Source organism: Amblyomma maculatum, chromosome 5, assembly GCF_055883805.1.
Source record: "Amblyomma maculatum isolate TAMU_Amacu chromosome 5, ASM5588380v1, whole genome shotgun sequence".
Classification (NCBI taxonomy): Eukaryota; Metazoa; Arthropoda; class Arachnida; order Ixodida; family Ixodidae; genus Amblyomma; species Amblyomma maculatum.
The window spans coordinates 112,533,447-112,677,625 of record NC_139348.1 but is presented as its reverse complement, the minus strand read 5'-3'; positions in this window follow the sequence as shown (position 1 = coordinate 112,677,625).

Here is a 144,179-nt window from a genome sequence, read left to right as displayed (position 1 = left end):
CTCGCCCGGTGGTGACAAGTGTAACCAGGCATCGCTGTGCCCTAGCCGAGGGAGTGCCACTGCGCCGCGCTCCCAGCTAGTTTTCAACTCCAGCCTTCCTGCACCATCTGCCCCTTTGCCATTCCCTTGACGCCTTGTATCCTGCTGCTTGGAGAATGGTTATCATGGGATAGCCACACTAAGCGACCATACTACATACGTGGTCTCAGACGAACTGTTCTGCTCAATTCTGTCTACTTTTGCCGATTCGTTACTCTGGCTTCGGCTTGCCGCAAGTCGTTCCTGCTTTCGCGGAACTTTGTTGTCTATTGAAGGAAAAGTGTCGCACTTTAGTAAAAGTAATTTCGAAAGGAATTAATTACTTTTGCCGCGAAATTACTACCAAACGTAATTCATTACATTACTTAATTACCAACTTGAAAAAGTAATTCATTACAATACAAATTACTGCAATAAGTAATAAAATTACAGTAATTTCATTACTGTAATTCAATTACAGCCATGTATTGTCTCCAGGTCTGGGTGTAGCGAGGAACATCCTGTAGTATACTCCTCATCGCCAACCGCGCCGTCGCAACACTCATCCCCGTAACAAGTAGCGAGGTCTAGTAGGGGAAATACCACCACTTCATCTATTCCTCTAATAATTGGTAAAGCAAAAAGTGTGAGGAATAAACGGGATGAAAGGGATAGCGCAGGTTATTCGTCCAAAGAAATTGTGTACGCTGAGCGTAAAAGCGCATACTGTGCTTCAAAATATCATCTGTAAGAATAATTTGGTGCAATGTTTAAAGCGTAGATGTTGTAGCAGTCACTACATCAACAGTACTATATGTATCTAATTGCATTATGCAAGGTTATTTACGTATGATAATGAACCTCTGCACTGCTACCTTTCGTCGTGCTGCGGTCAGAGATTTTCTTTTAATCAAGCCACACCGCCCACAAAAAAAAAAAGAAACATTCATGATACTTGGTAAAATGTTGACATTACGAAAAAAGCCTCTCCTATGCATTACTTTTCATGAGATTGTTAACATTATTTCCATAGGTGTCTGCGCGCGCAAAGCTTTAGGCTTTAACCAGAGGACCAGAAAAAGGGCTAAACTTTTTAAATTCGTGTAGATCTTTTAGCAACCGTGTCTGAGGTAATAGACGGAACAGAGCCTTTTTAATCAAAACAGCATAGAACGAGAAATCAAAGAAATCGAAGCCGAAGGTAGCAACTTGAATGAAACATAATAAATGTCACCAAAGAGTAATCAGTGAGAAAGTTATGAGTTTGTGTCTGTGCGGGGTATGAAAGCTTTTGTCCACTGTACACCAAGACTATACGTCTGTTTCGAGAAGAGAATTATTGTCCTTCTGAAGCAGGTGAGAATGATCTATCTGAGAGGAATCAAATATCAAGAACTCTTTTCCATGCTTCGCCTCTTCTTGTTTTGTTAACTGCACTACATGCATCGAGAACTTGATGCATGGAAAGAAAATATTTTCCACACAGTTTAGTTGAAACAATGTTGACCTAAAAGGCACTCAGTCGACGAAAATGCTGATCCGCCAATTTTTTCTCAGTGATTATTAATATAAAAATTCTTCGCAGAGTGATTTTGTCAGTGCTGCACATATGACATGTTCCCTTTATAAATTGTTGCGTGAGTCTTCTTTCCATAATTTATATTATGATCGTATACATAAATTAAGGCTGCTGCTCAACCACTAACAATGTTTTCTAATTAACAAAAAAAAATATTCATTGCAATACCCTGCAACGTGATGTTCGCAAACTGATCATCTGCTCCAGCCTCCTAACAACTTGCAGCGTGATACAGCTCTTCTGCTTTCTTTGAAATTTCATTCCTTACATCGATTATTAGCAGTACCATGGGTTATCCTATTTTCTCCCTCAATGTGATGGTTATGAATCTCTGTTATGTTTGATGCATTCTCGAAAGTCTATAACAACGACGTAATTCTATGAACTATCCAGAGAGGAGTTTCCATGTTATCATGAATATTTTGCAGCCGGGTCTAACATCTCAGACTGGCCAGCTTTTGTTTTGAAATTTTTGACTACGCTTTTCTGGTGTTTTCCTTTGTATTCTCCCGTCACCTCGCTATCCGGTAAGCACAATGAGCGCAGACAAGTGTTATGCCCCACGTGTGAACCTTTCTAATCACCAGACGGGATCAACCAAGTGGACTCCTTCGTGACGGGAGGCCAGACGCACAGCCACAATCGAGGATAATTCCTTTGTCAGCGGGCAAGGCACCTAATTGTATTCGACAGTGCGTTACGCCAGGTTGCCTTCACCGCAGCCTAATTGTGTCCTAATCTACCGACCATATCCAGCTTTCCTGTTTCAGGCAAGTCAGCAAACATCTCTGGTAGCGCATCGTAGGAGCTCGATAGACCACAGTTTGGCTAGCCGTTCGAGTCTGGACATAGGGGCATAGACAATTTCTACTTAGAACTTTTCAAGAGACACGACTTAGGGGATCCATTGCCTAGGAAGCATTTTCTCCTTATTTGAAGGCACATTTTCATATTCCCTTTTTTCTTATTTATGAGCCCTATTCTGGGAATATTTATTAATGATGTATATGTGGATGCTGCTTGTGTATGTTCGGTTGATTAGTTAACAAGATACATTTTGAGCATTTATTTAGCACACAGGGATTGACCATATCCTCTGGCATTGTTTTCTGAAAATAATATCGAGGTTTACAATGCTCATTGAATATGTTAAAACAATTGAACATCGAGAAGAAACTTTCAATATATATATTTATAGACATGGTTTGCTTGTTACTAATGGGCCAGAGTTAAACTCAAACAGGATGTAACACAACTTTCCCGATTATCTAATTTATTCCAACAGTTTCCGACGGTGGACCGTCCTTCAAGGTAGAATTGAGAATGGAGAATAAGTCCGCACATTACGCCACTGCTAGGAGAGGGAGAAGGAATTCTCGCTCTCCGTCTTTGGAGAAGCAAACATTACTGAACAGATAGAAAGGGCGAAAAGCTCCAGTTGATTATTGGCTGGTAATGCAACAAAGACGGAGAGAGAAATAACAAAAAACTAAAAAAAGAAAGGGGGGGGGGGGGGGAGAGGGGCAAAAAGAGAAAGTGGAGAGCCAACGAATGTTACATACGCACCGTGCTTCCACGAAGACGACACTAAAAGCAAGACAAGTCTCCCTCGAAGGAAGCCAGAAATTGAGCAAAGGCTCAGAATAACAAAAAAAAACAGTGAAAAACAGACAACGCGATGCATACCAGGACGGCCCGGTCCGCAGCGGGGCAGGTGTTCAAAAAACCGTTGGGATAAGAGTTGTGTGTTCTAGACGGAGTTGTTCCACCCCGCGACGCGCCAGCGATATATATATATATATATATATATATATATATATATATATATATATATATATATATATATATGCAGATGATATTCGTATTTGGTTACTGGCTACAAACACAAGCGCTTAGCCATGATATCTCGTCAATCTCTAGTTTCGCTAGAAGATCACCTTCAAGGCATGGGATTGTCTCTTTCAGTGAAAACATCCAGCTTTTCCTGGTATGGGAAGACGTTCTGCGAGTTTGCTGTTAGACGTTGACCACTGTTATATTCACCAATTTATTAACATGAGCTTTAGGGGTGTCATTATTGACTCCCGTCTGCAGTGAACATTAGCTGTGGACTCCATTTTCTCAGTTCTACAGGTGTCAATGTGATTCGTACAATTGCAAACTAGGAATGGGGAAATCATCCTTTTCGAATGGTCGTACTTCACAAAGCGCTGTTAATGGCCCGCATTATGTATCAGTCCCCTTTGAATCCCCCTCAGTATCACAGCTAGAACGTCTCGAAATCTTCCACAGAAACGCCTAAGAGACGTTGGAGTTCCTTAGGCGGTAGCGACAATGCTGTGCTTTATGAGGCACTATCCAAACCTCCTAGCCTTGTCGCTTCAAAAAAATAACTTATGTTACTGGCCGCCTCGCAGGGTTGGTAGCTGGGCTATATCTCCTCCTGCGGCTAGGCAAGGGATCTGAGTTCCCTAGGTACGAATGTTCGATGGCAAAACAAGCGCTTAAACCACCCTTGTCATTTGCGAGTCTTCACTGCACGGTCACTAAACTCACGTACGCTCTAAACACAGTTTTCCTTTGTCTGCAACGCGTTTCCTCGTATTTGAGCATTTGTGAACAGAGTACGCCCACCTCTCAAACTCTGCACTGATAGTTCTGCGCAGAAAGTGAGAGGAGCTAGCGGAGAGGCTTTTCACTTTCCATCATTGAATAGTTCATGGTCAGTACGCTTTACTGAAGTCGTGTCCTCCCCAGCGGCGGAAAGCTCTGTCATTGAGGCAGCTTCTAGGAAGCTACGGTCATGTACGGCTCAACCTGTTGTGATCCTGAGTGATTCTTCAAAGGTTAGCGCGCGGGTTCCGTATTGATGACTTCTATCTTGGAAGTCTGCGCTACGTGCATATTCTGCAGCGCACAGACTTTACAATACGCTTGCAATGGGTGCCCTCATATACAGGTGTCATAGGGAACGAGGTGGCGGAGAGCCTAGCCCTTAAAACGCTCTTGGTACACGCACCAAGAAGAGTTCCTCCAGACACTAAGATGCTCATAGGTGAAACAATCCACATGCATTTCAATTCCCTTTGCAGTTCACCCTACAAGCCATCCGCGACCAAATGATTAAAACAACCCAAGCTACTTTGCTATATCGCATTCGCTCAGGCTTTGCTGGTGCCCTTCCGTGGATGTATAAGACGAGTGAAGCATTGTCTCCGCTGTGTTCCACATGTGCTGTCTGTGGGGATATAGGACATTACAATATATGCTGTCCAGGATCCAGCGTGGTAAAAATTGTGTCATTCGCTTCTCTCAAGAAAACAGGAGTACCCCACAGTTCATTTCAAGACATCGTCTACTCGTGCAGAAATATGTCTTACAGAAAGGTGATTTCACACCTTCTTTCAACTTTCCTGCAGGACTCGAATCTGGAAGCCAGATGGTGACAGAAGTAGTTACCATTATCTACTACGCGGGATTATGTGTGACTGACTTGTGAACACTATTTAGTATTTATGTGGCGTTACGGTAGAGTAATTACTGGCACAACCCGTAAGGCTCATCCCTCCGGTTGTCAGCAATAACCTCAACCTAAATGAAGGAATGAAGCCCCAATTACAGATATTATGTCGGGCCTTCCGACACGTAGGGATCCGGCCGTTTGATTCGGTTTGGTGATTCGTGTCTGCCAAAACGTCTGATCAAAAAGCCCGTGCTTTCACGTGAATAGCGCTGTGCTGCCAAGTCTAATCAGCCCGAGTTTCACTTTATTTGTTGTTTCTTATGAGTCAAAAACGGGTTTTATAATTGTGGAACTTCAGACGAAAGGGATGCACTGCTGGTTTGACAAGTGCCACGTGAGCTGGATTTGAGAGCGCAGTCAATATGAAAGAGAATTTCATCAAACTATTCCCCCCGTTTTCTGGTGCTTTGTTCTATGCACAGAGTGACCATTTTGCTGAATTATTTACTGAGCGTATCGTTAAAATGTATATCTGCGGGCACTTTAGAGCAACAGACACAAGTACGTTTTTAAAATGCGAAACATTTGTTGCAATATACTCGGTAAAATAAACTGCCCAGTTTTTGTTACTAAGAAAAGATGTAATGATTAGTTCTATCATTCTATTTGCAGACTCCAACTATCGCTTATTTTCCTTACACCGTAGATCAGGCGCTGTTCTTTCGATATCAGTAACGGTGAGTCAGATTTTAGCGGTAACACAATGTGATATTTCATTGCATTAAAATATTCTCGTCGCAACACTCATCATAATGAAATCTAAAGTTAAAGACAGCTATATATACCTGCCTTATGGTAGACGTTCTTAAGCGACAAAGTATTTTAAACTAAACGTCTGTTTATCACACTGGTTTAATTACACCGGTTAATCACTTAGGCGGACTAAATTTGCGATTATGTTTGATAAAAAGTGCAGCGCTAAGGGACACCTACCTTCGCTTCTTTATTTCGACATGAAGGACTGCCACAAATAACTTTTTCGTTTAGAAAATGTATGCGAAATTCCGCCTTCCGGCACATGCGAAGCGAACATTTTGAATGCGAGTTTAAGAAGAAAGGAGTCGATGATCAAAATTTCTTTAAAGCTCTGAGTAATAAGTTCAACAATATGATCGTAAAAGAAAAAGATTGAAAGAGCTTTTCTGGTAGGCAACGTCTCCATGAGTAAAAAACAATACAATTTTTCTAGAATCATCGAAAAAAGGCAAAGAACGAAGTGCGCTACATGCGGTTAGCCGCTTACCGGCCACCACCGAAACGGAACCTAATGCGATACACGGCGAGTGTCTCTGTCTACCATAGTTCTTTTGTGTAGCAGTTTAGTTTTGCTATCATCAGGTTTCTTTTTACCGCAATGTTCCAGTACATTGTTTTCCTAGTTTTCTCGCTTAAGGGGCTCTGTATATTTTTAGACGTTTCTCATGTCAAGGAATAAACCGGTGTTTTATCCCATATCCCCGAGGCGCTTGAAACTTTGGGGGATGGCATGCGTCGCGAGCCTAAGTAACTGGCGTAACCTTCAACATATAACTTCTGCATTCTGAATAAAACTGGGGTCTTTGATGCAAGTTTGCATATATTGCTGGCAGAAAAAGATGAAATAAAAAAGTTCTTTTAGGAGGCACCATGGCATCAGGCTTTAACGCCCGGCGTTGCTGACGCATCTTGTGTCTGAAGGCATGAGGGCCTTGGACAGGTGCTTATGTTAAAACGTTTCATTCTGACGTATGCCAGACGGATGCGTGACAGGGATATATAAAGTTTTGCCACTCTTAGAAGCATTGCTTGTGAAATCATGAAGCTCCTTAGATATCCCTCGCAGCCATCTAAAACCGCGCACATAAAACACGAAAACAAAGAGAAGAGCCGGACGAACCAGAGCGCTTTGTCCTTGTCTTGTTCGTCCTGCTCTTCTCTCTGTTTTCTTGTTTTATGTGCGCTGTTTTAGATGGATCGCTAGCAACTGGCCCAAATTTCAACATTACTGAACTGAATTCCTCGCAGCATCGTTCAGCAGCTATATGCATACGTATAGTTCTCATTAATTTTGATACCAATATTCCCAAGAGATCGAAGCCCGAAATGTACTAAAGCTGTACCACAAAGGAGACTAAATTACCATGAATCGTGAACTTTTTGCATTCTATAACAAGATGAAGGTTTGGGCTAATGGCAATCGTTATGTTCCATAGCGCAGAAAGAACACAAGCGGTGGACACAAGCACTTGTGTCTGTCCATTGAGTTCTTGGTGTGCTATGGAACGTAATTCTATAATAATTTCGCTACTACCTCTTACATACGTTCTGCTGACTCGAACTGGTCTCTCTACAAATTCGAACCTCTGGCCTTGAAAAAACTGCATCCCTGCCATCAACAGTATAAACGAAAACGTTCGCATCGGTTTAATAAAACACTGAAACCTCTATATAACACGAAAAATGCTGTTTTCGTTCTGCCAAGTTCTCTAACACCACATGCTTTTGGAACACATACCAAACCATTGCTATGTAGTATTCCGATGTCACTGCTGAAAATAACGCTGCTTCGTATTCACTGTTTAACAATCGCTATATCAGCAATATTTGTTGCAATATCAGTTATTGCACCGTATAAAAGTGTCGATTTTAGCAAGATAAACCGTTGTAGATTATCTGGAACCCTACGTTACAAATATTTCGGCCTAGTGGTCGTCCGAAGATCCGCCATATTGGCGGTTTCAAGGCAGAAAGGTCGCCGGTGCGACTCTCACACATGGACTCTGGAAATTTCGACCACCTGGGGTTCTTTAACGTGCACTGACATCGCGCAGCACACGGGCGCCTTGCTTTTCGCCTCCATCGACAAGAGGCCGCCGAAGCCGGGAATCGATCCCGCGTCCTTGGGAACGCAATGAGCCTAATAATTTGGCTCATATATCACAGACCTTTGGCCGTGGAAACCTCTGAGGAGTTACAACACTTGCGCTAAGTGCAAGGTGACATAATGAACGGTGATGAGTTCAAGACGTGGACCACATTTTCTCGTGTGTGCAGACACCAAAGGCGCTCTGTAAGCTGCAGCTCCGTAAATAATCACTCTTTATGCTTTGAGCTATTTGTTATTCCTTCGAGATGTCCACCACTGCCGATGCATAGCAGAACATTCTGCCGAAAACACTGAGCGTTGTTTTCCAGCATTTTAGCAGCGTTCGTTTAGTCGGAAAAATACCAGATTGTGTATTGAAGGTATTTACAGTGCCGATATCGACATTTCTTTAATATATTATTAGAAATCAAAAGCAGGAAAAAGAGTGGTTATGCCAACCTAATGGTGTGTAGTGTGTAATGAAATGAACGATAATTAATGTGTTCTGTGAATTAAAGAGCGTACAAATCAGATACATAAAAATGTGAAATTTCAACTCTTTGTGTGCTGTTTTGGGTTTTATAGGGCATAAGCTACTACGGCTGTCATGTGGCGAGGACGATGAACCCAATAGTTGCGAAGTGTCCTTAGTGAGGGACTTTTATGAAACAGACTGTGGCTTCATTGAGTACAAATTATTTACATTCAGGTACAGCAACTGTACCGTCTTTTATATTACAATTGATTCGTCTTTCTGTAATTACTCTATAATATATAGAGGTCAGTGACATTTTTTTATCTATTTATATCTGCTAGACTATAACAATATATGTTAAAAATTTGCTAAACTTGCGCAATGATAATAACATTAGCTGAGTAGTGTAACAGACAGGCTTTACAGAACTGTTTTTCTTCCGCTGTTCGCCTTTCTTGTGTGTGTGGTTACCTCTCGGTTTAGGCGGTTTTGTTTGTGACTGCGTTTAATAAATCATCTAAGGCTACATAAAAAAATACATATGACGGCTCCCTTTTTAGATAGTAAATTAGAAAGGCCGCGAAGGTGCTACGATTCAATACGCACACGCAGATGCACCAGGCGAGTGTTATAATCTTTCTGAGCGTATGTTATTCCCCTTGCGCGATACAGTAAACTATCTAGATGTCAGACGGAACAAAATGCCTAAGGAATCTAGAAAATCTGAGCTGTTGCCTTTATAAAGTGAAACAATTTTGCCTTTTCTGCCCCCTTTTCTGAAATATAAGAGAGAATAAAAATGATTGACAGGACTCATACCTTCGTCGTCATAATCGGAACAAAAGTTTAGAAGAACACAAAACAAAATGAACAAATGAGAGCAAAGCCTTTTACATTATACAGCCGTGAATATGATTCAGGGGTTTCTAATTAACGTTATTTATTAATAACTATTATCTGCATCTTTCGTCGCCTAATGCAATGAGTGCCGAAAGTTAGTTTGTGGCAAACCCTTCAATCATGCATTGTGAGTTGAAAACGTTTGACATTTTACAATACAAGGAAAATCATCATCATCAACAGCCTGACTATACCCACTGCAGGGCGAAGGCCTCTCCCATGCTTCTCCACTTAACCCGGTTTTGTGCTGGCTGCATCCACTTGACCCCTGGTAACGTTATAACCTCGTCCACTGACCTAACGTTCTGCCGCCCCCTGCTACGCGCAATCCAGTTTGACACCCTAAGCGGCCATCGGGAATCCTCTCTTCACACTACATGTCCTGCCCATGCCCATTTCTTCTTGATTTCCGCAAGAATTTCAGTACTTTGAGGTATTTATCTGACCCACTCTGTACGTTTCCTATCTCTCAATGTTACCCCGAGCATTTTTCTCTCCACAGCCTTCTGCGTTGTCCTCAACTTAAGTTGAACCCTCTAGAACAAGGAAAATATTTGCAGGTAACTACAAAATTATCATTTCGGGCTAGCTTCTACGATTGCTTCGAACAACAAGATTATGAACTTCACTGTCGCGATTTATGTCTCTGAGGTTAACGTAGCTTAAAGTTAAATAAAGCTCTTCATTTATTTTCGCGCACGGGAATTTTGACGTTCTAAATCCGCGAAAAAATCGACACTCAAGTATTCCTTTATAAATAAGGTGTTTCATATGATTATAGGCAAGGATGCCTTTGCCCCACGTCTGAAATTCATTCACAACCTGTAGAAAAGAGCAATCAGATAATAAATGTCATTTTTATTTTATTTTATTTTACCCTTCCCTGTCCTTTCTTTCTTTCGCTCACCAATGTGATTTCCTCTCCCTGTTCTTCGTTATCACTTTCTACCGCCTTAGTTCAGGTGCCTTAGGTGTTCAGATAGCATATATCGGAGTTGGCAAACATCTTTTTACTTTCGTTATTTACCATCTTATAGTAAAGAACCACCTGCTGCTATCACTACTACTCTTTTTAGCCAGTGCAATGAATTGGCGCTCCTAGCCTGCTAATCGCGGTATACCTCAAACGTTAGTGGAGAAATTGTATTCTTCGAGAGCAGCGCTGAATGAGGAAATGAGTGCGTTGAAATGAGTTTAGGATTATATTAGGAGTGACGATGAATTCCCACAATGCATTTCTAAGAGGCAGTTGGCCACTGTGTCAAGAGCCTTCAACCTGCTATCGACTTGAATTACAGAGATAAAAATGTAATCTATTTTTGGAACGCCGTCGCTTGAAGCCTGGTATCGCTAAACCTTATACTCAATGACTTTTGGATAGAAATCTACATATACATTCCTCTTGTATCAGTATAGCACTGAGTGTTCACTATTTCCCCAGAAGCTGCGTCATGGTGCCTGACAGCCGCGAGTGGAATGATGTGGAGATTATTAAATTCAACCCAGCTTAATTTTCTTCTGGTGAATACATTGTCAAACAAAAAACTAATTTAAATTAATTGCATCTTTGTTCTCCACGTATAGACTTGGGCCCAATAATGCTAATTTTTCCTTTTTTCGTATCAACAAACGTTTTCATTCATTTACATTATTTTTTCTTTTTATGGGGCTACTCCAGTACTACGTCATGTTTTTATTAAGCTTATTATTATTAAATTTGACAGCACGAGTTGGTTTCGTAGTAAATTTCACCATTGTTTTCAAACATTGTTTTTTTCAAGAGCAGTGCAGGACCGGCGTCACACACGTTAAGTCCTTAATTTCTAAATAAAAAGGTTTTCCTTTTTTATATTTTATTTTATATATTTTATATATATATATATATATATATATTATATATTTTATATATATTTTTTATTTTTATATTTATTGAGAAAATAGGGCTTGAATGTCGCGTACGTACCTGACAGTGCTAGCCCCTGGTCAGCTGTCAACCCACAGGCGACATTTCATTGGGGCTACTTTGGGCGCTGGCGAGTACAAACATATTTTTTTTTCTATATTATTTTCCAATTGGAGTGTTCGTTAGGTACGACTTTTATTATCCATGGATTCACGCTGCTTTGAGCCTTCGGACGGTGGATCGTCCTTCTTCGAGGTAATTCTATATTGAAGAAGGACGGTCCACCGTCCGAAACTGTTGGAATAAAATAGATAATCGGGAAAGTTGTGTGACATCCTGTTTATATATATATATATATATATATATATATATATATATATATATATATATATATATATATATATATATATATATATATATATATATATATATATATATATATATATATATATATATATATATATATATAGATAGATAGATAGATAGATAGATAGATAGATAGATAGATAGATAGATAGATAGATAGATAGACAGACAGACAGACAGACAGACAGACAGACAGACAGACAGACAGACAGACAGACAGACAGACAGACAGACAGACAGACAGACAGACAGACAGACAGACAGACAGACAGATAGATAGATAGATAGATAGATAGATAGATAGATAGATAGATAGATAGATAGATAGATAGATAGATAGATAGATAGATAGATAGATAGATAGATAGATAGATAGATAGATAGATAGATAGATAGATAGATAGATAGATAGATAGATAGATAGATAGATAGATAGATAGATAGATAGATAGATAGATAGATAGATAGATAGATAGATAGATAGATAGATAGATAGATAGATAGATAGATAGATAGATAGATAGATAGATAGATAGATAGATAGATAGATAGATAGATAGATAGATAGATAGATAGATAGATAGATAGATAGATAGATAGATAGATAGATAGATAGATAGATAGATAGATAGATAGATAGATAGATAGATAGATAGATAGATAGATAGATAGATAGATAGATAGATAGATAGATAGATAGATAGATAGATAGATAGATAGATAGATAGATAGATAGATAGATAGATAGATAGATAGATAGATAGATAGATAGATAGATAGATAGATAGATAGATAGATAGATAGATAGATAGATAGATAGATAGATAGATAGATAGATATCACAAGAAATCAGGATATGTTTTGCACATATTTTTGTAAAGTGAAACGAACAAGTAACAAAAACATTCAGCAACTGAGAAAATTGTTGTTTAGACCGTCATACGTAAGGAACATTGATAATCTAAATCAACAAGTTTTTTATTTGAAGGAGAAATATATTGTGAATGTTCCCGAGAGCGACGGTCTCCTACATCAAAGTGAAATATTTATTAATGATGAGAACAAAGAGCTTGGTATAACTGTAAATTAAAATTTAACAGGAATAAATCATTTTATCGTTAATGTGTTCCATGGGTTGAACAAGCAAACTAAGAAATTGATTAAGGCTTCCGTTTTCGTTTCAAATAAGTAGAAAATGTTAAGACAAGAATTTCATTTTTTTAGCAATATAAGTGGATGTGTCAGTGAACAACAGTACACATTGTGGCGCATAACTCCTTTTTTTTCTGCCAACGAACATTATTGTGGACTTCTTGGAGCGTATTTGTAATTCACTTCGTAGAAACAAATTCACAAGCACATAAAGAGCCCCCTCCACTTTGGCGACCACTTCATTGCATCGCGCCAGAAGCAAAGTAAAGGTGTTTTAGGTGTAAATAATAAATGAAGGAGGAGGTTTGGTGAGCAATGTCATTGATGTTGATGTTAGACAGAAGACGTTTCAAAACCCTGCATTGAGCCACACCGCAAGAGAATATTCTGGAAGGTGATAAGAGGTCTTTCATTGAAACAGAATGTTCTCAAAAATGCAGGTATGACAAAGATTGAAAGGGCTACGCAACGAGTACACTACGCGTAAAGATTACTTATAAAGGTATGGTTTAAACAGCCAAATACTTTCCTGCGTTCTTTAGATATCCTGAGGGTAGCTTTATTATGTTCGAAATATTTCACAATCATCTCGTTTTCCGTAAGCAATGCCTTTTTGATGAATTCCTTGCCGAGGACATGCTCACATTTTGTAATGATATTATAGTTCGAAAAGAAACATTGCACAACTGTCAATATTTCTTACACTCTTCAATAAGGCAGGTAGTACGGTAATAGGCTGGTGATTATTTATTTGCTTTTTTTATTTCATTTAAAGTTACTGATACCTTAGCCATCTTACTTAGAAAAAGGCTGGCACAAATTGAATTATTTATTTACTGAAAGCATGGCGAAACCATTGCTAAGTACATATTTTACGGCTGCTACTGGGTAGTAGAAAATGTGGGGCCCCCGCTGGTCGGTGTAGGCAAGTAGGGCTGGGGCAACCATCATGATACCTGCATTAGTCACCGTTGGGGCTAAAGTGGGCAGGCCCCATTTTGGCTGGCGTATGTTCGTGCCACATAGGTCCCATGTTGGCGTTGCTCGGGCTAACGCAGAGGACATACCTGCATCCAAATAACAAAGGTTCCCTCTCAAATATTTGAGGGTATTCACCATAATTGCGTGCTCTTTGTGGGAAAATCCTCAATGATCCGAAATGCCCCCCTCATTAAATTTCTGTGGGGCCCGTATCAACTGTAGTGGGGCAAAAAATGGGCATGTCCACATGCTTCCCCAGTGTCCTCTAGATTACTTGAGGGCAGTTTGAATATGAAAGAGAGCTCTATTCAAGTAAACCCTCGTGAAGGCCACATGAGGCCGCCTTGGCTGAACCGCTTTAGGTCCCACATCAGCCGTAATGCAGGAAAGTCAGCATGATACGAAAATCAGTCCCTTGTGAGGAATTTGAAGGCGCGTGCTAGTGCAAGAGGGCTCTAGGTTAAAACCCAAAAGCCAGGCTAATTGGGGCTGCCCACACAAAACCGATTTAGGTCCCACATGGGCCTTGGCGGGGATATAAATTCGCGCATCCGCATGTTCGGCAGATTTCTTAAGAATGATTCCTGACGCATCAAGACGGTCAATACAAGTAGGATTGTGTTTTTTGAAATCCGCAAAGATTCTACCCATTTTATTTGACCAATCTTATACGTTTTCATGTCTCTGTGGCAAGGTAACTCAGTGATCTCTCTGCTTGAGTGCTTGTTGCAAGTATCATATCCACAAAGAGTGCGTTTCAATTGCCCGCCAGAGGTGTTTTTGTAAGAGCCGAGTTATTTATTATCAGCTGCCTTCCTTTATTTTCGCACTGCTCTGTTTCATTGTTTCGTTAAAGATTCTGTATATTTTATCTTGCTTTTTCTTGGAGATGTCACGAACGAATGTAGGGGTAAAATAGGCGATCCTTCCTTGTGTTAATGTTTAATTAGCTTCGACACTTCGTAAAAGCATGTAAATTTTCCGGCTACTTTCTTTGAATAAATGTTAGCGAATGGTGCTATTTTCTTTGCTGTTATGATTAACTGTACCGCCCTCAAGAAGGGCTTTCATATCCCACTTTTCAGCACTCATGCTATGAAAATTAAACAACCTAATGTAAATGCCGGTATATAAGGATAAACATTCAGCTTTGCATGAGAGGCACAAGTTTCTTGAAGACGGAAGATCTGCCACTATTTGAATACCTTCCCTATAATGACTCTTGTTTCTTATCTGCAGGGGTGCCGTTATATCTCATGAGGCCAACACTACTGCTTCCATCTGGGACAAAGCTCAAAAGAGCTAAGAATATCCGGTGGTTGTCATTGATGTTATAACTGGTAGTTCCCACGAAGGTAGGTAGTTCACTACCTAAATTTAAAGAAAAAAAAACACTCGCGAGTGATTGACTAGTTCGTATCTACAAGTAGGTGGTCCTGATGGCATTAAAGAAGCCGCTAGCATAAATGTTATGTTTAACTTCACGGGCAATGAAGCTGTCAAGTAGGTCAATTTTGAAAACGCCACTAAAAAGGAGGCGATAACCATGAAAAGCAGCAAACTGTTGCTTCGAAGAAAGTAAAAAAAAAGTTTCGGTCACCTGGGGAAGCAAAACAAACCACAAGAAATTTATTTTATTGTTGCGTAAAGAGCGTGTTTCACATTTTGCTGAAACATACGTGAATTTGGCCAGTACCGGACATGTCATCGCTGTTTGAGATAAACTGCTATTCTGCCTCCATGCTTAATTTTTGATGTTTGATATATGGCTTATATATGTACAAGAATAGAGTGTTGGTTGTCTTGATAGCAATTTTTTGATATATAACGTCAAATGTATACTGTAGTTTATCATGAAATGGGGAAACTAGATCATACTTATTCCATAATGAATGGCCTTTGCTACGAATACCTCAAAAAGGGTTCTGCGATTGATATCCTATATCCATATCAAAAGGCAAACAATACTGATGACACATGAGAACGCAAAGGAAGAAAGGCCACTCAAAATGATTAGCTAACAAATTTTATCCTTATCGCTGTGAAATAAAATGCTTACGTGAATTGTTTCTGGCCTTCTAGGAGAAAGCTTTTATTCTCGATGCGGACAAATCGCCCGTCAGAATCGCCCATTCTTGTGGAAACAATACGGACTGATTTATTGAGTGCAGGCATGCTTAATTAGATGAACTCGTGACTTGTAAGGAATTTTTACGTCATTATTCTCAATATGCTATTTATGTGTATGTGGGTGTCGTCTTTGAAGTTACACTGTCACAATGACAGGTCACCCCATGCCGGATCTTTCGACTTCAGATTCATGAGCGTGCTACGCCACTCTTCACTGCAAAAGAGAAATCAATTGTGAATGTGACTACATTAGAGAAACTCTTGACACGCTTCCTTTTGAAGACAAATCTCTCACTACCACGCCAATACGCATTCTTCGACGCATGAAACCAAATACACTACTTACTCTTGCCCGGTCGCTTCTCAACCGCATCAGACATTCTCCCGTATGGCCGCATTATCCTGAACACTACGCTAACTTAGAAGATTGCATGTTTCCTTGCCCTGTTGCAATCTGCCACCTTGCTTTCCACAGCCTTCTCCCTCAACGTGGCGAGCTTGGTTAGCCTCTAACCAGCTGACAAATCAGTTGGCCTTGGTGACCCTGGCCCCTGACATTCTCGATATTAATACTGGTTTCCATTAAAGTGTTTTTCTCCTCCTCGAACTAATCCAGTTTTTCTCCTGCTCTACAAAACAAAAAATCAAGTCCAAATTTAATTACTTGTTTACAGCCAGCAGCGCCCAATAGTGAGGACTATAATACCAGGCTTAGTCGATTTTCAAAAGGGAAGAATAACGCATATCGGGGGCAGGCTAGCCAAAGTATTCTTATACCTATAACGTCAAAGTTTAGAGCATTCAACGAACGCTCCCGCATAGTGTAGGGAGCTTCGAGGCCGCCGAGCAGAAATGCAAGGGTTCGGACCGGCATTTCCAGAAAAGGATTCGATTTCAGAGCACCCAAAAATAGAAGGGCTTGAAAGGTCATGTAAACATCGTGTTTTCGAAAGCCATATTTTAAATCGCTCTTCTCTGGCGTTATTATTGGCACTCGCTCCTTTTCACGAGTGTGTTTTCACCCCTTTCATATTATGTGAAGTTAATAAAATTTGGTGTTCGTGCGTTTTGTTGAGGTGGAGAGCAGTTTTATTTAGAAAAGAAAGGAAGAGGTGACAGCAGCCGTTTTCTGGGGCCGAAGAATGTTTCCGTCGTGAAACACGTAATACTGATCAAAGATGAATAAATGTTGTGATTCTATATATTTTAATATGAGTAAATATGACTTGATCATATATCATATTTTCATAGACTGACTAATCGTAGACAACACGCATAAAAATACCTCGCCTGCCCAGCATCTGTCATAGCATATGCTGGCTCTCTATGGTACCTGCTTTGGATGTTAGGGCTGCCCGGCCAAGTATTCAGCTCTTCCAAAATATGGGAACCATTTTCCTTGAGACACTGCTCCTATAAGTAAGAGAGCACGTTAAAAGGAAGCGACTAAAAATATTTTTGCATAGGATTCAGTGAGGCGTATTATTTCATCACTCCGTCGTGGTGGATCAGTAGTTAAGATGCCGGACTATGTGCTAGATTACACGGGTTTTAGCTGTGCTTCGATGGGGCTAAACAGAGTGGCGGTCGTGCGCTGTGTGATTTCAGTGCAATATAAAGATCACCAGGGGGGTGAAAATTACTCCGCAGCCCTCTACCACGGCCCCTCTTCCTCTCTTCTCGCTTTCACTCTCACCTTCTTCCCTTCCCTTTCGGCGCGGTTGAGGTGTCCAGAGAGATATGTGACCGATACAGTGCCTTCGCTTTCCTGTAAACTAATTACTTATATTTTTAATCGCCTCTGTCCAAGGTGAATGAAATAGCAGCTTTATCTTCTATGCGTTGGTGATCACTGTGGAATTTTTGTTACATTTCAGGTATCTGCTATCTTTTCTTATCTGGGCTGCACCACTTTCACCCTTGATTCTAATTCTATATATTGCAGCAGCAACTGGAAGCTTCGAATCAGATAAAAAAATCGCCGTATCCATCGGCGTTCACTCACGAAAGACCGGTTTGGACGGCATGTCCGGACGTGACAGTCACATGACGCCGTCCTATAATTTTAAACAGAGCACGAAACTGAAGCCTGTGAGGTTACACGGGGAAAGAAACTAATTATCGTATCTTACTCATTGCGAAATAATGTTACCCGGTGCATTGCAGTTTTACTTTTACGAACAAACGTTTTTTGAAAAAAAGTTCAAAATTTCATAACTATTGTAAGGCAATAAAACTTAAGAAGGCTGCTTAACGAGACATAGACGCCATCAAGAAGTGCGCGCCAAAGACTTCTCTGAGGCACTTGTTTGAAACAAGCTGGGGTTTATCTGCTTGTATGCCAAAGTTAACATGAGCAATAATACAAGATCTCTGGCCCATGTCACTTTTACACCTTAATGTGAAGCTCATTCGCTTCACCACCTGTTTATGCAACAAGTATGAAAAGGCGCCCCAGTAGATATTTCTTCTTTAGAACTGCTTTAGCAGTCAAAACAAACTTTAGCGCTATAGTTTAAGAGAAACCTCCCGGGACAAATAGAATGGCAATAAGGCAGTAACTGAGAGAATAATTATTACGAAAAATGATTAGTGACAACTATTGGAGGTTTTACAAACTTCATGGACGTTGCGTCGTGTCTATTAAGTAAACTTGAAAGAACTGACCCGTGCTTTACAACCATGTTTGATACCTTAGGAAACAGGCTCATCGATTCTTGGAGGAATTGCCGTCCGACTGGTGTTGCAGAAATACTTTTTAATGGAGCATTTTCATAGAGTTTTCTACTAAAGTGATATAGAGCACAAGGTACGGCCGTTGAGTGAGTTTTTTGTTTTTCCGGGAACTCACAGAGAAAATGAAAATACAATCTTCCAGCAATCTATGCAATTATTTCATAGTTGTAACTACTAACGGATCATCAGAAATAGGAGAGTAAGAAAACTTCCTTCTAAAAGAAGCGATTAATTATTAACAGGATATAGTCTGCCGATGTGACGGATTAGAACATTTAGGGCACTACTTTTTTTTGGCGAGGTTTATTGCCTCAGGGCACAAGAAGAATGTTATGACGGATGAAGGGTGTGGTCAAATAAACGAAAAAAGGTTGGTTGATGCAATGCAGTCGAGGAGTGAACGATGATGAGGTCCTGGAGTGCAAACAGCATATGACTGCGGATTATGGGGGGACAGGGCAGCTGCCACCTGGTGCCGGATCCGCGTCGGCTTCAGCACTGGACATTCCCACAGTAGGTGATGGATGTCAGCTTCCATCTTTCTGGACTTGCAGACGGGGAACCGAGGGTGTGGATACAAATGCCGAAATTGTGGACACTTTAGAATCACGGCTGGTGTTAGGGCCACCCCAACTCTATTCCTTGAAGCGCCATCTTCTCTGCACGGGTTAGACAGGGAAGGAGGCTTACCGTATACGGAGGTATAGGAGCACGTGTACAGCTTCGGAGGTGCTCTTTTCATGTTAAAATTAGGGTAGCATTGTCCAATGTTGTGAGCTTTGGTGATGTCGAGGTTGAGTTGGAAAGGCGGGTCGCAGAATCCGCATGGCTCTGGGCACCTAAGAGGCCACGCGAAATTCATTCAATGCGAATTGGATGTGGTATGCGAACCGCTAAACTGTGTATGTTTTGGCAGCTTTCTGGATTACTACTAACACGCCTAAGTAGATTTCTCACCAGGAGGACAACAGTGCGTATTAAAATGCGCCCTACTTCGAGTGTGCCAGTGCTAACATTCTTGAGTTTATAATAAAAAGCTTTAATAAAACGTGCGCCAGTGCTAATATATTGTTCAGTTTTCCACGGCCAATGAAATGACATATCAAAATTTGTGAGTTTATTTTTTATTTGAATTATTAACGTTAGTGTGTTCCTACCCTATGTCGAAAAATATGCCGTTCGCGCTGACTACGGCGTCGATTGTTTCTAGACTGGCAGCCTTGAAAACTAACGACCATGTCTATGGGAGGTGCTTTACGGTGTCCATATTTCTCAGCACAAGGCTATCTAACCACATTGAGTTCATAACCTCCACCTGAAAGAAATTTTAACCACTAAAAGGTAATCCATGTGGTGTAATGGTGTAAGTCACCTTTACAAGGAAATTGCCACGTAGGGGATAACTTAGATTGCATGCTGCTGAAAATTAGAGCCCTATTGCATATGTAGCATTGCTCCTATTGGTGTTCTGTCTTCTTTTTCTGTATCATTTGAGGCCTTCCACAAATACGATACCATGAACCGAACAAGCTACGAAGAGTAGGATTGTTGTACAGTGGCCTTCTATGCACTGGTTACTTAACACTAAGAGCACTCGGCGCAATTATTAGCCGTGAGAAAAAAGGTTGCCAGAAAAGGGGGCCACTTATTGGTCTTAATTTCCGCTGGTATGCAAGCACTGGAATACATAATTTTGTCAAAATTGAAATCAAGTGCATAAAATGGTTGAAACAAACAGCAAATGGTCGCCGCTAAATCAGTGCTAATATTATCGACAGCTACAGGAAATATTTTGTCCGATCCTGTGGGTGAGCAGCATGACGTCTGTAGGAAGGCACTAGCCTGTAATCTCATGACGAGAAAAAATATCTTTTGCCTCTCTGTAAGCCAGATTTTATTTTAAAAACTTTGCATCACCGCTATCAAATATGACCTGAAACTACATTCAGAATGCATAATGATCGCGCGCTACAATTTATTTTCAAGTGTTTGCACACAATAAACAGTAATTTCTTATTATAAATTTGCGATTTATTATTAAAACAGTACATACCAGGAATCATTTACCTTTCACAAGGCAGATACTAACGAAAACTGAGAGAAACAAAATTGGCAAATATCAATACTTTTTTGCGTTACCGAAGGCTGCAATGAAAAATAGTCCCCCATACCACCTAGATGTAGGGTTCATTGAGACAGTCCTTTAATATCATTAAAACTGCCTATTTCTTGGATTCTTCATGCATACTGAATTCGGAACATTGCAACTTTCTCCCTATGAAGCTAATGGTCATGTAAACTATGTCCGTTAGTCCAGGTTCTTAACTGCATTATACAATACACCCTTCACGTATCTAACTTTATGGAAGCGGTGGAAGCAATAAGCGCATGTGGCCTTCATAGAAAATTAGCAACATGATTTTGGCAGTTTTACCACCAATAACGCAATCTATCGAGACCGCATAAATAATATGGTATGGTATATGGTATAAATTCCAGGCTTCCATTGCACTTTCTCTTTCTAGATGATTTTTGTTTCTTTGATATGCGCCCCCTCAGTTTTTATATAAAATACATTTCATAAGAAAATTGCAGATTTATTTTAATATCAAGCGACTTTTATGCCTTATTGTTTTCTATTGGTGCCCCTGATTGCCTTCTTATAGCAAGTTATTATGAGTACTGAAGGAAGCCTGAGTTTCTATTTAATACCTATTGAGGTTTTTTATTGTTTATGGAGGGCAATGGTTACCATGTAGCCCTATAGATATCAAAGTATGCTAGCCTAAGGCTCTTCTATCTCCCGATTTTGCAATGCCTACATGAATGCTTTGGTTTTGACTGACTCAAATATTTTTCTTAGGATTCGATGCTGTGCATAAGGATTCGCCATTTTGGAAGTATTTTTGCATCAACTGGTTGATGTACTCGACAACTTGTATAGTAGGGTAGGCGTTACGTAAGCCTGCCTTATCTTTCGGTTCACTGAAGTGTGAGGTTTTTCTAATATTATTAGAGCACACCTACTCACAACTCCGTTGGAAAGGTGCATGGATGTGATTTTGATTGTGCATCATCTTTTGCTCGTTCCAATTACCTAAAGCGGTTGTTCGAAGAAAAAAGTGTATGCGCGCTTGCGCCATTCGTAAGGCGCAATGCGGTATGCTGCAGCCTTCCATTCAGTGGCTAAATTATAAAAATAAAGCGAAATATATTTTCAAACCTCCAGTGCATTCCAATCCACTCAAGCAGTTAAAGAGTTTGTATTTTGTGTCTTCTTCTTTCTACTTTATCGGAGACACGCATGTATACAATTTTTGTCAGCCATATCTGGAGCTTAGGTTTAATGTTACGCTATAGCTCTCAGTTGCGTGCTGGGTTGGAAAATATTACAAAATATATATAAATCGATGGCTGAAAGTAATTACCACTTAAAAAACATACATGAGGCGAAACTCTGTGAACACTGTCTTACAGCCAACTGACCGACGTAAAGGATTACAAAGCGGGAGAGGTAATTGGAGTGCCACTACCAATACATGGCCGTCCGGACGCTCTACACTCGGTGCAATTATATGCTACAAGAGTTTTTGGGAGTTTATCGTTGAGGCAAATGTAGTTCTTGCGTGGAGAGAACCCTCAGGGATTGTTTCATACTTAAACACTGCTTCCTACGTTCTAGGAATAAAAACTTGAGAGGTAGGTCTCACAACAGCATGTAATGAAAGTTTCTGGAGAACATTCAATACAAAGTTCCTGGCACGCTTAGCTAGACATTTCTGCATGCGGCGTAACACTCGACGGTGGTGTGGTCCCATAGAAATTCGATGAGGCTGACAGTGAACTCCATCAAATGGCATCCTGGTGTAAGGAAGAATAACATCAGCATTGGGAAGAGATCCCGCGGATATTTCGGTTAACATGCATTTTTTCCACGACCACGAAAATAATGTGTTGCGAATACAGGAAAAAATATGCAATTAGTACTAGAAACACGTTAAGGTGTTGCTCTTCACCAGCAAGATTTTAATGCAATATTAACATAACGTCTACTTCGCTCGCAAGTAAAATTAACAATAGAGACTGAGCTTTATGAAAGCCAGGCTACTACCAAAAGGCGGATTCCACAGTCCACTGTGTATGGGGCGCTCACAAAGAATGTGGCCTATAGACTCGTTGATAAGCATTCACAAGTTTGTGTGGCATTCATAAACTCGTATTCTTTTTATGATAGGTATGGCAAACAGCCCTGCATGTACAAACTGTGGGTTGAAAATTGGAAAGATGTTCAACAGCTCTAATGATCTCTTACGCCAGTGGCTTCTAGAGAAATAAAAAAAAAATGTTCGCTTTGAGCCATACGTTTAATAAGAAAACAATTATTCGACAGCGAGAAATTTCAAAAGTTTTTAAGCGTTGCACTCACTTGCGGCATCCCAAGAGCTCAGTTCCGGCGTGCACTGAAAAGAAACAACTATTGCGTAAAAGCCTCTGAATTCATTTTCCTGCGTAATGTTGAACGCCGGAACGGCTCTTCAAAGCCTCAAAAACTCTTTCAAGTTTAGACTGTCAACAAACTTCTTCACTGATTTCTAAAGGGCTTAAGGTAGGAGGGCACACCGATAGGAGTTCTCGGTTAAGAAGCACCCTTATGCATCCGAGGTAACCGAAGTTTTCGTATATTTGTTTTGCACGCCAGGCTTCCCTAATTAAAACGCTTAGTGCTCGCTTCCATAGCTCCGTTGAATGATGGCCTAACTAAAAAGGACCTCTTTAGAAGACACGTCTAGCAGAGACTGAGCTTGTGTCGCGAAAGGCTACAGAAGTATGAGTTGGTAGACCAAAGGAATAGCAAAACAATATCACAGCTGTTTATAAAGGCGGAAAACGTAATTATGGTTGCATTACACTGCTTGTTATCGTTGCCTCTTGTAAGCTGCATGTATCCAACACTGGGTAGACAGCCCGCATTTTCAAGCCTGGTTGTCTTTGATGCTGAAATTCATCGCAACTACCCTTTGTTGCGAATCATTATTCAGTCATAGAGAAGACGAACCTTTTAAGTCGTAGTTGCCTGGTCGCGAAACATTTCTTGGTCTAAAACGAGCGATGGAGCCAGTGCAAAAGAATGAAAGCGATTTTTTGAACTGCAACACATTGAAAAAAGTCAAGCTTAAACAACAAAATCTTTTAAATTATTTGCGTTTGACTGCTTGCGCATTACCTATTGATGAGTTTTCTGCACCTATATAAGAAGAAAACATCACAGCCATTTACGGGGAATTCATTATGCGGCGAGAATTCCCTCCTATACCGTCTTCCAGATAATTCACACCTCTGCCAACATTTTACAAAGCGCATTGTCAGTTCCGTTCAAAAAAAAAAAAAAGTTGACTGTTCGGAATACGTAAAGGTAAGGCTCAATCAAGTAAGGTTCTGCAAAAAAAAAAAGAAAAAAAAAACTTGCGTATTTATTTAGAAGATTCCAGATATTAAGAGCGCAGGTCATAAAAGCTGCAGATGGCAAATTATTTCTGACTTTCAAATCCAGAAAAAGTATCCCGAAAATTTGAGTACTCACATTCACCCGTAGGGGGTGCCATATAAAACCTTTCGTATCTATTTCGTAGATATCCGTTGGACGATTAGCACTAGGTGCCTACGGCAAAACCACATATGAGGCGGTACAGGGAGATATGGGCTGGGCATCTTTCGAAGTACGGGAAGCTCAGAGTAAAATATTATATGAGGAACGCCTGAGGAAATTGGACAGTAACAGATGGGCAGCTAAAGTATTTAAATACCTGTACTTAAAAAGTGTTGACTCACAATGGCGGAAAAGAACTAGGAAACTAACTAGTAAGTATGCTAGTAACAAGGAGAGAGAAATAAAGAGCATTAAGCAACAGGTGAAAAACACAGAAGGTAAAAATTGGATAAATTCGATGGAAAAGAAACAGAGTGTGGAATTATACCGAAAGTGGAAAATGCAGATCAGGAAGGAAGATTTCTTTGATAACTCAAGAGGCAGTGCCCTACTTTTTGAAGCTAGATCAGGGTGCCTTAGAACACGCAGCTACAAAAAGAAATTTAACAATGGAGATGACGCGTGTGCTGTATGTGGTAACTTCAGTGAAACAATTTACCATATTAAACTCGAATGTAATGGTATCCATCCGGAAGTTGATGCAGGTGCAGTCACTGTTCCTGAAGCTCTGGGGTTTAGATATACCAGTGGCTGGGTGAATAAACCGGCGGGGGAAACTAGCAAAAAACGACTGCAGGATTGGTGGCTGAAAAGCAGAGAAGTGACATAATGGTAGTAATGTATAAACAGAAATTTAATAAATAGAATGATGGCTTAGTTATCCAATCTAAATCAATAATTAAGATATAGGTAGAAAAATGAGCATGATACCTACTGCTACCACCCCGTTTCAAAGGGGACGCTCCTATATTCCATCCATCCCATCCATTCATCCGTATTAAGACCATTTCCTATTACCTTTTTCCGTTTGCAGAAAAGGTTACGTTATTGCATCGATAGGCGATTATTGGGGCGAATGCCTTTCTTTGCTCATTGGGTGCGAAATTGTTCGCTGTAAGTTTTCGCCTGAAATGCCCGCAGGAAATGTCCGCACGAACTGAAAAGAAAAAATTCTGTCTCCACCTGGAATCGAATCTCAATACCTCTGTTCCACAGTCGAGCTCGAAACCCATTACTACACTCCGGGCTTTTCTTTCTTCTTTATTGTCTAGCTTTGACACAGCATTCAGGAGGTCTAGAGAAGAGCTCCAGGTAGAACGTAATAATTCAAGTCATAGGCGGAGTGTCAGTGCGGGGAAGGGGTACGACAGATGGCGAAAGCATTTTTTGCTGTAAGATTTGTTTTGGTATTTGTATGTTTTCTTTAGGATTTATTCCAGAACTACGAAAGGCTATTATTTGTAGCGCGGCACTGAACCAATAAAAGTAGCTTGACATAAACATAATATAATTCATGGTTTCGTACCGGAACCGAACACAAATTTTTGTCCGGAGTCAAATCGAACCCGAATTTTTCCCCCATCCTGGTGCTGAAGTTGAACCGGAACAAATTGTAGAAACCGTTCCGAACCGGTTCTTTATAAGCTTTCGACCAATGTTTCGCGTCAATTTCCATTTATCATTTTTGTTTTGCTTTACAGCTGCAGGTAAGGTTCTATTCTCGCTTATCCCCAAAGCGCCACTGAGCGCTGTAGACACCACAACCATTATGACAAATCGTTCCTTGCAAAAACATGACAAGAACAAAGAAAAATGTATTGCCGCATGCATAGCCGCAATCTCTGGTGACGGGCTATCATTTCATCCCAAACAGGGGTGGCTGCTGCACTGCACTTTGGCGCCGCTCATGTAGAAAGTTGCCCAATTCCAGAGCCTTCCTAGGCAGCGCGATAATTGAATATAATTCTTAAGGTGAGTTATTTATATAGATAAATAAATATATAAACATTTGAAGCTCAAAACGAAATGACAAATCTCTAAAATATTGTCCCGTAAATCATTTTCTTTTCTTTCGTTTGATCAGGTCGCAATGAGTCACATGGTACGGGCATGGCAGTAGTATGCGATGTGACACCAGCGAATGTAGTTTGGTTCACAAGACATCGCGATGATATGCCGACGCTGTTGGTCGAAATGCCGGCTTGGGCAATAATATACCGGTCTGTTGAGTTGTATTCGAAATATACACAAAGATAATTATATTAAGTCGATTTCGCCTTTAGTCCTCACTTCCTTTTATTCATAGCAAACCATGCTCGTTCTATTTCACCTGGCAAGTAAAAGTATACCACGAGTGAGGCTGTGATGCTCAAATTATGCAAATGAATATTTAAATTTAAAAAAAGTGGTTCTAGAACAAGGCATATAGTGCGAGCATGCAGACAACTATCATTATCATCAGCAGCAGCCTGACTATACCCACTGCAGGGCGAAGGCCTCTCCTATATTTCTCCAATTAACCCGATTCTGTGCCAGCTGCATCCACTTGACCCCTGCGAACTTCTTAACCTCATCCAGCCACCTAACTTTGTGCCGCACTCTGCTACGCTTTCCATCCCTGGCAATCCAGTTTGTTACCCTAAGCGATCATCAGTTATCTTCTCTTCGCACTACATGTCCTGCCCATGCCCATTTCTTTTTCTCGATTTCCGCTAGAATGTCAGTAAGTTGAGTTATTTCTCTGACTCACTCTGCGCGCTTCCTATCTCCTAATCTTACCCCTATCATTTTTCGTTCCATAGCATTCTGCGTTGTCCTCAACTTAAGTAGAACCCTCTTGGTTAGCCTCCAAGTTTCAGCCCCAAAGCTGAGTGCAGGTGAGATGCAACTGTTGTATACTTTCCTCTTGAGCGATACCGGTAAGCTGCTAGTCATAATCTGCGAGTGCTTGCTAAATGTGCTCCATCCCACTCTTACTCTTCTTGCTATTTTCTTTTCATGGTCCGGATCTCTGGTTACTACCTGTCCTAAGTAGACATTTTTGCTATACTACTTCCAGTGCTGCGCTACCTAATGTAAACTGCTGTTTCTTCCCGAGGCTATTGAGCATTACCTTAGTCTTCTGCGTATTGATTTTCAAGCCTACCTTTCTACGTTTCCTGTCTAGGTCACCAATAATTCTTTGCAGCTTATCTCCTGAGTTACTTAGCAAGGCTATGTCATCAGCAAATCGCAGATTTCTGAGGTATTCTCCATCTACCCTTATGCCTAACTACTCCCGTTCCAAATCTCTGAATACTTCCTCTCAGCAAGCTTTGAATAGTACTGGGAGATCGTGTCTCCTTGCCTAACACCTTTCTTTATGGGAATTTTGTTACTTTCTTTATGCAACACTATGGTTGCTGTGCACCCACTATATATATATATCTTCCAGCACTTTCACGTATGGCTCGTCTACCCCCTGGTTTCGCAATGCCTGCATCACCGCCGAGGTTTCTACTGAGTCAAATGTTTTCTCGTAATCAATGAATGCTATACATAAGGGCTGGTTATATTCCGAACATTTTTCTATCACCTGGTGGGTGGTATGGATATGATCTATAGTAAAGTACTGTTTCCGAAACCCTACGTGATCCTTTGCTTGATTGCAGTTTAAGGTTGTCCTGATTCTATTAGTGATTACCTTAGTAAATACCTTATACGTAACATACATGATTAATTGTCTCGCTTCTGTGGTTGGGAAGCAATGCGGCGACTAGTCTTGTAAGGCGGTATAGTTGTCCGCGGAGAAGGATAAGGCGGGTAACGTCTGATGGGTCTGTACTTAAAATCCTTAGCGTCCCCTTTCTTATGAATGAGGATAATGTTTGCGTTCTTCCATGGTTCCGGTACCGTCGATGACACCAGGCATGGCGTATATAGGGTAGCCAGTTTTTCTAGCACGATATCCCCCCTGTTCTTCAACAAATCTATAGTCATTTGATTCTCTCCAGCTGCTTTCTCCATTTTCATAGTTTCCTTTGCTTTCTCAACCTCGTCCTTCGTCACTGGTGGAATGTCTGACTATTTTTCCCTACCGCCAATCTCATTACGGTCCTGACTACTTTGCCTACTGTAGAGGTCAGTATAGAACTCCTCGGCTACTTTAACTATCTTGCCCATATTCGCGATGACGTTGCCCGCCTTGTCCTTGTCCGCGGGCACTATAAAGCCTTAAATGACTAGTGGTCGCATCGCTTCCCAGCCGCAGAGCGAGACAATTAATCAGTAGTTTGGTTCATGGCATTTAACTTCCCGAAGTTACTCAGTCTTTTATACACTCTTTAATAGAGGGCTCCATAACTTTCGGCCAGCTCTGGTTGTTCAACGTGCACTGACATCGCCCAGCACACGAGAGCCTTTCTTTCCGCTTCCATCGAAAAGCGGCCACCGTGACTGGGATTTGTACCCCTATACGTGGGGCACAGTAGTCAAGCGCTCTAGCCACTGTACTACCACTGTGGTGTAGACAATTAATTAATCCTGTTCTCAGGTAAATACGATAATGATTCCATCCCAAATATCTGGCGGAAGGGACTTTGTTCAGCGCTTTTTTGCCACAACACACAGGTCTTTTGCGTTTCAACTTCATGCGAAATAAAAAGGCGCCAAGTGCTGTGTGATATATGGTCAGAGATATGGTACATACATAGTTAGTCTTGTGGTGTGTGCTTGGTTTGACCTTGATCTGATTTCAATATACTTTAGTAGGAGCCGGACGAAACATTGTTATACAAGTTGCTATAGGGGTTTCGCTCTGAAATGAATTTCATGTGATATTTTGTGTACCTGAAAAGGCCAGGAGGAAACATTATTTTCTTTTTCTCTCGGCACGTGACATCTTTAATAAGTTATGTACCAATAAAAAAAATATTTATTTCCCTCATCCTGTCTAATCGTCGGTCACTCATTATAAACACTTTGCTGAGGTGAATACAACCAGGTGGAGCCCTTGAGGTCTCAGGACAAAAACAACACACAGAATTCTATATTTGTTTTCAGCTTTTGTTATATACTGGAGCACGAAAGAAAAACTCGGTATTAAAAATGCAGGGTAAGAATATACACCCGAAGTTTTTCTCTCTTTTTTGTCTGAACCTCTTCGAACAGGTCTGAACTGTTTCGAACTAAACCCCGTCGAACCGGAATAAATTGTGTCTCCGGAACCAATACCGAACTCTAACCTGAAAGGCGTTCCGGTTTGACACCATCTACTATATTAGAATAACCCTGAAGCATTGCTGATCACAGCATTGTTCTCTTGTCGTGGTAAAGAACTGCAGTCATTTCATGCAGAAATATATCAGATTAACAAGGGTTTATTAAAAACGTGCCCAGTCTTTTTCTTTCTTAGATGCTATGAACTATGTAAATACTAAAAGTGTGCTCAATGCTTGCTACAATATGTCATATGTTCTCTTGGTGACCTCTATAAATATTTTTCTCGTTAAAATATTTTCGTGCAGTAGGACCATCGTTATTTTTGAATGCCAACGTTACCTACAGTACCACTGATAATTGTATACTCCTAGATTTTTAAAAACCATTTGGCAAGGTTTACCAAACAGTCTTTTTTTGAAAATGAGTAAACATAACCTTGATGTTACAATTCTAGTATTGCTGCATTCCTTTCTCACCGACCATTTGCAATTTGTCACTGCTAGTAATACTTCTTTCTTCACTTCTTCAATCCACTCGTGAGTGCAATAAGGCTCCGTGCTGAGAACCCTGCTTTTTCTAATATACATAAACGACTTAAACAGCAACTTATGCTTATAAATTAACCTTTTTGCAGATGACAGCGTCATACAGCACGAAATTAACAATGACTCTGACGTAAGCTCTTTTCGGTCCGATATGAACAATGTTCGTCGGCTTGATTAACACGCGGAACATAGAATTAAACACAATTAAATGCAAGTACCTGCATTTATCGTCGTAATACTACATTGCCTTCACATCGCCTTAACACTAGTAACCTCGAATACGTGCGTTGTTTTACACAAGGTTGGTGTTCCTTCAGGCCACACCAATCATTCTATATTTCACTTATTACGAGCACGTCACCAAATTGGAGACAATTGCTTTGGTACCATGTCGAAATATCTGATAATTATAAGTTCAATCGTACTTTGACTAACCTGCTGTTGCCATAAAACCACGGAATTGCAGCACTAGCATTGTATTCATTTAGTCCAGTTTTCTGGCAAAGACAATCTTTCAAAACATTTTGTATTCAGGCCCATATTGCTGCGTTGAGTGTCATTCCTTTGGTCTTATTCCTTTGTGCGTAAAGATGCGCTTGCGCCATGTATACTTTTTCAATTTTTCGTTTCCTTGCTACCAATGAATTATATTGTTATCTTCAATATTTCTTTGATATAACCGCTCCGATTCTTTTCCTTTACTCACACATTTATTAAAATAATCTGTTCATTTTGCACTGTTTTTGTTTTCGACTTCCATAGCATGCACTACACACCCATCTGGAATTCCCTGGGCAGGGGAGAATGAAATAAAAAATAAATCTTTCACGAAAATTACCGTAAAATTATTGTAAAAAAATATTGAGGAGCAAACCCATTGTATACCAATGACTACATAATAAATATATTGGAAAGTTCCATCCAACTCATGTAGAAAAAGATAATTCGTCTATCAATCTGATTGATATAAAAATAATACTACCGCATGCTTTACCATTTACCAGTCGGCTCCAATGTTCGTTCAACTCTAATTGCAGATTCCGTGATTTCCCACTTTGCAATCTGAAAAAGTTTGGCTGATTTTTTTATTTCTATACAATAGATATCTTTTGTAGATTTGCGGGAGATGCATGATGCCTTTGACAGCTAGCTCGTTGCGCAGTTCTTGCCTTAGGAACTGCGGCATTCTGTTTTCTTCTTGCCCAAGATTGGGACACCATCGTAAAGGAAATAGGGAGCGGCGACGCGACCAGGCTGATGGGCGAGGAGAAACGGTAGCACGGTCATTCGCGACGGCTTTCCGTGGTGAATTTACACGTGCTCTGCGATATAAGCAACCGTTGAAATTTCAGTTCACTATCGCCTAAACGATACTCGATGACTATTTTCATTCGCGATAATTTGAAGCGATTTCATTTCTCTAAAATAACTAGATTCGCGCATACCAAATCTGTGCATGCAAGCGGAAATCATAACCCGCGTCCTTCTTTATTGCCGAAGGAAGTTCAGAATAACGGAAAGAATTTCAACTTCTTCATTACCTTTTTGCATTTAATTTTTAAGCTTAGGAATTTGGGTGGAAGTGTTGCAAACCGAGCGGCTCCTGACATTGGTGCCGCAAGAAGCAAGAAGTTTCTATGGTGTGAAATGGTGTTCCCTTACTGCCTAAAAGCGAGTTACCGATAGCTGCTGGCGGGCGGCGCCGATCTCAATGTTTCCGAATAGTTCGTGTTGACACGGAAGATAGCCAACAGGGCACAAGCGTCGGGCTGAGCCATTGTTTCTTTAGTGTAAATGATCCGCCTTATACACGTAAAATCGCTTTCCTTAGACTTCAAAAGTGCGGCGCGCTATCAGCTGTGGAGAAATGTACACATTGAATGTAAACAATGATTGCCCAGACAAGATGGCTTTGGGCTCATTTCCGCAATCAAAAAATGTGACGTCATGGCCTCTCCTCGAATTTTTTCTTCCATGCTTGTAGCAGTTTTTAGTGCATAGCACTACTAGCCGCAATCACGGAGTTCACCGATGTCCGTCCGAAGCCGCTCACTCTCTCTTCGTGAACTTGAAGTGGAGAAAGAGAAGGCGGCGACGCGCGCGTCACGCGGCTCGGCATTGAGGAGGCGGAGTGGCCGCATAGCTGCAGCCGAAGCCGCTCTGTCTCTCTCTATCCATTCATCTCTCCTTGAATTTGAATACGAGAAAGGGAAGGTATCGACGCCCACATCACGCGACTTAACACTAAGGGGGTGGAGCGGCCGCATAGATGCAGCCACTGAGAGAGAGGCGTGTCAGCTGCAGACGTGGCGGGCCGTCACTGGGCAGCGTTTCACAAGCGTTTGTTACTACGGAGTGAGCACTCGCGTACCCACCGGGGTGGCGCAGTGGTTACGGCACTCGACTACTGTTCCCAAGGACACGGGATCGAATCCCGGCCTTCGTGGCCGCATTTCGATGGAAGCGAAAAGGAAGGCGCATGTGTGCTGTACGATGTTAGCGTACTTTAAAAAACCCCAGCTAGTCGAAATTGCCGGAGCCCTCCACTAGGACGTCTCTCATAGCCTTATTCGCCTTGGGACGTTAAACCCCACAAACCAAACCAAACCTGAGCAGCCGTGTGGCGCTCACGCATCCTCAACTTTGGCATCTCTCCTCTCGCATCAGTAACTCCTCAGCGTTCGGGGACAGCAGACGTGCGCGCGCGGTGCGGTCACCCGTTAATAATTAGAAGGATTAATAACGACGCACCGTTAACCGTGCGCACGCTCCCAGACGCCCTTAGAGTGAGTGAGGGCAGCTATTCCGGTCGCAAAGGAGATGCCTTCGGCTTGCGCGGCAAGCTCAGCCGGAATTCAACTACCTTGTAATGACAGAAGGGGGTGGCCGTTTGGTGCCCGGCTTCCGCCGGTTCAAGCCTGAGTAAGGGTCGGAGTGAGAAGTAACAAACAAAACACACTTTATACACAGCAAGAGACGATACAGAGGAATACACAAGAACACTTAAAAATGTACAGATGAGAGGTTCAAAGAAAAACAACGCTAATCATTCAACAAAAGTGGTATTCAATAACATGACTTTATACCACAAATCAAACATGAGAGTGTCACACAAACAAACACCAAATTGTTCACCGGGCACTGTTGCAGTCCTACGCCTCGAGAGTCACGATGTGGCCGCCATGCAACGAGCGCTGCCCCCTCACAGGTCCGTGGGCTTGCCAGCAGCGGGTGATCCCCGGGAGTTCAGTTGTCACACTTGCGAACATGCCGCAATCACCGACTGACTGACTGACTGACTGACTGACTGACTGACTGACTGACTGACTGACTGACTGACTGACTGACTGACTGACTGACTGACTGACCGACTGACTGACTACACAAGCGGCGCGGCCTCCATAACTAGGACGCGCCGCGTCTGTCTGTTAAGGCGGGCTAAGGCTAGCGCGCACACAGCTTCGCTGGTTGAGGTGCTCCCTTTTCCTCCCGTCGAGCCGCGCGTCGTCATTGGCTAGGTCCCATAGAATGTTTTGGAGACAGCTGGCATTTTCCGGACTGATGAATCACCGTCATCGCCGGGTGACAAGAAAGAGGGTGACCGCGACACGTACAAAGCTACGCGCTCTCTCGCGCGGGGAAGGAGGTTTTTCTCTAACCTTCCATGCGACGCCGCGCGGGCCTCGCGCCGCGCCGGCTTAATAAAAATATGCGCCGATTTCGTGCGACAGGTGCTCCCTGGACCTCGGCTTCGAGCCGATCGCTGGGTCGTGAAGTTGCTTGTGCTTACCTTGCTTACATTGCCATGATACTTCTGAGTACGAGCCTTTTTAGCGCCGAATTTTCGGAACGTATTTTTTTCTACTTCTCTGCAAACGCATCATATATCATTCTTCCGCAACCTTTATCTACAATGATCCATAACAACAGAGCGACAGACGGGACATAAAAGAACGGACGCAAACACAGAGCGCTGACTCACAACAGAAAGGTTTATTTGCCACCAGCCAGTATAAATACTGCCCTGGTGGCCAAAAAGAAAACAGGAACGCTTGACTTGCGTGAAATTCGAAATTGCCAGTACATCAGGCATGTGTTAATAGACAAGTGTCATACTTGGGTGAAAACGTAAAAGTAGAAGGACGTGTGACAGCACTACAGAAACCGCAATACTTTCGTGGCTACGCTCTTGAAATAATAAAACAAATGCTCCTGCTTCTAGTGGTATACATGAAGTGAAAATTATTTTCGTCAGCTATAAAAAACCACAAGGTTATATTTACTGAAGCATACATGTGCTCTATTGTGTCTCTGCGGACGTGGTGAAAGTAAAAAAGAGCAGAGAATGTACAAAATCTTATAGGCGGTATTTCATCTAAGTGTTTTAGGCCAATCAGAGCACTGACATTTTGCTCAAGAGGTGATAAAAGTAGTCATCACACGCTAACAGGCATCAAAATAAACATACAATACTGCGTCTCATTATACCCGGAGACAGTTATTTCACTGAATGTGATACAGTGATAAACCTCATTCTTGGGCAGGGGATGTGAGAAAGTCTCTGCTACCAGTTGTTCAATCCTGGTCAGAGTTGTTTTGATATTATTCCTCCTCTGAAGAAAGGCAGCAAGAGAATTGCGGAATGACCTATAGTTTACAAAAAAGAATATTTTTATGCATATTCTTACCTGTACCATGCATTTTTGCTTTGGGAACACAAACAGGTAACAGCAGTTAAAAAGCGTACCCCTTCGTGGGTATCTTTATGATGCAAATATATGACACACGGCAGTGTCAGAAAATGCCTTGTTCCAAGCTGTCCTTTACTCTCCACTTGATCACATACTGCAAAGCGTAATTATATGTTTCTCGGAATGTTGTTGCACAGTTTTGTTGAGCGTGTCTCGGCCGGAGTGATTTTAATGACAATGTTGGTTTTTATTTTTGTCCAATGCCTCTTCTCCTCATTCCCCATGCCCCTAATCAGCGCGAAGCGAGTGCTCTTGTTAAGGTGGCATGTGCTGTTTTGGTTTTATTACGCCAATATGGCTAATTACCTTTGCAGGGAGAAAGGACAAGCTTCATCACTTACTCCGTTCGATGTAAGAGCATCCTTGTCATTATTATGCCCTTGGTAAACTTACCATAGCGTTTAGAAATAAATTGCATCCATATAACATAAAAGAACCTCATTGCTCGTTTTCCGCTTATTCTGGCAGCATTCATGTTGTTATGCTGCGGAAATCACCAGAGAGTTTCGTTCTAGCCCTGTCTCGACTGTGCATCGGCTTGGAAGACTGGCTTGCCTTGCTAAACATCCACAAACATTGCGATGCTTTCTCGGCACTTGAGTAAGACGATTCCCGAGATAAAAAGGCATGCGAGAAACGTGCTCGTTGAGCGCAAGGTACACATTATGTTGCGTGGATCCTCTTTTGCTTCCGTCCTGCCATCATATACGGCGCAAATTAGCTCATTAGTAGAGAGTGCTGCATGAAATAAGATTAAAAAAGGTCACCTAAACTGCATAGCAATCATCAGACATTTACTTATGCACTTCTGTACCTGTTGGCAAGGCTGAGCTTACGCCTGCAAGACAGCAAACTGCAGAGGAAAAGAATGCATATGTGTACAATGCCGTTAACATGGTATCGTCCTAAGAAGATGAAATTATGAGTTTTAAAGAGTTTCACATTGTTATGTTAACAATTAATCCTTTAATGATATTGTAGCGAAAGCTGCATTGGCCGTGAGGCAACGATTTCGTCGTGACACCAATTTCAACCAATGTTGCACCGCTCTCACCACTTCTGCCTAGCAACCTCCTCGCATTCTAGTGTGTATACGACAAGAGAATTTCGGCGTGTGCAAGACGGGCCACTAGTGCACTTGCGCGGAAACCGGAGGGGAGCAACAGGTACGCTGCGCATGACACCAGAGCGCATAGGAGCAGCAAATAAAGAATGAGCGTAAGAAGGCGGAAATAGCAGCGGAGACGCTCGAGGGAAGAAGCCGTGCACCGCGCCGTTGGCGTGTAGCCGGGCAGGTAGCAGCTGGCTCGCGAAGCGGCGCTGTATAAAAAGTGATTGGTTCGTCGGCGCCACCGTGTTTGGAGTCATGGAAAGCGAGTCTGAAAGGCTTAAGCAAGTAGGCTTATGCGTTGGAATGAGAACACGCAAAGGCGACGAGACAAAGAGACCTAACCAGGCAACCACGCTAACCTGTACGTGCAATCAAGATTAACCAAAGCTAACCAAGCTATGCCGTAGCTTTCGCGACGTATATCCTGGCATACCCGAGCTAAGCCAAAGTCAATGTTGTGATTACCATCAATCTTGTTTTCTGGCTTGGTGTTGTTTTCTCTATTACCTATTTTAGGCGAAAACATCAGACAAAATAAATCAAAGGCAAAACGTATTTATCTTTGAGGTTTTCGCAGCACAAAAAAACGAATAAACACACATGACAGAAATAATGTTACACTTCCAACGAACTTTTATTCGGAAGCACCCAAGCTTAAGTACAGCGCTATTATTGCCACGTGGTAGTCAACCGTGTTTGTCCGAAAGGCTATTTCATTATCATCCAGAAAAAATAACGGCGTGCTGATACATTGATCTCCCGCTTGTGTGATGTGATAAGCCTCAACAATCTCTCTTTATATGTGATCTTTCCCGCGCCCAAGAAATTTAGTTTTTCGAACAATGGGCTTGCACTTACAGTCTCTGCAATTAATGGCAACAGTAGTCCCTTTTCCATCGTAAACTTGATAGTAGTGCTCGTTGGCTCTCTTATTAAAACAGCACCGAGTTTGACCAATGTGTATTATATTAAATGTGTTGGAACACACTAAATTATCTTGGTAGTGCTCATATGTCAAAATATATCGGGAGTAATTAGCGACCAGCTTTTTAGCATTGTTAGAGTCCTATCTACAATAACTGCCATTAACTTTATTAACCAGTTCTACACACAAAAAGCTGGAATTCGCGTAGGGTCGTATGCGGCACCCTTTTTCTCTGGAATCTTTTTTTCACGCATTGAAAAGAGTTTGTTAAACTCGGTCCCTAACCTACGCATATTTAGATATTTAGACGACTGTCTGGTGATAATGGACAAGCTGCATACTTAGTGGATTGACGAAGCAGTCGCTGACGTTTTCGCTTCATTTAAAACGGTTACAAAAGGGTTAAAGTTTACCCATGAACTCCCACGTGAAGACTGACAACAGTTCCTTAATGTAAGAATTTCTCTTTTGGAAGGGCACATATATTGGACGTGTAATCCTAAGTCACAAAAGGCACTCTTCCCATACAGTAGTGCTCATTCGAAGGTACTAAAGGGAGCAATTGCCATGATTTGCCTCAATTCATCTTTGGAAAAATCATTTTACCATCAACTGTCCAAAATCGTTAAAATACAACAAGAGCTTAAGCGCATGTCCGGCTATTCTACAGATACTTTGTCAACAGTTGCAGAGAGCTTCCTACAAATAAAAAGTTCAGAAAAGAGCAAAGTATGCAAGATCAGAGGCTTACTTCTCAAGTCATTCCGCACATTCAAAAAGTATCTCATAATCTTAGGAAGGTTGCGAAAAGATACAATGTAAACGTGCTGTTATCTCCGCCAAGTAAACTCTTAGAAACTGGTCCCGGCAACAAAAGAAAACGATAGTTAAAAAGCGAGATAAGCAAATTAGAGACTGATTACTCAAGTCATTCCGTACGGTAATAAGGTGTCTTATAATCTTAAGAAGGTTGCGAAAAGACACACAGTAAATGCGCTCTTTTCCGCGCCAAGTAAATCTCAAAAATATGTTCAATGATTGCGAAAGAGCGAAGGCCGTACTTTAGCATCAAGCACCAACTCTTGGTTCGCTTGGTGCATTACGAAGGTAGTTTACAGTGTTCCACTCACTTGTAAGAGTTAACATTGGTCAAATTGTACGCTGTTTTAATGAGAGAACCAAGGAGCCCTACTATTAGGCAAAAGACGTAAAAGGGAGTAATCATGGCATTCACTGCAGATACTGTAAGTCTAAGCCCATTTTTCTACAAATCTATGTTTCTTGGGCACGGGAAAGATCAGATTGAAAGAGAGATTGTTGAGGCATATCACATCAGAAAAGCGGAAGGTCAGTGTGTCAGCCCCCTTCGTTGTTTCTGCATGATAATGAAATGGCCTATCCGGAAAAACGCAGTTGAATACCACTTGCCAATAATAGAGCTGTACTTAAGCTTGGCTTCTTCCGAATAAAATTTAGTTGAAAGTGCAGCATTGTTCCTGTCGTGTGTGTTTCTTTGTGTCTTCGTTTTTTTTTTTTGTGCTGCGAACACTTTAATGAATAATCAATACCAACGGGTCCAAACATCAGCGTTGTTCCACAGCTCATTTACACAATGGTTTAAGCACATTTCTACAATTTTGCTAAGGCTGATAGAAAATACCATCTGAGAATGATAGCTGCAATTAATTTCATTTTTCAGTTTACGGCGCAAAAGGCTCTTCGAACAAGAAAGGGCTGACATTGTGTCCACAAGCCCAACTGAATATGATTGCCAATCAAATATTGAGAACCACCTTTCTGCTTCCACGCAATTATAGTTGTTTTCCTTCTAGCGCAAAAATATTTTAGGATAATGGTCAAAGATATCACAGCAAGATGCACATAGACAGCTTGACTTCAGTAAGAGAGTCCAAGAAAAGGAAGCATGAAAAAATTTGGCTGACAATGCGACCCACTTTTAACAATAGTTTTTTGTTTATTGTGGTTCACATATCTACCTGTGGCGGTAAAGACACCGCAAAAAAACCCAATGGGCGGCGGTTACCGTAGCAGCACAAGTTACCGCCATCTTTCAGTTGTTCTTAAGAGTAAACCGTGAGTGATAACATGCATAGCCAGTGCTTGTAATTTAGTCCGCTGAAGATTATTGCACAACTTTCCTGCAAGAACAAGAAACAGAACACAACTTTCTATAAATGTGAAGTTTCATGGCAGCACTGAGAAGTTCGACAGTAACAAAGCTACTGTTGTTTTCACTAGCATTGCATTTTCTACAAATTTTGAGCACATTTCTGCCTCTCCATTTTCTTTTCGGGCTTCAGTTTATTTTTCCTTCTTATGCTGCCTGCAGTTTCCAAAAACGCAAGCAAATATTGTGCATTTTGATGGAAAGCATGCCGCTTAATTTTAGGTCGTTTTATTTTCAAAATACATTTGGCTTCACTCCCAAAATTGATCACCAAAGAATGTCGTTTCCATACATGATGGATGGCTGATGGATGAGCGGGCAAAACGACTACTAAATTAGTAAGAAGCAAATGAGGAAACGTGAAAATGAATGATTGCTTTACCATTACCTCGTAGTATGACATGCGTTTTCGCCTCTTTACTTTGTCTTATACACAAATAGCATTTATTTTGCTTGGAAACGTATGAATAACTAAATTGCATACGGCGAATAACGAAAACGTAAGTGCTCTGTTTAAAAAGGGAGAACAAAAGTGAACCGGTGGGTGCGTCTATTTTCCGCAGCTTCAAATAAACGTCATCAAATTTAAGATTTTGGAACCCGCCTCGGTGCAATTCCCTTGCATTTTGTGCGTTCGAACTTTCTCGCTGTACTTTGAAGCGTTTTTAATTTTGGGTAAAACTAGAAATTGCAACGCTCAATATCGCTGGACACAAGCAACGTGATATCGATAGCCCCAAAAATAACACGAACATCATATCAAGTAATTTTCTGTAGAGATATTTAAAAACGCAAACTTAATCTGTATTATATTCTGTTTATTCTAATGAACGAGTTTTTTCTTTCTCATGGGAGTCTCAAATTCAAGCGAATTTTTTTTTAACCTTTTTGTTTAGATTACTTACTGACCCAGTCTTTTTCAGTGATCCGACATCCCGGTCTCCTCCAACAAGTATTGTGGCTTTGATGTGTTCAGCTTGTGTTTCACTAGGCCTCCGCAGAGTTCTCGATGACAAAGCTTACTTCAGATACTGTCTTCCTCATGCTCTTTTAAATGAAGTGAAGAAGTTCGATCTACATTGTTTGATAATATAGCTTTTCTGCCCAAACTTTCTAGTTTTTGAGAAGCTACATTATGAGAGTTTTTACAGGTGTACCGGAAGGTAAGTAAAAAACTGCGGGAAGTTTTCTCTGAACAGAAATCTTTACGAGGAGTGCCTTTCGCCTTTCATTCAGATTTTAAGTTTTTTACTAATCCACCACGTGCGGAAGCTCTCATGGTAATAAGAACTAAGAATTTACGCTGTGTTTGAACAAGGAAATAAGAAAAACATACAGTCACTTGATTCTTTTTAAAGATAATTATGGCTGGATTGCCGCATTATGCCGGGCTTTAGTGACATTGTCTTTGATCAACATAACATCCTGCCATTTCATCCGTGCATCATATATATCTATGTAAAGTGTCGCTGATTTTAGAAATAAACGCATAAGTTGAAAAATACGTTTTAAAGGTGACGTCAATCAAATAATGATAATATTAGTTTTCACGTTTGCCTCCGCACCAAAAACGGCTTCTTTATGATTTTAAATCACACTGAAAGATCATAATGTCCCGGAAGCTACTGCTACTTGAGTGAATGATATAGTGGAAAAACATAGGTACCCATGTGTTTGAAATATTTTGTTTTTCAATCATCAACGTTTTGAATCTTTTAAGCTTGTTTTGACGTAAACAGAGCGGTGTATTTTTTTAGCGAGGCAACAACTGAACATAGCCTTAATATTTACTTTATTAAATGATGCGATAAATTGAGCTTAAAAATTGGTGTTTCCTCCATACATGTCCAATGTACTACGTACGCATGTATGTGAGGAATATGAATCCTAACTTCAGTTCTTTGCAGTGGTACCACCTCTATAGTATTTGATGATAATGAGGCATACACAGCACTTCCTTATAGGAGTTGAAGTTTCGATGACTGCGCTGGCATGGCCGTAAGTTCTTCTCCCAGCCTGCTTCAGGGTCCAAGTGCATCTTTTTCATAGTAACAAGAATCCCACATGCACACTATAATATGGTTACGATACGTGAAGAAGCAGCATACGAAAAAAATAATTCACAGCCACACATGATTATGCTTCCTGTCTGTTGTGCTACAAAATTGAAAGTATTTCTATTAGGTTTGTGCAATTATTTCATGGTTGAGATATAAGGCCATTCTAGGCTTCCCTGAGTGCAATCGGATACTCTACGGAAGAAACATCATATTGCTGTTCATCGACTTTACTTTCTTTGCAGCGTTAAAATATGGAGGTGAGACCGATTAAAAAATAATGGCACGATGCTTCCTAGCACTGTGCAAAGAATCCATGAACATGCGAAACAATAATTTCGTCTGAAAGCAAATTTATCGAATAAATGCTATGTACACAGCGTGAAGGTATCTCTGAAATAGCACGTTTTCAGAACGAAATGCGGTTGCAGTTTCAAAAGTAACTTTAGTTTTAGTCGTTACTTCAGACGCATGATGTTTGCGCGGACTACATTTTGACGACTAGGCGTGCAGCAGAGGAAGCTGTCTGTGAAGATGTAGTCTATATTTCGGCATTTGTGCTTTGTTTGTGTAACACTACATTCGTTTTAAACTTGCTGTGGGCTTTCTTGTTAATCCTTTGTCTGTTTCTGGCCAGCGCTTTTACAGCTAAGAACTGTAATACTATTCGCACCCAGGAGATAAAACACAAGTACCATATATCAGGCGCTTTTGGAACTATTTGAGGACGATTGCCGATGCCGAAAAGTACCGTCGGTTAATGGTGAGATCGGGAACTGGTAAGCTCCAGTTTCGCTTTTCACTGTTCTGGAAATAATGACCCCTTTTGTGCAAAGGAGGAGCTCCAGCCATCATGGCACGTTCGATAACGAGAGCTGCAAAGAATAATCTTCCACCCACTCTGAATCAAAGTGATCTCTCCTCCGAGAATTTTTCCTGTGCCCTTGATAAAGGTACTCAGATTACTCGGGAACAGAAAATAGATCCAGAAGGCACAGACTCAGAGAGGCACCTCACCTAAAAGATGCCAATTGGAAGTCTCATTAGAGCTGGTGCCCGTCCAAGCTGCTGTTTCTGACATAGAAGCACTGTTTGGATCGCTGTCCGAAACTCAAAGGGCTTATGTATCCGAAAACTGCTTGTTAGCCAAAGGGTATGGCTCGACCTCTATGCAGATGAGTGACGACGCATTAAGGGCGCCCCAATGCTGCACTCCAAAATTCATTGCTGTCTTCCATGATTAATTATAGTAATGTGATATTGTTCTATGAAAGCTTGCATTACCGACTGTGGTTGTTTGTCCAACGTTTCTCAGAAAGCGCAAAGCAAAGCATTAAGCTTTAAGAAAATAGAAAATAACTGATTGAAGATAGCAGGTTACAATAGGAAATAACGATGAGCTCTATTGATATGAATATTAAAGGCATCAAGGCGTCTAAATATAATTCAAATTTCTTGGTAAACAGCGGCGCAAACAGGTACACTCGAGCTCCAAAACATTAGCTGGGGCCTCGCTTTAGTAAAGCCCGGTAGTTTGCAAACGAAATAATATCAAGGCTACGCCATAGTTCCGTTGCCGTTCTTGTGTTTCCTGAACGCGTCGTTGCCGCTTAGTTGCATTCCTACGTTCTTACTCAGTGAACACGTGGACAAAGAGTCTTTACTGTTTAAAGCGTCCATAACATTTCATTTGGAGTCGTCACAGGTTAAGGACTATTCAAGAGAAGCGCGACGCACTCGTCTAGCTGCATGCTGACCGCGCTGTCGAGCGAGACTGTTCCCGTTCTTCATCTGTCTCTGTAGCCCGCTGTCGTTTCGTGGCTTCATCAAGAAGGCGTGACTTTTCTTTCTGTTTATCAGGATGCATAGCGAGTGCCTCAGCTGAGCAAGCGCAAGTATTTATATACCCATCGTTTTCCTACTCCTCTCAATTGCAAGAGAAGAGGTGACAGTAACGTCTGCACTCGGTAGCAGCGCGGCTCCAGCTGCAGCGCGCCGTGCCTACCGACCGTCGCCACCCGACGACTCGACTTGGTAGCCCAACTCTCGCACCTGGTATGATGTCACAGTAACGTCATCATCTCATCCGCGGCGCACCGTGCCTACCGACCGCCGCCACCCGACGACTCGACTTGATAGCCCATCTCTCGCAGCTGGTATGACGTCACAGCCATCTGGGGTCAACAGTGGTCAAACGTGTCTACCGACCATGGCTATGCGAAGGGCTGAAAATAGGAGTAGTATTGCTTTCGCAATAAAAGATGAAACGTAGCTCGCGAATAGAAAACACCATTAAGAGGATGCTTAAGCTCTGCATTAATAGCGGACGCAATTTCGCCTCTAGCAGCGCCTCTTTATTCAACAATATTTTAAATATCTTTCTTACTCAAATTATTTCATTTTTAAAGTATTATTATTTTAGCGTCCCTACATTTATCCCAAGCACCTTAGTAAGTCATGACCACCACAACGCGTTCACATTGGATACCTTTGTAATGGCTGCACCAAAGACATTTGGTAGCCTATGCGTTGCCTGCACGCTTTTCATGCCATGGTCTTGGGATCGAACCTAAATTTTAACAAATATACTTTTAATCTATGTGCTTTTTCGACATGCTTCTGGCATGCTTCTGGTTCACCATTCTCAATTCGAGGGTACAGCGACGGCTTTTCAACAGGCGCAATACCCAGCGCGTAATACCGGGCAATATGCTTAGATCTACCTAATTCGAGAATGTAAAAGAATTAATTTTCATGTCACTAAGAAAGTTCATGAGATATTAATATGCTATATAGTATATCTGGGTGCTTTGGAGTGCACAAAAAGCGGCACATACGTTCGGACCTCCAGGTGGCACAGCTACGAGGGGAGATGGCTTACAGTGGGACAGCCTTTTATTCCCAATGAGCTGTCTCATCCAGATTGGGTTATCGTAGTTGCTCGTGCCTGTCAAAGGGAGCGTTTGAGACCGCACGCCAACATCTCCTCTGGTCTGGTCAAACGTACAATGTCCTGTAACCATAAAGCCTAGATCTCTTAGCATGAAGAACATCACATTTCTTTTCTAGTGCCCCACCCGCGCATGTCTACTCCCGAGCGCGGCCGCTTGCAGCCAAAGCAGATATGGACGTCCTGGCGTCCACCTCCGCGAAAGACGCGCCAAAGGAACAACGCTAAGCCCGCTTTTGCCGCGTCCTTGCTGCCTTGGTTGGGGCACTGTCCCGTCACCGGCTCTCATTACGCAGCGCTCTGGAATGCGCATGAACTTTAAGGGTCATGGCCTCGGGTCTCGCCAGAATCCATGCTGTTGGCTCCTCCAGCACAGTTTATGACCTTGACGAATAGCTCGGCTGCGTGTCTCATACTATCTAGCTGCGCTACCGCTGTGCTATACCCGATCAAGGCATGATGAGTGATTTATGGGGACGATCTCTCACTGTCAGTGACAACAACCGCTGAGAAATTATCGTCTGATCGAGTTAGCGATGCTTTCGGAATAAAACATTTTTCATTGCAACGCCGCACCTTGTAGTGGATAGGCCTGCAGAATTTTGTTGGCAATTGTTGAAAGTAACGGACGCAAAGGTTGACTGTAGGGACTACAGGAGAGTGTGTATTTTAGTGAAATGGGCGCCAGATGCGGCAGCACAAGACAGGCGAAATGAAAGCTAGAGCTACAAGGAAGATGCCGTAGCTGGCGACGCATATTACAGCGACCTGTAGACTCCTACACCATCAACTTTGTGAACGAACCCACACGCACACAGTAACTTTCTTCTTCTTTAAAACCTATAACTAAACTAGTGGATGTACTGTGCTGACACGTTCCTAAATTACTCAGCCATGAAACACAGACCATGTAAGTGGTTGCATAACGTTGGACGTCAATCATCTACCCTTATTACACGCTGCAGGATATTTGAGCCAAAAGCTGTAAATGACAGGCTGCAGATGCTGTTTGCAAAACAAGACAAAGGCGTGCCCCACATTGTTCCACTTAATGATCATTCCAGTAGTTGTTCCAGGGTGCATTTGAGACATCAAGATCATCAATCCCGAGCTTTGGATTTTCACCACATTCCCGAGCCTTGCCGAATCTGCCCAGTATTACAATAGACTCTTTCCTTGTTCAACGAAAAATATTTCGTTTGGTCACCTGTAAAAAAAAGGTTATGTATTGCCGCCTTTAGAAAATTTGCCCAAATGACTTGACTTGACTGTACTACAACCGAAGATTTGGCTGTAGTTATGTTTTCCAATCGTAATTGGAAAACATTTGCAATTTGTTTGTTTGAAGTATTTGCAATTTCCCACCACTTTATTTCCTACAGCTCATTGGTACATCTTCCAAGTTTTTATTTGGCATTATATACGCATACTAATACTTACTGAAGATTTATATTCGGTTTTTTTCATAAGGCGCCTTTTGCTGCGAGAATGTCGGCTATATAGTCTTATTGCTTGGTCATTTAGCAATTCATATTGACCAAAAACATTTTTTGGATACAGTATACGATCTTTACGGTACTCAGTACTTGACTGCAACAATCATTCTATAGTTACGTATAATATTTTCGATAAGCATTATGCAAAATTTTCTGAAGGCCTTCAGACAGACAATGTCGACGACGTTTCTTTTCAATTGCAGAATATAGACTTGCCTATGACTGTCTTCAATTCTCTAAGGCACCTATGGCGTTCTAAATACTTATTTATGGATCAGTCTTTGTTCCTCATCAGCATGGGTGCTATTTTAGTGAAACCTTCTAACTCTGATGTGCAAAGGGCCCTGGTTATAATGTTGGCTTTTGTGTAATATTCTATTCTAATTCACCCTTTAAATGCATGACTAGTAATGCTTCCACCCTCGACCGAGGGAATCGGACCCCAGGACAAACTGCATCTATCTGTCTGTGATGCTCACCACGGGTGGACTTTACTCGGGTAGTGATCTTGTACTCTGCATTTAGCCGCTTTTTGCAATGTGTTCCGGTTTTCGTAATATGATTTCTTTCCATGAATCCGAAAAGGTCTGTGAATCAAGTAGGAGGTGTAACTCACGAGCGGAATTTGAACCGATGACTTATGTACCTGTAATTGTGGGCCTTTCCGAACTTTTTTTTCAAATAACTGATTTAACCGTTCCTTCTGTAGATTGACCGGGGCTGCCACTCGATTTTTGTTTTGAGTATAGCCTACATCTGCTGGTGAGATTGGAAGCTAGCTGGCGATAGGGATTCGAATCGATGACATATCTCCATCCAATAGTATGCCTTCAAGTTGCACATTAGCGATTGCGACTCCGTACATTCTGGCCCTGCTGTCCAGCGGCTGAGTTCTCAAGTTTGTGTTATATTTACTAATAAAAGTTGCGCGCATGCCTTGATGGTAGTGTGAAGCATCGCTTCTTTTGAATTCAAATCATTTCCATGTTAAGATGCATCGACCTTTGATGGGATATGTTAACTCGAAAATGGTTGGATATTTTATGTCCTTTTCTATCTTGCCGCAACCATCTATTTAGGCTTGATATTATTATCTGTATTAAAGTTATTAAGTATATTTCTCACTATGCATCTATCAATTTTCCTTTCTGATTGCTACCTGTGCAAAAATGGATTATTTTGGAGGCATAACTTATCTGAAATTCATCTTCGTTGAGGCTCCTACAGACAGTTGTACAGCTTCTGAGCTGTAGCTTTATATTTATAAAAAAATCAATAACTGCTTCAACCATTTATACTATTTCAAGGGTATAGTTCTAGTGATATTCACCTCTTTATAAACATCGATACAAAATACATGCGTGGCAAGCTTAATTATTAAACAGTTATAGTGTTGTATATAAAGATGAAATCATCTGTATAGCTTGTAGTCTGTAGATTTGCCACAATTCGCTTCTCTATCGGCCAGTGTGGAAAACTGTATGGTCACTAGTTCATATTCCAGACGCATATCTAAAGGTACCCCTGATAATAGTTGACCTAGATACAGCATATGGTACGGTAACAAACGATGCAATTACGAGTTAACCTTCGTGGCCTGTATGCCAATGACACAAAAAAGACGGTTTTTGTCCTGTGCTTTGAACGCCCGCCTTTGATGCAGCGGGCCCATGTTCGAACCATAATGAAAACATAATTATTGATTGACTCACGTACTTTTCCGTCACGTTTATGAGTTTCAGCCCTCAATTCTGGTTTGCGGCTAGCTCTTATTGGCTGAACGAGGCAAATATGTTGCCGCGTAAAAGAGAAAAGAAGCATGGTTTTCCCGTGGAGAGAAACGCCATAAACTAAGAGACTTCAATGCCAATGGTAAAAAAATCACAAAATACCAATAGACCATTCAATTGTCTGATAAAGTCTGTAATGCAGAAGTTAAGTAACTAATGGAATATTACATACCTATCTGGCAAGGGAACCACGCACGCGCATATTAACTTTGAAGCCTACCCTTCGATACTACACAATTTAAAGAAATGTCTTTAGTCAATACGCAATGTTCAATAGCTTTTATTTCTTACAGCGACGAAGTATTGCATTTCCGCAATTTAAAACTTTCGAGAAAGCGGCAAGTGCCTCGATAAAATGCAATTTTCAACACGATGACATACTTTAAAGTGATTGGCCATGTAAGGAATCAGTTCTGTAAGAGCACTTGATTTTTGACTATGCGTCTAGCAGAGCAGAGCTAGGAAACGTGGATGAAATGAATGGTATAAGGAAGAACATTGTGCAAAAAGAAGTTACAAAAGGGTAAGGTGTCAATGAGTACTTCTGGTATACGTCCATGATGTTATGGCAGGGAAGCAAGCAGCTGCGTTCAACGCTTTTCTACTATTTGGACGTCCGCTTAACATGAATTTGGCATGTCTCCATGTTGGCGATAGGGCATATGTTTTATCGGTGAACTCCGAGTTGTAGTTGGGTTTTATGACGATGAGCGTTTCCAGAACATTTTGTCTTAAGAAACCAAGTTTTCTTGGGAAATCTAACAAAATGTGTGTTCAAAGTTTTTTATTTACGCAGAACTTATTGCCAGGGAAACCTTTATACAGAAACTTCAACATGGTGTAGTAGATGTAGCACCACCGGCAACTTCTATTTAGTTCTGCATATTGCATTTAAAGTGACAGTTGGTCTCCTGTGAAAGAGATGAGAAGCAATATTGAGAAACTAAAAAAATCAGCTCATCTTTTGAGTGTGGCAATCTTTTCTTCCGAGCATATTAGGCTTGGGCGGCATGCTAGTCGCTCGTACACGGTGGCAAATGTGCCATAAAATATAAAATCGCGTTTCGTGTCTCGCTCTGAAAGCTCTCGTGTACGCGTTTTTGCGTCCTTGTGCAGTTAAAGGTAATCCTGTTACGATTGCCTTGCTGTGTCACTTGGCTTTGAAATATTTCTGTGCGTACACGAGGACTAAAGATCATCGAGGTTCTAGCGCTCAGCAGTGGCGCCAGTATTTTGAGTGGATCTATCGATCTTTGAGTTAGCAACGGCGGATACCGTAACTTCCTGTAGACAGCGACACTTCCCATTTTGTTTTAACGGCAATTTTTGAAGGTTCTGTGAAGAACCGAACCAGGCTTGAAAGTGGCTCCTTGCTCGTAGTAACCTAATTTTCGGCAAATTTAGTTTCGGCTTCGAAACAAATTTTATCAACTACCTTCAAAGCGAGTATACGTTTTTGCATTGATTTTTACTTTTCTTATCGCTTTTTTCGTGCTTTGCTTCGGAGCTGACTGGGCTTCGTGAGCTAGGAGTGTTCATCATCCGCCTCATTTTTCTTTTTGCCTATACAATATGTGCCTTTGGTAAATGACCTTCTCTTTTCTCCAGTTTAAGCGCTGTGCTTTAGCCAGATGTTTATCGACTTCTTGAAAGCTTCTAACATCCGCCATTCACTGCCCGGAATTTTCAGTGAAAGAAATTGCAAACGTTTACAGCACGTTACATATTACACTGCGGAAGACGTAGAGATGGTAACGAGTTCGCCCTCTTCTGGTAACGCTTCGCATACATTTCTGCATTGTATAACATAAATGTAATACCGCCACTTAACCTACGGCACACAATATGGTGTCGGAGATACAAAAATGTTTTGTATATGCGCTTTAACTTCTCGAGGCACTTCCAGTGCACTAATACATAGCTGAGTGGGATGCTAGGGAGCGAATAATATGACAAAACGAAAGCTGCGTTGTCATTCAAATAACGAACATACGTCTCATTGTACTGTGAAAGGAAACGGAAGAGGCGAAATAAATCAAGTAAAAAATAAAATTGATACCGTGTAGTAGCTGCAGTGAGAAATCTAGGAAAAATAAGTGGAACACATCTTCTCCTGATGGACATACAAAGGACATACAAAGGTAGCAGTTGTAGTAATAGCAGTAGCAGTAGTAGTGTTAAAGGTAACCTTTATGACTTTTTTCTAGCCTTTCTGTAACTTACACGTCGTGCCCACTCTATTACATGTCCTGACCACGGCCGAGACCCTATTGGAAAGTATGCAATGCTTCTCATACAGAAAACAATATCACTCATTGAGGCCCATAAACTTCTTTCAGTTAAGACCTGCATAACTAGCTGGCATCCGAACAGTGAACTTTTCGGGAGAACGAAAATATTTGATAAATCTCAATAAACGAAATCGCGTGAAATATTATAATGCATATGCCATGCTTGATATCATATGCCTGGAAGGCATATGATATCAAGCAGTCACATGATATTACTTGGGTGTGTGCCGTTGCTTTCCCTGATACCCCCAAGTTGTGGATTCCCCGCCAAAAATCGAACCTGAAACTTTCTTTAGAAGCAAGGCAGCAACGCTGTGCATAGCAACGGTGAGTAGACTTTCCTAGAAGCCGCTTCCGTTCGCGCACCTTCTTTGTGTATGCGTCGAAGGAAAATGAGCCTCGCTCCTGGCGTTGAATCAATAGCGAAAAAGGTTTGAAGTCCGAACGTGCCTGACGTTCCCTATGAAGCCAGGCGCACAGCTACAGCTACGGCACGCAGCGAAAGTGACTTCTTTGGAAATCCATGCCATCAGCATTGAGGAAACTGCATTACGCACACGCCCAAACTTCGCTTGAAACACCCTGCAGCGCAAAAAGCCTTCTGCGTCAAACCGCGAAAACACGTTTGCAGAAGGCTTTCTTCATTGCACACGGGGACAGCAGACAAAGTGGATTTTGTTTGGTCACGAAAATGAGGATGCATTGCAAAGCTTGCATAATGATATATAGCTGCCGTTTCGCAATTTAGCTTGGGATAAAATAAGGTTATACTGGATAATGCTTACGAAGAATATGGTATCAAGGCCTCGTTCTCACGACAACACCGGCCTCAGCATTGGTGGAGTGGTCGTTGTGAGCGATACAGAATGGGCATACCTCCTGCTCTGTAACCTGGTGGGCAGGTTACAGAGCCGGGTGTACATTCGTGAGCCAGTTGCTCGACGTCAGGGGACCACCTGATACGGCCCAATTAGGAGCAGGTGTTGACTCGACCTCCCCCTTCAAGATGGAAGCGGGTTGGGAGTCGGTTGAACCAATTGGGGCCGCTATATTTAGAATCAGACCTGTCTACCTATAGGCATGTTTAACGGCTTTATTTAAGCGGCGTTTTGATGAGGGAGCAATGAGAGCACCAAATAAGGAGGCTGCGAGTAAACGAGCAAGGAATTGCTCCCAACCGAACGAACGTTCGCATGGTGACCGGAAGACGGGAGGCGTAGATGCTGCGTGGTCATCCCTTGGCGAGCGGCTTTGATGAGTAACTCTTGGGATTCCTGATGAGGCTAAAAAATCGTTGCGACATATAGATGCATACAAAGTCGTTTGGTTTGGTTTGGTTTGTTGGGTTTAATGTCCCAAAGCAAATCAGGCTATGAGAGACGCCGTAGTGGAGGACTCCAGAAATTTCGACCGCCTGGGGTTCTTTTACGTGCACTGACATCGCACAGCACACGGGCGCCTTGCTTTTCGCCTCCATCGAAAAGCAGCCGCCGGGGCCAGGATTCGATCCCGCGTCATTGGGAACAGTTGTCGAGCGCCGTAACCACTGCGCAACCCCGGCGGGGTACAAAGACGTTTAGATATTTAATGGAAACCGTTATCTAACTTCTTGTGAATAGGCTAGTAGCCGCCACACCTCTTTGAGAAATTAGGAAAATCAGGGCTAGCACTCTGCGACTTTGCAAACATTAAGTCTAAGAAATACAGCATAAGCTGTCTTAAAAGTTGGGCGTTTGATCTCATCAAATATCTAAACAAAGACGGTTATATATTTGATGAGATCAAACGCCCAACTTTTAAGACAACTCATGCTGTATTTCTTAGAAAAACAATGTTTGCAAAGTCGCAGGGTGCTAGCCCTGATTTCCCTAATTTATCAAACAAGTGTGGCGGCTACTAGCCTATTAACTAGAAGTTAGATAACAGTTTTAGTAACACTCACAGTAGCATGACTAAGACCACAGATGCGCGGTTACAACCAAGAGTCCAGATTTTTTATTCAAATGTTTTCAAGTATTGCATGGCAGGGTTTTTATTCCATAAGCTCGCAGATGTTTGATATACACTTCTTGGGTATCAATGTCTTTTTAGGTACCGGGAGCAAGTCCAGATGGGCACAATACGGAGTGAATATCTCCGAGTCAATGCCCCTATGAGAAATATAATTTTATTTGTACATATAAATAGTACGTCACCTAATATACAGAATGAGGTGCGATAGCAGGAATGCTATTTCAGGACATCCTATGGGGGATTTTATAAGTTGTAATGCGAAAACATCGTGAGGATTTTAACACTTTTTAAGAGCGATGATAATGGCTTTGGGGCTAATTCTACCATGGCTTCTTCCGTGCCGGATTGGAGGTGAGCAGTTCCATTCGACGGTGATGGCACACGCTTCTAGTGGCAATTGGTCTTTGTAGCAGGCGGCAGGTGGTGTGCATCACGCTTCCTCCTGGAAGTCGGGAGGAAGCCGTTGTTTTTCCACCTCCTACGTTGCCATGGTGACAGCAGCAACGCTAAAAAAGGAGAATTAAGATATAATATTCAGACGTCTAGCGTGGCGTAGTTGTTTAGCTCGCTCGAGTGGTGATAGGAGGGGAAAAAGATTCCCAAGAGAGGGTGAGGGCAACTTTTCCTAACAGGTAAATGAACGCACTGTTTTTACGGACAGATTTTGTGCACATTCATGAAGCAAGAAATGCTTTCGCCTTAAAAACAATTGCAGCTCACAGTGAGACGACAAAAAAAAATCAGCATACATGAGCAAAGTTAAGGTGGTTTGAAACACACTAATAAACGTTATAAAATATCCGCAAAAAATTCAGCTCCGGCCAAAATATAATCTTAGTTCCCGCTTAAAGATACTCTAAGGTGCCCAATGTTTAAAGTAAGTTGGAAGCTCTTTCTAAATTAACTATTCAGATAAGAGAAGTTTGTTTTTTTATAATCAGTAGGCTTTGTTAAGAGTAATTGTTTTTTGTGGTAAACCTCATTGAAATGTTGTTAATGAGATCGTAAATGTGATATAAATTGGTTGCTAAAAGATTCTTGCCAGCCTAGAAAATAACCAATAAAGGTTTCAATGTAACCAGGAACCGAATTGGCATTATCTAATGGTCATGAAGGAGTGGAATTGCAATCCTTATGGGTCGGCATAAATGTTTTGATACGAATGGCTTGTTCTGTAAATGTTCAGCGGAGTAGGTAAGTTTAGTATATGTTTCCCCGTAAAGATATGCACCAGATATGTGGCTATGAATTAAGCAATATATAGGCGATGTAATGTTTCCGTGGAGAAATAATGCCGCGCTTTTTGTAGTGTACGGATGCCATATTCATATTATTGCTTTAAGTACGCTTTATGTTGAGTGGATTTCTGATGGGAATCAAGGACAAAGCCTAGAAATCTACATTTCTGAACCGCTTGTATTGGCGAAGCAGAAATGTTAATTATAAGAATTTGTGGCACCGTCCAATGACCAGAAGTGAAGACAATATAAGTTGTTTTCAGAGTATTTATACATAGGCATGTACGATTAAACCAGAAAAACATTATTACTATCAATGCTAAATGTGGCTAAGAATGATAGTATCGTCCGCAAAAGGAAGGCAGGGGAATAAGTGAGGCAGGCGGGTAAACCATATGTAACGCAAGAATAGCAGCAGCAGAAATATAGATCGTATATAGAGTCCTTCTTTGCATATTTGACCTCTTCTTTCGCGCCATGTTTCCTAATGAGAATAACCAGCGAACCTGCGTCACTCACGGTACTTTGCACCAAGCTTGAAGGCATTCTTTTGTTTCAGGAAGAAAAATGTACATCCAACAAATTGAATAAAACTTTCAATCGCAGTTCCTGTGTTCTTGTGGCGCAGACAGCATGCAGCGACGGCTTAGCTGATATCTACGATGCCACGGTGTCCTTGCTTCCTGCGTTCATTCCTCCGCAACGCTAAATGGAATAGCAGGCGGCTTTACAGTTATGTTCTCTTTGCTAGCAGTGACGCGTATCTGCAGTTAGAAGCTCTTGTCTTGCCGTAGCCTATTCGGTAAGTTCTTTTTCAATTCACTGATTACCTTTATAATAAAATATGTTTATGCAAGCTTCGAGGCTAAACGATTACTAATTGTGTTACTCGCTAAATTTTGTTTGCCCATCTTAAAAAAAAAAAATTTTTTGCCTGTAACAAGCACTGCAAAGCCAAGTTAATCGTCTTATTGCCAGATAGTTACTGATGTATTCGGACGAAATATTTTTTACCCTTATTTTGCTTGTGCTTTGTAGATTAATGGATACGAGGAGAGAATGAGAGTTATGTGCTTAGATGCTGCTGCTGCTGCTGCTGCTAGATGATAAGGGCGTTAACCTGCGAGTCGACTGTTAGAATTGATAAACGGTTTTCGTTATTTTGCCGCCGCCCATGCTTCTCACTTCAATGCGACAAGTACAGGCGCTGCTCACAACAGGCATCCCTCATTGACAAGCAGTCACATTATTAATACATTATTCGCATTGCGCGGTCAGACATTCACTATTTACCACTCGGTCTCATGTTATCCAGGCATCCGCATAAGGTCAGTACGTCCGTCTGCTCTTTACTATGGTCATTTAGGCGCATATCAAGCTTCCTATACCCTGCCTCTACGCTTATTGCGCGCATCAAGAGGCGTAAAATAAATCAGCGTCTCTTCTTGCGGTAACTGACTAACAGTCCCGACTCATTGGGTTTCGTTACTGATGAAAAAATACAGCGCAGAGAAAATGAAGACACATAAGACACACCAGCGCTCATGTGTCCTATGTGTCTTCATTTTGTCCTCGTCCTTCTCTGCGCTGTATTTTTCCATCATGAATAACCAACACGCCCAGAGTGCTACGGTATTGAGTTTCGTTACTGCTTATGTAACCAAACTGATGCAAACACACCGAGACTACAGAAAAACGCAGACGTACTCATCAGCCCAGATGACCATTTCAGACCCTTTAGAAGAGCTCCGTCGTAAATGTGTAACGGCAAATTGCGAGCCACCAACTGAATTATTGTAAAGCGTTTTGCATAAAGTGACCAATATGTATTCCCCATAGGTAAGGTATGGCGCGCACAAGCTTTAGGCCATGCTAAAACCGGTAAAACTAACCGACATTTTATAATAGTATAACTATTCACGTAAGGTTAACGTGCAACAGGGCAAGCTCTAACTCTGAAAATTAGGGTCAGAGACGATGGTAAGAAAAAGTGCGAAAACCTAGGTAAACGGAAGTTGCGGCCCAATTATATGCCATGTGATGTTATAACTAGGTTAAGAATTGTATCGAAGATATCCTTTTAGCTCTCTCATGCGTACTGTACTGTCCGGCTTTAATAATAAATTTTACTAATGCGCTGTTTGATATTTATTCGCATGCTTGGGCATGATTAGCAAAATATTTTTTTTAATTATTAAAGAAAATACGACAACGAAAAAAATAATATTTTGACTATGACATACCAAAGAAAAAAATCAGATGTGTTATATAAGGCGAAAAGTGGAAATTATGAGATTTTACAAATCTTGCTTAAATTATGAAACATTTCGGAAGATATCCCCTCTTTCTACGTCCTATTCTCTGGTCGTTCGCGGGCTCGAGATCGTGGGACGTCGAATGCAAACGCACGGAGGCCAATACAAATGTATGGGCAGTCGCGAAGGAAGTGTCCAGCCTCAGCACAACGGAAGAATATTGGACAGTTGTTCGATGTTCTCCAGGCGTCGTACGCTCTGGTGCTGGAAGGTCATTCATATGGCTGGCAGGCAGGGGTCAGGAGGCGGTGTTCCAAGGCAGCGTGTTCGCGTCTGTGGGCACTTCGGGTCTCGCTACACCGCTACAAGGGCGGTGCAATGCAGGGGCATAGTTCATCGCTGGATCTTCTTACTTTGGAGTCATTGGTAGAAGAAGGTCCAGTTGCCGCCGAACCTCTTTAGAGCCAACGTCCGCAAGTGACGCCAGTTGAGGATTCATGGTCGAAGGTAAGATACAGCCCAGTTTTCTCGAACCACTTGACGGATTATCTCACGGAGGTTTCTAACATTTCAAGCGCAACGACGGCACACAGTTGACGGCTACGTGTGCTGTCATTGTCGCGCTTGAAATATTAGAAGCGATGCACCAACATGCGCCGCAAAGCCGTTTAGTAATGAAGGTTCTCTGCTTGTAGGGGTCGTGTTGCAGTGGCCTGCAGACAGAATTTGAATAGGCCGGTGGTACAGGCGCATCGCTACTTCCAAAGTCGTTTCGATATTCCCTGCTTTGATCCAGCAAAACGCCCCCACAGTCTTTGGCGGCTGGCGAGAAATACCTGAAAATAGATGGTCATTCACATCGTGCATCAATTGATTCACCTTGGCCTCCTCTGTCATGCCGGAATCGGTGCTGCGGAAGTGACGCTTCATCTATTCGATGCTAGCAAAGACTGTCAGCGATTGGGGGCTGAATTCTGGATTGGAGGAGGGACTGGGATTTTACTTTTCAGACGGCCGTTGAAAAGGTCAAAAACAATGTTCCTCAACCAGTAAATAAATCTCATAATTTTCGAACCAGGATCGGGTAAATCCTTGAACAGCAAAGTAGATTTGCCACAGTTTTGCTGCATCGCTGCAGACATCCCTAGTGAAAAATCCCGTATCGTGTCAAACGGGTTTGAACCGGTTCTGTATTATCCCGTATAAATTTGATATCGGTGTGACCAGTTCTGTAAGAAGCTTAAACGTGTTTATATCGGACAGGTCATGTCCGGTATGAATCTCAGTCCGGACGGTCCAGTCGGTATAGAGTTAATACAGGGCAAACCATTTCTCGTATGCATCTTATACACGACATCCCAGTCCGGTATGGATATGAAACAGGGCGGACCAGTCCTGTATATAGCTCATATACAGGACAGGTCATGTCCGGTTTAACAGAAACCGGACAAATCCGAATGAGTGAAACTGATAGGGGACAGAGTATTTCCGCTTCTCAGTACAACTCGGGCGGATCGTGAAGCTCAGCCAGGATGACCACGTCGGAATATGCCTTCACGCTAAATAAGCATGAAACCATACATATAATATATGTTAAAACTTTTCTGTATATGTGGAGTACGCGTTGTTTCGTACATACCTAGAAGATATGAAGCCGTGGATGTGTGCGCTAGCAAGTACATACATGCATCGCGTTTTGTTTTTGCGTGTGCAACAGTCGCTGCAGCTTGTACGATCTTGCGGTGCATCTTCATAATCTGCGACTGAAGATCTGCCACCTTCAACGCGAAAGTGCAAGCAAGAACGTAGCGTTTCGTTAGCGCGGATAAAATACGATTGAGAATAAATGAAACATCACTAACCATCGAAATATGCACAGGTCGGCCGGACATCGGGAGTCGCTTCCTCGAGTGTTTACGCATGCAAAACACTTGGTGAGAAGTAAATTCATTGACGTCGCGGCTCCGCTGGCAGCAGGTGAAGCTAAAACAAGCAGTATTACAAGTGTTGGTGCACCGCATATATCTATATGTAGCAAAAATTGCATGCGTTCGAAGACGATGACAAAACACATAAGCACTAGTAAATTGTGACATTCGGAGGTTTGTCAGCGATACATTGTAAAGATGCGAGACACAGATAACCCTTCGTGATAGCCAGGAAAAAGATGCAGCGTGTTTAAAGGGCGATCGTTCAATTACGACCACAAATTCTACACCCTACAAAAATACACAAACTACAAAAGAGCAATCTCGACTACATAATTAGATATATAACCACCATCAATATGTCCTGCCGTGGTGTAGTGGTTAAAGTGCGTGCTTGCCGGCCTTGAAGACCGAAGTTCGAATCGCATGTAAATTTTTTTTCCTTTTCTATTTTCTTTTTGTTTCTTTTCCTTTTTTTCTTTTCTTTTTTTTCTTTTTCAAATGTAGTAATGTTATGTACTATTCAGCCTGTATCAATTAACCAGAAACCGGACGAACGCGTCATTTCTGGAACTGATACCGGCCGACTATTCCGCTTCTGAACAGAAGCCGGGCCGATCGACGAAGCTCAACCAGAATGACCATGCCAGACACGCCAGCGCACTAAATAAGCATGATACCAAACATGTTATACAACTGTTCTGTATATAAAGGGCGCGCTTCGTTTCCCAAATACCTCGAAAATGCGAAGCCGTCGAAGTGTGCGCTAGCAAGCATATACGCGCGTCGCGTCGCTTTTGCGCGTACAACAGTCGCTGCAGCTCGTACGATCTTGCGGTGCGTCTTCATATCTGCGACTGAAGATCTGCCGCCTACAACACGAAAGTAGAAGCACGAACGTATCGTTTCGCTAGCGATGACAAAAAACTGTTCGAGAAAAAATAAACAAACATCGCTGACCATCGAAAGATGCGCAGATAGCCGCACACCGCGCGACGCGTTCTCGAATGTTTACATATTGAAACCGCTCAGTCGGAAGTGTATTCATTGGCATCGATGCTCCGCTGGTAGCACGTGAAGCTAAAACGCCCAGTATTACAAGTATTAGTGCAGCGGATATCTCTATGTAGGAAAACTTACAAGCGTTCGTAGACGATGAAAAACACATCAGCACTAGTAAATTATGATATCTCGAGGTTTGCCTTCAATAAAGCGACGCATTACAAAAATACGCCACATTTGTGAACCCTCGTGATAGCCTGCAAAGATATTCAGCGTGTTTAAAGGGCGATCGGTGAATTACGGCCACAAATTCTACTGCCAAGGAAAATAAACAAGTACGAAAGAGCAAAAGCAGCTACATATACTGTATAATAACCAATGTAACCATAAGCCGCCGTAGAGTAGTGGTTAAGGTGCCCGTCTGAAAACCATATGGACCGAGGTTCGATTCCACATTCGGTACTAAATACTTTTTTTTAATATGTTTTTATTTTTTATATTTTAAATGTAGTCGTTTTATTTTATATTGTTGCTTGCTTTTTCCACCCTGGCGACGCGTTTCTTTCCGGAAACGAGGGCCATCAACCATACAGGCCATTCCCGTATCAGAGCTCCGCGCGGTTTCATTCGGGACTTTCCAGGGCAGTACAGGAATTTGCTGAAATAGCCCCCAATCCTGTATCCCAGATCCTGTACAGTAAACCTGTATATGATTTCCTGTACGAATTTTATACAGGATTTTTCAGTAGGGATTATAGAGATTTAGCTTACCGTGATACGCGATCCGCCACCGTGACCCTCTACCGCGGTGGGCGGGGCGCTCAAGCTGATTGGTCCCGACAAGGCAGGTCTGTGTGTCGACATCCAGTATGTGGCGCCATCCATTGCTTCAAGGGTGGTCTAGGCATGCGCAGTGGTACGCGCTATGGCGAATCACGATAGCAGATCGCGGATCACGGTAAGCTAAACATCTCTATTGAATTTTGTCTCGCAGTCGAAGCGTCCATTTAGTCTTTTGCATCTTCACTGAGCAGTTCTTGTAAAGTGGGTGGCTCCCGCGGCTGCACGAAGGCAAGAGGTAGCTTCTGTTCATAAGACATCTTGAAGGGTATCCCATGTTGACGGAATTCCGCACCTCAACAAATGTCAGGTGGTCAAATGTCACAATGCCTTAGGCCACAAACGAATACACAGGTGTAGCACTGGAACGAACTCTATATTGGGTCACTTATGTCCGAAAAAGAACTATGTTACTTAGAAGCGGCGATGGTAAAAACGTGCTCGTTTGCTGTCAAACAGAGCATGTCCGTTTCACTCGTCAGCGCTCAATTCAAAGGCGGCGAAGAAGCCTCTAAATAGAACCGCAAACGGAGATTGTCTCCGGCTAAATGGAGTACAGATCCGTTACTTGTTAAAGACCGACCGCAGGGGGTTCACGTATCTCCAGGAACGAATTTGTTTTATCCTCTCCATAAAGGCGATAGCTTCTTGACGGAAAGTTGAGCATGACCCCTTTCCCTTTAGGAAAGTGTGGTCTAAGAACCATGGCCACTGATAGGTTCAGGAATCCTTTCCTGGCGGATGCGATTTTTAGATGAACATGTGCTTTCTACAAGTTACGTTCGCTTGCTATACACTGCGCAGTTGCCAGTCAGCGATTAACTAAACCCCACAGCCAGTATCAAGAAGAGCATGAACGATTTAGCCAAGAACTTTATTTACGATGTTGTGTGGCCTGAATGCTGTACACTACGGTACACTGACGCGACAAGAAATGCCTCACCTCATTTATTCCCAACTATCACCACTGTGAAATGCGGAGCACTGCTGGGAGTCAGAGTCGCCGATCGATTTCGTTTCCCTAGCTCGTATACTGACGAATGCGGCATTTCTGTAACCCTTTGTCCACACTTATAGCTTGCTATCTATGCTAGACTCTGAAAATTTTCTCTACCAGTGCTATCATGATAGTTCGCGTTAAAACTTCAGGGGTACCCATCAGAGGAGCGCCTTTCACAGTCGGCTTGCGAAACCCTTTTGTCTATTTCTTTTATCCATTTATTGATTCCCTCATATCTTAACAAAAACAAAATATGTAAAAGAAAGACGGAGTGAGTCCCACCTGCAAGCGTCGCCAGACTCAAGTCATTTTAAGATAAAGGAAAATGAGCTAAATGAAGATCAGGGCGGGGGGTGGTCTTGACGCTGGGACTAAGTCGACCCGGCCTTCACTTCGTAGCTTGCAGAGACTCCTGGTTGATGAAGGATTGAATCTTCGAAGTTGGTAAAATATATGCAAGCAGGTTTAATAGCACTTTGAGAAAACTTATTTACATGAAAAAAAAGGTATATCAGCAAAATGGTAAGCGTTAAGTGTTTATAGCGAGAAGCGTCTGGATGAGCCGTTTACCCAGGGTTCAGAGCGTCATTTCGTGCTCTGCAACATCCTTAAATCCCCCTATGTTCAGCCCCTCTCTGAAGATGCTGGCCAATCAGTACCAGGGCACACCCCTCAGACATCGGCAACCAGTCGCCCACATCACTGCACTGATGGTCTGATGCACTGACTAGTCCAGTATGGTTTCATCAGGCGTGATCATTTGTTGGCGGGCAGAGCTTGGGAACGGCGAGGAGGTAAATTTCGATTCTTCTGCAAAGATCCGATATGGTGGTTCAGGCAAGTGGATTTCCTTCCCAGAAACCCAACTGTACATGCGCGCCACGAACACTGCTCCCAGCATTGTCCCTTTCCGATAATTGCAACTCTTTCCTGCATTCCCGGGAAATCCTCTAACGGCCGTAATCATCATGCTCCTTTCTTCTCCTGTACGTCAGCGGATGTGTCACTCCGATCGTGTTCTTTGGACAATAGGCATTCCTCACTTGACAATAGCGCCTCTCGACGGGAAGGGTGAACAGTTGAACAAAAGCACTTCCGGCTATTTCTCACAGGGCGACGTTTCTTTGTATTTTTCTTGACGTTCCCTTGACAGGGCCAACTTGGCAGTTGCAGGGTCACGACAAAGCAAAGCATGCTCACACAAAAAGATTCATGGAAACAGGCTCACTTAGAGCCCTTGCACCAACAGCACATATCAATACCATGCCCACAGGCGCACAATAGCGCGCGCAATCGCGGACCATGCACGGTCACAACAGGGTGCTGCCGACCATGTCCAACATGAACTCGAGAGTGAAGCTCACGAAATCAACTCTACCGTAGATCGGACGTCTCCCATCGACGTTCATCGCCGGAAGTGCACACGTACCGTTCTTGCCTATATGTGAAGGGGTCCAGAGCCCCCGAGGAACCTGCCGCGGCAGCGACATAATTCTGCCTAACGGACTGCCAACGGGGCCTTGCAAAGCCATTCCCGGCCCTAGGGCACACTGACACGCTGGTGGGGACACGTAAGTGCTTTAAGCAAGAAGGACGTATTGCATATCGTGTGGCTCCCGTACAAGGGGCTCAAGCATCTCGAATATTTTTCCGCAAAGAAATGGCCTAAACCTGGGACGACTGTCGAACGACACGAGCTACTTGATCCGTCTCGGGGACACCCGGCGCAGCCCGCCGATGCACTTCCTGCATCGCCCGATTGTACTCGATTAGGCTTTCGTCCGGGTTCGGGGTTTCAACTCAAGCTCACGCTGTACCCGTATCTTCTAACCGGTGGGTAGAAAGTCATCTCGGAAGCTTTTTTTCAAACTCTTCTTTTAAGCTCTTCCCAGTAGGTGAAAGGCAACTGAAGCCTCTACCAACTTCCGGCAGCACCCCCAAAAGCCAGCGGTAGGAGCCGTGTCAACATATGAGCTTCCGAAACGCCAGTGGCCGTTATGTATGTTTGCCGCTCACTTAAAGATGCTACCACTGGGTACGGGTCATCATATTCGGTATACGCGGGCAGCTAGACCTATGGTCGGAGCTCCGGCGCACGCGCTGCTTACAGCTCTACGAGTACACTACTCAGTATTAGCCAATACTCCCAGCATCTCGACAACCTCCTGGATTAAGGGAGTCTCTAGTGCCTTCGATCCGCTCTTCTAATAACTGTCCTCGGCCAGTACCTATCTGGAGCAGAGCTGCATTCTGGCGTCATCATCCTCTGTCATCGCAACAAAAATTGGCTGGGTCTTAACTGAAGTTAAGCATGGATATATTAAAGAGAAAAGCTTGGGGGATGCTTTCGGTTTAGCTTATGGTTATGCTTTATTATTTACTTTATGAATATGCTAACGGTTTACTTATGGTTATGCTTTATGACTGGCTATGAATATGCTTATGGTTTACCTTATGGACATGCGTACGGTTTAGCTTATGGTTATGCTTTAGGCGTTTCAGACTCGGCTTTGCTGCGTCGTTTAGCGAGATGTTCCCGTTGTTCGGGTGTCTCGGACGCTCGTTGAAAATCAGCCTTTCATTTCTTTGCTCCTTTTCAGCCAACGCCCGCCTCGTTGCCAGAAACGGCAGCATGCTCAAGCGTCCAGATTATCCGAAGTTTCGTAACTCGAGCACTCTACTTCCGCGCAGCCATGGGACGCCCCGACGACTGGGGCAACGAGGAGTGGTTGCTAAATTATGGGAAAATAATCAACCATTATTGACTGGCATGTAGGCTGGTGCCCCCCCCCCCCCCCCCCGCCCAGACTCAGAATGGAATAACAAAGAAGCAGCTGCAAGGAAGCGCTTGCAAACTAATACTTTCATTAATCCCGTCTTGGCGTACCATGTGTACCCCGAGAGGAGAGACCATGCCAAATGTACGGATTGTTGGGCGAGAGGGACCCTCGACCACATAGGATAGGATAGGATAGAAAAAACGTTAATTTCTCTAAGAAGGTCTTGTGCTAGTAGCAGAAGAGGTCCATCTTCCGGCTTCTCACAGCGTCGGTGCCCCTATTCCAGGCCCCGTTGAGCTTCGCAGCTGGCTGGGCGTGCTGGATCAGACCTAGTTGGCAAGCTAGATCGCTGCTGGAGAGCCGGCTCTCCCACTGTTCCCCACTCGGGTCTTTACGAAAGCTAACGTTATTTCTACATTCCCTCATGATGTGGTATAACGAAGGTTTGCTACCACACCATCGGCAGGTGTCCCGATATTGCGACGGGTAAATCTTGCTAAGAATATGCAGGTTTGGGAATGTTCCTGTCTGCAGTCTTCGCCAGTACACTGCCTCTTGTTGTTTTAGATCCCGATGAGGCGGTGGATAGCGGATCCGTACCCCCTTATAGTAGCTCAGAATATCTGAGTATGTAGGGCCGACTCGCTCTGGTAGATCGTCCGATTGGGAGGAAGTTCGGCTCGTGTATCCTCGGGCTACCTCGTCGGCGCGTTCGTTCCCCGCTATGTCGGTGTGTCCTGGTACCCAGTAGATGTTGTGTGTGACTTTTGATGGGGTCGCGCTCGGTTGGAGGCTGAGCGCGGCCCGACCTATGCGGCCGTTCATATACTTACGACACGCTTCTCTCGAATCTCTAAGAATGGTAATGGACGTGTTGCTTAGATACCCGGCTATCACCGCTAGAGCAACGGCCAGCTTCTCCCCTTGGGTACCGTGCAATTCCTGACTGAGGCGCTAGCTAATTCCTGTATGTTGGATTCAATAGCTACCGCCACTGCGCTGTTATGTGAGCTTCCTGTATACTAAGCCGTGCCCGTGTATACTGTTGTGGATTTTGAAGCTAGATTTTGTTGTACATACTTCGCCCGGCCTGCCCTATGGGCCACGTGCAAGTTGGGGTCCATGTTCCGGGGAAGGGAGCTAACCTTTAGCGTCTGGCACATTGCGTCCGGTATCCTCACAGTACGATTCTCGTTTTCCGCAGTTCCACCTAGCCCCAGTCGCAAAGAAGCGAGCGCCTCTTAGGTGTCTGCTGGAGCCGGGCTATCTGTGTGACCAGTTGGGCTTCTTTAATCTCTACGAAGGTGTAGTGAACGCCAAGAGCTAGTAGTTTTGCGTTGGAGGTGTTCATTGGTAGGTGCAGGGCTGTCTTGTAAGCTATGCGGATGATGATATCTGCACTTTCCACTTCTCCTTTGTTGAGGGTGAAATACGGGAGGGCATAGCCCAAGTGACAGAATACCAGGCTCTGAACCAGGCGCAGGGTATCCCCCTCTCGCATGCCGCTCCGCTTCTGCGACACGCTCATGATCACATTGGCGACCTGAGTGGTCGATTGCTTGAGAAAGCCGATTGTATGGCCGCATCGCTGATTACTCTGGAGCCACATTCCTAAGACTCGTAGCTTGTCTCGTTCGGGAAGTAGCTGTCCTTTGAGGGAGACACTGAGGGTCCCTTTTCTTTGTGTTTCCCTTTGTGAACTCGCAGAAGTTCAGATTTTTTTGTGGAGCAGGCGAGACCTCGTGCACGGACATATTCCTCCACGCAGGTAGCCGCTGCTTGCCGCGACCCGGAGGTAACCCAGACAGTGAAGTCGTCAGCGTACATGGCGTGCTGTATGCCTTCGATCTTCTCGAGTTGTCTAGCGAGTCCGATCAAAGCCACGTTGAAAAGTAGTGGTGACATGATGGACCCTTGAGATGTGCCTTTGTTGGGGGTCGAGAATTTATAGCTGCGAAGGTCTCCGAGCCCAACCGTTGCAGTTCCGTTGGAAAGAAAGGCCTTCACATAGCTGTGAATCTTCTCGCCACAGTGGAAGTTGAGTCCTTCCATTTTAGCCGCGTGGCTAACGTTGTCAAAGGCCCCTTTAATATCGAGGGCCATGACCGCATAATATGGGAATACCCGCACTCTCCCGGGGTAAGCAAACATATACTTAGTAGAGAGAACTGGGAGACCCTGCTGCAAAGATGAGACCCTGAGCGCCTGCGGAACATCGTCCATCTGGAGCAGAAGGCTGCCATGGGTCAAAGCCTCCCAGCGATCTTTTGTTTGTTCTGTTTGTTTTGTGGGGTTTAACGTCCCAAAGCGACCCCCAGCGATCTTTTAATGCGGCGGCCCCCATCTTCAAGTCTTACGTGCGGGGGCGGGGTATCACCTTCTTCTGGTGCAAAATAAAGTTTTTCATCAATCAGCCAACTCCCGTGATAGCACTTCTATATTGTTAGTATGTATCAGTGGCATGGTAAAGACCCTTCCTGTCTACTCATATTTCAATGTCATGTTTACCCCTAACACGGCGCTATGCTTTCGAGCCTAAAAACTGTGGATTCTTGGTAGTGAACGTGGAAAGCGAGAAAGGAGAGTCGTAGTGGAGGGCTCCGGAGTAATTACGACCACCCGGGGTCTGTGCTGACCTCGCTGCACACGGACGCCTCTTCGTTTCGCCTTAATCGAAATAAAGCCGCCGCGATCGGATACTCGGGTACTCCGCCACAGTAGTCGGGCGTCTTACGACTGCACCAGCCCGGCGGGCTCCTCAGAAATGTTCATATAGAAAAACCGACAACCGCTGTAATTTTCTTATAAAATCATATATTATATTAAAGAAATCGCCGAACGCTGAAATATTTATATTAAAAAATCGGCGAGCGCTTGTTTGCCTAAAAGCAATCAGGGATGAAATGAAATCTGTTCATTGTACAATACAGTAAAATATTGTTATGGGTAGTTCAGCTTGGAATTGGGCAGAGAGCGGACACGGAAGACGAGGCTTTCCAGAAAAAGGAGTTTTCTGCAGGCACTAGCCGACACTGCTCGAAGCTCTACCCTGATGGGGCTTGTAATGGTGGGTCACCGCCGCTTGTGGAGGGGGCTAGCCTGACACCGAATTTTTATCTGTTGTAGGCCGTCATTGCACATGCCACCGCTGGTGATGGACGACAGCTGTTGTTGCGGCGCGAGTCTTTCTTCCCCTCTTCCTTTTCTTTCTTCTCGATATTCTTTTCTGTCTTCACGAGGCAGCGGAGGTGGCTCAGCTACAGAGCCAGTAGCAGGCCCGTGCCTTTTCTTTTCCTTCTTCCTACAGCCACAACATCGTCTTGGAGAGGAGGTGAAGGGTAGGAGTTCCAGGCCCTTCGGGGCTAGGACTGTTGGTCAACGCCGCTTGCGGCGGGGGCTAGCCAGCTACTAATTTTTATCTGTTGTAGGCCGTCACTGCACCCGGCACTGCTTAGATGGTAGACGACGGCTGTTGTTCCGGCGTGCGACCTCGCGGCTGCGTTTCGATGGAGGCGAAACAAAGAGGCGTCCGTGTGCCATGCGATGTCAGCTGAAACTGCTCCTAAGCCCTCCACTACGGCTCCTCTTTCTCTCTTTCCACTTTCGCTCCCACCTTCCTCCCTTCCCTTCCGGCGCGGTTGCGGTGTCCACAGAAAAAAAAGTGAGACAGTTACCGCGCCTTTCCCTTCCTATAAATAAATCAATAAATCATCAGGCAGCGGAGGTGGCTCAGCTAGAGAGCCAGTAGCAGGGCCGTGAATTTTTATTTCCGTCTTCCTACAGCTATAACAACAACAACGTCGTCGTTTGCAAAACTCACGAGATTCTTCCTCTGCCTTCTTTTTCGCATTCAGTGTAAGCACCGCCTAATGTAACACTGCCACGCCGGCTGAAAAGCACCGTCCCGGTGCGAACGGCTTGAAGCATGCAACATGGACTGTCTCGGTGCGTGGTGGAGAGATATGGCGTGCAGGATTTAAGGGCGGAATTTCTTATATATTTGTAGTCACTTGTCGTAAATTACGGTAAGGTCCTGTGTCAGGGGGCAAACATTTTTCCGAGAGGCCAACGCGGCGAGCTGTGGTCCAAAGCAGCACGAGAGAGCCGCAAGAATACTTGTTGTTGCGAAGACAGTAATCATAGCGACGTTTCTGGGAGCGCTGGGAGGCGTCTAGTCGGTTGCGAGCAACAACACGGGCAGCTTCAGCTCGGGCTATGGCGTCACGAGCATATGAGCTGGCAGTGGCGATAGAAGGGAGCAGGCGGTCAAACGTAAGCAGGTGTTCATGGCCGTATAGAAGATCGAAGGGGGAGTAACCAGCAGTATTGTGACGCGACGAATTGTATGCAAATCCCACAAATGGCAGCATTATGTCCCAGTAGCGGTGGTCATCAGAAACGTGCATAGACAGCATGTCAGTCAGTGTAAGGTTAAGACGTTCGATAAGCCCGTTCATTTATGGATGGTTGGCAGTCGTGAAAGAATTACGAACGTTGCACAACCAACCATAGGATCTCGTTGACTATATGCGCAGGAAAGCAACGGCCGCGGTTCGTGAGGATTTGGCGGGGAGCTCTATGGATGAGTGTAACGTTGATGAGGAGGAAAGCAGCTACATCAGTTGCACAACTGGTTGGTATTGCTCGTGTGACCGCGTAGAGTGGTGTAATCAGTGGCCACCGCAATCCATTTGTTCCCGATGTGGGCAGTGGGAAAAGCACTAGAAGATCCAGACCCACTCGAGAAAATAGGTATATGGGGATGTCTTATCACTCCTTCGAATGTTTAGTACTGGTTATAAAATAATAACCAGTATGTATAAAATAATAATAATAATAGGCTTACAGGAATGAAAGGCGCAGTGTCTGTGACACTTGTTTAATGAACGCATGAACCGCGTCGTAAGGAATGGGAGAAAAATGATTTGGTTTTGTTTGTGGCGTTTAACGTCCCAAAGCGACTAAGGCTATGAGAGACGCCATAGTGGAGGTCTCTTTAACGTGCACTGACATCGCACAGCAAAATGTGTATTACAATTGCTCAAGCTTCCACTATGATATATTATTAGCCCTCTTCTTGGACTCCCACCTTCCTCTCTTCCCTCACGGTTTACGACACCCAAATCAGTCAGGGTGTATGACAGATACTCAGCTTTCCTTTTGTCAAAAAGAAAACAAACAGCAAGCAAACAGCACTGGTATTCTTGGTATGTTCTTCGTGATATATATACATATGTTATGATGGGTAACAAAAAAAAAACATTTTTCTAACAGCCTTGTTCGCTATCAGAAAGAGAATAACAGCAACGGGGTACGCCCTACCATCTTGCAGGTATTGTAATAAGGTAAGCATACATTGGCACCTTAACTGAAACAACATTGCGGATTTTAGAGCGTGACAAGTAGTCTGCATTGCTTTAGTGAGCCATTCCCGGTGTCAGTGAGATGTTTGGGTCTGGTTATTTCATTCATTAAAAACGGCGTGGTTTTTTTGAATTAGTAGTTTGAGAAAATTGTGGCGGCTCGCATATAGGATGCTTAACGTCAAGATGTTCACTGTAGTCCTGTTTGTGTTATGGCGCCGCATGTGCCTCGGTGAGGCGTGCGCATTTCCGCCCGCGAAATGTACCCAGCCTTGCAAGGACTGCACCTCGTTATCTGGAAGTATCTGTCTGGCCAGTTACAAACGGACGGCGAGGCACGGTTTCTCCGACGCTGGCACACACGGAAGTGTGCTGGAAGGTGAGGGGGTGAAGGGTGGCTGCTCGTGGACCTACGGGGTTGGGACTGGTAGATCAACGACACTTGCGGCGGGGGCTAGTCTGCCGCCGAATGTTTATCTTTTGTATGCCTTCATTGTATCCGCGATCTTTTTTGTGGTGGATGACGGCAGTTGCGGCATGCGTCTTTCTCTCCCTCTTTTTTTCACTTTGTTGTATTTTTTTCTTCTGTCCGCACGAGGCAGCGGGGGTGGCTCAGGTACAGAGCCAGTAGCAGTCCAGTGTATACTTGTTCCTTCTTTCTACAGTCGCAACAAAACACACGCTTCTGTATTGTACGGGGGAGCAGACTTCACATGCCTGTTGTGTTTTATTAGAACCCTCCAACCCTTTGCTTTTGTTTCCCCTTCCTGTGGAATCATGTATTTTAGTTTATTATGTATCAGTGCCCTATAGTGTTTATAGCGCTTTGGTCTGCGAGTTTATGTATGTATGTATTTATGTATGTATGTATGTATGTATGTATGTATGTATGTATGTATGTATGTATGTATGTATGTATGTATGTATGTATGTATGTATGTATGTATGTATGTATGTATGTATGTATGTATGTATGTATGTATGTATGGTTTGCTTTGTTTGGTTTGTGGGGCTTAACGTCCCAAAGCAACTCATAATATGTGAGACGCTCTAGTGGAGGACTCCAGAAATTTCGACTACCTTGGAGTTCTTTAACGTGCACTGCATCGCACAGCACACGCGCGCCTTGCTTTTCGCCTCTATCGAAAAGCTGCCGCCGAGACAGGGATTCGATCCTGCGTCCTTGAGAACAGTAGTCCATCGCCGTAACGACTGCACCACCCCGGCGGGGTAATCTATGTATTTATACAATAAACTCTTTGTGTAACGTTTCTTTTACTGGTTCCAGCTGGTGGTGGTGGCTAAAATATTTGATGAAAATGTTTACGACGTTGTAGCGGCGGTTGGAGTCAGTCCAGGACCCCATTTGCGTAGGCTCCAGCTGAGACACCTACGCTGCCTCCTGTGGACAGAAGCGATGCCAGTGCACGTTTTGATCCCCAGTTGGTCGAAATTACTCCATAGCCCTCCACTACGGCTCCTCTTTCTCTCTTTCCACTTTCACTCCCACATTCCTCCCTTCCCTTACGGCCGGTTGCGGCGTCCACAGAAAACAAGTGAGACAGTTACCGCGCCTTTCCCTTTCTATAAATAAATCAGAAAATAAATAAATCAGAAAAATCAGAGAAAATAGTGCATAAAAAAGAAAAGAGAGAGAGAGAGAGAGTACCCATGGCCTCCGTTCCTGCTTCTGGCCTGCCAAATAAAAGATATTTACTTTTGCCAAAATTGAGTGCAGCCGCAGACAGCGTGCCGTATCAGCCAAAAAGATGGAGGCAGCGCTGCAGGACTTTCCTCACACAGATGCAACGTAATGCCATTCGCAGCGTAATGTAATCTGACACCTTCACAAACGGAGGCCGTAGATACTTTTTCTTTCTTCTCTATTTTCTCTTCTGCCCACACGAGGCAGCGGACGTGGCTCAGCTGGAGCCAGTAGCAGGACCGCGCAGTTTCCGTGTTGAGAAAAAGTTTTCTTAGACATTTGACAGTCACATTAGACATTCACATGAGCGGCGAGAAATGACCATAACAGGAAATGTGCATGATTAACAACAAGGGAAAGTGCACATAAATTACATCCTAACGAACAAATACATCACAAATCAGTATTTATATACAGAATAAAATTGGGCGTGTTTTGATGATGATGATACATACAAATTTGAATGGCAATGTACATGAAAGTATAACAGTGTAGAATAATTTAACAACAAAATATATATAAGCATATACTGCATTGCATGCACAGTATATATTGCATATGCATGTGGGTTGCGATGTGAACAGCTGTGAGTGGAGATATATATTTGCATTACATTGTGCGTTAAAAACCATTCAATACACGTAAATTGACATGTGTGGATGCACATGTGTGTTGCGATGTATACAGGAGTGAGTTGACATAAACATTTACATTATATTACAGGTACCAAGGTGGGTCAAAAACCCCCCGCATACGTTCATCCGACACGAAAACATAGAGCAAGACCATTAGCGAAGGAACTTTCACTCCCCAAGGTGAAAAAGTTCCCCAGCCCGGAAGCTCACGATCTCCTTTCGTTGACGCGCCAGGAGAGTTATAAGCGCACGTCGGCGCCGGTTCGATGCAACAGCCTCAAGACAGTTGCGCCATAACGCGAAAGCGCCAGCTACAATCAGTAATCGTGCAAAGCGACCGAGGGGACATGCACCATTTATCTGAAATCGCCTAATAAGTAGACTTCTGAAACCGGCAGAAACTGCCCTCCAAAAATTACGAGCAACGACGCATTGCTGGGCCATGTGACGATTGGATTCCCGAAGTGGGCAGTTGGGGGACTGTTCTGTCCGCACAATGCCACATCGTTGCAGCCGATCTTATGGAGGCAGAACCCCTCACTCCAAAAGCCACATAAAGTCACGTAAATGTCCTGGCAGAAACGATGCTGTGAGTGGTAACCAACAAGTGGAATCCGCCCTTCGCCTCAGTTTGGCAGGCACCAGCGGAAGTAGTAACGTTCCCAATGACTCCACTACTCTGTTCGCCGAGATGTCTAAGTCAGGGCTCCCATGGCGGGCATGGCGACGAAATGCCACCATACATGAATAAAAAAATAAGCATCCGGAAAGCCTGAGGTCCCCTGTTGACTGGTATGTCAGGAACAAGCTCCCTCACACTTGTGCCTAAGAAATAGAAGGCAAGCACCCGTGCTGGGCACTCATCACCCTGCAGCAAACGAAGAAGGTAGCGTAGAGCCAGCAGTCGACAGCAGACTGACGAAGAAAGGAAGGCAAACCCACCCTTCGAACGTGGCTGGCCTAGTGCCGCACGTCCCATGTGACCTGCCTAAAAAAATGAACTTACAAGAGACTGAAGGGAACGCAAAATTCTGAGAGGTGGATGCGTTAGATGTGCGAGGTATTATATAGTGTGGACAAGGTAACATTTCTCCAACATTGGTAGTTCCAAGGCACTGGCTGTAGTCACCTTGCAGAGCACCTCGCTTAAGACGGTGCCTAAAAAAACAAGGATGCCACTAGGTAAGCGTCTCAGAAACTAAAAAGCATCCAGACCGCCAAAAATGTAGTCGTGTTCTAGCCGCTCAAAAGCATTTTCTTGATCTAAAGAAACAAGGATGCCACTAGCTAAACGTCTCTGATTTTAATGTCTCAAGTGTCTTACATAGCAGATAACTACATTGAGATCGGGGCTCGCCCACTGGTGCAAAGCAGGTTTGTTGTCACGTTCGAAAATCCGCTAAGTTATTCCAGCTCAGGCGCCAATATATCATCGTAATATTCGACTACCTTCCAGCTGGTAGGGAATGCCCCGTTGCTGTCACTCTCTTTCTGATAGTGAGAAACGCTGTTAAAAAGATTATATTTGATACCCATCATAACATATTTTGTACCACGAAGAACTACAGAAATATCAGTACAGGTTGCTTTGATTTTGACAAAAGTAAAGGGAGAATATCTGCCACACACCTCGAAGGCGTTCTAAACCGTTAGGGAAGAGAGGAAGGTGGGAGTGCTAGAGAGCTAACGATAAGCCCTATATAGTTAAATCCTGAAAAACTGAAATACACACTTTCATTCCCATTTTCTCCCATCTCTTACGATGCGGTTTATGGATACACAGAACAAGTGTGACAGACACTGCGCCTCGACCGTTGAAAGGAAAGACATATGTGGACCTGTTCCATATCACAGATATTCTATGGGATAACCGTCTCAGTCCAGATCCCTCTCAGAGTACTCTCTTTACCAGTCATGGTATTGAGACTACTAGTAGCAGAAACAGAAGCCAAGCAACAATCAGCGCCTCGGATTCTAGGCCAGTGTCGACGACTGAGAAGGTTAGCTGGGAAGCACGGCATACCTGCCATGTACCTACAGTGGGCATGGGCTTAGGGTGAGCCTAGGGTAGCCTCTATCTTGGATGTCATCACTTAAATCAGGGTGAGCCTTAAAGTGGCCGCCACCTTGGGTGGTGCCCCGTGATCTATGGTGGGCGCCATATTTTATGTCATCATGTGATCTATTGTACACCTTAGAGTGACCTCCATCTTGTCTTAACATAGGATGGGAATTAGGGTGGCTGCCATATTTGGTGCTGACGGTTGCGCCCACTGTAGTGAAAAGTGCTTCGGATTGAGAGAAATTCTATACCGTTGGTGGTCACGTGACAAACCCGGCCAAATCGACATGAAATCGCCAAAAGTGAGAAATAAGAGCTAACACTCGTAAGATCTGCCCAATACCTTGTTTTAAGCTCCCAATAACCACGGTGTGTAACTGTTGCGTCTTCGAATAAAAACGTTAGCAGTGAGTATTTGTACGCCCGGAAATCGCTCTCTATAGACCCATAAGCCGCGTTAACGGCTGGAGCAACTCTTTTCAGTCGCGAAGTGAAGTTGCTCTTATTATATGCGATGAAGTCTAAGGTTTGACAAAATTTGGTCTGGTCGGGTAGCAAAGGCATTATTAGTACCAAGAAGAAAAACACCGACCAAAGGTTTGGGTCAAAAATGCTCACGCTTTGACTTACACACGGAAGATTCGTTGACTGAAAAACTTCGCTCGAAGAGCGCTGCTCAAGAATGTTTCCATAATCGTCCGAGGCATCTTGCATACGCAGGCGGCAAACTGCCATCATTGCATTTAAACGTCTTTTTCGACATCTGTATCAGCAGAGATTCGAGATACTGGAGTGAAAAGCTCGTTCCTCGCCTTGGCTATGACGGAAGCCTCTTCACAGCAGATATCATATGCAGCTTATATGGCGTGCTCTGCAAGTGCACCGAATTGCTTATTTTCGACACCCATGTGTTCCTTCAAGCGCCTTTCAAAATTCCCGCTTTTGCCTGTGTAAACATGATCGCATCCAGCGCAGGAAAACTTGTACACGACACCAGGACATCCTTCTTTTTTCTTAGTTTGTCCTTCACGCTCACCAGCTCGAGTCGTTACTTGCGGGTGGGAACCTGATCAACGTGAACATTTTATGTACGCAGCACACGTCTCAGTGTTCACTTATGCCCAATACATACGGAATGGTGACACGTGAGTGGCAATGGCTACGGTTCGGGTTTATTGTGCGCACAGAGCGGCTCTCCACGGGTAGCCACAACTGGCCAGCTCACAGCGTACTTGCGTCAGTGTGAGGCATGTTCCTCAGGTCTTCAGCAGATTTTGTTACGGGATCGTTGAATTTTTGAGGCCGCAACGGCGCATTTACGACAGGACGAGTGCACAGAGTTGAAATGCAGGTACCTGCTCGTGAGGGTCCTCTTTTTAAAGACTCGGAACGAAAACTTCTTGCCATCTCGTTCCACTAAAACGTCAAAAAAAAAAAAGCAGGCGCTAGGCGATCTACTCCTCGACCATGACAACCTCCTCCTCAAGAGCATCTCCTCTTCCATACTGTTGAGGTGCTCCGTGAAGGCGGTCAGTGAGTCCTTCTTGATGATGCAAAAGCAGTCATCAATACACCGCAAGAAAAAATTTGGCTTGGGTTGGAAAGAAGCCAGAGCCCGGTTTTCTATGGCTTCCATAGTCAGGTTAGCGGTAGCGACAAAAATGGGAGCACCCATAGCAGTTCCGTGCACCTGTTTGGAGAATGTGCCTCGAAAGAAGAAGTATGTGTTTTGGAGCCAAAATTTGAGCAGCCTCAGTAGGTCCTGCGCCTCAAAAGGTGTCCTCTCGCTGAGCTTTTCGTCGTTCTCAAGTGCAGCCGGGCACACTTCCACTGCCAAATTCATTGGGATTCTTGTGAACAGAGACTAGACGTCGAAAGACACCAAGAAATCGTCTTAATCCACCGTGAGGTCACGCACCTTTTCAATGAACTCGTGCGAGGTTCGCGCAAAAGTAGACCCTTTCCGAACTAGCGGCTCGAACGCACGGTGGAGGTTGCCTGATAGTTGGTTCAGAGGTGAATTAGTGAAGTCCACTATCGGTCGCATAGGGACGTCCTCCTTGTAGATATTTGGACGGCCGTACAAGGCAGGTGCTGACCCACTATGGCAAATGAGCCTGTAGTATAGAGACTTGTGCTGTGGAGGCACAAATCAAAACATGGGAGAGAAGGTTTTGTAGCTTTCCTTCTATCTCCAGCGTAGGATCTTTCTTGAGAATGGTGTACGTACTCTTCTTCCAGGAGCTCCGTCATTTTTTTTACGTAATCGATGCTGCTCAAGATGACGGTTGCATAACCCTTGTCAGCAGGAAGGATAACCGTTTCTTGGTTTCTACGCAGGCTGTTGACTGCATGGCTCTCCTTAACCAGCATGTGGGTAAACTGTCGACGTGGAAGGGTAACAAGAATGTTCATTGCTCATGTTCCAGCCTCATCACGGCGACTACAGTCAACACGGCTTAGTGCACGCTCAACAGCACAATTCACTTTGTGTCCGATGCAGGTCCGAAGTTGAAGTTTACCACAAGTTCAAGCACGGCTAGCTCGGGTTGGGGGGGGGGGGGGGGGGGGGGCGGGGGCTGCAGCTAGAAACATTGTGCACCATTGAACTTGTGTAGATAGCGGCACTAACAGCCCAGGATACTTGCGGTTTTTCACCCAAACCTTTGGTCGGTGTTCTCCTTTGTTGGTATTGTTATTATATGCGATGCCTCTATGCAGGGATTTCTGAATTCGTAACTGAATTTGACTCACTAACTTCTAGCTAGGAAAAAAGCGGAAAGGTTGAACAGTGTTTAAACATGCTGAACATTAGCACACGGCAGCGTGGATCTCTGCTACCGACGCAGCGGTTACTTTCGATCGAGATATTAAGTATACGAGGGGGAGCAGTGATGATCATAGCTGGGATGCGAATGCTTACCCTCAATAAGCTACAGCTTTGAACCACCTGCGATAGATCGAAAGGCTGTCTTGAGACGCCGAGGAAGAGGTGGAAGGGGGTTGGTATTTCCGGATCCAAAAGCTACGCTTCTCAAGTACTTGCGAGCAGACGCTGTCGTTCACCATAAGCTCATTTCTTCAGAGGTATAGGATTTCGTACTTGGTAATGGGCAGGCTAGGAGAAGGAAGGATAAATATTCGCATTGTTGACAACATGAAGACTCCAATTCGGTCGATTATCCCTTGGCCAAAGTCCTGTTTGATCAGGTGGCATAGAAATTTGAAGTCGGTTGCATTTCAGAAATTTGCCAGAGTCCTCAACTTGTTACAACCTTAGCGGTAGAGGGGTTAGAGCTCGCAGTAGGCAAATGTTCGTGTTCCAGAAAACGTGGGTTTAACGGGCTCAGTGTCACAGGGTCCCATAATTTTCATCCAACCTTTAGGCTCCCTATCACTGACATAATCTCTCCCGTGCACCAGGCTGGTTCACGTCATCCTCAGGTATGGCCCTTATGGCTAATAGGTCTACACTGGTCATGCAGGCCTGTGTATGTGGAAAGCGCCCCCAGAGATAATAGACTTTAAGCGTTTTGTCTCCAGTATCACGATAATTTTCATAACCCAAAACTTTTAGTCGTCTACTAGTTCATCCGGTTTTTGCTTCGTTACTTCGGAGGGAAGATCAATATGTCTGACGGGCCTTTCAGGCAGCTGTGGGTCGCTATATTATAGTACCTTTACCTATTTAATTTTAACGTCACAGTGGTAAACGTATTATTTTCCAGAAAAATCTGCGTTGACGTGATCAGGAATTAACGACCACTTAAAAAATTCATGCCAGTGATTTTGGGCACACAACAGCATTGACTGTTATTTTGAGAAAGGAGCTTTAACGCGCTTTTTATTTAATGAGAGGCTCTTGATTAACTGAGTTGCAACGCTAGTGGACGCGGACGAATATGAGCTATCGGAGCCGGCAAACAGGACCATATAACGTTGTTGCTTCATAACCTTAAATGGGGAGCTTACGTGCTCCTTAAGTTTTCTCTCAGCTCACACGATGGGGATTTCCTATTTCGAGTACCATTTGCCATTCGTAAGTTTACTTTTGTATTATGCTTGTTTTCGGTTTATAGGGTTCACCTCCCAATCCAACTAAGACTATGAACGAGACCTTATTGTTCTACAAATTTCGATCACCACCTGTGATTATTTCACTTTCGCTGACAACGCACAACACGCTGGCGCCTTGGGTTTCCCACCTGTAGAATATCGGCAGCGGCAGCTGGAATCCAACTGACTTCCTTACATCAGCAGGTAAATTAGCCATCGCATTGCGGTATAGTATTTTCGTTTTAGTATTGTTGTTATGCTTGGAGACCGACGCGTACACTTTCTTTTTTGATCTTATAAATCGGCCTACCTATACAACCATTCTTTCAAATATATAACTGCAAGAAGTGGCTGCCTTTCTTTTCTGGCTATACACATTGTGGGAAACACTTAAGCAAATTGATATTTTATCGCTTCTATATCACAGGTAATGTTTTAGTTAGCTGAAACTACCATGTTGAGCAAAGCTAATGGCACTGGCCTTCGACAGGAACACGTGTTCAGAGGTGGCATGCTTTCCAGGGCAAGAGTTAAAAATAAATAATTAAACCTTGTCTCCACCAGGAATCCAACCTCCATCCCTTGGATCCCCAGCACAGCGCTTTACCAAATGCGTCAAGCCTCTGATTTTATTTTATTTTCTCGCTTCTGCACACAACATAACTTGAAAGGAAACTATGATAAAAACATGAAAAAGACACACAAGGCAATATACATGCATGAATGTCACGCTCAGCCTGATAAGTGCATACTGAAGACTTTTTTTTTCTTCAATTCACGACCCACTTTCTTTTCACCCTGCCTCTCCTCCCCACTCCTTCACACCCACTTTCCCCTCCCCTGCTTTTCTTTTTCGGAAGCAAAAGCGTATTTAAACCCCTGCCAGTGATGATCGCTATGCCCAGACGAAGACAAGTCCACTTATCGAAACGTTGGCTCATCTGCGAACTGAGGCGTAGCCCATTTACCCTTGTTCAGTTCTTTTTTATACCATGATCAGCCTGTGTTAGAGGCAGGTTCTGTAGCCACTTTTTGAATGGCAATAAACCACTCCATACTCTGTGGAAAATAAATTCTAGCAGGTTTTGCATCCCTGTCATAGTGATAGCCTGCCATTCTGGAGCGCGATATACTGTGGAGGTCCATGAGCATAAATACGTCAAATAGAACCCCATCATCATTATCAATGCTTAAATATCGAATGTCGAACGAGGCTAGTGGAAAATCCTTTTCTATGGCTCTTTGTAATACATCTCAAAAATATACCCTTCCCAACAATGTAAATAAAAACATGATCTATTGTATAAGGCTGCTTAGAGATACATCTAAAAAATATACCAGTTCCCAACAATGTAAAAAAACATATCTATTGTTTATGGCTTCTAACAGATTAACAATGCACTTCATAATTCCCCTTGTCTACCGTGAGGATGACAGCGGGAATCCGCGAGTGACATATACTGCGCCTTTCCTTTTCTGCAAAGGTGGTAACAACTTTTATTGCCACAAAATACAGGGATTTATTTGGGGCTGGGGCGAGTCCAGGGCGACTCGCCCCAGTCGGGGGCGACTACTAGAGTGCGCGTGACGAGGACCAGTTGCGTAGTTTTTCTTGGGCTGGCCAACAGCAAAGTATAGAACGCCAGTGAACTTTGATGCACTCAATGAAATGCTGGTTGTGTTCGACAAGGGGCGTGCGATGTACCGTCACGACAGGTCATGACGTCACTAGGCTATTCGTGCATAGTCGAAGCTCATCCCGTCGGGCGTCTGATCCAGGCGTCCATGCGGCGCCTTTCACTTCGTGCTTCCTCGAACGCCGCACCACACAGCAAACAGATGCAGACCCAGATGTCTAGGAGGCGTTGGCACATATATATTATGTGAGGCTACCCAAAAGTAAGGAAAATAATATGCCGCTGCCCGTACCACTAGGCATAACATTTTGACCCCTCCTTTAGTGGCAGCTGCCCACACTGTGGAGCGGTGTCTTCTGACATCTATCACATGGTGTGGGCCTGCCCTTCTAATCCGGCTGTTCCCCCCATCCCCAACCCAACCCGGGAGGACTGGGAGGCGATCCTGCTCGGCTGCCACGACTTACAGGCCCAACAAGCCTTAGTCGGCTGCGCCCGGGCGGCGGCAACCGCCACTGAGGTCCCAAACTAGGGACCTCCACCTAGTGCTTGTAAGGACCGGTCCCATATGGGCCGATGTGAACATACCTCCAGGCCCTTGTATAGGTAATAAATGTTCTTACCACCACCACCAACGGGCTGTGAGGCGTTGGTACAGCAGGAATTACCGGCGTTTGAAGTTGATTTACAGGATATAAAAGGCGCAGTATCTGTCACGATTCTCCACCGATACATGTACCACGCCGTAAAGGAAAGAAGGAAGGTGGGATTGAAAGAAGAGAGGTAGATAGAGGTCCTGTAGTGAAAGACTACGATCCACCGCGCTATAATGGCTATCGCCTCATCGCACTTTAGTGGTCCAAAGTGCCCTCTATATTTTTTTAAGCTCGAGCCAGCTTGAAGTGCCGGAAGAAAAAGAATTCATAATATGAGCAATGCAGCGAAACCTAACTTTTGACTCGCTTTGACTCAAAAGTAGAATATTTTTTTACTTGAATATTTGAAACGGGCAATGGATACAAACTTGTCATTCAAAACTACGTATAGTTCTGTAAATACTATCGTTAGCTGGGTCGCTATCAACAATTATTTAAAAAATGTCATAGTGGTAATTTTTGTATCACTATCAATAGTAGAAAATCAACAGATAGACTCCTCGGCGGCAAAAAATTTGTTTTTGTTGTTTGTTTAGCACGGACCAGGTACTGGGATGATGGATACTACTACCGTAAATGCTAGTTTACGCATCACCGAGCTCTCTAGCTGTACCCTACCTAGAGTTTCTGGATCGTATATAGTCTCTGAAATGTTCTTGTTGTCCAGGCAACAGCCAAAGAAGAGGTGTCGATGACGCGTCTGCATTCTAAACCGAAAGCGGGTGGAATGATATCCTCAGCGCAAACGTTTTCCAACATCTGCACTTTTCGGAGATCGGCTGCTGCATCAAAAACAGTCGACGTTTGCGGTTCTGCCAGGTAAGCTTGAGCAGACTCCACGTCAGCACGTAGGAGGGGATGCAAATCATGGTAGTGATATAGAGCGAGAAAAGAATTTGCAATGCAAGCTGATATTGCATTCAACCAAGAAATGCTGAAGGCGTTTATTTGAGATGTGTATAAATCTGTTGACAAGATTTTGAAGTGCTAATATTATGTTGACTAAATGTGAAATATGCGCTAGACATGATAGAGACATATTTACTCGAATTTTAACTTTGAAAGGAACTTATGTAGGAGAATTTTACGTCTACGAGAAAAGGAGGGGGCAGACAAGAGGGGAGTTGGGGGGGGGGGGCAAGGTGGTATAATTTAATATGAAAACCGAGTGTTTAATTCGACGCTTCAATGGTGGAATGCAGCAGTCCTTCAAAATGTGGTGCTGTGTGATCAATCATAGCAAGTGACTTCTAAATGTTGATAACGTGGTACTATCTCAAATAATTGTTAGCAGTTGAGTGTCCTATCCTTCCTTGTCTGTGGTGGAGAAGAAAAATAGTTTACATACAGTTGGGCTCAGTGCTGTTAGCCATATATTTGTATAAAATTTTTTACACCGTTCAGATTACTCTGAAGACCAAGTTGATCATGGGAGTTATTAAAGTTGCGGGGAATACCGCAGCCATCAGCGAAGATTTGAATAATACGCTAAAGAGGATGAGATAAGTATTTATGGCATACTAAGAACAGGAATGGAGGAGTAATGATTCTAGCGGGACTCCTGATTTATTAGGTAGGAGTTAGGCAAATGGCCGGTAAATAAACCTATCTGTAACAATAAGAATCTAACTATTCCATATAGTTCAAGATGTTTAGATATATATTCAGCGGGGAAGTTTAATGAAAAGTTGGCTGTAAGGAACCATATTAAAACCTTTTGCAAAATTTAGAATTATGGTGTTCGTCAGCATGTTACGGTTATGATTAGAATTGAAGACGTAAGTGGTGAGCGCTGATTGGTTTCTGAAGAGAGCCGCTTATGCGATCAGTGTTTTGTAGAATAAGAGATTCGATAGTATGAGAGTGGATGACATGCTTCACGATTTTGAAGGACACACTTAATAAATTATGATAATTCTTGGGTATGTTACCGTTCCCTGTTTTGCATACTTGAACGTTTTGGAACATTTAGTAGATATCTGGTGTAATCGCTGAAAAGAGAGACTTGGAAACAAATATATGCAGGAGAAAATTGTTTCTGCTTTTGCGTATTTTTTTATTAACCAACTTTGTGGCTGCTGATGATTCGAATTTCATATTATCAAACGTGAATGTAGCGCCGTCTTTCAAAAAATGTGATAACACATTTAAAGGTATGTCCAACAATGATAACCGAGAACAAATGATCCCGTCCTTACTAAAAAGATTGAATGCTTTGTTAAATATTTCTGAACACTCAGGGTCCATCAACGGTCCATGCGAGGCTTTAGTGAACGTGATTGCATGGTTTTGTATAGGGCATAAAACTTGCCAGAATAGTTTCAAATACTGGTGGGTAAAGGAATTTAGTGTATCTGTAAGAACTAGCTCACAGAGTTATAATTAGGCTGTGCATATAGGTCCTTGCTATACATTATTGCACGTAATGAATACCTTGTAACAGGAAAAGCCTTCGCGGCATATTGAGTCGAGTGTCCGGCTTAAAATGCGCTCATGGTCCATCCTACCATTACCTACTTTACTACCAGTTTGTTTTGGTACAGTTACTTTCATTTTGTTATATGAACTACCGTCACTAATTCGATTCCAATTACAACGCTAGCCGCGTGACATTTTAATTTCTTGATCGATGGTGATTTTTCACTCGCGATGATCGATGACGATGCTGGATTTTTTTGTAAGACGAGACCATTAATATTAAGTGAAAAATAAGGAGAACATGTTTAGTTGATATCTTAGGGATATCGCGTTTAGCCTGTGAGTAGCCTGACATGGATTCAGAGAATAAAGTGTGGGAATAGTTACCCTGTTGTGTTACTATTGACGCATCTCCTACACGTTGCGTACATAGGTAATATGTAGGCAGCACTGATAACGGCATCCGTGCTTATAGCGAATAATTTAAAGTGTATTTTTCTAAGACACTTCGATCATAGCGAAAGCTCTTGCGTGTGTAGATTATCATCGCTCTTTTTACGCAAGTATAAAAAATGAAGTAAAAACGCGTGGAAATCTGGTCGTTGAACTCTTGGCAGTTTTTCATGAAATCCATCTAGAGTCCAAAAGTCGCAATGATAACAACTATTGATATTCTGGTTTACACCCAAATTATAGAATCATTGTATAAATTACAGTGTCGCTAAAAGAAAGGCATAATCCTTGACGTGATAATATCAAGATTTTATTAAAAAAGTGCTTAATTAGTCCAAAGAAGTATTTGAAAAAAAAAATTGTTTAAGTTCAGGTGGTAGCATTGAAAAAGTACATCTTCTTAAAATAAATATAACTATGTGATTTGAAGAATTTGTGCCTGCTTGTGAGAGTAGACATTTGCAGTTTACTTTTCAGCGTATTCGGCAAGCCAAGTGCAAATCTCAAGGCCTCAGGTAGGTGTTTAATGGAGATGCCGCTATATTCGATAGTTGTATCTGAAGGCGCGGTACGTTCGATGGCATTTACAGTCTTCTGAGTGACCAAGGAATCGAATTTAATGCGAAGTATGTTCTCTGAATTTGCTAGTAGGAACTAATGATCTTTTGTCAAGGCAGTGAAGTAAGTAGAAAATTTGGCACGCAGTATGATTTATCTGTGGCTGCGGCACATTTACCAAAGCACTAAGAAAAGTCATTTTTCATGCTATGGGTTCCTGCGGTCGTATATTTTGCTACTGCGATCGCATGATGTAGTTACCCATTGAAGAGGGCTATTTTTCATTCTCTCAATAGCTGTCATTTTACCCGAGAAATAGGTAGGGTAATGATGGTGGCCAGTGAATGCATTTGCGGCAGTTTAAGGTTGTGGATTATAAGAAAGGGAATAATAGACGCTGACAAGATGGTCGAGCTCCTTCCCTTGAAGGAGTATTATTCATATATTTTGAGATCAATGCCCTACAAGGTATTATTGCCAGCGTTGTGCTTATAGTGCTAGCTGTCAGCTGAGGTTGATTCCCCCTCGCACATTAGGTCAGGGAGCTTTTTTATGAGGCAAACAATTTTTTTCTAAATTTTACTTATCTCTAATCCGACAATAATTCATACCTTTAGAACGGAAATAAAAATGTATGTGTTCCACTATCACAGGCGTGTAAGAGGTTGAAATTCGTTTTAACAGCTAGTTGGGGGGAGGGGGGTTACGGGAAGGCTGTGCTTGTAACACTTAAGCCTTAGAGTAGCCGGGCTGTCAAACCATTTTATATAAATTACCCTACAGTCGTACTGGAATGTAGACACATATAATGCAATCGACGAAATCATAGCGGACATGCTAGCGATAAAGTGGGGTGGTCGTCCCACGTAATCTTCCACCAGATATCTTACTGATTGCGTTTGCATGAGGAGGAAAAATTGCGGGAGAGAGATAAGCTAGAGAAAAGGTAGGGTATGAGTATTTTTGCATGCAGAAGAATGCGCAGTTGTGAGGTAACAAGACATTTGTGTGGGATGGAAAGTGTACAGCGTTTCTCTAAAGTTGTTATAGCTAGTTATAGCTAAGCTTGATTTCTTTTTTTATTGCAGAGCAGATTGCCGTCTAGATGTATACGGCGAGAAAATCCCAGGCACCCGGTTTTGAAGTTCGCGGGAAAGGTGATGCTCTAAGTCAATACTAGGGATTCCAGCATGATCTATAATCCACATCGGTGTGTGATTGTGGGAACAATATATAGCTTGGCAGGAGCTTCGTTTAGATTGTCCTTTAGTACTACACGAATACGAACCGCAGGAATGGCCCGCATACCTTTTGTTGAATCAGAGTATATACTATATCTTGATATCGACGGGCTGCCTTGGTGCATCTACACACAACGCTAGCAAGAACAATGTGCACGCAGATTTCATGGATTAGATGTCCTTCTTAACGCGTGCATCACAACAGCTAATTTGAAGTTTCATGCAGCGTACAACGCCTAATTATCTGAAGCTATAGAAACAAAGAATGCAAACAGTATCTAGGCATTTTATTTGTATGGCAAGTCAACAACGCCTTGTTCCTCAGCTCGAAAATGCCCTAGAATTTCCATCTCTAGACTTGAAATAGAAGCTCGGATACATGGGAAAGAAATTCACGTTGAAAGTTTTATTATAACCTGAACGCCTACTGATGATGTCTATGTAAAATATTTTCTACCACCTTAGTGTTCCTTTATTCCCTTACTTACAAGTGGATATCTTGACCTCATTATTTCTTTTATTACCTTGCGGGCATGAAAGTGCCTTCCACAAGGTGCCGCAAAGGAGATAGTGGTCGGCGCAAATAGGGTGATCACTGCGAACACTAATATGATCTACCAACTGCTTCGGTCGTCTTTCTCTCCGGCTACAGCAACATTTGGAACATTTTGGTTTTAGAAACTTTCAACACACAGATACTAAGGGCGTTTAGCGGAAGCATTCAAGCAGTCATAGTGATGGTTTGGCCCAAGTTAGAAAACAGACGCAGATGTGAATGAAAACAAAGATGAAAGTTCGGGCTTGAGGCGAACTAAAATAATTGCTGTGGAGTTGGCAGGAAATTAGCAGTTGACAGCTCCTGCCCGTGGCATAGGAGTAACGTGAATTGAAATGTCATGGTAGGTTGATTCAGTTGTCACCCTCCCACATGAAAGGAGAGACACGAGTTGGCGCTTTTTCAGGCACCCATCGCCACTCACGCTGAAGGAGCGAGCTCGCTGGCGTAGTGAAACTGCGGCCTAAAACGTAATAAAAATATTGCGAAAAGACAGACATACGGCGCATTGAATGTCTCTGTTTGAAGTTTACGTCAAAGAGTTCAAAGTGATAATATGAATTTCAAGATAAATGAAAGAGCCTCCTACGTTTTCTATGCGAGCTCTACACATATGCCTAGAAGATTCATTTACCTGAGAATCGTTCCCCTTAAGGCATAAATGAGGTATTTTGGCTAGACTATATACCAGTGGGCTCGATATGTACGACGACGAGCTAGTACCCTAAAGAACGTTCGGCAGCCTTTAAAGTATGGTTGAACTGATTTTATCTAGAAAAGAAACAGCTTAGTAACTTTTATTTTTTCTTTAAGATTTGTGATCCTACTTTGGAGGCGCTGGTGATATTTTGTGTTATGCAACATCATTTTTTATATCTTTCCTTGTTAGGCTAAATGTTCCAAGGACTATGTTGTAAGCTTCCCCAGTTGCCAGGGGCGACGTAGATGTAAAGTCCCGCTTTAAACACATCGTATGAACGTGTCTTAGCTGCCTAGGGACAGCGTCCCTAACTCGTATTTGAGGGTAATGAAAGGCTTCATTCTAATCTCGCCCTCCCACCTCAATGGTGAAATTATACTTGAGAGCATCTGTCAGATCGACAAGCGTTCATAGGTCGAAGGTTTCGGAATATGCAATTTAGAAGACAATATTAGATCTTGTGAAATAGTTTTTTGCAACGCAAAGGTTTTTAAACCTTTTAAGTTCCCGATTTTTCATACTCTAGACTTAATTCGTCGTTGAGTGTAATAAAGAGCAATACCCAATACACTATGGGTGTACAAAATATTTAAATTCATTGGTGCGAAGTTCTTGTATATGAAACAGCTGCTATTTACTCGACTGCGAAATTCATTATTGAAGCTAACTTTGTTGGACTGCTAATGTTGTACATTAGTATTTGCAGTAATAACCTTCCTAAAGCACTTTTCTGCTCCCTGGGTCATCATATCACCCATATTTTCATGCTCGCATGCAGCCCTTGCACCATTCATGCATATTTATTGGAAATAGGACACTCATCAAAGCGAGAGGCCTCCATTCTAGGACCCAATACATTGAAGTCATTCCAATGGCTAGTATAATTGCCTTTCTTGGAGAGACGTGATTAATTCAAGGCTATGCGATAAGCATTTCTTTGTCCACCAGGGAGTGTAGCGAGGCTGCCGCTTCTTGTGATTATTCGTGCAAGTAAATCTTGGTAGTCATTTCCACCCATGTCGATGAAATTCCTAAATCAGATACAATTTCTTCTGCTCGATCTCTAACACTGCAGCTCGTACCATATATTGAGCTTGTGCAGCCGCCTTACACTATCACCAGAGACTGACTTCCGTATTTCTGTGCCGAGTGATGCGCGATCGAATCCTGGCGTCGGTGACCGCTCTTCGATATAGGCGAAAAGCCAGGCGCCCGTGTGCCGTGCAAGTTAAAGAACACAAGGTGGTCTAAATTTCTGGAGCCCTGCACTACACCGTATCTCATAGCCAGCATCACTTTGGGACGTTGAGTACAATAAATCAAATAAAACACTTTTGTTTTTGCTTTCTCCACTTTCGGGGAGTTACCACTACCGTGAGAAACACTTTGATGACACCAGCTCCATTACACTTTAATCACAGCACCTATCTTGATACTTGTGGCCACTGCTATGGGCAGCTGACAATTAAGGTCGAGTCTGCCAACGACACTCGACCAAGTAATGCGACCTGGGCTTCTGCTAACTCGGCTATGCGGCATAGGTCATTGACGTTGTGACATGACACAGCACAGCACAATGACAAATAAGTGATCAACTATGGCGTGACGTCAGACAGACTATTAGCCAACCTATCTTTATGACAGACAACGCAGTGCGCTTCCTCTTCCAAATCGGACATATATTAGTGTGGAATAAATGCATTTGCACTGGTTCTCATGATGCGTAAGTTAAAACTTCAATTACCCCTCTTGCGCGAAAATGGCTCATATTTGGGTGCACCTCACTTGGTTGTAGCGAATGAATACGAGGTCTTGACTATACTCCTGGCTACAATATATGCTGTGAAGTTTTCAAAAAAGGTACATTGACTACCGAAAACAGTATGTACCAAGAATTATGAATTAATTGTGGGGTGTAGCAAGTAAAGCAGCAGCGCTTATGGTCGGAGTGTTGTTTGCAGTCTTTCTTGACACTGCCTGAGAAACCTAAGATATCTACCGCAACAAAAAAACAGCATATCATTGAAAGAGGTCCAGCTACTGACAACGCCCAGCTTTTTGGACATGACTTTTAACTGCAAACCGACTACTGCATAAGACACCAATAAGATCAAGAGGTTTGTAGGATCCTCTATGTCATGTATAGCAAACAATTGCTGGTAACGTTTTTTCTTAGGCTGCGAACAAGCAGTTTAGACTACTGTAGCAAATCAGTGGAATGCATTTCTGTAAACCTAAGATTCATTACAATACGCGTGCATTACAAAAAAGGACCAAAATATTTCACAAAGCAAGAAACAATACCTTGGTAGACAAATGTTGCACGACAGATTTACAAAGTATGACGAACGATGCGTAAGAAAATAAACATTAAATGCAATATTCACAATACACTCGCGGCTGATTAGAGAAGATTGCACTTTTCTTTTTAATTTTAAACATACACTTCCAATCAAATTCACTGCAAGTCGTCATGGCTATTATTCCGCAGGTGGCAAAAGTACTTTTAGCTTAAATAAACACACCCACCCCATATTGTCACGTGCTTTTTGTACGACTTTACCATCAAGATGCCGGCAGATGGCCACGTCTTACATACTCAGAATTACCTTCTTCAAAAAGTCTGAAAAGATTGTGAACACAAATATCCTGTACACCCGGAAAAACTCGAAAACGTCCACTCATGTTAAAAATTAAGTTGCAGTAATTTCACAATTATAAAGCATCTAGCATGTACAGTTTCGACGTAAAAAAAAAAAATTCTTACTCTGTTAGGTGCGTTCTTACAGCCTCGGTCTCTTTGGGGCGCTAAACCATATAAACCAACCAAGCTCCACATAAAATGTTATCATATGATGAGTTCGTTAAACATGAACAGATATTAATATGTCCGGAAATGTCAGCGAGCTTCATTTTGTGCCGATTTAAGTTTTCAGGTTGAATATAAGTTGTATCGCTCTTGAATTGCATGTTGTGAACACTAAGTCACGCCACTTTTGCAAGGCAACGTGACAGCGGCAAGTACGCAGAACCTCCAACCTAGGATATGTCTTTGCGCAAGGCGGCACGCAGGAATGAGCACTACACGAGGTCGAAATTTTTTATAGAATCAAGGACTGGTGTACTTGACTCTATGTTACACTACACGAGATGCCAACAGAACGGTGAGTTAGTCACATAACACGCCCCCCCTTATCACGCTGCGCAAAAAACACCACGAATGTCGGCGACGCATGCTGCCCCTTACAGGCGCTATGGTGGCTGTCTTCTTCGGCGCGTGACACTTATTGCTTGCCCGTCAAATGCGAATGGCACCTTTGAACCTTCAGTAGCGCTAGAGCACGGAGAGCGGTCGCTGCACACCACTGCAGCTACTGCGCTGGAGCTGCAGCCATGAGAGGGCGGGTTGCCGCCCTCTAACGACACGCTGCTCGGCAGTGCTGTTGTGAACAAGTTAGTTGCACGTCATGGAATGAACAGGACGAGGTAGAATGCAGAGGCCGCTGGCCCTGCTTCTGCTGCTCGGCACCACTTCAGAGTAATTAGTATCAGGCCACTGAGAGCATAGGTGGCCTGTTTCTTCAGTGAATAGTTTTTTTCCGAGCAGAGTTTTAAAAGTCTTTCTTCTATTCATTACACGAAAGCACGTCGATCTCTAACACCTCATTTACGGGATTCGTCTGATCATCGTATTATGAACAGTTTTATGGATTCCTGCGTTCCTTGTGGGTGAAGGCAAAGCTTATTGCCAGCACCAACCTATGTAATATTTCATAGCAAACCTTCCGCTAAGAAGCGACCTTAGAAGTGCGGACTACATGTAGCTGCATACACTAGTGAACTTACTATCTTTTGAAAAAATTACTGACGCATGTGTGGCCTTAAGTGCATTAGAGATTGTATCGCACTTTGTCTGCATCGAAGTGACAAGAACTGTGACGAAGAAGCAGTGTTTTAGAAAACATTTTTTTTTGTTTTACATGTATTTGTTGTATTTGTAATCATGATTTCAGAATGTTGATAAACTATCCCTGGTGCGCGCTTTGCCATGATTTTTAATGTATAACGCCTGTAGCAGCTTGGCGCATGCTTTGCATAGTTCATGCATAATATGCAATAAACTTGCATACGAGACACAATGAATGCGGCTCTTCTGACTACTAATTTGCCAAGTACTGGAAGAACAAGGCGCTGATTTCTTAATAACGTGAGCGCAAAGTGACGCGTTACTTTCCCTGACCTAAGACAGTGGATAGGACGCGCAGCATAATTATAGTTGTTTCAAACACTCCCTTCCGAGCATGCGCTCACGAATACAGCTCTGAAATTTCTCAACCATGCTTCGAACATAATTCGTGTTTGTTTTTTTTACTGTACTCTTCGATGACGACATTTACGAAAGACATTGAAGGCCAAATGCCCACCCTTAGAAAAAATTGTCTTGGGCAAGATCGATTACAATTGTATAGAATACGTGGTCATTAGAATCAGATTATAAAAGGCAGGAACTTCGGGCCACAAAGCGCATACAGATTTAACTGAGGGCGTATGAGTGATAGGCAAATGTTGGTGCCGATAACCTGAAAATGATTCTGAGATAATTAGACATTCTCCGCGCATTATTAGGATATCTCCTTTGACCATGCCTTGGATATTTGTCTGAGTATTATAATCCAGAATACATTCAGAAGCAGCATTTGGAGTCTCAGACGACCAACAATCTTCTCGTTATTGTTTTACTGATTTGTTTCCAACGAGTGCATTTCGGCATGCTTGCTACAGCGCATACAGCTGTTACTCTATTCATTGGTACGGCGCACTGACACAATGATAGGAAAGAAGCCGGATAAAATAAGCGCCTACCACGAGCTTAGTTTATTGTAAAAGACAACCCATGCAATATGCCGGTGTACATCAGAGGTAGAACGCATTGGCCATAATAAGTAGTTAATTTCGCAGCTAGCGTCTGGCGCTTAAAATATAAGTACAAGAAGAAAAAAATAGGATTTTACAGCAGCACCAAATGATTTCCTTAAAAAAAGCTGTAGCTATAGCTGTCATCTGCCTTCCTTGAGACAAAGGGCCATATATTTTCAACAATGTGGTTCAGTTCTGGAGGTTTTTTATTCGTTGAGAAGAGTTCGCACGTCGCAAAATACATGGAAGTAATAAAGAAACGGAATTTTTTCCCGAGGAAGAATCACCTTTCGGGCATTATTTTACCTATCCATGGGCAATATAATAATCATTTTTGGTGTACTGTTGTGGCTCAAATTAATTATGCATATGTCCCAAGTGATAACGTAATGTCCGCCTTTTCGAGATCTTGTTGCCGTAATCTTGTTGATATTTTGGTGCTTCCCAAGTTATCGCGTTAGAGAGAGCACCTGTGCATAGGAATTTAGAAACGAGTGTTCATTCTTTGGGCCGTAGAAATAAGTTCTACAGTTTCAAACGAACTGCACAATCTGCTGTGCATATATTTATTTTTTCGCAATAAGCATGAGCACTTGATAGTTTGACTCCCCCCCCCCCCCCTCAGCTTTTGTACTCCTGATAAAGTGACTTTTAAAACTATGTTTCTTATGCAATTATAAATAACAAATGACACCACTATCAGTACATGTTTTCCGACTACTTTCGCACCGCAAATGTTGTCAGAAAAAGCTCCTTCGATCAGAAGTGGAACTGCTTTACTCGATAGCATTAAGGCTTCCTTGCCAAAAGCGTGGAAGGAGACACTTTGGTCACGCAGGGTCCTCCCGATCACGGTATCCACAAGATGTGCCGGAAGGAGATACAAAGGAGCAGGTCGGCTGCGGCGTAAGGTTTGATCAGATCACAATGTCTCTGAAGGTGCAATAAAATACGTCAAAAAATTATGGCCGCTTTGCATAATAATCAAATGCGAAGTAGGTGGGTAGCACTGCTTAGGCTCGGAGGTAAGTACAAGCTGCTTCAAGACGCGGCGAGTGACTCGGAGCCGGAGTCCAGGGAGCACCGTGAGTTCACGTCTTCTGTCCGTGAAGGCTGAGGAGTGACTGATGCAAGGGGAGAGATGACGAAGGTGAAGACTCGCGAGCGACACACGACTGCTCACTCAGGAGTAACACACACTTACGCAACGCTACTCAGTAACGGCCGCCACGTCCGAAACTGACACGCCCCTCTCTCCCTGTCACTCCCTCTCACTGGGTGTAGCTATGCAGCCGTTCCGCTGCCTCAGTGTTAAGTTGCGTGATGCGGGCATCGCCATTTTCCTTCCTCCTCTTCAAGTTCAACCAGAGACGGATGGACAGAGTGAGATAGATAGAGAATGAGCGGCTTGTGCGACAGCTGTGCGGCCGCTCCACCTACTCAATGCTGAGCCATGCGACGCGCGCGTCGCCGCCTTCTCTTTCTCCACATCAAGTTCACAAAGAGAGAGAGAGAGAGTGGGCGGCTTCGGACAGACATTGCCGAAATCCGTGATAGCGGCTAGTAGTGCTAGGCGCTAAAAAATTGAAATGGAACTATATATTTGTTTACTGACTAAAGTCTTCAGACATAAAATAAGTGTTCCTGACGCACAAATATGGCACTAGGTATCTTGGAATGGTCGCTAAACTCTAGAATATATATAGCTTATATTACTGGGCATGGATTGAGACAATTTCTGGTTAAAATTAACTGACATAAAGCGTAGTTAAATGTGCCGAACTATGTGGGCGATTCTGCGCAAAATATTTCTTTTAAACCGAGCAGAATGAGATTACACTTTCCCGCGCCGAGCGGAAACTACCACGCAGCGCATCGTGGGCTTCAGGAGTGATCATTGATGAAGGTCCGTCACTTTGACTACGATCAACATGGGCAAGAAACACTGATATGTTCCACTTCATAGACCCAGCACCCAACGACTGTCTTCTGTTTGGCGTCCGTGGAGAACCCGTTTGAGTGTGCATGAAAGGCTTCCCGTCAAAGCCCCCACGTTACACATTTGCCAATTTCGATCTCTTTGATTCCTTCCAGATTCCTACCAAACATTACGAACCTGCTTTCAGAAGTTCTTCGCGACACCACAAAGAGCACGTGGGATGCCACCATTTCGTACTCTGCCTGAGACGTCGCCTGCAATTGCTCTCTATTGTATATGAGTCCGTATAAAAGAAGCCGAGCGTTGTTGCGGCCATTGAAATTCAGACAAGAAAAGTTGAAGTCTGAACGTGCCTGACGATCTCTATGCGCGCCAGCCTCAAACTCCCGTTTCACCTAAACCACCGAAAGAAATATAGCATGAGCTTTGTTATCGCTGTGACTTGGAATGCGGACGAAATGACTTCTCTTTCATTCTTGAAAGGTGAGTTTGTTCTTCAAGTCTCTGAACCTCTTTCTATTTTCGTTTTACCTTAGAGGTGAATACATGTAATTTGCTTTTATTAGGATGATATTCTGGGATACTCAACGTTTCCCTTTGAATGTCGTTGCGGTGTTGTGGTGCATCGTAAATGAGGTGGCCATCTACTTCTCGGCATACTTTGGCGTTATTGCTTCTTACTGCTATTTTTTTTCAGGATTAGGGTATTGATACGCGATAAATAAAACGGTCGATCGATGTAATGATGTGTGCGGCAGTGCTGTAATAGTTTAGCGTTGGTTTTTTATGTGGCACGCGCGTCTTCATCTGGATTCTTAATACGCTCTTTATTTTAGCATTGCCACGACCAAAATGTATTTAGCAGCGGGTTTTGAATTCCCTCTCAAACACTATACAAAACTGCCAAGACGCCTATTGGTATGCTTTTCGTATTACATTTAGCACCAGTTCTAATTGTGTATATTTACCGCTTATTTTCACAAAGATAAAGGAAAGTTCGGCATATGAAAATAAAAATTATGTAGCTTACTGAGCGAATGAACTTAGAACCAAATGCAGAAGTCAAAATATTTAAATGCAGGCAATGTTTGAAAATTGTTGCAGAGTATTCAACAGGCACTTCCTAATGAAACTCAACCCCTAAAAGACCATCGAGGACAAAATATCGTAAAATCATCGTTAATATTTCAGCCCTTTTTCCTCGCCGTTATATCTCATGAAGAAAGATGATAAAAAGGATTTGATAAGAAATTCCGCTATAATTACTTGTTGAAACTCAGCAGCAGTGTCACCAAGGCCAAAGTGTTAATACGTCTCAGTAGTTCCGCTGCTGCGCATCTGTTCCATTTCTTGAAATTGTCAGGGGTTTGTGCTTCACCATTTCTTTACAGGGTTTTAAGAGTGATGTTTTAAAATATTGTAGAAGGTTGCAGAAATTTTGTGTTTTTGAATATTGCCCTGTGCGCTAATTAACCGCATATACTGACATAGAACGGCATGATAACGTTGTACAAAGGCCTCACTTTTGCTTGTTTATTTTTCCTTTGGAATTCTTGTTTCCAAGAGCCATCGCATTTCGTTGCCTGCTCCTCGTCCCAATCCACTGGAAAACAACTTATCACTGGGACAAATTGGCATGGCTTACATGCTGCTAAACGCCACACGTCGAATTCGGACGCTTCACTACCGTGTATCGGCGGCGCACTGTTCCTATCCCGCGTCTCCTCGCAGCTACTGTTAGAATGTGTTTGTGGACGCCCGACATCGGCTCTCTCGATTTGTTCTTCTCTATCTTGATGTAAACGAAATACATGTAAATAATGCTGACGGCTATCCTTATAAAATAATAATCACCAATTCAAAAACGCCTCCAGCAGAATAAATTAAGGGAAAGAAAACATCAAAGTAATGAAGGCGTGAATATGTAGCAAATATATATTATGTTCACTTTAGGATTCTGCAATGGGAACGCGGCAAATGATCAATTTGGAAAAACGCCTGTGCTTATGACCTAATTGTCCTTTTTTACTTCTTAAATTAAAGCGAAAATTGAAATCATTGATAAAAGTTAAAATTCACTTTGACATCTTCTTTTCATTGAGAACGATAAGTTCTCATGCTAAACACGAAATAATTACACTGACCGTTTTAATTTGCACCACAGCTTTTGGCTCTTTCGGAATTAGACTCTGAGTGAAGAGAGAGCTAAGCTTCGTAAAAATCAATGCTTTGTTATACTCAACCCGTCATATGTAAGATCAAAGTGGATTAAAAGAAAATTAGGGCTCTTTGAACCTAGTGAGAAATCTTATGAACCGAGCTCTCTTGTAATTTAAGGACAAATTAAGGACATGAAAATGTTTATTAGACAGCATAATATATTAGTGAGGATATGCTCATAAAACAATAAAAGAGAAACCAAATTTCATTAGCAAATTGTTTTATCGAGAAAGAAACCAGGTTATCTTCCCTGAAATGGGCTAAACATTTAGACAGTATATGTTCCTTTAATACTCAGGATACTCTTGTTTCGCAACACGGTGGCGACGTAGGAACTAGCTCACCGCCCCTTATCGTGCTGATAGGTGTGCAATTGTTATGCCAGACTTGTCAAGAAAAGTCTCTCGATCAAAAAAAAAAAAACTGAAATATTTGGTGATGCCCATGGACTGTTTGCGCGTACACTGTTGCACAACGGCACTACTTTCACACAGTGACTATGCGTCTGGCAGCGAAACTCCTAATATGCATAGTCACCATATCTGCATTCCTGCCCAGGTACTAATATCAACGCCACAATTGGGGATATATCAAAACAGGTCCCAGTATACATACTCTAGCAGCCGAGCACAACATGCTACAAAATTTGCTCAATAGGGTGCCACCGTTTTGGGGTTCGAAAATAATAAGAACGCTCGAAATTTTCATTCAAAAGGCAACCAAATGAATGAGATGTAAATGTATAACGCAAAAAAATAAAAGGTCAAAATGTGTCTTCATTTTGTCCTTGTCTTTCTCTGCGCTCTACATTTCCAAAATGAATAACCAGCACGCCCAAACTGCTACGCTATCAAATGAACTAGGAACGAGAGACAGCCAGTCTGTTTAAAAAAAATAAATCGGGCCTACCTAGCTTGAAAGCAAGACTCCTAACCAGGAAGCTCAATATAAAACTGCTCAGCTACTGACGTCGGGTTTTAAGAAACAGCGGCTTTATGACGCCAAACTCTCAGAAGCAGTGAGCGCATGACGTGGTGTGGGCAGCGACGCCGGGGCACCGAACCCCGTAACCGGGGATCCAGATAGGCGCCGGGGAAAACGACTAGGTTTTCAGAAGCATCACGGTAACGTGCCCGGGAGTGCACGTGTTACTTACATAGGCGATGCTAGCTGCCAGAACACAAACTCGACGACGCAGTCGAAATTGAGATTGTTGGTTCATCTTCGTCACTTTCACCAGCGCTGCGACAGGAGACAGGAACAGGGTTTTTCCGTCTCTTCTTTTTCTCTGCCTCCTGTCACAGCGCTGGTAAAAGTATTAACCCCCTAAATGCACCTGCAACCTATGCACATGACCTTGGCTTTGGTTCTGTGCTGCATGTGGTAAGACGTTCCTCGGTATAAAGCACTGGACTGAGATGCCGATATATCATTAATTCACGAAGCGCTTCCCAAAATTCTACATGAAGTCCAGGACTGCTCCGACTGCCAAAACATTACCCGTGATGGCCACGAAGGGTAGGCTCAAGCTGACGCTATCTCTTGACAGTTGAGCAAGGAAATGAGCCATGACCTCTGTAGTTTCTTCTCAAAGAAAAATCTGTCCCTGCCTTCAAAATTTAAAAAATGAGCAGAAGTCATACAACACTCAGTAGCAAAGCGGCGCTCTAATAGTGATAATGTAAACAACTTTGCGACAGATAGGCGGCCTCTAGCACTGCGTGTAACTCTGAACAGGCCTGGGCAACTAACTGACCTTTCAAGTGACGTGCAGAGCCTTAGATCCTCCAACCACTGAACTTGCATGTTTCAATCAGAAGGCCCATATTTCATCGCCGTTGTCTTAGTAGGAATCAGAACGCCTATTAACAGGTCACTGTTTGTGTCAACCACAGGAAGAAAGCTGAGATAGCTCCCTGGGACCCCCAAAAAGTAACACATCACTAGCGTAAACCGTCATTTTCAGCTTTTCGCACGGGAAAATGAGCAGGCATCAGATATATAAACCTCGTATGATTCGTATGCGTGAAATGCACCTTTATTGGTACGGCCCGGAATGCCCATTGTCACCACGGGGATATATATGTAAGCGGGTCTGTACATGGCATTCCCGCTGGGAAGTGTGAGGTCAGCATTATTCATCTGAGATCATATTGAGGAATAGTACTGCACCTCTAGGCGCAAATTCGAGAGAATACACTTCTATCGTGAGACAAATGTCCGAAAAAATGAATATCTATTCAGAAAATGCCAGGGAGGAAATAATTAAAACGCCCTCCTATTATTATCAGCTAATACTAATCCTTGCCCTCCTCCTTTCATCCATTTTCATTTTCTGCATTTCGTTGTCAGCTGACTGCCCGTCTAAGTGCTATGCATAACTTTTGTGTTTAAAACTGTTTTCTCGTATTTTGTCTCTTCTGTGTCACTTTTACAGTATGTCTCAATGGACAGCCCCTTGCTCCCCTCTCCGTGCATCACCGCGAGATATCGCCCATATCCGCGCCCAATGGGACACCTCACCCCTAACGCAGGGCTCCCTCACCTTCCGTTTGCTCTGGGAAGCAACCCCCATCTGTGGACGTTTCGAGCGTTCCCTCGGCTCATCGGTCGGCCAGTTCGGCTTTCACCTCGTCCGACGCTGGTCGCACCTTCTTGTGTGTTATTAAACTCAGTTAACAGTACCGCATACGTCTTCAATGCATTTACTACGCGCAAACACGACAGTTGCACGAGAAAGTGAATTAGATCCGCTCTACCCAACGCTATAGTTTAATAACCGAATATCAAAATTCAACGGTTCATCATGGTCATCGCGGCTTGGACGCCTTCAGTTCTGCTTTGGAGCTAAAATCATTCCAGCCCTAGCCTCAGATAGGGCCAACCTACTTGTACTGTGCGTGGAGCAGACCTAAGACACTGACTGCGTCCTCTTTCAGTCAAGCACACAGCGGAAGGTTTTTACGTTGACAATCTTTCAGCACTGCAAAAACACTTCGACCCGAGGCCATCAGACGTTTACAATCGAGCCTGATTCAAGCGACGAGATAAACTCGAAGGCGAAAGTTTGAGCGCCAACGTATAGCAGCGCTCAAGAAGATTGGAGCTGTCTGCAATTTTGGGACCCCGACCACAGCAAGAACAGCTACTGGACAGGAAGAAGACGCAGTTTCTGTTGACAACACTATGTTTTCTCTGAAGGCTCTGAAAGTCATACTACAGGACAGATTTGTGTGCGGACGGAGTGATGAGTCACTACAGCAGCGCCTGTTCGCTCCGAAGAATTTCGACATCAAAAAACCGTACGACATCGCCGTACGTGCGGAGAGCACCTGTCATTAGCAAGGAGGGATACGCCGGAACGAAGAACCGGTGCACCAAATAAACAACCTGGCACGCCGCCATCTGATGTTCATGTAGAAACATTAGCAGTATCACCAGTTCTGTATGAGCTAAACACCGTTAATATCGGCTCGCGTCCGAATATTTTACCGATGTTACCGTGCATCATAAGCGGATTAAGTTCGATGTTTACTAAGGCGCCGAGTGTACTCTGACCAGTGAAGACACGTTCTCAATTTCGGGGCGATCAGACACAGCATCCTTGCAACAAGACGACACGCACCTGCCACGTGGTTAAGACAGAACCTGCCGCTATTGGGATCTTCCAACGTGCTCTTTAGATACAACTTGTATACCCATACGCTACCGCTGCTTGTAAAGGGCTCAAGATCAAGCCTTCTAGAAAGAACCCGTGTTCTCCACTAAAGGTGACAATATGTGGCATTCCCCAGGTGCCGAGCCACAACTGGGTCGAGCAGCTACAAGAGACATACGAAACAGTATTCTCGGAAGAAATTGCCGAAAAGGAAGGGCCCCTAGTACAAACTGGAGGAGTAAGGTCTCATCGAGCCGAGCCAACATTCACAATGAGCCATACACTGGTTGTAGTTGGCACGAAAACAGAACCATACACCTATGTGAAGGCTTTCGCAGCACTGTGAATGTTGCAACCAAAGCGTCGTTTTATCCTCTGCCGATACATGGCGAAGTGTTCAGTGTACTACGCGGCGCAAGAGTCTTCACTCAGGCCTAACAACAACTGAAGATGAGCGAACGAATATCGGAATGACGGACAGTTAACACACTGAAGGGCTTGTATAGAGTCGAGCGACTGCCCTTTGGCGTAGCTGCAGCCCCGGCCACAATTCAGAAGTTCATGGAAGCACTACTTCAAGAAATCGCAGGAGTGTTTGTCTACCTAGACGATGTCATCATCAGTAGTGTTGCCACGGAACAGCATGCAGCGGGCCTAGAGCACGTTCTTCAAAGCCTAGCAAACGCAAATTTGCCTGTAAGGAAAGAGGTATACTACTTTGCGCTGTCAGAGGTGAAATGTTTAGGACACCGAATTGATACAGAAGGCATACACTCTACCGGAAACAAGGTGCAAGCGAGTATGTCCCAATAGATTTACGCGGCTACGCCAGGTAAAGCATTGAGTTCTGCTATATAGTTATATTTCCTCCGGCTTCGTGGAGTAGCTCTTGCCAGAGTTACAAGCTCGGCTTTAACCAAGCCGTATGGCTGTGGAGTATAATTTTCGGGCAGCCTTTTGGCGCCCTGTAAGAATTACCAGATTTAAAGTGAAACTGCTGAGGTTTTCAATTTTGTTGAGCTGCAGGGACGAAATCAATACTGTTAAAAGTTTAAGGTTGTGAAATAATTTCGCGCTAGAAGTTCAAGTAGTGATACAATCAGCGATTAAAACCAGAACGGCTTTCAGGCTGCTCTGTACCGCGCAGTGACGGCTGGGGGTGCCTGATGACATCACTCGCGATGGCATCAAAAGAAATGTTACCGAAAGAAATGTGATAAAGACGTTGTTTGGCGACATCAGAAAAAGAACCGCTGATTGTGTGTGAAGATAATAGAAATAATAAAAATACCTTTCATGACACCGTCCGAGAGCATTTTCGTTTTCTTTGATGCTATAGGAGGAAACATTACGATTAAATCGTTGATGACGCTATCACTTTGAATGCTTGCTCAGACGCATCGCACGCATTGTCTACAGCCTACATAGATAACTGAATCCTTGAATACCGTGAAATTCTCCGCAAGTAATGCAGTTTTCCTTTAAATATGGTGAATCGCTGGCTATTTGTTTCGGCAAGCCAATGAAGCGGGCATTGCATGCATATAATAGACGCAATCCCACTGTACAGTACTCACGGATTGAAAGAGGACACTCGGAGCGCGTGGCCGTCGCTGCATGCAGCGCCGTCCGTGGATGCTCATGGAACCAAGGTGCTGCATTGTGGTATAGCGCGAGGGGGAGAACATCTAAAAAGCAGAACTGCTCCTTCCGGTCGCCAATAAGCCGGCCTGTTGTTTACCACACTGCCTTGCATGCAGCGACGGCCACGTTCTCCGAGTGTCCTATTTCAATCCGTGAGTACTGTACATGAATTGCACATCTTTACTTGGGCCAAACGCATACAATTTCTCTTGTGCAAACGTTAACTGGCGCATTGCAGTTTTTCCTGAAAGCTCAATAATTTTTATTTATGTTGTTAAGAATTAGATCTTCATGCCCTTTTCTCCCACAATAGTGTTATTCGGTAGCTAAATATGTTTTTGGCTATTCACTCAATCCGAGATTTAATAATTTTGATTTGAAGTGATTTGGCTTCAATAAATAATTTTAACTTTCATTTAGTCAAAGAGCACATTTAGGGGCTAAAAACCGTCCAGTTCTCTTGTAGTAGAGTGTGGTTGTCCTATATTTGCATATTTCTGTATTTAATAGCTTTCTATAGTGTCGCTTTTAAATCTAATATAATTTTTAAATGATAAATAACTCAGAGCCGGTTATATCGAGAAGACATACTGCGTTGCGATGAAAGTTAGGTAATGAGCATATGAGGTGTATGGTGATCGTTCACGCAATTTTGTTGTTAACTTCTTTCCTTGAGAAAAAAATGCATCAAGTGCATGAAGCCAGTAGACGCAGAGTATTTCGAGCGTTTTATATGAGAATCTCAGTACCTAAATCGTGGCACAGAAGTTTTCATCTTCAAGAAACTTACCTGTTTTATGTGCTGAGACAGAGTTCGCCCTATAGAAGAGAGCTGCGCCGCGGATACGAGTTGCTTCATTTACATTTATCAATGCTTTAAAATGTACTTTCTTAGCAATACATATACAACTCAATGTTTTCATTAATACTGGTACACCATTACTTAACGCAAGGAAAGGTTATGATAGGTATCCGAAGCTGGATATTATCTTTCTGACGCAAAGTTGTCGGCACCGTGGATGATTTTACTTTAAGGAGTACGGTGGGGCGATATTTCAAATCAGGCTGGCACATCTCCCCAGCCCCCCCCCCCCCCCTCCAAAAAAATAAAATGCCGGACGATGCCACCCCTTCTGAATAATGAAGTAGCGAAGTGCTATGAACATGGTCTCACCCGCCTAACCAATCGACGTATTCATGAGTGATGGCTACATCCTCAACCCATTCTGTAGAGACCGCAGCCAGGCGCCAATTTTCACTGTTTTTGATTTTGCAAGGATGGGGTCATTTGCCGTATCGCAAACTATCCGCCCTTGTTTTACGGCTGACTCTCTGCTGTGCGACTGCCCACTACATCTGGCTTACAAAGAATACCGTGTGCAACACTTCAGGGAATTGAAGGCATGGGGTAAAGTGCCGCTACTTATACAACTCTGCACAGGAATGCAGAGCGAAGCGGCTTATATAGTTTGAGTGGTGCATATAACAGGTTAGTAGCTGAGCAGCCATGGCTTGCCTTGGTGCAAATTCTTAGAAACTTATTTAGCACTAAATTGCCCTGGCTTATATATATATATATATATATATATATATATATATATATATATATAGGGGAAATGAGGGTGCTTGTTATAATACATTAAGTGAAGAAGCCAACAGTCGGCGAGGCCAAGAAAAGCGTTGTGGATGGTACTTTGTCTTTTCCTGTATAGACAACATCAATAACCAAGCAAGTAGCATGGGAGCAGAGGCCGATGTAGCTCAGTTGGAGGAGCACCGGTCGCGATATTCGGAGGTCGTGGGTTCTGTTGCCACCATCGGTACGTTGTTTTTTCTTCTACTTTGTGTTGAATTATCTTTCCCCTAAACAGATTACATTACAAATTTCTGTGATTATCCAAATGAACATTAAAAAAATGACATTAAGTACCATCCCAACGCTTTCCTTGACCTCGCCGACTGTTGGCTTCTTTCCTTAATATATATATATATATATATATATATATATATATATATATATATATATATATATATATATATATATATATATATATATATATATATATATATAAATATATCCTTACTTTGCTCCAATCCTATAAAACCTCGCAGTGTAAATTTTGGAGAACTAGTACGTTCTAGTATGTTCGCGGCGGTGTATGCGCTTGTTTTGGTTGCGTTCGAGAATACAAAATAGTTTTTTTTTCACTATGCTGAAAAGTTAGCGGATACGTCTCTAGATGCGTCAAAATAACAATGTAACCTGGAGTGGGCGCGTATCAAGGTGGGTGGGTAGTATATGAGCTGTGATTACAGGCTATACGTCATTTTCTTGCTAACGTATGAAGCGAACATGCGCCGCAAAGCCGTTTAGTCATGAAGGCTCTCTGCTTGTATGGGTCGTGTTGCAGTGGCTTGCAGACAGAATTTGAAAAGGCCGGTGGTACGGTGGTACAGGCGCATCGCTACTTCCAAAGTATTTTCGATATTCGCTGCTTTGATCCAGCAAAACTCCCCCACAGTCTTTGGCGGCTGGCGAGAAATTCCTAAAAATAGATGGTCATTCACATCGTGCATAAATAGATTCACATTGGCATCCTCTGTCACGCCGGAATCGGCGCTGTGGAAGTGACGCTTCATCTATTCGAGGCAAGCAAAGACTGTCAGCGACTGGGGGCTGAATTCTGGATTGGAGGAGGGCCTGGGATTTTACTTTTCAGACGGCAATTGAAAAGGTCCAGAACAATGTTCCCCAACCAGTAAATAAATCTCATAATTTTCGAACCAGGATCGGGTAAATCCTTGAACAGCAAAGTAGATTTGCCACAGTTTTGCTGCATCGCTGCAGACATTAGAGAGATTTAGCTTACCGTGATCCGCGATCCGCCACCGTGACCCTCTACCGCGGTGGGCGGGGCGCTCAAGCTCATTGGTCCCGACAAGGCAGGTCTGTGTGTCGACATCCAGTATGTGGCGCCATCCATTGGCGTCAAGGGGGGTCTAGGCATGCGCAGTGGAACGCGCTATGGCGGATCACGGTAGCAGATCGCGGATCACGGTAAGCTAAAACTCTCTATTGAATCCAGTAACGCGGTCGAAGCATCTATTTAGTCTTCTGCATCTTCACTGAGCAGTCCTTGTCAAGTGGGTGGCTCCCGCGGCGTCACGAAGGCAATAGGTAGCGTTTGTTCTTAAGACATCTTGAAGGGTATCCCATGTTGACGGAATTCCGCACTTCAACAAATGTCAGGTGGTCAAATGTCAAATGTCACAATGCCTTAGGCCCCAAACGAACACACAGGTGTAGCACTGGAACGAACTCTATATTGGGTTCACTTATGCCCGGAAAAGAACTATGTTACTTAGAAGCGGCGATAGTAAAAACGTGCTCGTTTGCTGTCTAACAGAGCATGTCCGTTTCACTCGTCAGTGCACAATTCAAAGGCGGCGAAGAAGCCTCCAAACAGAACCGCAAACGGAGATTTTCTCTTTCTAAATTGGGTACAGATTCGTTACTTGATCAAGACCGACTGCAGCGTGTTCACGTATCTCCAGGAACGGATTTGTTTTATCCTCTTCATGAAGGCGATAGCTCCTTGACAAAAAGTTGAGCATGACCCCTTCCCGTGTAGGAAAGTGTCGGCCAAGAACCATGGGCACTGATAGGTTCAGGAATCGTTTCCTGGCGGATGCTATTTTTAGATGAACGTGTGCTTTTTACAAGTTACGTTCCCTTGCTTTACACTGAGAAGTTGCCAGCCAGTGATTAACGAAACCCCTCAGCCAGTATCAAGAATAGAATGAACGATTTAGCCAAGAACTTTCATTTACGATGCTGGTTGGCTCGAATGCTGTAAACTACGGTACACTGACGCGACAAGAAATGCCTCACCTCATTTATTCCCAACTATCACCATTGTGAAATGCTGAGCACTGCTGGGAGTCAGAGTCGCCGGTCATTTTCGTTTCCCTAGCTCGCATACTGATGAGCGCGGCATTTCTGCGACCCCTTTGTCCACACTTACAGCGTACTATCTGTGCTACACTCAGAAAACTTTCTCTACCAATGCTATCATGATGGTTCGCGTTAAAACTTCAGCGGTACCCATCAGAGGAGCACCTTTCGCAGTCGGCTTGCGAAACCCTTTTGTCTATTTCTTTTATCCTTTTATTGATTCCCTCATATCTTAACAAAGCAAAATATGTAAAAGAAAGAGGGAGTGAGTCCCGACCTGCTAGCGTCGCCAGGATCAAGTCATTTTAAAATAAAGGAAAATGCGCTAAGTGCAGATCAGGGCTGGGGGTGCTGCAGACCATGTCCATCATGAACTCGAGAATGGAGCTCACGAAATCAACTCTGCCGTGCCTCGGACATCTCCCATCGACGTTCATCGCCGGAAGTGCCCACGTACCATCCTTGCCTATATGTGAAGGGGCCCAGAGCACCCGAGGAACCTGCCGCGGCAGCGACGTAGTTCTTCCTAACGGACTGCCAACGGGGCCTTGCAAAGCCATTCCAGGCCCTAGGGCACACTGACACGCTGGTGGGGACACGTAAGTGCTTTAAGCAAGAAGGACATCTTGCATATCGTGTGCATCCCGTACAAGGGGCTCAAGCATCTCGAATATTTTCCCGCAAAGAAATGGCCTAAACCTGAGACGACTGTCGAACGACATGAGCTACTTGATCCGTCTCTGGGACACCCGGCGCATCCCGCCTATGCACTTCCTGCATCGCCCGATTGTACTCGATTAGGCTTTCGTCCGGGTTCTGGGTTTCAACTCAAGCTCACGCTGTACCCGTATCTTCTAACCGGGGGGTAGAAAGTCATCTCGGAAGCTTTTTTTCAGACTCTTCTTTCAAGCTCTTCCCAGTAGGTGAAAGGCAATTGAAGCCTCTACCAACTTCCGGCAGCACCCCCAAAGGCCAGCAGTAGGATCCGTGTCAACATATGAGCTTCCGAAACGCCAGTGGCCGTTATGTATGTTTGCCGCTCACTTAAAGATTCTACCACTGAGTACGGGTCATCATAGTCGGTATACACGGGCAGCTAGACCTATGGTCGGAGCTCTGGCGCACGCGCTGCTTTCAGCTCTACGAGTGCACTACTCAGTATTAGCCAATACTCCCAGCGTCTCGACAACCTCCTGGATTAAGGGCGTCTCTAGTGCCTTCGATCCGCTCTTCTAATAACTATCCTCGGCCAGTACCTATCCGGAGCAGAGCTGCATTCTGGCGTCATCGTCCTCTGTCATCGCAACAAAAATTGGCTGGGGCCTAACTGAAGTTAAGCCTGGATATAATAAAGAAAAAAGCTTTGGGGATGCTTTCGGTTATGCTTTATTATTTACTTTATGAATATGCTAACGGTTTACTTATGATTATGCTTTATGACTGGCTATGAATATGCTTACGGTTTACCTTATGGATATGCTTATGGTTTAACTTATGGATATGCGTGCGGTATAACTTATGCTTTAGGCGTTTCAGACTCGGCTTTGCTGCGTCGTTTAGAGAGATGTTACCGTTGTTCGGGTGTCTCGGACGCTCGTTGAACATCAGCCTTTCATTTCTTTGCTCCTTTTCAGCCAACGCCCGCCTAGTTGCCAGAAACGGCAGCGTGCTCAAGCGTCCAGATTATCCGACGTTTCGTAACTCGAGTACTCTACTTCCGCGCAGGCATGGGACGCCTGACGACTGGGGCAACGAGGAGCGGTTACTAAATTATGGGAAAATAATCAACCATTATTGACTGGCATGTAGGCTGGTACCCCCCCCCTCCCCCCAGACTCAGAATGGAATAACAAAGAAGCTGCTGCATGGAAGCGCTTGCAAACTAATACGTTCATCAATCCCGTCTTGGCGTACCATGTGTACCCCGAGAGGAGAGACCATGCCAAATGTACGGATTGTAGGGCGAGAGGGACCCTCGACCACGTAGGATAGGATAGGATAGAAAAAATGTTAATTTCTCTAAGAAGGTCTTGTGCTAGTAGCAGAGGAGGTCCATCTTCCGGCTTCTCACAGGGTCGGTGCCCCTATTCCAGGCTCCGCTGAGCTTCGCAGCTCGCTGGGCGTGCTGGATCAGACCTAGCTGGCAACCTAGATCGCTGCTGGAGAGCCGGCTCTCCCACTGTTCCCCACTCGGGTCTTTACGAAAGCTATCGTTATTTCTACATTCCCTCATCATGTGGTATAACGAAGGTTTGCTACCACACCATGGGCAGGTGTCCCGATATTGCGACGGGTAAATCTTGCTAAGAATATGCAGGTTTGGGAATGTTCCTGTCTGCAGTCTTCGCGAGTACACTGCTTCTTGTTGTTTTAGATCCCGATGAGGCGGTGGATAGTGGATCCGTACCCCCTTATGGTAGCTCAGAATGTCTGAGTATGTAGGGCCCACTCGCTGGGGTAGATCGTCCGATTGGGAGGAAGCTCGGCTCGTGTATCCTCGAGCTACCTCGTCGGCGAGTTCGTTCCCCGCTATGTCGGTGTGTGCTGTCACCCAGTAGATATTGTGTGTGACTTTTGATGGGGTCGCGCTCTGTTGGAGCCTGAGCGCGGCGCGACCTATGCGGCCGTTCATATAGTTACGGCACGCTTCTCTCAAATCTGTAAGAATGGTAATGGACGTGTTGCTTAGATACCAGGCTATCACCGCTAGAGCAACGGCCAGCTCCTCCCCTTGGTTACCGTGCAATTCGTTACTGAGGCGCTAGCTAATTCCTGTAAGTTGGATTCAATAGCTACCGCCACCGCGCTGTTATGTGAGCTTCCTGTATACTAAGTCGTGCCCGTGTATACTGCTGTGGATTTTGTAGCTAGATTTTGTTGTACATACTTCGCCCGGGCTGCCCTACGGGCCATGTGCAAGTTGGGGTCCATGTTCCGGGGAAAGGAGCCAACCTATAGCGTCTGGCGAATTGCGTCTGGTATGCTCACAGTACGATTCTCGATTTCCGCAGTTCCACCTAGCCCCAGTCGCAAAGAAGCGAGCGCCTTGTAGGAGTCTGCTGGAGCGTGGCTATCTACGTGACCAATTGGGCTTCTTTGATCTCTATGAAGGTGTTGTGAACGCCAAGAGCTAGTGGTTTTGCGTTGGAGGTGTTCATTGGTAGGTGCAGGGCTGTCTTGTAAGCTTTGCGGATGATGATACCTGCACTTTCCACTTCTTCTTTGTTGAGGTTGAAATACGGGAGGGCGTAGCCCACGTGACTGAGTACCATGCTCTGAACCAGGCGCAGGGTATCATCCTCTCGCATGCCGCTCCGCTTCTGCGACACGCGCGTGATCATCCTGGCGACCTGAGTGGTCAATAGAGGGTTTACAAAAGTACGTCTGGCAACCGTGAATGGCACGCTGATGCCGCGCTGGCCGCCATATTTTGTTCGCTCCATTCGTTCGCTTCGTGTCCGTCCGTCAGCGCTCGCCGTTCTCTTCGCGCTTTTCACGTTTTAACCTAGTGTGCTGTGCTTGGACCTCTCTTCGGTCCCTGGTGGTTTCTGTTAGAGACGCCTAGAAGCGTATTTTGAAAGCCGAGACGTGGCGGGGCCCACCGGCTGCGCTGCCGAGCGCAGTTACAAATTGTTCTACGAGTCGTGCATGCCCCCCCCCCCCCCCGCCTCTTCGGCAGTTCGCAGCGTGATCCCTATCCAGGTACAGTATTCAGAGTTCTGTAATGTGGATTTTTTTTTGTCTGTGCGCCTTTGCTGTTTACTTAAATGCCTATGAGAGATCATCGCGAGTTTGTTTGCTTGGTTTGCGCAATCACCGTCGCTCATCCCACTGGAAGATACTTGGTTGGTGAAATGAGCGAGGATGCATTTTATTTTATGATAAAAGGAGCAATGCGTAATTTGACGTAAGTTGGACTGGCGCTTAGCACTTTCCTTCCCATGCCGTCGACGCAGTAGTTGGCATTAGTGTCGGAAATAATCGGGGGCTGCGTAAAAAAAGAAAAAAGTGCCATGGTAATTTGTGCTTCCAGTGATTGAATATTGATTGGTGTGCGATAGGCGATGACGAGTTAATAAAATCTTTGTAATTAATTGATCAATTGATGAAATAAAGAAACGAAAAAAAAAGGAAAAAATGGAGAGTAAGGGTTTAAAGGTGTCAGAATGAAAAAACAGTGCTTGGTGATGCTAAGGAAGAATATTTAGAATGTGTATTTGATTAATTGAAATAATTGAAGAATGTGTTCAAAAGTGTCAAATTGCTCAGAATGGAAAGCCGATTGTTGCTGATGCATGCGTATTGGTGTATAAAAATATAAAACGTCAAATGAAATAAAAATAAATAAAGATATGATAGAAATATAACATAACATACATAACATAGAAATATAACATACATAACAACATATAACATACTACACTTGTGTGTAGTATGTTACTTTTGATGAATTCATATTTCACTGCATTGTATTCTTTTCGCCCCTCCTGCTAGGGCCCAGTTGGGGCCTGCAGTATTTGGTAAATAAAATAAATGAATAAAAGAGCTAAAATATAACACGCGAAGAAAAAAAACCATCGTGCGCGTGTGTATGAGAGAGAGACACTATCGCGTTATACCTTTAACGGCGGAGCTTAAGTGACCCCCTAATGTTTCTATAACGATATGATATAATATAAATCTAATTTTATGAACACAGCCAGTTGCACAAAGCACAAACACTTCGCAGTAATGTGAGTTGACTTTTCAAATTTCTTTTCGTTTAAGCCGAGTTCTTCCTGCTCCGAGTTCCTCGAAGCTTCTAATGTCAGCGCTTTCATATGAGATTACGGCTTCAAATGTTTACTTTCTGACAGAGGGAATAAACAAGAAATCGACATATTTAAAAATTCCAGTGAATTTCAGGTAGCTGTGAATTAGCGAACCATCGGGTGACTCAAAAAAACACAAAAATGAAACGCACGCTTCGGTATTTTATCGGCCGCGCTGGCAGGTATAAAACCTGAGCTGCGCGCTCTGGACGTGGACCGGTCGAAACGGGCTGTACGTGAGCATGTTACAACACACTAGTGGGATGTCATCTTTTCCTGATTTTCTAGACGCCGCGGGTTTGGCAGCCGCTTGCTTTTGCAGCGTGAAACGCACCTCGGGCTTACTAGACAACCGTATTGCCCAAGCACTACCATTTCGTACGACTGTAAAAAGTAGTGTCGGTAATCATGCCCGTGTCTTAAATCAAATACACAATGGTAAATGTAACCTACGTACAAACTGTTTCAAATAACGTATTTGTACAATAGCATTCGTTACGCATGCATTGCTCCTTCTCCCGTGTCCTCCATCGCAGCATAAGTTTATCCTTCAAGTTCACAAGGCTTCATAGCGCACAAAACAATTAACCTTGCTGTTTTAGGTGATAGAACATTCTGTGAGCTAGCTCCTAGTCAGAGCGACGTGCAGTAATGCTTTACATGATGCCAGTGACCCTTGTAAAGCCGATTAGGACTGCAAACGAACGGTCGCATACACGCGTATACCTTGATTCCGTGCGCGTCTATGACGGTGCGCTGGCTGCGGAAGGGCACGCAACAACATGCTGGCATCATTCCGAATAGAGCTTGGTGCTAACAGCGACTGCTGTGATGTTAAAAAATGAAACAATCGCTTGTGAGCATTCCAATTCACCTTTCGGTGCATGAACGGGCTCTACGAAGGCGCACGTTGACAGCGTACTCGATGGGAGGCGCGGGTGGACTGAGCAAAACATGGCCGCCGCGCACAGTTTCTGTTTCTTTCACTAGATGGCGCTAACTTGTAAAGCCTCTATTGCTTGAGAAGGCCGAGCGTATGGCCGCATCGCTGATTGCTCTGGAGCCACATTCCTAAGACTCGTATCTTGTCTCGTTCGGGAAGTAGCTGTCCTTCGAGGGAGACATTGAGGGTCCCTTCTTTGTGTTTCCCTTTGAGAACTCGCAGGGTTTCGGATTTTTCTGTGGAGCAGGCGAGACCTCGGGCACGGACATATTCTTCCACGCGGGTAGTCCCTGCTTGCAGTCGTTCTTCTTTCTGGTCGAGTGACCCGGAGGTAACCCAGACCATGAAGTCCTCAGCGTACATGGCGTGCTGTATGCCTTCCATCTTCTTGAGTTGTCTAGCGAGTCCGATCATAGCCACGTTGAAAAGTAGTGGTGAAATGACGGACCCTTGAGGTGTGCCTTTGTTGGAGGTCGAGAATTTATCGCTGCGAAGGTCTCCAAGCCCAACCGTTGCAGTTCGGTTGGAAAGAAAGGCCTTCACATAGCTGTGGATCTTCTCACCACAGTGGAAGTTGTCGAGTCCTTCCATTACAGCCGCGTGGCTAACGTTGTCAAAGGCCCCTTTAATATCGAGGGCCATGACTACATAATATGGGAATGCCCGCACTTTCCCGGGGTAAGCAAACATATACTTAGTAGGGAGAACTGGGAGACCCTGCTGCAAAGCTCAGACCCAGAGCTCCTGCTTAACATCGTCCATCTCGCGCAGAAGGCTGCCATGGGTCAAAGCCTCCCAGCTATCTTTTAACGCGGCGGCCCCCGTCTTCCAGGCTTACGTGCGGGGACGGGGGTTATCGCCTTCTTCTGGTGGAAAATAAAGTTTTTCATCAATTAGCCAACTCCCATGATAGTACTTCTATATCGTTAGTATGTATCAGTGACATGGTAAAGGCGCTTCGTGTCTACTCTTATTTCAATGTCATCTTTACGCCTAGCATGGGGCTATGCTTTCGCGCCTAAAAACTGTGGATGCTTGGTAGTGAACATGGAAAGCAAGAAAGGAGAGTCGTAGTGGAGGGCTATGGCGTAATTTCGACCACCCAGGAATCTGTGCTGACATCGCACTGCACACTGACGCCTCTTCGTTTCGCCTTAATCGAAATGCAGCAGCCGCGATCGGGATTGAAACCGGGTACTCCGGCAAAGTAGTAGGGCGTCTTACCACTGCACCAGCCCGGAGGGGCTCCTCAGAAATGTTCATATAGAAAAATCGACGAGCGCTGTAATCTTCTTATAAAATTATATATTATATAAGACAACCACCGAACGCAGAAATGTAAATATTGAAAAATCAGCGACTGCTTGTTCGCCTAAAAGCAATCAAGGATGAAATGAAATCTGTTCATTGTACAATACAGTAAAATATTGTTATGGATAGTTCAGCTTGGAATTCCAAAGAGCGGACTCGGAAGACGAGGCTTTCAAGAAACAGGCGTTTTCTGTATGCACTAGCCGACATTGCTCGAACATCGTCATGGCGAGGTGGTGAAGGGTTGCAGTTCCTGGCCCTACGAGGCTGGGACTGTAGGTCAACGCCGCTTGCGGCGGGGCTAGCCAGCCACCAATTTTTATCTGTTGTAGGCCGTCATTGCACCCGGCACTGCTTAGGTAGTAGACAAGGCCTGTTGTTCCGGCATGCGTTTTTCTCTCCCTCTTCTTTTTCCTTTCTTCTCTATATTCTCTTCTCTCCGTACGAGGAAGCGGAGGTGGCTCAGCTACAGAGCCAGTAGCAGGACCGTGAATTTTTATTTCCTTCTTCCTACAGCCACAACAACAACAACGTCGTCTGAAAAACTCACGATATTCTTCTTCTGCCTTCTTTTGCGCATATCAGTGCAAGCCCCGCCTAATTTAACACTGCCACGCCGGCTGAAAAGCACCGTCCCGGTGCGTACTAGTGTCCAAACCAGGGTCCGTGTAGTACAGCTTGAGGCATGCAACATGGACTGTCTCAGTGCGTGGTGGAGAGACATGGCGTGCAGGATGTAAGGGCGCAATTTCGAATATCATTGGAGTCACTTATCGTAAATTACGGTAAGGTCCTGTGTCAGGGGGCAAACGTTTTTCCGAGAGGCCAATGTGGCGAGCTGGGGTCCAAAGCAGCACGAGAGAGCCGCAAAAATAATAGTTGTTGTGATGACATGAATCATAGCGACCTTTCTGGGAGCGCTGAGAGGCGTCGAGTCGGTTTCGAGCAAAAACACGGGCAGCTTCAGCTCAGGGTATGGCGTCACGAGCATATGAGCTGGCAGTGGCGACAGAAGGGAGCAGGCTGTCAGAAGGAAGCAGGGGTTCACGGCCGTATAGAAAATCGAAGGGAGAGTTGCCAGTCGTATTGTGACACGACGAATTGTATGCAAATGTCACAAATGGCAGCGTTATGTGCCAGTAGCGGTGGTCATCAGAAACATGCATAGACAGCATGTCAATCAGTGTCCAGTTAAGACTTTAGGTAAACCCGTTCGTCTATGGATGGTTGCCAGTCGTGAAAGAATTATGAACGTTGTACAATCACCCATAGGATCTCGTTGACTATATGCGCAGGAAAGTAACGGCCGCGGTTCATGAGGAGTTGGCGGGGAGCTCCATGGATGAGTGTAACGTCGATGAGAAGGAAAGCAGCTGCATCAGTTGCACAAATAGTTGGTATTGCTCGTGTGACCGCGTAGAGTGTTGTAATCAGTGGCCACCGCAATCCATTTGTTCCCAGAAGCAGGACAGTGGGAAAGGCCCTAGAAGATCCAGACCCACTCGAGAAAATAGGTATATGGGAATGTCTCATCACCCCTTCGAATTTTTAGTACTGGTTATAAAATAATAATAATAATAATAGGCTCACAGGAATGAAAGCCGCAGTGTCTGTGACACTTGTTTAATGAACACATGAACCGCGTCGTAAGGAATGGGAGAAAAATTGTTTGGTTTGTAAGGTTTAACGTCCCAAAGCGACTAAGGCTATGAGAGACGCCGTAGTGGAGGACTCCGGAAATTTCGACCACCTGGGGTTCTTTAACGTGCACTGACATCGCACAGCAAAATGCGTATTACAGTTGCTCAAGCTTCCACTATGACATATTAGCCCTCTTCTTGGACTCCCACCTTCCTCTCTTCCCTCACGGTTTAAGAAGCCCACTGAGGTGTATGAGTAATTTCGACCCCCTGGGGATCTTTATTACTCATTACACTCATTACTCTTTATTACTTTATTACACTTCAGTGGGTGTCTTCGACCACCTGGGAATCTTTAACGTGCGCTGACATCGCAGGCTAAAGACACCCAGGTGGTCGAAATTACTCCATAGCCCTCCACTACGGCTCCTCTTTCTCTATTTCCTATAACACTCCCACCTTCTTCCCTTTCCTTAGGGCGCGGCTGAGGTGTCCACAAAAAAACAAGTGAGGCAGTTACCGCGCGCCTTTCCCTTCCTATAAATTAATAAGAAATATGAGGTGTATGAGAGATAGTCAGCCTTTCCTTTTGTCAAAAAGCAAGCAAACAGCACTGTTATTCTTGGTATCTTCTTCGTGATATATATATATATATATATATATATATATATATATGTTATGAGGGGTAAGAAAAAAACAATTTTTCTAACAACCTTGTTCACTATCAGAAAGAGAAGAACGGCAACGGGGTACACCCTACCATCTTGCAGGCATTCGAATAGGGCAAGCATATATTGTCACTTGAGCTGAAACAACATTGCGGATTTTAGAGCGTGACCAGTAGTCTGCATTGCATCAGTGGGTCATTCCCGTTCTCAATGAGCGTATGGAACTTAGTCTTTCCTTCAGTATAAAACTGCACGGTTTTTTTTCGATTCAGTAGTTTCAGAAATTTCTGGCGGCTCGCATATAGGATGCTTAACGTCAGGATGGTAGTTCTGTTTGTGTTGTGGCGTCGCAGGCGCCTCGGTGAGGCGCGCTGCATTTCCGCCCGCGAAATGTATCCAGCCTTGCAGAGACTGAGTCTCGTCATCTGGAAGTATATGTTTGGCCAGTTACAAACGGACGGCGAGGCGCGATTTCTGCGACGCTGGCACACACGGAAGGGGGGCTGTTCGTGGCCCTACGGGATTGGGATTGGTAGATCAACGACACTTGCGGTGGGGGCTAGTCTGCCGCCGAATGTTTATCTTTTGTATGCCGTTATTGTACCCGCCACCTTTTTGGTGGTGGATGACGGCTGTTGCGGCATGCGTCTTTCTCTCCCTCTTCTTTTTACTTTCTTGTATTTTTCTCTTCTGTCCACACGAGGCAGCGGAGGTGGCTCAGGTAAAGAGCCAGTAACAGTCCAGTGCATATTTGCTCCTTCTTTCTACAGTCGCAACAACAACAAAATACACGCTTCTATATTGTAAGGAGAGCAGACTTGACATGCCTGTCGTGTTTTATTAGAACCTCCCCCCCACTTTCTATTCTTTCCCCTCCCTGTGGAATCATGTATTTGAGTTTATTATGTATAAGTGCCCTATAGTGTTTTAGAGTGCTTTGGTCTGTGAGTTATGTGCATTTTCGTATGTATGTATGTATGTATGTATGTATGTATGTATGTATGTATGTATGTATGTATGTATGTATGTATGTATGTATGTATGTATGTATGTATGTATGTATGTATGTATGTGTGTATGTGTGTATGTATGTATGTATGTATGTATGTATGTATGTATGTATGTATGCAAATATGTATGTATGTGAGGTTTGATTTGTTTGATTTGTGGGGTTTAACGTCCCAAAGCAACTCAGGCTATGTGAGACGCCGTAGTGGAGGACTCCGCAAATTTCGACTATATACCAAAACCGTGTTTACAAAGGGGGCGCTCGCGGCGCTACAGCCGACTAGGGGTGAAAAATAGGGTTAGCGCCCATAGGAATACATGGAATCGAAATATTCCAAAGCAGTTTTCTCATTTCACGGGACACCTGTGATGTCGTTATTCAGTACAAAGCAACTATGAACATCCTAGAACAGATTGTCAAAATATGAAATCTCATTACCGAGTATTTTTACCGAGTATTAGCGAAGTATTTTTAAAACACCGCGAAACATGTTGGGGTGCGAGTTGGGAGGGCGACCCGTAGAAATACATGTAAACACAACTTACCGGAACATTCTTCTCATTTCGCAGAGCATCAGAAGTGGTTGTCGGTCGTTAAACGTTGACCAGAGCTTTGAAGCAGTATGTGATAAAGTATGGTGCGTCATTACGGAGGCAGTCTACATTTAAAACTCCTCGAGTAACCTGTGTGATGAATCCAGACACCGCCAAAAGGCAAGCTGGGTGTAGCGAATCGCGCAGGTTTGCTTACAGTCTGATATGCTGCCGCATAGGGTAAATAAGCTTGGTGACAGTGGATACCACAGCGTCCACAAAAAGGCGCTGAACACTGCGCTCGAAAGTGATCCGAGGAGTCACCATCGCCGGCAAACACACTGCATACCTTTGTAGCCGAAGGTTACACGTTGCCCAGCGACGCATCTCCATCCGAACATACCGCGTCCCAGTGAGAGCACCCTTACGAGAGCCCATCTGGCCCGCAGTGACGGACAGGACTTTGTCGTGCTGGCTCAGAATTTGTATGAGCGTTTCGTTTGAAACGTGACAGTAGGAAAAGGCAGGCCGCGATGGTAACTTGAGGCCAAACAGGAACGATTGGTATACGCTCGCTGCCGATGATGAGGCAGCCGGCGTCAACGATTAGAGACATGGATGCCATGCTCTTCACTGTAACTTGAAACGTCTCGGCGCCCATATGCTGGACGCAGTGAGCTTCGGGTAAACCCACTATTGAGGCAGCCGCGTCACGACGGTTTCGGGACTGGTCCCCACAGGGACGATTATATCGAAGACCTGAGTCTTCGAAGGGCTCCACGGCTTTGAAAGCGCCATAGTGACAAAACCACGGGACGCCCGCCTCTAATCAAGTCTCCACCACTACAATCCACCGGCACACCGGCACCTTGAGGTCAGGTGCAGCATATACGGTTCAATCTCCGTTGCCTAGCCACCGAAAAGAGGGAAATGAAAAATGATAGTCACAACATCAACCTACACCGAAAAGAGGGAAATGAAAAATGATAGTCACAACATCAACCTACATTAACATCGGGGCTCGCCCACTGGTTCAATGCAGGCTTGTTGTCACGTTCTAAAATCCGCTAAGTTATTCCAGCTGAGGCGCCAATATATCATCGCAATATTCGACTACCTGCAAGCCAGTAGGGATTGCCTCGTTGCTGTTACTCTCTTTCTGATAGTGAAGAACGCTGTTAGAAAAATTATTTGATACCTATTATAACATATTTTGTATCACGAAGAACTACAGAAATATCAGTAAAGGTTGCTTGGGGTTTGACGAAAGGGAAGGCAGCATATCTGTCACACACCTCGGCAGGCGTACTAAACAGTTAGGGAAGCGAGGAAGGTGGGAGTGGAAAAGGGCTAGCGATAAGCCATGTAAATACTGAACAACCTAAATACGCACTTTCATTCCCATTTTGTCCCATCTTTTAGGACGCGGTTCATGAGTCCAGAGAACAAGTGTGACAGCCTTTCATTCCTGTGAACCTATTATTATTATTATTTTATTATAACCAGTACTAAAAGTCCAAAGGGCAGCGTTGCTTCTTCTGCGACACTAGGCGTTTCGTCAGAACCTTTAAACTTGAATGCTTTTAGTTCGCATTGATGGGAATACTCGGGTTCGATTCCGACCGCACCGGCAGCATTTCGATGGACGCGAAACGAAGAGGCATCGTTTGCTATGAGATGTCAATTCATATGAAAGATCCTAGGTGGTCGAAATTATTCCGCAGTCCTCCACTACGATTCTCCTTTCTCTCTTTCCAGGCGAAACGAAGAGGCGTCCGTGTGCTGTGCAATGTCAGTGCACGTTAAAGAACCCCAAGTGGTCGAAATTTCCGGAGTCCTCCACTACGACGTCTCTCATAGCCTGAGTCGCTTTGGGACGTTAAACCCCACAAACCAAACTAAAGCACACTTTCCCTTCCACCTGCACATACTGCGCGGTTCAGGTGTCCACAGAAACAAGTGTAACTGATACTACGTCTTTCCTTTCCTGCGAAGCAATTATTATTATTGGCACATTGATGGGGACCACGAAGGACGAGGGACATCGAAACAATTGAAAAGCAGTGCAGACTGTGCACTGGAGCAACGCGAAAGCGCGGATGCTGCTGTTGGTTGCTTCAAGTTAATTCACTACTTGTCGACCATTTCAGTCTTCGGTACTTTCAAATTGCGCGCCAATCTCTTCCTATGCCATTTTTCGGCTCTACTTCCGGATGCGTGACGTCACATCCTCTACGTCACATTAATCCACTTGTTTATTCATTTAAGTCTTTGGTATACTTTCAAATTGCGCGCCAGTCCCTTCCTATGCCCTTTTTGGCTCTACTTCCGGTTGTGTGACGTGACATCTTTGACGTCACGCTAAGTGACTGCCTTAATTAACTACTTTATTGTTTGCTTCTTTCAAACTGCACGCCAATCTCTTCCTATGTCCTTTTTTGTCTCGACTTCAGGTTGCGTGACGTCACATTTTTGACGTCATCCTAATTGACTGATTTAATGAACTATTTTAGTATTTGATACATTCAAATGTGGCGCCAAGCCATTATCTATTGAGACCATTTTTATCGTTACTGTTAAATTTTTTAACTTTAACTAATTACCTAATTACCGTATTAGCTTTAATATTTTTTCGCACACATTAAGTCACCCTCTATCGAGTGACACCCCTCAATAACCTCTATGACTTCTCAATTACAACTGCTGCAAACACGATTTTGCGTGTTTTTCTTCTAAATAATTATCTAATTACCTTATTGGCCTAATTATTTTTTCGGACACAGCATTATGTCACCCTCTATCAACTGGCACCACTCACATTTATCGTCCTGTCTCTCATCTTTCTGTAGTTGATAGGCCCAGACCGAGTGAATGTAATTCCCTCTCTGTAGATGCCAACATGCGGTCGCCTCTTAATTGCTCAGACGCTTATCCGGTGATGTCCCCAGCTTTCTGCTTTGTCTATAATTTTAGACTATTTCAGTGTAATTTAGTAGATATTTGTCCATGTTTGGCAACCAGCCGCTACACGGTTACCCGGAAGTCAATAGCTCGGGCTAACTTGTGTGGAAAGGACGGGTCTATAATGTTGTGACTTCTCTGTCCAGCTGTTATCCAGTCAGGAGTCTATTCGCTTCTGGTGCGATCCTGCCGTTTGAGTAATTGCAGATGGCTGTTTTGCTATCACTAATTGTGAATTTTGCTTCCGACCTACGCAAGCCAGCGCTATTGCAACTTCTTCAAAGTTTCAAAGTTGCGGCTTCTTATAGTGGCGGCCGGTACTGGGTCGCTTCGGCCGTCGACTACCGAGGCTACCGCAGCACCCGACGTCTCGCTCGCAGCATGTACCTATGCTACTGGTTCGAAGCGCTTTTTTTGTGCTTCTGCTATCTTTTTCTGCTTTCCGCGATGTGAATGGTGTGCATGTTTATTGGAAAGGGATATTATTAGGTTAGCTTGGTATATCTGGGGGCTACTCTATTTTTTTTACATGCCTCTCTCTGTCTGCGGACCTACCATAATTAAAATGGCTTTCGAGTTGCGACAATCTGACAGCATATGCTGTTTTTTTCCCAAGTATTGTGTACCCCACAGTTAGGAGCTTTTTTGTGGATGTACTCATTGGTAGGTCGAAGGCCCTCTTTTACATCGTCTAGTCTGATCGGGGCTTCTAACTTACTTTTCTGTCTGCTGTAAGGTTTAAGTATGGCATAAAGTAGCTTATGCGGCTAATCACATATGCTTGCATAAGTTTGATCAACCTTCTTTCTTTCAAGCCTTGGCCCTTCATTAGTATTCTCTTGAATATGCCTAGGACTTGTGTGGGGCAGCCTTCCAGTTTTTATAATATCCCGTTGTTATACCCATTGTCTTCGATGTATATCCCTAAAATTTGTATTTGGTTAACCTTTTAAAAGGACATTCTTTCCACTTTGATATCAAATTATTATATTTGCTTGCACCTCAGCGATGTTTTGTTTTAGACTAGCAGTTCTGATATCTGCAGTGAGCACGAAACCCAGCTTTAGCCGTATAGTCCACAAGTGTGTCTGCCGCTTCCTGCAGCCGCCTCTCTGTGCTCGCATCACTCCCCTGGTTTATCCAGAGATTGACGCCGTCCGCGTATATACTAAATTTGAGCTCCTCGATGTTGCTTAGCGCGTTGGGTGACCCCTCACCGCTACGTTGAAGAGGAATGGGGAGCCAAGCGATCCCTGCGGTGAGTCCCTGCTTCCTAGCTGCAATGTGGGAGGCTGAATGTCTTAGAATTAAATGCAAGCTTTTCTGTCTGTTCTGTCGGTTTCCCTTCATGGATCACTGCCTTGTCGTGGCGGAGGGGCTTGCGAAACTCGATGAAGTCGTGAGCTCTGCTGTGTAGGGCCACCAAAGATAGACAGGTCACGGCAGAGTGTTCTGACAAAATGTGATTCACTGGAAAAGGTAATGGCAACTCACTGCAATATTTCTTGCCAAGAAAACCCTATGACCAGTCACAATAGAATTAAGGATATGGCGCCGGAAGATGAGAATGAGCCCCCTAGGTTGGAAGGCGTCCCACATTTTACTGGGGATGAACAAAGGGCGATTTCTAGCAGCTCCAGGACGAATGAAGCGGCTGGGCTAAACCCAAAAGGACGCTCAGATGCGGATGTGTCGGGAAGCGACCGGAAAGTCCCATGTTGCAAGGAGATATATCACATAGCAACATGGAATGTAAGATCTATGACGCAATGTAGTCAAGCGAGAAATGGACAGATTGAACATTGATATCTTGGTTATCAGCGAGCTCACGTGGACCGGAATAGGAGAATTTAATTCCGGTGACCATTATGTGTTTTATTGTGGGCACGAACCCAGGAGAAGGAATGGGGTCGCTCTCATAGTAAACAGAAGAATGGGCAAAGCAGTGCTAGACTACAACCCCAAAAACGACCGAACGATTTCACTTCGGATCCAAGGTCACCCTTTCAACACAACAGTTATCCAAGTCTATGCAACAACCACTACTGCTGGAGAAGCTGACGTTGAGAGTTTTATGCTGACCTGCAATGCCTTTTAGACCGCACTCCATCTTCAGACGTCCTTTTTTTCATAGGAGACTGGAATGCTAAGGTGAGGAGTGAAGAAATATCCGGAATTACCGACAAGTTCGGTCTTGGTGAGCCAAAGGAAGCTGGGCAGAGGCTAGTAGAGTTTTGTCAAGAAAGCAACCTGACCATAGCGAATACTCATTTTCAACAGCAAGACAGGCGCCTGTACACATGCACTTCATTGAACAGTCTGTGCAGGAATCAGATTGATTATATTCTTTGCCGGCAGAGATGAAGAAGCGCTATACAAGCAGTAAAAACAAGGCCTGGGGCCGATTGTGGCACCTATCATCAGCTTCTTGTTGCCAAATTTAAGCTTCGATTGAGGAAAACGCAGAAAACTAGAAGGTCTTTCAGGCATGATCTGGATCAAATTCCATCAAAATATGCTGTGGAAGTGAGGAATGGATTTCAAGAATTAGAATTAGAAGACAGAGAGCCTGAAGAGATGTGCACTGAGGTTCGTGATATAATACAAAAAGTTGCTACTAAGGTAGTTCCAAATCAAAAAAAATGCAAGAAAGCAAACTGGTTATCTGAAGAGGCTTTGCAAATAGCTAAGGAAAGGAGGATGGAAAAAGTTATAGGGGAAAGAGAAAGATACAAGGTTCTCAATGCAAATTTTCAGAAAATAGCAAGAAGTGATAAGAATGCCGTCCTGAACATACAGTGCCAAGCAGTTGAGGACAACAGCCAATTGAAGAACACAAGAGCTCTGCATAAGACAATCAAAGATATCAAAGGAAGCTTCTGTGCTAAGCTGGGCGTGATAAAGGACAAACGAGGCAGGCACCTCTCTGAAGGCTCAGAGATGAAGAACAGGTGGCAGGAATACACAGAACTGTACAAGAAGGACCCGAATGTGCAAACCCAACATAAGACGGTTGTGATTACTGATCTCGAGCCGGGCATCCTGAAGAACTAACGGAATTGATGGCATTCCAGCTGAGTTGCTTCAAAACCTCAACCATGACGACGCTGTTAACGTTCTGTATACATTATGTCAGCAAATGTGGACAACCCTGCAGTGGCCACAGGATTGAAGAAAGTAAGTTTACATCCCCATTCCAAAGAAAGGCGGTGCCAAAGATTGTTCCAACTACTGTACGATCGCGCTTATTTCGCATGCTAGCAAGGTGATGTTGAAAATCCTCCAAGGTAGCCTGCAGCAGTATGTGGATCGGGAGTTTCCGGACGTGCAAGCTGGGTTTCGTAAGGGCAGAGGAACTAGAGACCAGATTGCCAACCTTCGCTGGATCATGGAAAAAGCACGAGACTGAACTGAACTCTTCTGTCGGTTAAGAAGTCTTTTATGTAGTTATATGTTCTGAACCCCACTCCGATCTCCTGGAGACCGCTGAGAATCGCCGCATGCTTGATGTTGTCGAAGGCTTCCGTTAAGTCTATTATGCCGACTAAAACAGCGCATAATAGAATCACGATCTAGCGACGCCAAAGTAATCTCGGCTTTACACTTCACGTATATGCTTGAATCGTCTGGTGCCGTCATCAGCAGGCTTGACTTCATAACCGGATGTGACGTCGGGATGATGCCACATCCGGTCTAGACATCACAGCCAGGGACATCACCATATGGTGGCGCCGTAGCCAGTCGTGTCTCATTATCCATGACAATTTAGTAATGAGTAATGACTAATTAGAGCTAGTTAGTAACTAAATAATCATTAGTTCGTAATTGTTAGTGATTAGTTAGCCATTAGTTAGCACTAGTTAGGGATTAGTTAGCCATTAGTCAATTGAACTAGTGAAGGCATGACATAATCGTGGTGCTTGGCACAGCTTACTCCTTTTCTAGAAAGTGTGACACCCTCTGCCAACAGCCTCTGCCGTCAGCTCTTGCTGACAACGATCAGGCATTAAAAGCTTTCGCCTTAAAATGCTAGAAAGTTTCTACCCCGCCGCCGCCGACACGTGTGTCACTGGATGCGAGTCCGTAGCGCATGCATAATTCCCCAGGAAACGTACCGTCTGTTGCAGAAGTTTGCAGCCCACGCCGGGCGGAGGAGCAGTATCGCTCCCGAGAGGCGGCGCTGCGCCCGCCGGCGCTGCCTGGTGACGCAGCTATAAAGAGTGAGGAGGCTTGTTCTCTTTCCCTCATCCCGCGGCTGAGAGCAAAGATGTGCGATATCAACCGCGGGATGGGGAGAAGAGAACAAGCCTCCTCACTCTTTATAGCTACGTCACCAGGCAGCGCCGGCGGGCGCAGCGCCGCCTCTCGGAAGCGATACTGCTCCTCCGCCCGGCGCGTTGGGCCGCAAACTTCTGCAACAGACGGTACATCCAATGCGCGCAAGGATTATTGCGCGTTGCAGCCGAGTCATCGATCGGCCGCTGAAGCTATAGATGTACTCACCGCGTTCAATTCGTGGATTGGGGCGCTGCGTCCGGAGGTGGTCAGTGATGACCACACGCACGTCCTCTAGGGCAAAGGGCTCGTCGCTGGAAGGGAGGTCGTGTGATGCAGTCGCGGGCTCGTCGACGCATTTGTTGCCCTCAAAGCTGCAGTGGCCAGGCACCTACTGCGCTCGTATGACGCAGCCAACGTATCTTCAACGTATGGAGCTCAAAATATGTTTGAATCTGGAACAGCAGCGTTGTTCTCCGGCGTGTGGTTTGAAGGCGGCTGAGAGCGGCGAAGCAGCCGCATAGCAATTCACGCCTGGATCGGGGCGGAGTGAGCTCGAGTAGGAGGTCGAGACTCTGCGCAAGCCCACCAGCCCATCGTTGTGGAAAATCCCAGCACTGACACGTGCTGCCGTCAGTATAGTTGCACGGCGCGGATAGTAGCGACCGCCGCTAGCGAGCAGCTTTCTCTGGCCACGGAGCCATCAGTGTAGACGAGGAGGTGATCTCGAAGTTCTCGTAAATGACGGTTCCGGTCTGCTGCTGCACTGCACAGAGTGATGTGGTGCCCTTTCCAGAGATGCCGATGATCTATCGCTGGACCTCCGCGGCAGCAGACCAGGGCGATTAGAGGCCGTAGGGGGCGTGACGCTGGTGAATGGTTCGTACTCTAGCAGCGCCGCTCCCATGCTCGAGTGGCGGTTTTGTAACCGCTTCAAGAGCTGGCCGCCGTCTCCTTCTCGCCGGAGCAGATCAATATGACGTAACGCCCGCCACGTTGCCTGAAATTACAGCGGTCAGGCCTGTGCTTCGGCTGCCGCTGTGGAAGTCTGCGGAATACTATCGACCACCTGGTGACCTTTAGTCCACACTGTCATCGCCCAACAGACGGGCGTCTTTCCGTGTAGCCTCCATCGAAACGCAACTGCCGGAATTGGGGTTCGAACTTGAGTACCCAGGCGCCACATATATATTAGTTTCTGGGTATAAGAAAGTGCCATTCACTTTTGGGTGGACACCACGGATTGGTGAACACCCACAGGTAGTTAGCTCTAGGTCACTCGAACATTACTTCAAGTGTGCCAAGCGAAAACCGGCTCTACCTAGCGTACTGAGGGATTCTCTTCAATTCTAAACTGGTTTATAAAAAGATCGGCACAGTATCTGTAAAGGCCGCTTAAATGTCACATTATGAGATGTGAAGCCAAGCTAGCGGTGTGAAGGTTTCGCTGAAAATATCTCCAAAGCGAATCGAACCACAGCTTCTCCACTTCCCGTCCGAGCGCACTAAGCACTATCCTACACCGCGCTAAAAAGAAAGCGACCGTAACTTCTTGTATACCGTGAGGATGACATTAGCGACGAGAATTACAATGCAATTAGTGAGAATGATTATAGTAGCGATGAGAAAATTGCTGCAGATAATGATAATGATGGTAGTAGCAATTAAATGATGGGGCATTTAGTTTACAATGATAATAGTAGCGCACGTGATGTTATTGATGGTAGGTTTGAAGAATGATGCAGTTAGTGAAAAGAGTTCAGTGAAGTTACTTTCCCTATTTGCGCTCTTAAGAGCATTCTGGTAATTGTAATGGCATCTTGGTAATCTAACTTTAAAGATTAATTAATGATATCATTACGGGGAAGATCAACAAGCTATAGCATTCCGTGGTACATTGATGGAAGCTCAGATCTGTCCGCCGTAAGCGTCGTCATCTCTTGGCAGTCTGTCGCATTTCATCGTCCTCCGGAGCATGACTAGCGGATACCGCGAGTAACAATAACACCCTGGGCAAAAGCGCAGTCCCAGTGCTTTTTACGTTAGTGAAATGGAACGTGTATTATAGGATTTATTACGGTACATATGCACAATTTCGGAGGATGTCACTGCGGACGAGGAATTCGGATGCATAGGTTCAACTTCTTATGTGATGTCGGTCACGGGGCGCAAGACACGGTAAGGGCCGTTGAACCGGGCAAAAGTTTTTCGCACAACCCCACTAGACGGCACGGCAGCCACACCAAGACGAAAGACACAAGAATGTAGTGAACCTCCCGGTGGTGACTGTTGTACCGGAATTTTTGAGACTGGGGATGCAGAAAGCCTGGCACGAGCAATCCGGAGGATATTATGAGCGCGGGTGACGGCTACACGGCGTACGTACTGGTGGCATCTGCCGTGGGTAGTGAGGTGTCGAAGGGTATAACAGGTGTCGGCCAAATAACAGATGATATCCAGAGTACCCAGCGGTAGAATGGCGAGACGAGTTGTAGGCGAACGTCAGAAAGCATTGATGAACGTTCCAATCCCGGTGGTCGTCAGAGACATACATGGAAAGCATGTCTGTGAGTGTACGATTTAAAAGTTCAGTGAGACCGTTGGTCTAGGGGTGATAGGTGGTAGTGAATTTGTGGCGGACGGAGCACAAATAAAGATTTTGTCAACTACTCGTAAAAGGAACCAGTGGCCACGGTCAGTTAATAATTTATGAGGGGCGCCATGATGAACAATCATGTTTCTAGAAGAAATTCAGCGACGTCTCTGGCGCAACTGGTTGGGATGGCTCGGGTAATAGCGTACCGCGTAGCCTAATCAGTGGCGACGGCGAGCTATTCGTCTCCCAAGGCGGAAACTTGGAAGGGCCCAAAAAAGTCAACACCAACATGACAAAACGGGTCAGTCGTTGGTAGGGATCTGTTACAACTGACCTGAAGGCAAAATTGTGGGTTCTTCCGACGCTGACAAAGTTCACATGAGGCAACGTAGTGCTGGACGGAGCTGTAGAGCCCCGGTCAATAGAAATGTCGCCGCAGACTCTTGTAGGTGCGAGAGACACCCAAGTAACCTGCCGCAGGAGCATCATGAAACCGCTCAAGAATGGTGGAACGGAGATGTTGGGGAACGACGACCAAAAGGTCTGCGTCATCTGGTCGCATGTTACGTCGATATAGGTTGTTCCCATAAAGTACAAACAAGGCGAGGGATGGATCAGAGTGGTCGGGGGTAAGTCGAAGGATTAGGAAATCAAGCGAAGTATCCAAGCGTCGTTCATCGGCAATATCAGAAAAGGCCGAGACAGAGAAGGCAGATAAACTTGTCTTGCCGAAGTTAATTTTTACGTGCTGTGATCACGTCATCACGTTTCGCTAGTAATCTTGGCTGTGCAACTGCCACCACACTTCATGACGTTATCATTTTTTGAGGTCATCCTTATCCTTTGACTGTTTCATATTACCTTTTGATGATAACTACCTTTTGTTAATACTCCTGATATGATTTGCCGCGAAACATCATGACCACTTTCGAAATTTGTACTGGTTATAACTATAACAAGACTAAACTTGGTATTCATTGAGAAGCATTACACTTTGTCGATATCTATCCAGCCATTAAGGCTTGGCGAACCAAGGCTGCAGGTGAGTGATGTGTGAATGTACTGGAAGATATCTGTAGTGGCTGCATATCAATCTTGGTTCTCCGTAGAGAAAATAATAAAATTCGCATGAAGAAAGGGGTTAGGCAAGGAGACACGGTCGCCTCAGTACTTCCCCGCTTGATTACAAGATGCATTCGCATATTTTGGAATTAGACCAGTAAATTGACAAGTATTGATGAAGGATACCTCAGTAACCTGCGATTCGCTGATGACATTGCCCTGCTAAGTAACTCAGGATACAAATCTCAAGAATGACTGATGATCTGTACAAGAAAAAGACAAAGGTATTCGTATAACTGATATGCTGAATATAAAGCTATTATTAACGAGGTTCGGAAAAAAACAGCAGTTTGCATTACGTAGCGAAGTGCTGGAAGTAGTAAGAATATATCTACCTAGGACAGGTAGCAACCGCAGTTTCAGAGCACGAAAGGGAAATAACCAGGATAACAAGAAACTAGGCATAAATTGCGAAAGAAAAGGCGGACTGGCAACTGACCTTCTTGAAATATACGAGATCTTTTGGTTATCCCACCGATACCTCGGAATATGCACCCAAATTTCCACGCTAAAGGCTGGGCAGAGAGAGCCTAATCTTTGGCCAAACGTTTTCTAAATGATACATCTGTAGTGTATGTCGATGCAGCAGTTTCCTCGGCTTGAAAGATGGTAGTGGTGGTCACCACAGAACATGGTGCAGTCGTAATTGCGAGCACTAAACGTACTCAAGACACACACACAATGGAGAAGAAGCAACCACCCCAGTCACTGCGGGATCCTCGACAGAGACCATATTCAGCGACTCAGTTTTCTGTATCAGTTTCTGTAAGACAGTTTCTTTAAGACAGTTTTATATATCAATGCAGCTATATCTCTCCCCCAACTTCGATTTATATAACATAATATTTTTCAAACGTTTTCAATATTTTCGGAAAATATTCGTTCTGGTCAATGTTGTCTTTCACATTTCAAAATACGTTGAAATTTTACATCCCTACATGCCGAAGCGCAATGAGGAGGAAGGTTAGAAGGTTAGAATGACAATAAAAACTGACCAAATATGCAGAACACACTTTTATGAAGACCTGCATGACTTCCACGAAGACTAGCGTCCTTCTCTTGTTTTTTGTTCCTGGGAGTATCTTATATTGTGTGCCGAACATTTATTCCACTCGTGCGAGCTTAGTGATCAAAATCACACCAAACATGCAGCACGTCCGCATGAACATAGCAGCTGTTTCTTGCAATATTAATTCAACACCCTATGTAGCGGCACTTAGAGTCTTTTCCTCGGGAACGCCAGCAAACATTTAATGGACGCGGGCACAGCAAAACCGCTCTAGCAAATATCCGCTCGAAGCGTAGGCAATCTTCCGTAATGCAGCTCTCACTCCGGTGAGTAAACGTTCTCGTTACTCACACTAGAGGGGAACTCTCGTTGCCGACGCAGGAAAACATGCAAGTGCACCGGTTTCAGTCGCAGTGAAGTGCGGCCAAACTCAATTTCATATGGGAACAAGATTTCTGTAGTTAGCAATTCTAATAACTTTGAGTCACCCTTCAGTTCTGTGTATTTTAACTGCAATCGCAATTTCGTTATGCGCAGCACATTCCGCAAGTGCTATGGCTAATGTGTTCGTGATTTTTTTGAAGGGACAGGATAGGGTTAAGAAAAAGAGCGTAAAATTAAGATCGCAGTCAGAATGCGTGGACACAGAGCGTACGCTTCTGAGCAGTGATTTTTTTACTTGAAACGTTACCGCTCTTGCGAAGTATTTTGTACAAATATGTCCAATTAGAAACAACGCACGCGGCTCTATATCAGTAACAAGGCCTCTCCAAAGGTTCTGCTCATAAGAACGTAACCGCTTGGAGAGGCACTAGGTTTGAAGATATACACAGATTCTGCCCCGGCAAGCTTATTCATGCTTTCATCAGTGATACGTACATGGTATTGGCTGAGGATATCTTGAACCGACAATAACAAGAATAGCCGAAACATGGTCCAATATGTTTCTGGGCTGCGGGAATTCTTTATTGTCCTTGCATTCCCCCTCCCCCTCTCAACCTGATATCAGCAGCAGGAGAATAAACGATAGCTCAAGTGAATGGTATTATGCAATGTACACAACAGTGGAAGAAATATGTACAACGCAGGGTAAATCGTGTGCAATAATGAAGGCACAAAGCTTGTATTTATAAAACACACACTGATCTCACGAACAGAATTCAGAATCATACACGCTCACTAAACAGTCAATAAAACAAATATTGTGTTTGGTATTTCATTACTTGTGCAAAGTGTCCAGAATATGTGGCGCTTGAGAGGTCTTTAAATTTGGTGAGGAATAACCATGTAGGTGACTAAGTGTATGATTTACAGTGTGAGGCAGGATATGTATTGGAAAATTGAAAATTTTTGTTTTAGAGACTGGCTGCGACAATGGATCAAGAAAAAGTTAATTTACTGCAGACGATGCATATCTGCTGTAAATAAATAGGCGATTTCAAAATAATAAAATCTGAGAGGTTGAGAAGGTGACGTGATAGCGAACAGAAAGTTGAAAGGCTATGTCGCCAGGCATAACGCTTGCGACAAGCGGCGTGATAGAACAAGTGGAGGTTCAGCTGGAAAACCTTAGAAAACGCAATTAAGGCGTACGAAAAAATGTAGTCCGAGAAAGAAAGAAAAATATTATTAAGAACGACAGTGGAAAGGAAAGACATATGTGGACCTGTTCCATGTCACAGATATCCCAGTTGATATCCGTCTCAGTCCAGATCCCTCTCAGAGTACACTCTTCACTAGTAATGGTTTTGGTACTAGTAGTAGCAGAAACAGGAGCCAAGCAACAAGCAGTGCCTCGGATTCTAGACCAGTATCGCCGCCTGACATGGTTAGCTTGGAAGCACGGCGTACCTACCCTGCACCTACTGTGGGCCAAGGATGAGCCTAGGGTGGCCTCTGTCTTCAATGGCATATAAATCAGGGTGGGTCTTAAAGTGGCCGCCACCTTGGCTGATGCCATGTGACCTATGGTGGGCGCCATCTTTATGTCATCACGTGATCTACTGTGCACCTTAGAGTGGCCTCTATCTTGGATGGCACCACTTGACGCATGATGGGAAATAGGGTGGACGCCATCTTGGGTGGCGAGGGTGGCGCCCACTATGATGAACACTGCTTCGGATTGGAAGAAATTGTAAATGTCCTTGGTGATCACGTGAAAAGAACCGGACAAATTGACGCGAAATCGCCAAACGTGAAAAGTAAGAGCTAAGACTCTTAAAATCAGCCGAATACCTTGCTTGTGGCTCTCAATGACCACCTTATGTTAATATTTCATCTTCCTATAAAAATGTTAGCGGCGTGAATGTTTACGCCTGGTAATCATTCTCTCGACCCGCAAGCCGCACATGCGGCTCCAGCATCTCTTTCGCAGTCGCGAAGTCTAGTTGCGCCTATTATAAGCGATGCCTGAATGCAGGGATTCCTGAATTCATATTTGGGTTTCACTCACTAAACTCCAGCTAGGAAAAAAGGGGAATGGTCCAACAGTGTTTAAACATAGTGATCTTCCGCACGCCGCAGCGTGAATCTCCGCTACCGACGCAGCGGTTACTTTCGATCGACATATCATGTATTAAGAGTGGGAGGAGTGATGATCATAGCTGCAAGACGTTACAGCTTAGAACCCCATGCTGTAAATCGAAACGCTGTCTTGAGACACCGGGGAACATGTGGAAGGGGATTAGTATTTCCTGATCCGAAAGCTATGCTTCTCAAGTACTTGCGGGTAGACGCTGCCGTTCACCTTAATCCTATTTCTTTAGAGGTATACGACTCTGTACTTAGTACACGAGCAGGCAAGGAGAAGGTGGGATAAAAAATCTGATTGTTGGTGGCATGAAGGCGCAAATTCTGTCGATTATCCCCTGGCCAAAGTCCTGTTTCATCAGGTGGCATAGATATTTGAAGTCGGTTGCATTTCAAAAAGTTGCCAGAGTCCTCAACCTGTTACAACCGTGCCGGTGGAGGGGTTGCAGCTTGGAGTAGAGAAACGGTTATAGTCCAAGAAACGTGTTTCTATTGGGCTGAGTGTCACAGGGTCACCAAATTGTCATCCCAACTTAAGGCTCTCTATCACTGATATCGGCTCTTCCGTGCACCAGGTTGGTTCGCGTAATCCCCAGGAATGGTGCTAATGGCTGAAAGGTCTACCCTGAACATTTAGGCCTATGCATGAGGGAAGCGCCACCAGAGCTACTAGATTTTAAGTGTTTTGTCTCCAGTATCATGATAATTTTCATAACCCATAACTTATAGTCGCTTACTAATTCATCAAGTACTCGCTATTCATCAAGTACTCGCTTCGTTACTTCGGAGGGAATATCAAGATGTCAGACGAGCCGTTCAGACAGCAGTGGGTAGCTATATTATAGTACCTTTTACCTCTTATTTTAACGTGAAAGTGGCAAACTTATTGTTTTCCAGAAAAATCGGCCTCGACGTGATCGGCAATTAACTAGCACTTATCAAAGTCATGCCCATGATTTTGCGCACACAACAACATTGATGGTTATTTTAAGAATAGAGCTTTAACGCGCTCTTTATTTATTGAGAGGTTCTTAATTAACTTAGTACCAACGCTAATGAACGCGAACGAATATAAGCTATCAGTACCGGCAAACGGGACCATGTAACGTTGTTACTTCATACCCTTAAAAGCGGAGATTAAGTGCTCCTTAAGTTTGCTCTGAGGTCACATGATTTGGCTTTACACTTTCGAGTATAGGAAGCTTCATTTGCCATTAGAAAGTTTTACTCCTGTATTATGCTTGTTTTGGTTTATAGAGTTAACCGACCAATAAAACTGAGGCTCTGAACAAGGCCTTATTGGTCTACAAGTTTCGAGCACCATCTGTGATTATTTCATGTTTACTAACATCGCACAACATGCTGGCGCCCTGGTTTTTCCATCTGTAGAAGATCGGCAGCGGCAACCGGCATCCAACTGATTTCCTTAATCAGCAAGTAACTTAGTCATTACGTTGGGGTACAGTATTGTTGTTTTAGTAATGTTGCTATGCTTGGAGACAGACTTCACTTTCATTTTTATTCTTATAAATCGGCCTACCTATATATTGATTCTTTCCATAAAATACTGCGAAACGTGGCTTCATTTCTTTTCTGGCTGAACACATGGTGGTAAATATTCGAGTAAGTTAATATTTTGTTGCTTCTATATTGTAGTGAATGTTATATTTAGCTGAAACTGCGATGATGAACAAAGAGAGTGCTTTTGGCATTGGGCAGCCTTGACCAGGAACACTTGTGCTCCATAAGTTAGTGTTACATCAGTTGCTCCTGCCACAAATAACGGGAACACGGCTGCAGCTCGTACTTTTTACTTCATTGAGAAGCTTCCAGCGTATTTCGCGCATACCAAGATACTTTGTTAAGCGAGTTGGTACTTATTCATTAATAATTTAAACAGCGCGAACACGAAGATAGAGGACAAGATAAAACAAAGCCACAGTACAAGCGCTGACTCACAACTATGCCTAAGCCCTTTACTCCAAGGCCCAGAAAAAACAAACATGACGAAAACGAAAGAATCACGTGAAACAACACCTGGGTTCACATGCTGGACAAAAAGTCACTTTAATAAGACACCTCTTTGCTTGAAATAGCAAGACAAGTCTTGCTGACACACTTATTGTCTGTTGAAATAAAATATGATTCCACTATCTCTCTCGTCATCTTCTCCTTTGTGGCGATACAAAATCCTAACCTTGTCAAACTTAGGAGTGCACTTCCCCTTCTTCATTATTTCTCATGAATGGCAATGTGATACCAGAAACGTTTTGTCCTTTACACTTTCCAAGTTGTTCCTGTGTTCCTGCAGTCTCTTATTAACACATCGTCCTGTTTGTCCTATATAACAGGCTCCACAAGAGAGTGGAAGCCTGTACACAACACCTGTCTTGCATCCAATAAATGGGTTTCTATGTTTCAACCCACATTCTTGCTTCTTCGCTTCTCTTTCCCTTTGAATAGCCGCGCAAATCCTCTTCATCGCGAGCGGGGCGGTCAATGCGACGTCAACACCATACCTCTTGAATACATTTTTGAGGCCATGTGAAATTCTATGCATATATGGTACCACCGCAACCTTCATCTTCCTCTCACCCATGCTGGGCAGGGATTTCAGTCTGTGTGTTCTTTTAAGGCTCCTCAGTACCCGGCAACTGGCCTCATTAATAACCGATTCCCGATAACCGGCCTTTGCAATTCTTGTCACTTGTTTTTCAAAACTCTTGCCCATGCCGTGGTAACAAGATTTCTTCAACGCATTTAATAAGCATGTGTTGATCATCACATTCTTCACTAATTTGGAATGCCCAGAATTGGAGCTAAGCAAGGGCTTCATTAATCTCGGGTTGTAATCCCAACCAACATGATCATCCCCGAATTGAATCAATAAATCTAAATACTGTAACCGATCGTCCACTGGTTCATCAACAGTAAATTCCAGCCCGGATACACACTCATTAAAAACATCCATAAAGTCTCTAATGTCCCTAATTCGTTGATTGATTTCTTCATTGCCAGTTGCCGGGTACTAAGAAGCCTTAAAAGAACGCACAGACTGAAATCCCTGCCCAGCATGGGTGAGAGGAAGATGAAGGTTGCGGTGGTACCGTATGTCCACAGAATTTCACATGGCCTCAAAAATGTAGGCAAGTGGTATGGTGTTGACGTCGCATTGACCTCCCCGCTCAAGATGAAAAGGATTTGCCCGGTTATTCAAGGGGAAAAAAAAGCGAAGAAGCAAGAATGTGTGGTGAAACATAGAAACCCATTTGTTGGATGCAAGGCAGGCGTTGTGTACAGGCTTCCACTCTCTTGTGAAGCCTGTTATATAGGACAAACAGGACGATGTATTAATAAGAGACTACAGGAACGCCGGAACAACTTGGAAAGTGGAAAGGACAAAACGTTTCTGGTATCACATTGCCATTCATGTGAAATAATGAAGAAGGAGAAGAAGAAGTGCACTCCTAAGTTTGACAAGGTTAGGATTTTGTATCGCCACAAAGAGAAGACGACGAGGGAGATAGGGGAATCATATTTTATTTCAATGGACAATAAGTGTGTCAGCAAGACTTCTCTTGCTCTTTCGAGCAAAGAGGTGTCTTTTTTAAGTGACTTTTTGTCAGCAGGTGAACCCAGGGGTTGTTTTACGTGATTGTTTCGTTTTCTGCATGTTTGTTGTTTCTGGGCCTTGGAATAAAGGGTTTAGGCATAGTTGTGAGTCAGCGCTTGTACTCTGATTTTCTTTTATCTTGTCTTTTGTCTTGGTGTTCGTGCTGTTTAAAGTAATAATGAATAAGTATTTCGCGCAACCATGCCGTGAATGATTTCCTGAAAGGAATAATCAGGCCATTTTTGGAGGAGAAATAAAGAAACAGAAAATGCACTGCTGGTGGTCCCCCTAGCAATCAATTCGAAAAATGCAAGAGCTAGTTCATGCAGTGATGACAGTGAAAGGATTGCTTCCAAGACGAGTAGGCTTGGCGTAGCTTTCTGACCAAGAATATAACGTTTCTTGGTAGGAATAAAAATGCAACCTAAATCTTGCTGTATTTCTTGAAGTTCTTTCGCGCCAAGTAGAATTTTCTCAAGTGTATAAAGTCTACGAAGCATGCTGTTTGATAAAACGATAGTCCACATAGTTTCGTTTTGTTGTGAATGGAAACTGAAATTAGTGCCTGATTGCTAATGGCACTTCCACTAAAACATTAGAGGGGATCTTTAGGCTCCGCCTTTAAGGCCAAACGTAACGTCTGGCCGCCCTAGTTACAGTCGGTGCTCAGCCGCGTCATCTGCCAGCTAGCACCTACCAGCGCGATGCTCGTGATGACGCGATAGCATAAGCTACATGCCCACGTATGAAGCCTCGTCATAACCAAGGCATATGACCATTCCTGCGTGGCCTAGGGCACAGAGCTTCTTACTCTTATCTAGAGGGAAAGCTGTGCTGCCATCTATGGGAGTTTACATGAAGTTTCCTCAAGACCGGTTCAGCGGCGCTATAGTGCCCTGCTAGACTTCATGTCGGAGTCTGGCGCCCTCAACCTCACCTAACCCACCCCCTTCCCCTCTAGGCCTCAGGTCATCCTCATGAATAAAGGTTTATGAATGAATGAATGAATCAGAGGCGCTCAAAGCATCATGGGCCGGAGAGCTACCGAGTGCAGAACTGCAACTTTTGGCTAAAACTAATGCAAAGATAAACGTTGTTCCACCGTAAACAATGGTCTAACATCCAATTTTGTGACTATAAATTGCAAAATGAGAGAGTAACCGCATGTCAGTGTGAAATCTATTCAATATAAGCGATGGCTCTTTCTCCTATTGGCTTAGTTTTGAGCAGCACAAATACCAATATTTTGCACTTAACAGGTATACTTTGAAAGGAAATAAACAGTTTGGAAATATTTATGGCTGCGCAATTGCTTAAGGAAGTTTTTAGTGGCATTTCGGGAAACAGAAACCTTTTATTGGTGATGTCTGCTTTTGCGCCTTCGCTACTATGGCTTTAGCGGTCTATCTGCGCACCTCGATATGATGATGATAATGATGATGATGATGATGATTATGATAATGAAGACATCATTGTAACGCCCCGCCGCGCACCCGAGAGAGAGAGAGAGAGAGAGAGAGAGAGAGAGAGAGAGAGAGAGAGAACTTTACATAATGCAAAAAGCGCACCCGAGAAAAACCGACTGTCCCGCACCAAGTAGCACACCGGCCTATGATCCTTAACGCGCCCATGGTGGCTGAAGTGCAGCGCCCTCAGCTTTCCCTCTAGTTAAAAGTGTAAGAAACTCTATGGCCTAGGGGCAACGTAAAAAAAATGTTCCTGGCAGGCTGATTACAATATCACCCTCCGGTATGAAAAAGGAGGCCCGTGTATGCAGCTTCTGCCAAAGGTAACGTTCGGCAACCCTACGTCCACTTAGAGCTCGGCCATGTCCGCTCTATATACCAGCTACCCTACAGCATTGCCAGTGCCATGCCTTTGAGTTTTCGCTCACAGTGCCAATAACGACGCCGAACTTTCGGCGAACGGGTCGTTTAATGCTATCGTTTAATGCTACAACAAAGGCTCTACCCTTGTTTTGCAACCACTTTTTGAACGGCAATAAACCACTCCATACCCTCTGGAAAATAAATTCGAGCAGGTCTTGCATTCCTGTCACAGTGATAGCCTGCCATTCTGGAGCGCCATATACTGTGGAGGTCCATGACCATAATTATGTAAAAAAGAACACCATTATCATTATCAATGCCTAAATATCGAATGTCGTACTAGTCTAGTGAAAAATTCTTCTTTATGGTCCGTTGTAATATATCCCAAAAATATACCCCTTCCCCAACAATGTAATAAAAACATCATGTATTGTTTAAGGCTGCTTACAGATACATCCCAAAAATATACCAGTTCCCAAAATGTAAAAAAAACATGATCTATTGTTTATGGCTGCTTACCGATTAAACAACGCTCTTCATTATTCCCCTTGTCTACGGTGAGGATGACAGCGGGAATCCGCGAGTGACAGATACTGCGCCTTTCCTTTTCTATAAAGGTAGTAACAACTTTTATTGCCACAAAAAGCAAGAAATTATTTCGGGTTGGGTCGAGTCCACGGTGGCCTCCAGTCGGAAGCGAGTTCTTGAGCTCGTGTGACGAGGGCCAGCTGCGTAGTTTTTCTTGGGCTGGTCAACAGCGAATTATAGAACGCCGGTGAACTTTGATGCGTTCAATGAAATGCTGGGGTTCTACCAGGCTATGACGTTACTAGGCTATTCGTGCATAGACGACGCTGACCCCGCCGGGCGTCTGATCCAGGCGTCCATGAGGCGCCTTTCACTTGGCGCTTCCTTGAACGCCGCACCACACAGCAAACAGATCCAGACCCAGATGTCTAGGAGGCGTTAGTACATATATATTATGTTGAGGCTACCCAAAAGTAATGGAACATAATATGCCTCTGCCCATGCCACTATGTATAACGGGCTGTGAGGCGTTAGTACAGCAGGAATTACCGGCGTTTGAAGTTGGTTTAAAGGATATAAAAGGCGCAGTATCTTTCACGATTCTCCACGGACACATGTACCATGCTGTAAATGATGGGAGGAAGGTGGGAGTGAAAGAAGAGAGGTAGATAGAGGTGCTGTAGTGAAGGGATATATGACCAACTGCGCTATAATGGCTTTCGCCTCATCGCACTTTAGTGGTCCAAAGTGCATTCTAGAATGTTTTAAGCTCGAGCCAGCTTGAAGTGCAGGAAGAAAAAGAATTCCTAATATAACCAACGCAGCGAAACCTAATTTTTGACTTTCTCATTTGGTTAAATAGACTCAAAAGTAGAATATTTTTTCACATGAATATTCGAAACAGGCAATGGTTACAAACTTTTCATTCAAAACTACGTATAGTTCTGTGAATAATATCGTTAGCTGACTCGCTATCAACAATTATTTAAAAAATGTCATAGTGGTAATTTTCGTATCCCTATCAATAGTAGAAAATCAACAGGTAGACGCCTCGGCGGCAAAAACATTGTTTTTTTTAAGCACTTACCAGGTAATGGGATGATGGAGACTACTACCGTTTATGCTAGTTTACGCATCACCGAGATCTGTAGCTGTACCCTACCTGGAGTGTCTGAAATGTTCTTGTTGTCCAGGCAACAGAAAAAGAAGAGGCATCGATGACGCGTCCGCATTCTAAACCGAAAGCGGGTGGAATGATAACCTCAGCGCGAACGTTTTTCGACATCTGCACTTTTTAGGAGATTGGATGGTGCCTCCAAAACATTCGACGTTTGCGGTTCTGCCAGGTAAGCTTGCGCAGATATCTAGGTCAGCACTTGGGAGGGGATGCAGATCAGGGTAGTGATATAGAGCGAGTGAAGAATTTGCAATGCGAGGTGACTCGCAATGAAACCTTATATTGCATTCAACCAAGAAATGCTGAAGGCGTTTATTTGGGAAGTGTATAAATCTGTTGACAAGACTTTAAAGTGCTAATAAAAATACGTTTGCAAGATGTGAAATATGCGTTAGACATGATAGAGACATTTATTCGAATTTTAACTTTGAAAGTAACTAATGTAGGAAAATGTTACGTCTACGGGGAAGGAGGGGGCAGCCAAGTAGGCGAGGGGGGGTGCAAGGCGGTATAATGCAATATGAAATAATTCCACGCTTCAATGGTGCAATGCAGCAGTCCTTCAAATAATGGTGCTTTGTGATAAGTCATAGCAAGTGACTTCTAAATGTTGATAAGGGGATACTATCTGAAATAATTGTTAGCAGTTGAGTGTCCTAGCCAACCTTTTCTGTGGCGGAGAAGGAAAACTGTTTACATTCGGTAGGGTTCAGTGCTATTAGCCATATATTTGTATAAAACCTTTTACACAGTTCAGATTAGACTGAAGACCAAGTTGATCATGGGAGTTATTAATGTTTCGGCGAATAACACAGCCATCAGTGAAGATTCGAATAGTACGCTAAAGATGATGAGATAAGTATTTATGGCATACTAGGAACAGGAATGGAGGAGTAATGATTCTAGCGGGACGCCTGATTTATTAGCTAGGAGTTAGGCGAATGGCCTTTATTATAGTTAAAGATGTTCAGATATATATTCAGCCGGGAAGTTTAATGAAGTGTTGGCTGTAAGGAGCCATATCAAAACCTTTCGCAAAATTTAGAATTTTTGTGTTCTTCAGCGTGTTACGGTTATGATTAGAGTTGAAGAAGTAAGCGGTGAGCGCTGATTGGTTTCTGAAGGAGAGCCGCTTATGCTATCAGTGTTTCATAGAATAAGAGGTTCGATAGTATGAAGGTGGATGACATGCTTCACGAGTTTGAATGACACACTTATTAAATTATGACAATTCTTGGGTATGTTACCGTTCCCTGATTTGCATACTTGAGCGTTTTGCCACATTTAGTAGATATCTGATGTAATCCCTGAAAAGAGAGACTGAAACCATCAAATATATGCAGTGCAAAAAATGTTTCTGTTTTTGCGTATTTTTTTATTAACCAACTCTGTGGCAGCTGATGATCCGAATTTCATATTATCAAACGCGAATGTAACGCCGTCTTTTAAAAAATTTGATAACTCACTTAAAGGCTCGTATGTTCAACAAATATAACCGAGGACCAATTATCCGTTCAATACTAAAAAGATCGAATGCTTTGTTAAATATTTCTGAACACTCAGGGTCCATCACCGGTCCATGTGAGTCTTTAGTGAGCCTGATTGCATGGTTTTGTATAGGGCATAAAACTTGCCAAAATAGTTTCAAATACTGGTGGGTAAAAGAATTTAGTATAGCTGTAGGAACTAGTTCACAGAGTTATAAATATGCTGCGAATATAGGTCCTTACTATACATTATTGCGAGTAATAAATACCTTGTAACAGGAAAAGCCTTCGCGGCCTATTGAGTAGAGTGTCCGGCTTAAAATGCGCTCCTGGTCCACCCTACCATTACCTACTTTACTACCAGTTTATTTTGGTACAGTTACTTTCCTTTTGTTATATGAACTACCGTCACTAATTCGATGCCAATTTCAACGCTCGCCATGTTACATTTTAATTTCTTGATCGATAGTGATTTTTCACTCGCGATTATCGATGACGATGCAGGCTTTTTTGTGTGAGACGAGACCATTACTATTAAGTAAGGTGAACATTAAATAAGGAGAACAGGTTTAGTTGATATCATAAGGATATCGCGTTTAGCCTGTGAGTAGCCTGACATGGATTCAGAGAATAAAGTGTGGGAATAGTTAGCGTGTTGCGTTACTATTGACGCATCTCCTACACGCTGCGTACATAGGTAATATGTAGGCAGCACTGATAAAGGCATCCGTGCTTATAGCGAATAATTTAATGTGTATTTTTCTAAGACACTTTGATCATAGCGAAAGCACTCGCGTGTGTAGATTATCATCGCTCTATATACGCAAGTATAAAAAATGAAGTAAAAACGCGCGGAAATCTGGTCGTTTAACTCTTTGCAGTTTTTGATGAATTCCAACTAGAGTACAAGAGTCGCAATGATAACAACTATTCATATTCTGGTTTACACCCAAATTATAGAATCATTAAATAAATTCCAGTGTCGCTAAAAGAAAGGCACAATCGTTGACGTGATAATATCAAGACTTTATTAAAAATGTGCGCAATTAGTATACAGAATTATTTGAAAAAAATAGTGTTTAAGTTCAGGTGGTAGCATTGAAAAAGTATATTCTCTTAAAATAAATAATACTATGTGATTTGAAGAATTTGTGCCTGCTTGTGAGAGTAGACATTTGCAGTTTACTTTTCAGCGTATTCGACAAGCCAAGTTCCCAACTCAAGGCCTCAGGTAGGTGTTTAATGCAGATACCGCTATATTCGATAGTTGTATATGAAGACGCGGTACGTTCGACGGCATTTACATGCTTCTGAGTGACCAAGGAATCGAATTTGATGCGAAGTATGTTCTCTGAATTTGCTAGCAGGAACTAATGATCTTTTGTCAAGGCAGTGAAGTAAGTAAAAAATTTGGCACGCAGTATGATTTATCTGTGGCTGCGGCACATTTACCAAAGCACTAAGAAAAGTCATTTTTCATGCTATGGGTTCCTGCGGTCGTATATTTTGCTGCTGCGATCGCATGCTGTAATTACCCATTGAAAAGAGCTATTTTTCATTCTCTCAATAGCTGTCATTTTACCCGAGCCATATGTAGCGTAATGATGGTGGCCAGTGAATGCATTTGCGTCAGCTTAAGATTGTGGATTATAAGAAAGGGAATAATAGACGCTGGCAAGATAGTCGAGCTTCTTCCCTTGACGACGTATTATTCATATATTTTGAGATCAATGCCCTGCATGATATTATATGCCAGCGTTGTGCTTATAGTGCTAGCACTCAGCTGAGGTTGATTCCCCCTCGCACATTAGGTCAGGGAGCTTTTTTATGAGGAAAACAATTTTTTTTTATAAATTTTACTTATGTCTAATCTGACAATAATTCATACGTTTAGAACGGAAATAAAAATGTATGTGTTCTACTATCACATATGTGTAGGAGGTTGAAATTCGTTTTTAACAGCTAGCTGGGGGGGGGGGGGGGGGGGAGAAGGGAAGGCTGTGCCAGTAACACTTATGCATTAAAGTAGCCGGGTCGTCAAACCATTTTATATAAATTACTCTAGAGCTGTACTGATGTTATACTGCCATATAAGGTCGGAATGTAGACACATATAATGCAATCGACATAATTATAACGGCTATGCCAGCATTAAAGTGGGATGGTCGTCCCATGTAATCTTCCACCAAATATGTAATGATGTTCCTGATTGCATTTGCATGAGGAAGAAAAATTGCGGGAGAGAGATAAGCCAGAGGAAAGGTAGGGCATGAGTATTTTTGGCATGCTCAGGAGAATTCACAGTTGTGTGGTAACAAGGGATTTGTCTGGAATGAAAAGTGCACAGCGCTTCTCTAAAGTTGTGCTTGATTGCTTTTTTTCTTGCAGAGCAGAATACCGTCTAGATGATTACGGCGAGAAAATCCCAGGCATCCGGTTTTGAGGTTTGCGGGCAAGGTGATGCTCTAAGTCAATGCTAGGGATTCCAGCGTGATCTATAATGCATAGAAGTGTGTGATTGTGGGAACGATATATAGCTTGTCATGAGCTTCGTTTATATTGCCCTTTAGTTATGCATGAATACGAACCGTAGGAATGGCGCGTATACCTTTTGTTGAATCAGTGTATATACTATACCTTGATATCGGCGAACTGCCTTGGTTCATCTACACACAACCCTATCAAGAACAATGTGCACGCAGATTTTACGGATTAGAGGTCCTTCTTAACGCGTGCATCATAACAGCTAAGTTGAAGATTCAGGCAGCGTACAACGTCTCATTGTCTGAAGCTACAGAAACAACAAATACGAACAGTATCTAGGTATCTACTTGTATGACGAGTAAACAATGCGTCGTTCCTCTGCTCGAAAATACTCCGAAATTTCCATCTCTCGACTTGAAATAGCAGTTCGAATACATGGGAAAGAAATTCAAGTTGCCAGTCCTATTATAAACTGAACGCCTACTGATGACTTCTAAATAAAAGATTTTCTACCACCTTAGTGTTCCTTTATTTCCTTCATTGCAAGTGCATATCTTGCCCTCATTATTGCTCTTATTAACTAGTGGGCATGAAAGTGCCTCCGACAAGGTGCCGCAAAGGAGATAGCGTTCGGCGCCAATAGGGTGAATACCGCGAACGCAAATATGATTTAGCAATTCCTTCCGTCGTCTTTCTCTCCGACAACACCAACATTTAGAAATTTTCGCTTTTAGAAACTTTGAAGACACAGATACTAAGGGCATTTAGCAGAAGCATTCAAACAGTCATAGTGGTGGTTTGGCCCAAGTTAGAAAACAGACACAGATGTGAATCAAAACAAAGATGAAAGTTTGGGCTTGAGGCGAACTAAAATAGGTGCTCTGGAGTTGGCAGGAAATTAGCAGTTTACAGCTCCTGCCCGTGGCATAGGCGTAACGTAAATTGAAATGTCATGGTAGGCTGATACTATTGTCACCCTCCCACATGAAAGGAGAGACACGAGTTGGCGCTTTTTCAGGCAGCCATCGACACTGACGCTGAAGGATCGAGCTCGCTGGCGTAGTGAAGCTGCAGCTTCAAAGCGTAATAACAATATTGCGCAAAGACGGACATACGGCGCACTGAACGTCTCTAAAGCTTAAATCAAAGAGTCAAAAGTGATAATATGAATTTCAAGATAAATGAAAGCGCCTCTTATGTTCCTATGTGAGCTCTACACATATACGTAGAAGAGTCATTTACTTGTGAGTCGTTCACGATAAAAAGTTAAATGAGGTATTCTGGTTAGACTATATGCCAGTGGGCTCGATATGTACGACGACGAGCTAGTACCCTAAAGAAAGTTAGGTAGCCTTTAAAGTATGATTGAACTGATTTTATCTTGCGAAAAAACTGCATAGTAACTTTTATTTTTCTTTCAGTTTTCTGATCCTATTTTGGAGGCGCTGATGATATTTTGTGTTATGCAACATCATTTTTTAAATCTCTGCTTGCTAGGCTAAATTTTACTCCCGAGAAGGACCATGTTTTAAGCTGTCCCAGTTGCCAGGGGCGACGTAGATGTAAACTGCCGCTTTAAACACACCGTATGAACGTGTCTTCGTTGCCTAAAGACAGCGTCCCTAACTCGTAATTTGAGGGTAATGAAAGGCTGCATTCTGATCTGATCTCGCCCTTCCTCCTAAATGGGGAATTATAGTTGAGAGCATCTGTTAGATCGACAGGCGCTCATAGGTCGAAGATAGCGGAGCATGCATTTTAGACGACCATATTACATCTTGTGAAGTAATGTTTTGCACCTAAAAAGAAGGATTTCTAAACCTTTTTAGTTCACAATTTTTCATAGTCTAGACTTCCTCTGTCGCTGAGTGTAATGAAGAGCAATACCCAATGCACTGCGGTCGTACAAAATATTTCACTTAATTGGTACGAAGTTCTTGTATATAAAAAAGCTAATATTTACGCGACTGCAAAATTCGTTAATATAGCTAACGTTGTTGGACTGCTAATGTTGCACATTAGTAGTTGCAGTATGAACCTTCCTAAAGCACAGTCCTGCTTCCTAGGTCATCAGTTCATCTATATTCTCACGCTCGCATACAGCTTTTGCACACTTCATGCATATGCATTGGAAATATGACACTCATCAAAGCGAGCGGCCGCCATTCTAGGACCCAATACATTGAAGTCTTTGCAATGGCTAGTATAATTGCCTTTTTTGGAGAGACGTGAATAATTCAAGGCTATGCGATAAGCATTTCTTTGTAAACCAGGGATTGTAGCGAGGCTGCCGCTTCTTGTGATTATTCGTGCAAGTAACGGTTGGTAGTCATTTCCGCCCATGTAGATAAAATTCCTAAATCAGATACAATTGCTTCTCCTCGACCTCTAACACTGCAGCTCGTACCATATATTGAGCCGCCTTACACTATCTATGCCAAGTGATGCGCGATCGAATCCCGGCGTCGGCGACCGCGTTTCGATGGAGGCGAAAAGCCAGGCGCCCGTGTGATGTGCTACGTCTTTGCAAGTTAAAGAACACAAGGTGATCTAAATTTCTGGAGCCCTGCACTACGCCGTATCTCATAGCCAGAATCACTTTGGGACGTTGATTACAATAAATCAAACAAAACACTTCTGTGCTCGATTTCTCCGCTTTCGGGGAGTTACCACTACCGTGAAAAACACCTTGATGACACCAGCTCCATTACACTTTTATCACCGCACCTATTTGGATATTTGTGGCCCCTGCTTCGGGCAGCTGACAATTAAGGTTGAGTCTGCCATCGACACTGGGACATGTAACTCATGTGGCGTAGGTCCATAAGGTTGTGACATGACACACCACGGCGCATCGACAAATCAGTGATCGGCTATGGGGTGACGTCAGACAGGCTCTCAGTCAACTTATCGTTATGACAGACAGGGCTGTGCGCTTCTTGCTCTTCCAAATCGGACACTTAGTGAAGTGGAAAAAATGCATTTGCACTGGTTCTCATGATGCGTAATTTAAAACTTCCATTACACCTCTTTCGCGAAAATGGCTCATTTTTTGTACAACTCCCTTGGTTGTAGTGCTCGAATATGAGTTGTTGGCTATACTGCTGGCTACAATATATGCTGTGAAACTTTCAAAAAAGGTACATTGACTACCGAAAACAGTATGCACGAAGAATTATGAATTGATTGTGGGTTGTAGCTTGTAAAGCAGCAGCGTCTATGGTCGGAGCGTTGTTTGCAGTCTTTCTTGACACTGCCTGGGAAACCTACAACATGTTCCGCATATAAACTAGACAGCATTTCATTGAAAGAGATCTAGCTGCTGACAACGTCCAGTTTTTTGGACATGACTTTTAACTGTGAGACCACTATGGCATAAGACACCAATATAAACACGAGGTTTGTAGGATCCTCTGTGTCATGTATAGCAAACAATGGCTGGTAACGTTTTCTTTTTGGCTGGGAACGAGCAGTTTAGACTATTATAGCAAATTAGTGGGATGCATTTCTGTAAATCTAAGATACATGAGAATAGGCGTACATTAAAAAAAGGACAAAAATATTTCACAAGGCAAGGAACAATACCTAGGTGGACACATGTAGAACGACAGATTTACAAAGTAGGACGAACGATGCGTAAGACAACAAACATTAACTGCAATGCTCACAATACACTCGCGGCTGCTTCAAGAAGACTACACTGTTTTTTTTTATTTTAAACATACACTTCCAATCAAATAAACTGCAAGTCGTCTTGGCTATTATTCCGTAGGTGGCAAAATTGCTTTTAGCTTAAATAAACACACCCACCCCATATTGTCACGTGCATTTTGTCATTTTGTACGACATTACCAGCAAAATGCCAGCAGACGGCCACGTCTTTCATACTCAGAATTACCTTTGTCAGAAAGTCTGAAAAGTTTGTGAACACAAATATCCTCTGAGCCCCAAATAAACTCGAAAACGTCCATTCATGTAAACAATTATCTTGCATTATTTTCCCGATTAAAAAGCAACTAGCACTTGTTAAAGAATTAAAAGCCACAATGCATAGTTTAGATATATAAACTGGTTACTCTGTTATGTGCGTTCTTACAGCCTCGGTCTCTTTGGGGCGCTAAACCATACAAAACAACCAAGTTCAACAAAGAATGTTATCACATGATGAATTCGTTAAACATGCACAGATTATAATATCTCCAAAAATGTCAGCGTCCTTTATTTTGTGTCTATGTAAACACTTTTCAGGTTGATTATAAGTTGTATCGCTCTTGAAATACGTTTTCTGAACCCTAAGTTACGCCACTTTTGCAAGGCAACGTGACAGTTCCGAGTACGCAGAACCTGCAAACTAGGATATGTCTTTGCACAGTGCGGCACGCAGGGATGAGCACTACACGAGGACGCACTTTTTTATAGAACGAAAGGACTGGCGTTCTTGGCTCCATGTTACACTACACGAGACGCCGCCAGAACGGTGAGTTAATCACATAACACGCCCCCCTTATCACGCTGCATAAAAAACACCACGAATGTCGGCGACGCATGCTGCCCCTTACAGGCGCTATCATGGCTGCCTTCTCGGCGCGTGACACTTATTGCTTGCCGGTCAAATGCTAATGGCACCTTTGAACCTTCAACGCTAGAGCGCGGAGAGCGGTCGCTGCACCACTGGAGCTACTGCGCTGCAGCAGCAGCCGTGAGAGGGCGGGTTGCCGCCCTCTAATGACACGCTGCACGGCGGTGCTGTCGAGAACACGTTAGTTGCACGTCATGGAATGAACAGGACGAGGTAAAATGCAGAGGTCGCTGGCCCTGTTGCTGCT